Source organism: Carassius gibelio, chromosome A4, assembly GCF_023724105.1.
Source record: "Carassius gibelio isolate Cgi1373 ecotype wild population from Czech Republic chromosome A4, carGib1.2-hapl.c, whole genome shotgun sequence".
Classification (NCBI taxonomy): Eukaryota; Metazoa; Chordata; class Actinopteri; order Cypriniformes; family Cyprinidae; genus Carassius; species Carassius gibelio.
This window is the reverse complement of record NC_068374.1, coordinates 5,465,128-5,609,306: the sequence shown is the minus strand read 5'-3', so window position 1 is coordinate 5,609,306 and position 144,179 is coordinate 5,465,128. Positions and strand designations below refer to the sequence as shown.

General features: G+C 38.1%; 2 protein-coding genes across 2 annotated transcripts; both read right to left on the bottom strand.

The window, feature by feature from the left end:
* Window positions 1-27,317: 27,317 nt before the first annotated feature.
* Window positions 27,318-32,315, bottom strand: LOC127968229 (uncharacterized). The gene has a single exon (XM_052569280.1). It carries the CDS (start codon window positions 32,068-32,070, stop codon window positions 31,207-31,209), a length of 864 nt encoding a protein of 287 aa, XP_052425240.1. The 5' UTR covers window positions 32,071-32,315; the 3' UTR covers window positions 27,318-31,206.
* A 17,107-nt stretch (window positions 32,316-49,422) lies between these two features.
* LOC127967527 (NLR family CARD domain-containing protein 3-like) lies at window positions 49,423-141,247 on the bottom strand. Its single transcript, XM_052568325.1, has 5 exons — window positions 139,470-141,247; window positions 119,786-119,959; window positions 118,406-118,579; window positions 50,118-50,164; window positions 49,423-49,991 (listed from the first exon to the last, which is right to left on the bottom strand). The coding sequence occupies exons 1-5, from the start codon at window positions 141,236-141,238 to the stop codon at window positions 49,423-49,425; spliced, it is 2,733 nt and encodes a 910-aa protein (XP_052424285.1). The 5' UTR covers window positions 141,239-141,247.
* Between the last annotated feature and the right edge of the window lie 2,932 nt (window positions 141,248-144,179).

Genomic DNA, 144,179 nt, shown 5'->3' with positions numbered 1-144,179 from the left:
GAATTATATACATAACAAAAAAGTGTGAAACAACTGAAAATATGTCATATTGTAGGTTCTTCAAAGTAGCCACCTTTTGCTTTGATTACTGCTTTGCACACTCTTGGCGTTCTCTTGATGAGCTTCAAGAGGTAGTCACCTGAAATGGTTTTCACTTCACATTTGTGCCCTGTCAGGTTTAATAAGTGTGATTTCTTGCCTTATAAATGGGGTTGGGATGATCAGTTGTGTTGTGGGAATAAGAAAAAGTGACGAATAGGATGTCTGCTGGCAGAGGGTGTCACATAGAGATAACGGCACAAATTGTGTTTTGCAGACGTTTTATGCGTTTACTACAGAACCGGAAATAGTTTTGTTGGGTGACGCGTCTAGAAGCGCGAGCTGATTCGAGTCTCGCAGAGGGAGCGGTGGATGGGCTGGGCTGGGCTGGACTGGACGAGAGATGGCAGAAGGAAGTGACGGTTCAGGGAGTGACGGTTCAGGGAGTGAGTCAGGAGAGATGGATGTAGGTGGCGGGAGTTATGGAAATTGGAATACAGGTAGGACAAATAAGCGTAAAAAGAGCGTAAAATCAGATGGGGGTGATAGTGACGGGAGAGGAAATGTAACAGAAAGGAAGAGAGAGGATTTCAACATAATAATAAAACTTGCGCAAGAGGGGGCTTCATTTGGTGACTGGAATCCAATACAGCTAACTAAATCCATAAGTAAAGATATTGGGGAGGTAAGGAGTGCTAAAATATTGCGAGATGGATCATTATTAATTATATGTAAGGATGGAGAACAACAAGGAAAAGCAATGAAAATTAACAAAATAAATGGCAAGAAAGTGCATTGTTCACTGACTAATGACAGAAAATGGGTCAGAGGAGTAATCACAGGGATTCTGGTAAATGTAACAGCAGAGGATATTAAAGGAAATGTAACAAATGCAAAAGTGAGTGAAGCCAGACGTCTTAAAACAAACAGAAATGGGATTAGAAGTGATAGTCTTTCTGTACTAGTCACATTTGAAAAAGATTCTTATTGGATATATGTGTTATGAAGTGAGGCCCTATGTTCCCCCACCTCTTAGATGTTTTAAATGTCAGAGGTTTGGACATGTAGCTTCCGTGTGCAAGGGAAAGCAAACATGTGGTAGATGTGGTGGAAACCACGAGTATGGCAAATGTGCAGAGGGAACGAAGTTAAAGTGCTGTAATTGTGGAGGAGAACATAGCGCAGCTTACTGTGGTTGCGAGGTTCGTAAAAAAGTGGAAGAGGTGCAGAGAATCAAGACTACTCAGGGAATAAGCTACGCAGAGGCAGTGAGGAAGGTTTCAGGAGACACGCAGGTGATAAGGCAAAGTGACACTAGAAATCAAGACGTAGTAAAATGTGGAGGATGTAATAGGTTGAAGGAGGAAACTCTGATTGTGAACAAGAATGATTTTGTATTCTTTATGGCAGATGTAGTCAACTGTTCAGCACAGACAAAAAGCCGGAATGAGAGGATAAAGATTATTGTCAAATCAGCTGAGAAGTACCTTGATGTGAGAGGGCTGCTCTGGGAAACAGTTAAAGACATTCTTAATGAAGATAATCAGCCATCTCAGACATGTGTTGGATCTTCTTAATGGTGTTAATTCTACTTCAGTGGAATGCAAGAAGCTTAATTTCAAATGGTCTAGAGTTTAAAAAGTATATTGATAAGTTGGAAGAGAAACCTGATGTTATTTGTATACAGGAGACATGGTTAAAATCAAAGTTGGATTTTAGTATAAAGGGATATAATGCTGTTAGGAGAGATAAGATAATCTGGTAGAGGGGGAGGTGTGGTGACATTCATACAAAATGGAATGAGTTATAAGGTAATACGTATAAGCACAGAACATGAATCAATTACAGTTAAGGTATGGACTAATAGAGGTAATATTGACATAACTAATTATTATAATCCGTGTGGGGAAATAAGTCTAGAATCACTAGAGGAGGTTGTAGGGGTATTAGATGATAATGTGATATTGTGTGGGGATTTCAATTAACATAGTTCACTTTGGGGCAGCAGTAAGACAGATTTAAATGGTTTAGTGGTTGAGGAATTTATAGATAATCACTGTTTGGTATGTATTAATAATGGGGAAGGAACACGATATAATAGTATGCAAAACACAGAGGCAGCACTTGATTTAACACTGGTGTCTAGTGAAATAGCAGGTTTAAGCACATGGAATGTGATCAAATATACTACAATAGGAAGTGATCATTATCCTGTGGTAACGAAAATTGGCATGGAAGGTTATTATGAAAAGGGAAAGAAAATTCCTAGATGGAAATTGGGAGATGCTAACTGGGAAGTTTTCCAAAAGATTAGTGCTAGTAGATTTCGTAAACTTGAGGAGGAAAATCAGACAGATGTAAATATAATTAATAGTAAAATAGTTAAGGAGATTATTCAGTCTGCTGAGGAAACTATTCCTAAGAGTAATGGAACTAAACGGACTAAGAGTGTACCCTGGTGGAATGATAACTGTAGTAAAGCCATAAAGGCCAGGAATAAAGCATTTAGAGAGCTCAAGAAACTTCATTCTCAGGATGCATTGATCCAGTATAAAAGGGCCCAGGCATTAGTGAGGAGGACAATAAGAATACAAAAAAGAACCTTTTGGAGGAAATACTGTAACACTATTGGAAGGGAAGTACAGCTGTCTGATGTGTGGGGCATGATTAAAAGAATGGGGGGGATTAGAAGAAATTATGAAATACCAGTGTTGGTTACTGGTAACAAATTGGCGGTCAATAATTTAGAAAAGGCAGAACTTCTTGCACAAACATTTGAAAGGGTTCATAGTTCATGTAATCTCACAGATGAGGCTAGGCAGTGTAGAGAAAGAATCATAATGGAGAATCCCAATATAACAGAGAAAAGGGAGATGACAGGAGAGTCGTTGGATCTACCGTTTAATATGTTTGAATTAAGAAGAGCAATTATGGGTGCTCGTCAGACCACTCCAGGGAAAGATGGTGTATGCTATGGAATGCTGGGACACATGCCAGATAGTGCACTGGACAAGGTGTTGGGTTTGTTTAATAAAGTTTGGGATATTGGCCAACTTCCGTTAGATTGGAAACAAGCAATAATAGTGCCTATTATAAAACCTGGAAAAGATCAGTCAGACCCTTCTAGTTATAGACCTATTGCATTAACGTCACACTTATGCAAAATTATGGAAAGAATGGTCACAGATCGTTTAACGTATTATTTAGAGAGTAAAGCTCTTCTGTATCCATATCAGAGTGGGTTTCGTAGGGGTCGGAATACAATGGACTCAGTATTGTGCTTAGAATCAGACATCAGGAAAGCACAGACTAACAAAGAAATATTGATAGCTGTGTTCTTTGATGTTGAAAAAGCATATGACATGCTCTGGAAGGAAGGATTACTTATTAAGTTGAAGTCACTGGGTATTGGAGGTAGAACATATAATTGGGTTATGAACTTTTTGTTTGACAGGGAAATTCAAGTAAGAGTTGGCTCAGAATATTCCAGTGTATATAAGGTGGAGAATGGCACTCCGCAAGGTAGTGTGTGCAGCCCACTGCTATTTAACATAATGATAAACGACATCTTCTCTCAGCTTGAACAAAGCGTAGGGAAATCCTTGTACGCAGATGATGGGGCTCTGTGGGTAAGAGGCCGTAATGTTTTGCACGTCAGTAAGAAAATGCAAGCTGCAATAGTTGATGTGGGAAAATGGGCAAATAAATGGGGATTCAAATTGTCTGTAGAAAAAACAAAGGTGATTTGCTTCTCAAGGAGGCATAAAGTCACGCCGATTTCCATGAAGTTGTATGAACAACCACTTGAGCTAGTTAAGACAGTCAGATTTCTTGGGGTTTGGTTTGATGAGAAGCTCACATGGAAAACTCACTTAGACAAAGTCAAGAACAAATGTAAAAAGGTCATAAATATACTTCGCTGTCTGTCAGGACAAGAGTGGGGAGCAAGTAGAAGAGCCCTACAGAATATATACTGGGCATTAATGAGGTCGGTTTTTGACTATGGCTGTATAGCGTACATGTCAGCAGCAGAATCAAATCTTAAGAAATTGGATGTAATACAAGCTCAGGCTTTGAGAATTTGTAGTGGATCTTTTAAAACTTCTCCTGTATCAGCAATGCAGGTTGAAATGGGAGAAATGCCATTAGGAATCAGGCGAGTAAAATTAATGATGGCATATTGGGTTAGTTTCCAAGGGGCAGTGTGAGTCGCATCCTGCCAAGAGTCTTTTAATAGATTGCTGGGAACACAATAAGACAAATTTCATGAGTTTTGGGTGGATTGGTGATGCAAAGGCAGAAGTCATAGGATTAAGACAATTAGATTACAGCTCTACAGTGATGCAGTCTTCAATTCCTCCCTGGTTATTCCCAACACCATATGTAGACCTAGACATACAGCAGGAATTGAAGGAAATGTCAAAGAAACTTCCTGAAAGCAGAATAGTACAGAATTATTTTGATTTGCATTTTGCAGATTCCATGTTTATATTCACAGATGGTTCCAAAGATCCTGATACAGGGCGTGCAGGTGTAGCAGTTTACATCCCAGCAAGTGAGTCATATATTAAGAAAAGAATATCGGATAATGTGTCAGTATATACCACAGAATTGATTGCAATATTATTGGCCCTGCAGTGGATAGAAGAGAGGGAAACAAATAACACTGTTATTGCATCTGATAGTTTGTCTGCACTTATGAGTATTAAATCTGGAAAAACATTATTTAGATCCAATATCATCAATGATATATTCATTATGTTATACAGGATGAAGCTAAAGGGGCTATCCACATGCTTTCTTTGGGTTCCTGCTCATGTCGGCGTGGAGGGGAATGAGCAGGTGGATATGCTGGCCAAAGGATCACTCAAAACTAAACACGTAGACTTAGAAACCCCATTAAATAAAGAAGAAGCTAAGTCAATTATCAGGAAGTATGCACAGTCCGTTTGGCAAGGGTATTGGGATAACAGTGAATCTGGAAGGCATTTATATAATGTACAGAGACAGGTTGGTGCTGGGAGGATGGTGGGCTGGAAACGGAGGGAAGAAAGTTTAATAACTCGTCTGAGAATAGGTCATACAGGTCTAAACCTTTCATTGTATAAAATAGGTAAGCACCCAACTGGGAAATGTACTTATTGTAATCAACCAGAAACAGTGGAACATGTTCTTCTTCAGTGTAGGAAATATAATATTAATAGGGAGCACCTCTTTCAGTCACTACGGAAGGCAAAACATCATGACGTCTCATTGTCCGGTCTCTTGGGGAAAACAGCAGGTCAGATATATTGTTATATAATTAGGTTTCTTAAAGAAACTGAATTAATTAAAAGAATCTGAGTCTAATAAGTATTATTATTTAAATATTTATTTTATTTATTTATTATAATTTTTTTTATTATTATTATTATTTTTTTATTTATTTATTTATTTATTTATTTTCCTGCTTAATCTCTCGTTCCACACTCCAGTCCAGTTAGTGGCGGTAATGCACCGTTAAATGGTTTGCCAACCGCCATTAAACACCAGAAGAAGAAGTTGTGTTGTGGCAGATGTCCTGTTGATGAATATAAGCAACGGCGAGCTGAGGCTAGAAAGGTTATAAAGTGTGTGACGAGAGAGAGTTGGCAGAAGTTCTGTGGCACTCTTGGTTCTGAGACTACTGTTAAACAGATTTGGAATAGGATTCATCGTATGGCGGGAATTAATAGAGGTTTTTCTATTCCTGTTTTGGTAGAAGGGTGTAGAGAAGTGGTTAGTAACAAGGATAAGGCGGATCTGTTGGTTAGGAGTTTCCAGCGAGTGCACAGTGATCATAATGTTGGTAGTGATGGTTTGATTAGGAGGGAGCTAATGCTTAAGCAGGAAGGGTATAATCTTAACAAAAATAATGACAATAGTGATGTAATTTGTTCTTTTTTTTTTACATGTAGGGCAATAAGATGAGGGAGGCACACTACTCCTGGGAGAGATGAATTGGGATATGAGATCTTTCAGCATATGGATGACTTTGCATTGGAGGAGGTATTGGCATTGATTTAATACTGTGTGGGAGGAAGGATCAATTCCAGCTGAATGGAAACATGCAGTGATTTTAAAACCCAGTAAGGAAGCTGAAAGCCCTGGATCATATAGATCAATTGCCCTTACAGCTGTTATCTGTAAGATTATGGAAAGGATGGTTACTGATCAGTTGGTATATAGATTAGAAAAGGTTTTTTCTCTACATATCTGAATGGCTTCAGACTTGGTCGTGGTACTATGGATTCAATTTTAGTGTTTGATATCAAGAAAGCCCTTGTAAATAAAGAGGTGGTGGTAAGTTTTTTTTTTTTAATTTTTTTTTTTTTTTTTTTTTTTTTATATACATCGAGAAGCAGGGGAAGTTCCGCTGAGTCTGCGACGTGCAAAATTGGCATTAAATTTAGTTTAGTTTTTTGGTCTGATGAGTCCAAATTTGAGATCTTTGGTTCCAACCAACGTGTCTTTGTGCGACACAGAAAAGGTGAACGGACGGACTCTACATGCCTGGTTCCCGCCGTGAAGCATGGAGGAGGTGTGGGGGTGCTTTGGTGTTGACACTGTTGGGGATTTATTCAAAATTGAAGGCATACTGAACCAGCATGGCTACCACAGCATCTTGCAGCAGCATGCTACTCCATCCGGTTTGCGTTTAGTTGGACCATTTATTTTTCAACAGGACAATGACCCCAAAGGGCTATTTGACCAAGAAGGAGAGTGATGGGATGCTGCGCCAGATGTCCTGGCTTCCACAGTCACCGGACCTGAACCCAATCGAGATGGTTTAGGGGTGAGCTGGACCGCAGACAGAAGGCAAAAGGGTCAACAAGTGCTAAGCATCTTTCGGGGAACTCCTTCAAGACTGTTGGAAGACCACTTCAGGTGACTACCTCTTGAAGCTCATCAAGAGAATGACAAGAGTGTGCAAAGCAGTAATCAAAGCTAAAGGTGGCTACTTTGAAGAACCTAGAATATGACATATTTTCAGTTGTTTCACACTTTTATGTATATAATTCCATATGTGTTAATTCATAGTTTTGATGCCTTCAGTGTGAATCTACTATTTTCATAGTCATGAAAATAAAGAAAACTCTTTGAATGAGATGCTGTGTCCAAACTTTTGGTCTGTACAATGTGTGTGTGTATCTACACTAGACCTTCTTGTACATGTTGTTCATTCTGTCCTTCCATGAACATCTGTCCATCTCTATGCCATGGGAATTGTCTATGAACAATCATCATGAACTTAAAAATAAAAGAGAGCAAAGGACTGGTATCTGTCCCGTGTTTTAATCAGACACGCCATCAAGTTTCTACCTCTGAACTTTGGATGTATTAATATATACACACTAGTCCCTTTAAGACTTGCACTCTATTCATTTACTGCTTGTTTTATTATAGCATGTTTTGTATTCTATTGGTATTTATATTTATCATACAATTAACAGCAGAAAGACCTCTAACCTTAGCTTCCTCAATTCTTTTTCTATTCTATCAGTTTTTTTATTTATTGTATTATGCCGCATTTCCACCGCAGGAACTTTACCCAGGAACTAGGGACTCTGGCCTGGTACTTGGTGTGTTTCCACCGCAGGAACAGGGAACTAAAAGTTCCGGGTAAAAAAATGCCCCTCAGAAAGTCCCTGCTGGCGAGGTGGTACTTTTTCAAAGTTCCGGAACTTTCAGGGGCAGGACTTTGGTGCTAAACATCCTGATTGGTTGAGTTCACGCAGCATTGGTTGAGTTTAACCACCATTTATTCGGATCAACATTTTCAAAATTTACTGTTAATGTGTCATGAAATGTAATTTTAAAAGTATTTCAGGTGAGAATGTAGTTGTTTAAAACTCAAATCTGTGGTTTATTTATAAAGACAGCACCTATTTAAAAATGTGTTTCACCGATCTCAGAGACGGTCAGCTCCACGCGATCAGCGGGAGCTCAGTGATCATCTATCCGCCGAGAGCAGCCTCTCCTGGGATAGACCTTCTGATATGTGCCGCTGGCTCTGATGTGTCTTTAGTGGTTAAACATAAAATATAATTCAGCTGCGGGGTAAATCTAACAGGTTTTCTTTGGTCTGTATTCAGTTTATCTATATGTTAAAATGAAAATAAAAAAGGCAAGTCTATATAATATTTCGTTTCATTGTAATGGCTGTATATATACACATATCCCTGAACTAAGTACATTTCTGCAACTGTTCTTATGTTTAAATGAAAACGAAAGGAGGCAGTGGTATTTTATATCCTATTTCGTTTTATTGTTAATATACAGAGAGGAAAATTGCAGTAGCCATGGTCAGCTGACTGAAGTTGTAAAGTACGCTGCTGTTTGCAGAATTACCGGATTTGCGTCGTCGTGGACATCACACTCCCGAGTCGAATGTGCAAAGTCTGAACTACCGAGGAAGCACGTCCAAAATCAGCATACTTTGTATTGAGAAACGCGCGCAGACCTACGTCTCCAGTCTATTTGCCTAATCTTCCCGGTACTTTACACCGCGGTGGAAACGCAGAAAGCAACAGGTCTGGGGGGGGAAATGTTCCGGGTAATTTCGATGGAAACGCGGCATATAACCCTCATCAGAGAGATCATAGAGTACTGCACATTCAGGTACAGACAATATTAATCGTTCTAATCTCTCCGCCATTTTTGTTCTACTCTTTTCCGAAGCTTTCCGAAGCTTTTCAGCGGTGTAGTACAACGTCCACTGGGGGAGTATTGCGTATTACGGAGCTGATTTCAACTGCCAGTGTGAAGGCGGCGTTATACTCGCGCACGGCTCCACACCGCAGGTCTCCACGAGCGCATCTGGCAATATGGATGAGACTTGACCTGCCTGACACCGCTTAAAAAAAAAATTTGGCTCCACTTTAAAAACAAATCAGTCTAACTGTTTTGCCAATTTCACTTGGATGAAATTAATCATTCAGCACATTTTCCAATTGTTCTTAAAATCCCAAATACTTAAAAATGAATTAATCAGCCTATGTAACCTATGTAATACTTTAATAATTGACTAAAGTAATACGGTTCTTTATTTATACAAAATAAACAAATCTTTCAAGTAAAATTCAATAATTAATTAATTCTGTAAAAGTAATTATAATATTCCCTGCTAAAAAACAATACAACCCCTCCCAAAACACAATATAAATTTTCATGGATTTAAGGGTTATAATGGGAATTATTTTATGCTTTAATGTAAACTATAATGGGGTCTACTGGTATATGATGGATTCTATTGGTGGGATGAAACCTTTCAGATGGGAAACAATAGAACAACAGTAATTCCTATGGAAATAATGCCCAAAACACACTACAAAAAATTCTTTTGTAACGGTTTTAATGGAAATCATGCACATTTCTGTGATGGTTTCTATAGATTTTTTTTTTTTCAGCAGGGTAACGATACTCATACTGTGGTGCACAATATTGACAATATTAAGCTGAAGCTTGATATTGCAAAATTAAATTTGCAAATCAAATCGCAGTTGAAATATCTGTGAAAGAAATCGCAATTAGATATTTTCCCCAAATCCCACAGCCCTAATATTGAGTACTGAAGATGTCACTACGCTATGCTTGTCGTAATTTTTGTATTTGATGTGATAATGAACACAGCACATCTGAGATTTAATAAATAACAATATATAAAAATAATAAATTATCTTTTATTACTATTTTTCCACACTGAGCCTGGGATTGATTGTATTTTCAGGACCTTAATAGCAAGTGTAACACTTAGCCCATAATAATGTAAGGTCCTGATCACTAAGCACTTTTGAGTCAATAATAGTAAGAAATATAACTTACTACACAATCTGAAATTAATGTTTATTTAGAAAACATTAACACAACTGAGAATTAATCATTATCTTTGGACAAATCAATGTTTTAAAAGGGTTATGACATGATAAATAAAATTTGCCTTTATCAGTATGACAATTTGTGTGACATCACAAGAGTGTGGATCGAGACATTTGCAAAACTCTGGAAGGCGCATAAGTCTGAAATAGCGAGATTAAGTTCTTTAGTGCAGAGCCAGTAGTTGTCTTGTATACAAGTGTCTTGATTTTGATGCGAGCGGCTATCGGCAGCCAGTGCAAACTGATGAAGAGAGGTGTGACATGCGCTCTCTTCAGCTCATTGAAGACTACTTTTGCCGCAGCATCCTGGATCAGTTGCAGAGTCTCAATAGTACATGCCGGAAGGCCTGCTAAGAGAGCAATACAATAGTCCAGTCTGGAGAAAACAAGAGCTGTGTGAGGAAGGGTCTAATCTTCCAAATCTGCAGGACCGAGCCATTGTAGTAATATGATCTGTGAAGCTTAGCTGATCATCAGTCACAACTCTAAGGTTCCTGGCTGTCCTAGAAGGAGTAATGGTGGACGATCCTAGCTGTATGGAGAAGTTGTATTGAAGTGCTGGGTTGGCAAAGACCACAACTCATTCTGTCTTCACAAGGTTGAGTTTAACCCTCTGGAGTCGATTAACGCTTGTACGTATATCTTTTGCATACGCCCACACAACTGAAGACAACTCAGCGAGTTGTTCTTCAAGTTTTTTTATTTTACTGATTGCTTCGCAATGAGAGGAATAAGACATAATTCACCCCAAAAAGATGTGATGGATTTGAGGATTTGAGATTTCCTCAGAAAAAAAGAATGAAGCACTTTATTCAGCAGAGATCATAAACATGAGTAAGTCGCTTTTTATGTATTTATATACTTGTACTAGTTTTCACATAACGTGTAAAACATTTTATTAGTTAGACTTTTTCCAAACTTTAAATCCTGACTAAATGTATAATCAAGTGAAACATTATGAAATTTCAATAACAATATACAATACAGTCCGCCCCTGTTTGTAATTCATCCTATTACTACCTATAATGATAAATGAAAATGGCGAATTAATTGAACAATTGTGCCAACACACACACACACACACATATTAACTGACTCATCACGGGGAGCTTTGGTGGATTCCTGCTTGTCCCATATTATGATCACGCGCTTTAATTTAGCGCACGAGCAGATAGGTTTCTTCGATTAGAAGCGTTCAGCTTTTCCGCCATGTAAACATTCATAATTTTAAAGGTAATTTGAAAGGTTAATTTAAGTTCATTTAAATCACAGACGTAGTGCAGCTCAGAAGATCCTCCTTTTTTTCTTTCTGCTGAAGCCTGATTTGTTCACGTTTGTGTAGCTGCACAGACCAATGGCGCTTCAGTCCGCCAAAAGGGGCGGGGCCTACCACTATATAAGTCACCGGTAGCGCCGTTCATCAGATCATAGAGGGTTTTCACGGCGCGTCATCAGACCGGAAGTCGGCCATGTTGGAGGCACTCCGCATCACAACAAAGCACTGAAGTATATCCCGAACGTCGTCAAGGAAAATGGTTAATTATTGCCGTGTTTCAGGTTGTACTAATTAAGACAGCTCGAGAATAATAGTGTGTTTTTTTTGGGGTGTCAGATTGTACATGTGCATTTATATGATAGAATAAAATACTATGAAACTAACTCAGATAGTGTACAGTGTAGATAGCAAACTGGGAGTCTTTGAAATAAAAAAAAAAAAAAACATGATTGAGAGTCACTTGGCTACACCTTGAGTATCGCAATGATATCATACAGTTAAGTATAGGTTGATTAAAGACGTTATTGCATTACTTACTTTGGCCTTTACAATACAACGGTCGTTGATAACTTGGTACTGCGTCTCCCTCACCCATCCACACACCATCTGGTTATAAGCCTCCAAACCCTTGTAGGATTTAAGGTCTTCCGCTGTGTATGGGCTCGGCGAGAAAACCAGGTAGTTGACTTTATCGGGATATGCAAGGAAGAATCACCGGGTCGTCACGGATCCAAGAAGAGGGAGCTAACTAGCAGGGATCTGCACCGCCAATAAATCGCAATTTCTCGAAATATCGCGCCTTTTCTTGTGGTCCAAGTCCTTCCCTACATGCCTTTGCATCTTGGGCACGTTTTGTTGAACTTTTTGGTTGTTTAGACATGGCTACATTCACTTAAAGTATCCAAAGCGCACTATACTCCGTTGTACTCCGTTCAGTTTTTTACACCGAGTACCTCCACAATGGCCGTGCATCCGGGTTACCGCCCAGAACGTGACGTCGGTGAAAACCCTCTATTGACTGACGCGACGAGCATCGATTCATGCAGCTTGTAGTCAAGGGGCAAGGAACTCGACCGGAAGTTGAAGTCGGGTGGGGGCTGCCATCTTTTAGCAGAACTTCACTTGCGTTAGCATTCCCATTGACTCCCATTCATTTTGGCGTCACTTTGACAGCGAATAACTTTACATCTGAGGCGTTTAAAGACTCTGTTTGTCCATTATTTATTTCTAAAGATACACGACAATGTATAAAGGGCTCCATTACCTTCTATGTTACATTATGGCCCCGTATAAACAGTTTTTGTAAAAAATAGGCTAACGATTGCGTCATAACCACTCGGCTCTCTGTCGCATTACCGTACAGACAGGTGGAGAAGCTCGAAGGCAATTAACTTAATATGGCGTACTGGCGTTACATTTTAAAATACTATACAAAATAATTAATCAGAATACTTACTCCTGCTCACTCACGACAAAAAACTCCCCGCTCAAGCTCGCCGTCTCTGCAAGATTAACGATGGCAGTTTGCACGCACAGCTACTAGCAGATTTACATCTGTCAGACAGGTTGCTGACATCGTCAAGCTTCGTTTGAGTCTGCGCGTCAGAAACGGAAGTGCTAAAAAACGCTAAAACTGGGCTTCATTTGTCTCAATTGAGTTCCAATGGGGTCGCTGTGTCCATTTCTTTTACTGTCTATGCTTGTAGTGTGTCAGGAGACATAACTCTCGTTCTCTTATCTAACCGAAGCATTCACTTTCTAGCGTTCACTCTCGTTATGTACAGGAACAATCACACCGCACTGGCGCAGCATTGTGACGTCACATCACCAAACCAAAATAAAAGTCTTGCTTGATGCAGAATATAATTCTTATATTAGAATATCAATAGAATTGAGGCAAAGGATGGACTGAATTAATTAAATTGCAGAGCGATCAAAAGCCCAAAGCTATTAGTACAGCTGAGCTTTATATCTAGTCTTGTATCTAAATTTAAGCAGCTGTGAAGTGCTTTCAATATTCATCTTATTAAATCTGCTTTTCTTCTGAATATATATATATATATATATATATGATTGATTTCATTAAAGATCCATGACTAAAAGATTACATTAACTGTCTGAATGGAAATCTTTAATTAAAAGGGTTTAAATAATTTCTCCTAAATGTTAATAAAATGTTATTCACCCAGGATTATCTTTATTAAAATCAGTATATAATCTGTTTTCTAAATACTATTATAATATAAACAAGTCTCCTATGAAGCTCTCTTTATAGGATTATAGAAATATATGAACAAACACAATTGTCCTGCCTTTATCAGATACACACTGAACAAATCTGTCCTTAATAAAGATTGGACAGGCTTTGATTTTACTGATTTCAGTGATAATGTTCTTTTATATGAGCAGTGTTTTATAATACAGTTTTCACAGCATGAAGGAAAAATATATATGCAGCAAAACTATGTCAACATCTTCAGTTGTTGCTCCTCGTCTTCACTTAATTAAGATAATCAACACTAGGGTATAAATACAGCTGACTTACCTGTCTCCATTGATGGTTTATCATTGTCCCCCCTCCACCCCATCTCCTCCACTAAAGGTGGGCGTACACAGTGCGATTTTTGCTGATGTACAAGTTCGCATGCGATTTTTTTAAATCGTGTGGAAATCGCGTATTATCGTATGGTCGCGGCTCGTATCATTTGCGATGAATTATGAGCCAAGCAGAGTGGCTTACGAGCACTTCCCGACCTCTCGATCATTTTTAAACATGTCTAAAAAGTTTGTGAGCTATCGGTTTGAATTCGTGACATGTGTGCGGTTGAATGAGCCGATTTGTTGATTTATCTGAAGTTGACCAATCACGAACTAGGAAAACCACAGAAGAAGAAAGACGAAGACGGCAGCGCCACAGCGAATGTGGATTATTGACCAGGAGGATAAACTCGCTGAAGTCTGACAGGAACAGCGAGCGCTGTATGATGTTTCTAGCAACGTGTTCCAATGCCTTTTTAGTTCTCTCTCTCTCTCACACACGCATGTGTAGGTTTACAGGGACTCTCCATAAACGTAACGGTATTCTATACTGTATATCCCCATACACTACCTCTATCCATCACGGAAAATGCATGTTTAAAATGTCTATTAAACACCGTATAGTAATTTTTAAAGCCATTTGGTTTACGAGGGCACAGGAATTGTCCTCACAAACCATGTTTACATTGTAATACCTATTTCAGATATTTATAAACCATATACAAGAACACACACACACACACCCAGGGTGACCAAACGTCCCAGTTTCCTATTGCTGAAAAATAATCTGTACGTGTAGGAAACAGTCACGGCTCGTATCAATATTTTATATGCAGTTATGTGAGAGGGAGAGCAGTTATATTAGGCGCGTTCGACTTGAAGTAGTGCTGTACAGAATGATCACCTGTATGACATCAAAGTACCACGAGAGCGATTCAAATGCATTGGGTATGTGTGCTCTCTTATCGCTCTCGCGGTAATGTCATACAGTATCCTTCTGTGCGTGCGCGGTGCTTCAAGTCGAACGCGTCTATGAACTTCGTGCGATTGCTTCTGGAATTCGCAGGTTGTAAAATCATGTCGTATATCATCTCGTCCGTACCATTTTCAGATAAACTCACTCGTGCCGTGTGTGTGGACATACGATCTTCCGACCATCCGAATTGGCACCGTGTACGCCCGCCTTTAGAGGACAGTTTACACTTTTATATACGGGGGTATTCTAGGTTTGGGCCATTCCTGAGCTCGGAGCCCTTCCTCGGACAGCACGCCACATATGCCAAATACACATTATAATTACTTCAGCTAATTATATATAAGTGTGAACTCATGAATTAAGAGTGAACAGTTCAGTTAATTATAACAAGATGCCAGTTTATGTTTATTAGGAACTCCAGAACTACAGCCATCAGAATTAAAAACGGGATGTTGTTCTATTAGTGTTATGATTTTAGTGAAGTGGTGCTTGCAGTGGCAAAACTCAGCACTGTAGCCCCCCATGATGTCTGTGTGATGTTGTGGAGACATCACTAAGCACTTTTATATTCGAGTCGTTACACCTTGGGTGTGCATTATTTTTCTAATAATTTAAAGGTCCCATAACATGAAAATTTCACTTTATGATGTTTTTTAACATTAATATTAGTTCCCCTAGCCTGTCTATGATCCCCCAGTGGCTAGAAATTGTGATAGGTGTAAACCAAGCCCTGGGTGTCCTGCTTTTAGAGAGAGCTCAGATGGCCGATCTGGAATCTTCCTCTTATGATGACACAAGGGGAAAGGTTACCTCCTCTTTTCTCTGCTTTGCCCGCCCAAACATTTACATTTAATTCAGTCACAATGTCAGCACAGGCGTTACAAACAGACTTTTATTATATGGATTCGACAGCACCGGCACAAACAGTGAGTAACAATGTTCATTAATGCCTGATCTGTGATCAGTGATTTCTGATGTGTAGCTAATTATTAAATTTCACACAGACTTTCTTTCTTAATCTTTTAATACTGTTTATGTGTCAGTGAATCAAGACACTGACTAAACGATCAACTTCACGTTGTTTCTCTTAGTAGCATGAAACAAATATGTTATTTAAATTTTGATTTAATTACAGAGAGTGATCAAAGAAGCTCCCTTTATATTGATCGGAGCTGTCAATCACACATCAAGAGTTTATCTGCACACTTGTCCAAACTGCCGTTATAATGAATGACGCTGTTATGATGCACATCGAAGCTCTTACTGTATTAATGTCGATATAGTGTTTGCTGTTAGTTGTGGTGAAAGCATTTTGTGAGAGAAAACGTGTTGCAATGACGAGATCACTGCATTCACGCGGTTAACCGACTCTTGTCTACTCAATGCTCATCACTGCAACCTTTCATGTGATGGGAAGAGATCTAAAAAATAATGCAATAATCAACACTTCCACGATTCCTTAATCTCAACAGCTGTAATAGTAATAAAACGTAGTAAAAGTATTTGAAAAGGGTTACAGATGTATTGCACATTTCGAATGCAAAGATGTCAGCCAATCACAACAGAGCATTCAAGCCAGAGGATATAAAAATGCCTTAAAAAAATGCTTATAAAAAAGGAACTGAAACTCCATCGGTGACAGAATGGAGAAAAAAACCTTGGGAGAAACCAGGCTCAGTTGGGGGGTCAGTTCTCCTCTGACCAGACGAAACCAGTAGTTCAATTCCAGGCTGCAGCAAAGTCAGATTGTGCAGAAGAATCATCTGTTTCCTGTGGTCTTGTCCTGGTGCTCCTCTGAGACAAGGTCTTTACAGGGGATCTGTATCTGGGGCTCTAGTTGTCCTGGTCTCCGCTGTCTTTCAGGGCAGTAGAGGTCCTTTCTAGGTGCTGATCCACCATCTGGTCTGGATACGTACTGGATCAGGGTGACTGCAGTGACCCTCTGATCTGGACACAGACTGGATCTCGTGGCCACAGTGACCTCGGAACAAGAGAGAAACAGACAAATATTAGCATAGATGCCATTCTTCTAATAATGTAGCAAGTACATCGGGTGTTATGGGAAGTGTTCCTGGTTCCGGTTTACCTAATTAATGCAGCCTAAAAATCCTTTAACAGATTTGGATGTTAAAAGCATATTAGTATGTTATGTGTATGCCAGGTTAAAGAGATGGGTCTTTAATCTAGATTTAGGCGCCAAATAGGAAAAGGATCTGCCACCCGCAGTTGATTTTGATATTCTAGGTATTATTTGTGACTACAGGAATCAGATTTTTTCTGTCGCTTGTGTGGTTTTTCTGGAGTTTGTGGTGTTTGTGTAATTGGACATCAATGGGATTTGAAGGGGATGGCATGAAAACCATAGTTGGGACAAAGCTTAAAAGATATTTTAATATAGTATTGGAAGAGTATAGAGATGATTTTCAGCTTGCTCAAGCTTTCAATTAATTCTTTGTAAGATTTGATACTCATGATTTTGAAAATATTTTCTGTGAGCAAAAACATAAATTAAGTGGTAACAGACTTATCCCGTTTGAAGAACAGGATGTTATTAACTCGTTTAAACATCTAAAAGCTAGGAAGAGCTCAGGCCCTGATAATATTGAAGGTCAGTTGCTTATTTCTTGTGCAGAGCAATTGGGATCTATTTTTTATTATATTTTTCAACTGTCCCTTACTCAACAGAAGGTCTACAGCTCTCAATTTTTTTCCGAAAAATGTTAACAAATGTACCCATGTTAATCCTTGTTTATTCCAGTTGTGTCTTGTCTGTCTGGGTGCAGTAGTGATGCATCGTTTTTGAACGAATAATTCATTTTGAATGAATCTTTAATGTGACTCGGGAAGAACAAGGGGGATGATTCGTTCAGTCGCGCTCGCACAATATTCTATAGGTTCTGCTCTGCTAGTGTAATTCACCTGTGTCAGTCAATGCAGTCTGAGCCGGAAAGAGAATTGATTAGTTCATCGTTCGGGTCTATCGGGGGGCCAGGGTTTCATAATTTATTGAAGCTTCCCCAGGCTAATACATTGATTAGCGGACCCCCACCTGCTGCTGTTAGCGTTCCATTGACTCCCATTCATTTTGATGTCACTTTGATAGCAAATAACTTTACATCTGAGGCGTTTAAAGACTCCATTTGTCCATTCATTATTTCTAAAGAAACACGAAAATGTATAAAAGGCCCCATTACCTTGTATCTTATGTTATGGCCCCGTAGAAGCAGTTTTTGTAAAAGTAGGTTAATGATTGCGTCATAACCTGCGACTTTCTGTCGCACAGTAGAGAAATTACCGTATGGACAGGAGGAGAAGCTCGCAGGCAATCTTTCACTGTCTATGAGGCTACCGGGGGGACATGGAGGTATAAAGTCAATGGAGAAGCCCATAGAGAGTCCATAAAAGACATGGGACAAAATTGTTCAACAAGGTTTTGAGGAATTGCAAATAATTCGGTATGTGGGCAGTATGAAGTATTCACTACATATGAAGTAACATTGTACCATGAACTTTAAATAATTATTTACTTCATTAAATAATGAAGTATGGGTAACGGGCAATCTATATTAATGGGGGATGAGGAAATTATCATGAAATTATACATGCAATGGAATAAAAAAAAAACTAATCTCAATGTAAATCATGGTTAAAGTTATTCCTTTATTTATTTACAGATATAGGATACGCTTGAAGATGAATGTGATCCCTTTCATCCTGGTCCTATACTACATAGATCCTGACCTATCCTACATAACCTAATGTGAAACAAAGAAAAACATTTCAAGTGTTTTTGACTATGATTTATTAGCCCAAACTACATGATTTAACACCTAGCTCATAATTCTTTATACACTGGAATTAGGGCTGTCACGATATTAGATTTTTCATATCACGGTTATTGTGGCCATAAGAATTCACGATGTCAATATATCGTGATATCTATAGAAACCTTGGGGTGGGGAAGATATCAGTCAAATTATTTTTTACTTTGTTTATTGAGTTTTTCTTTTTCACCCAACGAGCATAATATTGATACTGATAAACGCAGGGCACAAGACTCTGGCTTTCTCCGTCTTCTTTGAAACTCTTATGAAATAACAAGAGAGAAAATACTGTCAAGTTCAACAGTATGATGAATAAATATTAATGGTAACACTTTACAATAAGATGCCATTTGTTAACATTAATGTATTAACGAACATGAATGAACAATGAACAATACATTTATTACACAATTTATTAATCTTTGTTAATGTTAATAAAAATCAAGTTATTCAATGTTCATGTTCATAGTACATTAATGTTTACAAACACAACTTGTGATTTTAACAATGCATTAGTAAATGCTGAAATTAACATGAACTAAGATTAATAAATGCTGTGGAAATAATATTGTTCATTATTATTTGTTATTTATATATGTTAACTAATGTAATTAACTAATGTTAACTAATGAACCTTACCGAATAATGACCACAGATGAGGCATTAATTGCATGGCACTGTGACCAACTTAACATTTTACAGAGTTTAAAGTAGCAATGTGTTTTAATCGTGTAACTGTTCATAGATTTGAACAAAGAAAGAAATTAAGTGTTACTACGCACAGGCCGTATTGATTGCAAATACAAAAATAAGACGAGTAAAGAAAACGCGGTACTTATTAAAATAATCACCCTTTACTTAAGTATTTGAACACAGAAAACCGCTGTTAATAGGTTATATAATATTTCCCAGTCTATGACTAGTAAAATAATAACAACTTACTCTGATGAACACAGCTCTCCTCAGAGTAGCTGAGTGCTGCATCTTCTTCTCGTGTGACAGCTGTCAGAGTTAAGGCACGATACTGCCACCTGGGCACTCAACCAGGTACTGTTACCAAGTATTTACATGTGGTGTCATCATAAGAGAACTGTTCATTTTAAATATTGCGGTTATCACTAATGCGGTGTATGTCCTCATACACTAAATTAACAAGATATAGATAATTGTTTATTTGAATATCACGGTTATTGTCAATACCGGTATATCACGACAGCCCTAATTGGATTATTATATGGTTAAATGTTTTACGTGAAAATATGAAATCATGTAGTTCATTGAGCAATTTTAAGAGACTATATAAAATGAATATTGAATGGATACGAAAATGACTCGAGGGGATATAGTATATTGTATACTTACAGTCAGAGGTGTAGTGGTAAAAAAAGAGGTGGGTAAACTATAAATTCTGGGTGACCACATCGTGGTCACGGTAAGGTGGGCCGCTGCCTACCGGTGTATGTGTATCCTGATGACATCACTATTGGCTATCATTTGATATTACTACCAAGGGTATCACTGGTTATTCCCTCATAAAGGTCACACAATCACTATTAAATTCATACATTAATCTAAGTTCTTGTTAAAGAGACTCAAGAAGGAATAATAAGGTTGAAATCTATAAAGTTTACTAAATGACAAAACAGAGAGAACAATTTTTTTTTTAAAGAGGAATAGAGAGGGAGGCTTATATCCAGGGGTTCCAATGCAATGCACTTGTATGCAATGATTAGGGATTTGGGATTATTTTCATAGTCGATTAATCTGTTGAATATTATCTCAATTAATCGGTTAGTTGTTTGGTCTATAATATGTAATATGTTTCCCCAAAAGCCAAGGAATGGTCCTTAAATGTCTCATTTTGTCCACAATTCAAAGATATTCAGTTGACTGTCACAGAGAGGAGAAGACACTAGAACATATTCACATTTAACAAGCTGGAATCAAATTTTTTTTTTTTTTACTTTTGTCTTTCATATATTTTATCAATGACACAGACTGCAATGACACATACAGCTTCATTGCAGAAGGACATCCTTTTGGTCACGTGGTTCACATGAGATGAGTAACAGCTTTACAAACTAATGATATAGCACTGATGTCATAGCTGATGCGAATCAATAATAGGAGAGAAATCGCTAGCTCTGTCAGCTGTTTTAGCTCTTCAGATCGCATAAATCAGTGTAAAATGAATAGAAATGTTATTCTGTATGACGAAATATTTTACAAACATGACATAAAATTATTATCTCTTCAAATGTGCGTACCATTGGACTATAGCCCTGGCGGATCGTGGATATTGTATGTATACGAACACAAATAAACCGGAGATGAGATGAATGGCTGCTGTATGAGTGATGATTTCTATTCAAAATAAGCGTTATTATTAATATTATTATTATTAATTGCCGGATATCCATATTTGAATCTTGATGCAGTCTGTTGCATGTTGTTCATTTTGAACGAATCTTTAATATGACTCAGGACTACCGAGTTGTCTCAGGGAGTGATTCGTTCATTTTGTGTTGACTGCACATGCGGATTACACAACATATGGGTTCTGAATCGACAGGTGAGGTCCGAGTCTTTTATTCTTCCTGTCAGTCCCATAGAGACGGGAAGAGAAAAGATTAGTTCATTTTGCTGAACGAGACTCAAAGATCCGAGTCAGTAAAATGATCCGAACTTCCCACTTCTACTGGCAACACCGCAAGCAATTGGTCAACACTGACTAGTTGCAGCGCAATATGAAAGACTTCATCTTTAACATCAAACAACCTATGAAACTAATAATGAACGATATGAAACTAAAACGACATAAGCTTAATTTAAAATGTCATAGGAACTGTAGGCTATTTAGAGGTGGATAAACTCAATTTAGAGGTGGATAAACTCAATTTAGAGGTGGATAAACTCAATTTAGAGGTGGATAAACTCAATTTAGAGGTGGATAAACTCAATTTAGAGGTGGATAAACGCACTTTGGAGGTGAGTAAATGCTATTTCCGAATTTTGGGAGGTGCGTAAACGGCGCAAAAAATTCTGAAAAAAATTCAGATTTCCATGGCAAAATCTCAAAAGAAACCAGTGGGGAATTACTTAAGCCGAGTTCAGACTGCACGATTTTAGCCCAGTTTTGGGCTCGCTGACAGGTTTTGAGAAATCGCCGATGAATGCCCGAAATCACAGGCAAATCTGTGCTCGTTCACACGAGTGACAATCACGCAGTGTGAATGAGCAAAGACGCGATCTGAGAGAATCGTCCAAATATCTGGACCTGTCGGCGATTCAAAATCATGCTATCTGAAAAGTATTCTGACTGAAAACTACATTGGCGATGACAGACGGCCAATGAGAGAGCAAGATACAGATCAGAGGGAGTTCGGGAGGAGTTATAGACCACAGTATCAGCAAGCATGGCTTCATTTCAGAAAAAGGCTTACTTCTCTGTCTATTTGGACCCATGAAATGGAAGATAAATTAGTATAAATTTAGCAGGAGCCCCCGTGTCTGTTTGAAGTTTCATCTGAGCTATCACAGTCTCATGTGAAAACTCCCGTCTTGCACGTGTGATATCGTGTTGTTTCCTTGTCACATCTCGTGGGTGTTTGATTGTGAAACATAGTTTGCGTGCCAGACAGAGTTGTCGGCAATTCTTCCTATTGTTAAATCATGCAGTGTGAAACCTGTCGCCGATCCATCGAGCAGTGTGAACATAGCAGTGACTGAATGCTGGCCATGTTAGTCATGCAGTGTGAAAAGAACAGTGACCTGACTACTTTGAAAATCATGCAGTCTGAACTCGGCTTTAGCAGATTTAGCAAGTTTCATGGGTCAAAAAAGGGAAAAAATGTGTGCACAGTTTGTGAGACTAGGACAAATGTTAAGTTGTTATAGTTTTATTATTATTTTAACATAGTGCCATGAGTATGAATAATGGCACAATAACATATTTTCTTCAGACTATCTACATATTGCATTATAATTTCTAGCAGGACTAATTGTTTTACATTCAGTAGTACAGTGTCTTAAAGGATGTGCTCTCTGTTTGCTTAAAGGTATACTTAACCCCAAAATAAAAGCTGTCACCACTTACTCTCCTTCATGTCTTTCCAAAACCATGAGACATTGGTTAATCTTAAAGTGACACAACTAAAGATATAGATGTTAGAGGAAGGATATGAATGGTAAAGAAGACAACTACTGTGGAAACACACAATTATGTTTTTATTGTTACTGACACACGGTTTAGAACAAACTAAAAACTAACAAACAAAAGAAAAGCTTCAAGCAGAGAAATCATCAAATGTTAAACAGTGAAAAAACCCCACAAACTAAACAGACAGAGTTGTAAACAGATAACTATTTACATTTTACTGCTTTACTGAATGAACCTTTAAAAACACGGCGGTTTATGTGTTTTAAAATTAGCCTCATGGGCAGCTGGAGATCAGGTCATCCTCATTGAGTAGATGCTCTCAGGGATTGCATACACCAGGGAGTCACTTGTGAGGAAGATAACTTCCACTTCAGTTTCTTGGACCTGCCCCATAGCAATCTGTAAGTTTTACAAATAAATAAATAAAATAAAATGAGTGCTGGAAGTTTCCAGTGTTAAACTGCATCCCAATTCAATTGCTTTTACTATATCCAAAAAATATGTACACTTAAGAGTACATACTTTAGAGTGTGTCGTAAAAGAGCTGCCAAAGTTTGAGACCTACTACATTGTCGTAATTGCACCTATTAGTTATGCGCACCCTGTTATCATTTAAAGTGTGTAATGCAGATTAGAGTCAATGTATTGATAAATTAGGTAGATTTTGTTTAAAGCATACTTATGAATAAGCCATGAGTCATCTAGAGTCTCTAACCTGCATTACGTACTTTAAACTGCCCAGTCAATCATCTCATCACAGTCAATATCCTCCACATTAAATGTTAGTGTTAGAGTGTGCTATATCTGGACTTCAAATTTTGTCTTGGAACGATTATCTCGGTACTTTTGGAAAACTTATATCAACATACTACAGTTTGGGAAACGAATCATAATTTTGAATACTATTTCATGATTCAGTTTGATTATCATGTCAAGTCAATGATTCGATTCAGTTCGATATAATAATGCATCATGATTATATCAAATTTAATTTGTGCATTTTTATTAAATTATACATGCAGGCTACTTTTTAACATAATTACGTCAATTAATTCATTATTGTCAAGTATCAAACAAAGTAAATATAGCTTGATCAATTTATTGTTTATAACTGGCTTTTCTTCATGGGATTAGTGTTTTATGGACATAGTAGATGGATTAGTTGTGCATTATGTACCTTCACAGAGGTGTATGTGGAAGACTGAACTTTTCCCGGCCGTCGTTGAGGATGCAGGGACGAAGATGGGTGATGACCACATCCTCTCCTTCACACAGGTCCCGCAGTACCTCTTCCCTCCACAACGACAACTCAAAAACCTTTTCACCACACTTCAGGTGAAGATCCAGGACGGGAACGTGGGTGTGTCATCCTCACCCCACGCAGCTAGAAGATTAAAATTCAACTGAGTGTAGCATTTCACAATCCTGTTCCTGGAATGTTTATTTTATTAAATTCACCCAATTTAGGTTAATTAATCTTCGATTAGGGAACACATTTGTTATTAACTTATTGCTTATTAGCATGTATATTACTAATATATTGGCTGTTTATTGGTTCTTACAAAGATAGATAGAAAGAAAAAATGTGTTGTTAATCATGCAGTGCTACTCCACATTTATTTAAAATTATTCTAAATTCTAAAACTTTATACATGGTGTTGGTGAAGATTTTCTGATTTAGCTCCTGCATCATTAACTTTACTATGTTAAATGGAAAATATGTGTCTTTATATTATTTAGTTTTTCAGAATTACTTTAGCACTTATTTTCTGAACCTTATTTTCAAAACTTCAATTCAATTGAAAGTTTATTTGTAGTGCTTTTTATGATACAAATCATTTTTATTTCTGATTCCTTTGTTTTTCTTAAGTTTTTTATGTTTGATTTCTTAAAGTCAGTTCACTCTCTATGCTAGGTAACTTGGAGCTGGAAAAGGATGATAGAGAGGTAATACTGTTAAACTGGTAAGTTACTTAAGGTAAAATTCTTAAAATAATGAATTAAACACTACAAAAATGTTTAGATCAAAAGAAAACAGATACATAACAGAGCAAATTGCATCCCGTGTCTCGTTTCCCATTTCCGCGGTCGTTTCGGTTTTCGATTTCGCTAAGCTACAATGTAAAACTCAGCGTTTAGCATCTACGTCACGGCTCTCAGCCCGCCCTCTGTTCGTTGATTGGCCCGGCTGTTTCCAGACAGGTGGCAAACAGAAAGCTCTGAAGCTGTATCAGACTGAGTACAGAAGCGAAATATAATTGAGCGGAAGTAGGAAGTCTGACGTAGTCAGGCTAGGCTGAGGTAGCCCCCCCTTGAAAATACGTTGCTCTCTTCACCTGTCATGCTGGGTGAAGGTGGACACAGGGCCTCTTTTGCAGCGTTCTGTGCCTCTTCGGTGATGTCCTGTGCCACGGTCTTGAATTTCATTGTTCCAGGACCAACAAACAAATACATCTGCCCATATGTGTTGGACAGGGTGTAATTTTGTAATATGTAACTCATCCCATTCTCAAATTCGGGGGTGAGACTATCATTTTTATTTAAGTAGACACTTTTCCCATCAGTCAGGGCAGAAACCATCTCTGTTTTAACCTTATCTACCTCTATTTTTTTCCCCTTTTGTACATTAGGTCAGTGCGCGGCGGTTAAAACGGGTGTCCCCGCACTTGCACATTAAAAATGCTGGTTGAGAAGTTGAAGCTGCCATTCTGTGGAAAAGAAAACACAGAAAAAGGTACTTGTGAAAACTAAATAAATATAAATATATAAATGAAAACTGATTTTTTTTTATGTTTTGAAAGAATCTCTTCTGCTCATCAAGGCTGAATTTTTAATTTTTTTGTCAAAAATACAGAAAAAAAATAGATATTATGAAATAATATTAAAGTTTTAAGTAATGGTTTTCTGTTTCAATATACTGTACTTTAAATTTTTTGGAACCTGTGATACTTTTTTGAGGATTCTTAGATTACAGTTAAAAGTAAACAATTTCAAAAAAGTGGTAAAAGAAATTCACTAACCCTAAATTTTTGAAAGGTAGTGTATATTGTTTCAAAAGATTTTGAATGGTAGTGTAAATTGCCTTTTTATAAATTGTAATAATATTTCAAAATATTTATTTTTTAAATGTCCTTTTTTATTTCATATTTTAAAGAATTTATTTTCATGTACTGTATTTTTCGGACTATAAGTCACACTTTAGTATAAGTCACATCAGTCCAAAAATACGTCATGACGAGAAAAAAAAAATATAAGTTGCATTTATTTAGAACCAAGAACCAAGAGAAAACATTACTGTCTACAGGATGCTCTCGTGGCTGGAGACGGTAATGTTTTCTCTTGGTTCATTTCTCTCGGTTCATGTCAAATTAATTTTGATAAATAAGTCGCACCTGACTATAAGTCGCAGGACCAGCCAAACTATGAAAAAAAGTGTTACTTATAGTCCGGAAAATATGGTAATTTATTTATTTACTGAAGATCATCAACAATATTTCTTGTGCAGTGAAGATTTACAAATACTTTGTTACATTACTTCAGTAGAAATTTGGGGTATTTATACTTTACTTGAGTAAATATTTTTCAGCCGACTTTTTACTTCTACTCCTTACATTTTCACGCAAGTATCTGTACTTTCTACTCCTTACATTTTAAAAATAGCTTCATTACTGCTATTTCATTTCGGCTTGTTTTCATTCCGGCTTGTCGTTATTAAAAAAAATAAAATAAAAAATAATAATAATTATCCAGATAAATCGTGCCATCCGGATGCAGTGAATTTGATTGTGGTTCGATGAGAAGTATATATCATTCCGACACCCTATTGGTTTGTACGCGATCCATCGCACCTGCACAGGACACAGATCACATCACACTCCAGCAAGGACATTTTTGGGTTCGTTTTTCAAAAAATATATTTCTTAAAAGTAGGGTTGGGTATGGAACCGGTATCCGATCGCCTCAGAGTCAGTCCCCTTAAATTTAATATGAAACCTGCGTCAGACCGGTCTCCTCCCATCTTTCAGCGCGCTCTTCAATCCGCAGACCGTGAGTGGAGCAGCGCATGCTCACTTAAACAAACAGAGGACACAAGGTGTGTGTTTATCGATAGATTGTTAGAATATCCGTATCTGTGCAGTTCTTTGTCATAAATACAGTTTACAAGAGGTCACGAGGGACGGAGCAGTTGGTTTCTCATCTACTGTAAAGTTTTCGATTGTCACACCACAGGTGTTTCCTTCAGCGACAATCTAGCCCTTAACACATATGAATGAACACATACTTTAATTACACTTATTTAAATATACTTAATTTAATCATACGTACTTTATACATACACTACTGTGCAAAAGTCTTAGGCACGTTAGTATTTTCACTTAAAAGAATGGTTTTCGGGCAAGTTATTTATACAGTAGGAGGACAAGTTAGATGGGCTTGGTGCCACGGCATGAACTGAATTCAGTCGTGTGTTAAAATAATTTCCTTAACTACCGCCAGGTAGCGCAAAGGGACAAATTTTGAACTGACTGTAATAATAAAATGACGGTTTGTTAACTAAGATGAAAGGACAAGTAAAACATCAATAGCATTATATTATAACATTTTAACAATCAATCAATCAATCAATCACCTTTATTTATATAGTGCTTTAAACAAAATACATTGCGCCAAAGCACTGAACAACATTCATTTGGAAAACAGTGTCTCAATAATGCAAAATGATAGTTAAAGGCAGTTCATCATTGAATTCATTGATGTCATCTCTGTTCAGTTGAAATAGTGTCTGTTTTAATTTGCAATCAAGTCAACGATATCGCTGTAGATGAAGTGACCCCAACTAAGCAAGCCAGAGGCGACAGCGGCAAGGAACCGAAACTCCATCGGTGACAGAATGGAGAAAAAAAACCTTGGGAGAAACCAGGCTCAGTTGGGGGGCCAGTTCTCCTCTGACCAGACGAAACCAGTAGTTCAATTCCAGGCTGCAGCAAAGTCAGATTGTGCAGAAGAATCATCTGTTTCCTGTGGTCTTGTCCTGGTGCTCCTCTGAGACAAGGTCTTTACAGGGGATCTGTATCTGGGGCTCTAGTTGTCCTGGTCTCCGCTGTCTTTCAGGGCAGTAGAGGTCCTTTCTAGGTGCTGATCCACCATCTGGTCTGGATACGTACTGGATCCGGGTGACTGCAGTGACCCTCTGATCTGGACACAGACTGGATCTGGTGGCCACGGTGACCTCGGAACAAGAGAGAAACAGACAAATATTAGCGTAGATGCCATTCTTCTAATGATGTAGAAAGTACGGTGTTATGTGAAGTGTTCCGGTTCCAGTTTACCTAATTAATGCAGCCTAAAAATCCTTTAACGGATTTGGATATTAAAAGCATATTAGTATGTTATGTGTATGCCAGGTTAAAGAGATGGGTCTTTAATCTAGATTTAAACTGCAAGAGTGTGTCTGCCTCCCGAACAATGTTAGGTAGGTTATTCCAGAGTTTAGGCGCCAAATAGGAAAAGGATCTGCCGCCCGCAGTTGATTTTGATATTCTAGGTATTATCAAATTGCCTGAGTTTTGAGAACGTAGCGGACGTAGAGGAGTATAATGTAAAAGGAGCTCATTCAAATACTGAGGTGCTAAACCATTCAGGGCTTTATAAGTAATAAGCAATATTTTAAAATCTATACGATGTTTGATAGGGAGCCAGTGCAGTGTGGACAGGACCGGGCTAATATGGTCATACTTCCTGGTTCTAGTAAGAACTCTTGCTGCTGCATTTTGGACTAGCTGTAGTTTGTTTACCAAGCGTGCAGAACAACCACCCAATAAAGCATTACAGTAGTCTAACCTTGAAGTCATAAATGCATGGATTAACATTTCTGCATTTGACATTGAGAGCATAGGCCGTAATTTAGATATATTTTTGAGATGGAAAAATGCAGTTTTACAAATGCTAGAAACGTGGCTTTCTAAGGAAAGATTGCGATCAAGTAGCACACCTAGGTTCCTAACTGATGACGAAGAATTGACAGAGCAACCATCAAGTCTTAGACAGTGTTCTAGGTTATTACAAGTAGAGTTTTTAGGCCCTATGATTAACACCTCTGTTTTTTCTGAATTTAGCAGTAAGAAATTACTCGTCATCCAATTTTTTATATCGACTATGCATTCCATTAGTTTTTCAAATTGGTGTGTTTCACCGGGCTGCGAGGAAATATAGAGCTGCGTATCATCAGCATAACAGTGAAAGCTAACACCATGTTTCCTGATGATATCTCCCAAGGGTAACATATAAAGCGTGAAGAGTAGCGGCCCTAGAACTGAGCCTTGAGGTACTCCATACTGCACTTGTGATCGATATGATACATCTTCATTCACTGCTACGAACTGATGGCGGTCATATAAGTACGATTTAAACCATGCTAATGCACTTCCACTGATGCCAACAAAGTGTTCAAGTCTATGCAAAAGAATGCTGTGGTCAATTGTGTCAAACGCAGCACTAAGATCCAATAAAACTAATAGAGAGATACACCCACGATCAGATGATAAGAGCAGATCATTTGTAACTCTAAGGAGAGCAGTTTCAGTACTATGATACGGTCTAAATCCTGACTGGAAATCCTCACATATACCATTTTTCTCTAAGAAGGAATATAATTGTGAGGATACCACCTTTTCTAGTATCTTGGACAGAAAAGGGAGATTCGAGATTGGTCTATAATTAACTAGTTCTCTGGGGTCAAGTTGTGGCTTTTTTATGAGAGGCTTAATAACAGCCAGTTTGAAGGTTTTGGGGACATGTCCTAATAACAATGAGGAATTAATAATAGTCAGAAGAGGACCTATGACTTCTGGAAGCACCTCTTTTAAGAGCTTAGATGGTATAGGGTCTAACATACATGTTGTAAGTTTAGATGATTTAACAAGTTTATACAATTCTTCCTCTCCTATAGTAGAGAATGAGTGGAACTGTTCCTCAGGGGGTCTATAGTGCACTGTCTGATGCGAAACTGTAGCTGACGGCTGAATGGTTGCAATTTTATCTCTAATAGTATCGATTTTAGAAGTAAAGTAGTTCATAAAGTCATTACTGCTGTGGTGTTGGGAAATGTCAACACTTGTTGAGGCTTTATTTTTCGTTAATTTAGCCACTGTATTGAATAAATACCTGGGGTTATGTTTGTTTTCTTCTAAAAGAGAAGAAAAGTAATCAGATCTAGCAGTTTTTAATGCTTTTCGGTAGGATATGCTACTTTCCCGCCAAGCAATACGAAATACCTCTAGTTTTGTTTTCCTCCAGCTGCGCTCCATTTTTCGGGCTGCTCTCTTTAGGGTGCGAGTATGCTCATTATACCATGGTGTCAAACTGTTTTCCTTAACCTTTCTTAAGCGTAAAGGAGCAACTGTATTTAAAGTGCTAGAAAAGAGAGAGTCCATAGTTTCTGTTACATCATCAAGTTGTTCTGAGGTTTTGGATATGCTAAGGAATTCGGATACATCAGGAAGATAACTTAAAAAGCTGTCTTTTGTGGTAGAAGTGATGGTTCTTCGATACTTGTAACAAGAAGTAGAATTTACAATTTTGGCTATATGAAGTTTACACAGAACTAAATAATGATCTGAGATATCATCACTTGGCTGAATAATTTCAACACTATCAACATCAATTCCATGTGACAGTATTAAATCTAGAGTATGATTTCGACAATGAGTAGGTCCTGAAACGTGTTGTCTAACACCAATAGAGTTCAGAATGTCTATAAATGCTGATCCCAATACATCTTTTTCATTATCGACATGGATATTAAAATCACCAACTATTAAGACTTTATCTGCAGCCAGAACTAACTCGGATGTAAAATCACCAAACTCTTTAATAAAGTCTGTATGGTGCCCTGGTGGCCTGTATACAGTAGCCAGTACAAACATAACAGGGGATTTATCATTAACATTGGTTTCTCTGGATAATGTTATATGAAGCACCATTACTTCAAACGAGTTATACTTGAAGCCTGCCCTCTGAGAAATCCTGAAAACGTTATTATAAATTGAAGCAACACCTCCCCCTTTGCCTTTTAGACGCGGCTCGTGTTTATAACAATAATCTTGGGGGGTGGACTCATTTAAAATAATGTAATCATCAGGTTTTAGCCAGGTTTCTGTCAAGCAGAGCACATCTATATTATGATCAGTTATCATATTATTTACAAAAAGTGTTTTCGTAGAAATGGATCTGATATTCAATAAGCCAATCTTTATCATTTGTTTATCCATATTGCATTTGTTTTTTATTTGTTGAACCTCAATTAAATTGTTAACCTTAACTTGGTTTGGACGTTTTTTGTATTTTCTAGTTCGGGGAACAGACACAGTCTCTATAGTGTGATATCTAGGTGAAAGAGTCTCTATGTGCTGAGAATTAACTGACCTCTGTGACGGGAGGCAGCTAGCAGACGGTCGGTTTAGCCAGTCTGTCTGCTTCCTGACCTGGGCCCCAGTTAGTCAAGTATAAACACTAAGACTATTTGCCATATTTCTAGACAGAAGAGTGGCGCCACCCCAGGAGGGATGAAGACCATCTCTTTTAAACAGGTCAGGTCTGCCCCAAAAGCTCGTCCAATTGTCTATATAACCTATGTTATTCTGTGGGCACCACTTAGACATCCAGCCATTGAGTGATGACAATCTGCTATGCATCTCGTCACCACAGTAAGCAGGGAGGGGACCAGAGCATATTACAGTGTCTGACATCGTGCTTGCAAGTTCACACACCTCTTTAAAGTTATTTTTAGTGATCTCCGACTGGCGAAGTCGAACATCATTAGCGCCGGCATGAATAACAATCTTACTGTATTTACGTTTAGCATTAGCCAGCACTTTTAAATTTGCCAAGATGTCAGGCGCTCTGGCTCCCGGTAAACATTTGACTATGGTGGCTGGTGTCTCTATTTTCACGTTCCGTACAATAGAATCGCCAATAACTAGAGCACTTTCATCAGGTTTCTCAGTGGGTGCATCACTGAGTGGGGAGAACCTGTTTAATGTTTTGATCGGAACAGAAGAGCGGTGTTTTGACCCACGACTACGCTGCCTCACCGTCACCCAGTTGCCCTGCTGCAGGGGCTCTGCTGGAACCGGACAATGTACAGGAGTCCCTGAGCTAGACGCATCCAAAGCCGTATCTAGAGCCCTAACATTCTTACTGTCCTCAATTAAAGTTTGGATGCGTGTCTCTAATTCTGAAATCTTCTCTGTCAGCCTAACTGTTTCCCTGCATTTATCACATGTGAATCCCTCATCAGCGACAGAGATAGATAAACTGTACATGTGGCAAGAGGTGCAAATAACAATTGTAGGAGAAGCCATTACTCACCGTGCTTGATGAAATATTCTTACTGCGGTTGTTTGATGAACTTGTGGAAAACAGGTCAAGAAAATATGATCTTCATCCCGTGGTAACTAGGATTTACACAAGCTCCAGTCTGGATCCAAAACCCCTGAGAAGAGATGATGCTGACCCTCAGAGGACCCCAGATGATGCTAACCCTCTCCTCAGACTCGATGCATCTGCGTCCGAAAGCTTTATCACACAATGACTTTACAGCAGAAAGTAGCCTAACAAAAAGGAATGGCCACAGACTTCAAATATCCTGTGAAAACGGTTCACTGAAAAAAGCCTTGCTGATTTGGGTTTAACATCCCTAAAAACCATTATAAAATTTAAACTAAGAGTTAATTTAAAAAAGTGGGATAGTCTTAGGCTACAGTAAAAATGTAAAAGAAAGACCTTTAAACCAAAGTCTTACTGCATGCTATTATCATTAAACAGTCATTACTAGGTGTATACATATATATATAAACAAACAAACCAGAATAAAAATATAAAATGTTCTAATCCGTGTGTGTATTCTTATACATATATATATATATATATATATATATATATATATATATATATAGGGACACACACGCACGGATTAAAAAAATATATATTTTCATTCTGGTTTGCCCCTAGCAAAAATAAATAAATAAAATCCTTCAAGTTCCATATGAGGAACGAAATGAGAACGGTTCAGCATTAAGACCGCACTAACAGCAATAATTCTTATTAACTGCTATTGTTCTTGATTTTTCAAATTGTCTCTAATTATGCCTTAACTGTGTGAGCAAAAATTGAGTATAGTATATTTCAGCTGTTTTATGCGCTGGTGCCTCATGCGCACATATTCATTGTAAACAGCGCAGTTCAGCATGAGCAGCGGTCTACTGTGGCATATTTTTGCTCTTTATAATATTTTTTCGTCGATACTGAAACACATGTGAACCACAAAGCCTATAATACCTAATAAATAATAATTTAGCTGCAAATACGCAACATCACGAATATGGAAACATTTGGATGTGTCCAGAATGAGAGAGTTAAACCCAACAGGTAAGCTAAGTGGATATACTGTATATCAATTTATTTCATTTACTTATTTCGTGTTTATCCCATTTTTTTCATTGCATATGGAAATTTAAGAATAAAAAAATCCTCATACCCCCTAAAAATTCTCTTCACATTCACTTGTGCGCTCTTGAGCAATATACCTTCCTCTCGCGTTGCTCAGTTGTGGACGAAGTGTTTGATATAAAGGTTGCTGTCCCATTTTGTACATGAATTGTTCATTTAAAAAAAATCGAATTATTCTGTTAGTTTCATGGTAACATGCAATCAAGGTCTTCTGTTATTTAGGCCATATTTAATATTCACTGTGGCATTTTCACCCGTTTAAACTTAAAATTCCATGAGATTTGAAATTCAGTTTAATAGTATTAAAAATTTAAACCAGTATAAAAACGCATTAAATTGCTTAAATTATTTCTATTAGTTAAAGTAGCCAACCTTAAAAATGTGTTGTCATTATTTTTTATTACTTTTTTATTACTTTACAGTCTGATAACGAGCTTGAGGGAAATATAGGTTTTATTATTTTTATAAATCGCAGATCTCACAGACGAACGTCTTAATATGATTGCACATTAGAAAATGTTTGGTGGGATAAAATGTGCACGATAACATTAAGCAAATCTCTTTGCCATCGTCACTCTTTATTATTAAGCAAGAGTTAATGTACAGTTAATGCATGTGCATGCGCAGACTGACAGACAGCCTCCGCGGCGCGCATTAGAGATCTCGCACATCTCACAGACAAACGTCTTAATATAATCGCACATTAGAATTGTTTGGTGAGATAAGATGTGCACGATAACATTATTAAGCAAAAATACATAGTAAATGTAATTTTTTTCCCTTGTTCCAGTACCGAAAGCAGAACCGATAGCGTCAGATCTTACTGATACAGTCTTTCATAATTTAGCCCCGGGGCCAGTTTAATACCGGTTTCGGTACACATCCCTACTTATACCTGACTTATATTTTTTATAAAATCTAATTATATTGTTAGTTCTAATTATATTGTTAACACAAGTTCATTTGTAACTTTTTTTTTACTTATCACATTTACACCCTGCATTTCTCGAATGCTACCAGTAATTCATCTTTAATAATTGCATTTGCTTTTGTCTCTTTTTAACGGCTTTCCCAAAATTCGGCTCGTAAAGCCATCTACTACCATCAATAGATATTTATTACCATCTTTACACCTCGGGATCAAAGGTCCAGCGATGTCCAAAGATCATTCCTGGTTAACTCTGTCTGGTATAATAGCTCCAGAATCACTTCGTATTGTTTTATTATAGCCTTTACGCATGCACGGTTCACAATTTAACTTTATGTTTCTATATTTCTATCTCCAGTTAGAAACATGTATTTTATTATGTGTCAAAACTTTGCCAACTAAATTTACAATTGGGTTCATAATTTGGTTATGTATTGTCCGTATTATGTTTCCTTCTGTTTCTTTAATCACTACTATTTGTCTCATGCACGCTAATTTATCAACTTCATTATTTCCTGCCTAGGAATATCCTGGCTGATGTATCACTGTAGCGTCAAAATCACTTATTATTTTTTGTATCTCTTGCTATAATGTTGCGTGTTCAATTTGCTTACCTTTTGACTTGGTGTAACAGTTCTCATTCCAGATTTGCAAATTGTCATTAATTCCTGTTGCAACTGCAATCCGTCACTATTATGGCCTGTAAATATCCAAGTTTTTCAGTGTTTTCAAAGCCTGGAACACTGCCATGAGCTCTGCGTACTGTCCTGTGCCTTGCGCTACTCCCTCTTTTGAAGCTATGACCTTGTTGCTCTGTTTCAGAATGAAAGCCCAGTGAGCTTCCTTATCTGCGGCTGTTTTTGAGCCATCTGTGAAAACAACTGTATTTTTATAAAGCTCTAATTTCTTTTTCTGTCATTTTTTAAGTTCTTTTTGTCTGATTTTCATATCTGGATCTAGAAGCATACTTTCCCATCTCTGCCATCGACTATTAAGCGCACGTGCATCCTTTACATTGTTTTTGGAGAGATGAGCTAATACTGCTGTTTTCGTGTTAATAAATATTTTCTGGCCCCTTGCCAGGCCTTTCAGCTCGGAATATCGTTTGCTAAGTGCTGCCAGCTGCTTCTTCACACCAGTAAATTTAAGTTCTTGGATCTCCCAGCTTCCAGTCATAATTCTAACAGGTATGTTACTTTTCTTATTTCTTACTATTAATTGGTAACCTGTTTCGTCTGTTTCCAAGTCAGCTTCTAAATTTTTCTCATAATTTCTTCCTTCCAGCTGTCCTGAGTTTAACATAGCTGTTTTAATTTCTATCAACGCTTCTTTAGCTTTTTCGGTCCATTTCAAGTGTCCACCTTTGATAGTCTCATAAATAAGTTTAGACATCTGGCTAAAGCGAGGGATTAAGTCTCTAACATAACCCAGTAACCCCATTGTTTGCTGGCTCTGTCTAACTGTTTTTGGGGTCTCAAGTTGATTTACTCTGATTTTCATGGACTAAGTTACCCCTCTGTTACCTGCTGAAATCCAAACTCCCCAAAATTCGACTATATCAGTCATTAATTGTCTCTTTTTCATATTTATTTTCAAACCTGCCTCCGCAAGTCGTTTCAACAATTCTGTTACAAGGTATCCATTTGACAAGATTAATATGTTGTCTGTATAAAGTTCAACGTCTAAATCTTTCAACATTTCACACCTTACCAATTGAAAAGTTATAGGCGAGTTTTAATAACCCAACAACAAACGTCGGTAAAACAATTTTCAAATAAAACCGTCCATCTCGTATTTTGTTCAACTGTATCTTACGCGTTAATTACATAACGTTTATCCGGTAGGCCTATTGTATATCTATATGTCCCGTCCGGTTTCACAACTAACTAGATTGGCGAGTTAGTAATAGCTCCTTTAACTTGTTTTATAACTCCCTGTTCTTCGAGCTCTTTTATGGTAAAAGTTAGTTCTGCCATTCCGTTTTTATTAATTGGGTACGCCTATTGCCTTTGTGGTTTATGAATTCCACCCTCGATAACGTGTGGAAACCTATCATCTACTTTGCCGCAGTCATTTTTGCTCCGTCCATATGAAGTTTTACGTAGCTCTGACATTAACTGGTCCTTAGCCCATTGTGAACCTTTAATTTCATTTCCGATTCTTCTTAATTCTTGCTCATAATTAACCGGCTTTAATCTTAAAACCTTTTTCAGATCTTTTGCTGCTAATAAATTTTTTTAGTAATTCTATATCGTTCGCCTGTTTTTTTCCATTTTAACTTGTCCGTCATTTGTTTGTACCTGTATCGTACTATTTATCTCTAAAGACTCAGTTGAGACAGACATTCATGCATGTGTCAATCAAATACTCTGTTCCATGAATATTAATATATACATTTTCATTTTCTTCTTTAACTTTTGGGTCACACAGTCTCTGTTTCAACTGGCCAGCTAACCTTCATTCTGTATCAGAGTTGACTCGCTCCTTCTTCTTAGTTTTACATGTTTCCTCGTCGTTCAATTTAGAGCGTTTTTCCATATTTTCATTTACCTTAGTCCTCCTAATCTTTTTTTCCATTTTGATTTTTGTTCTTAAGGTCTTCAATTATTTTAGGTCATTCTGCGGGGGTCATATTTTCCCATTTTTTCACTTTTGTGGAAGTTTTCTCCCTCCCTGTGCATACAGGTTTCCTTTTTTTTTTTTTTCTGTCTGAGACGTCTGTCTATTTCCAGTGAACTGGTTAACCTTCCTTGTTTCACCGTAATATCCTGATTCATATTTATTTATGTATTTTATTTTTCTTTTTTAAAAATCTTTCTGGTCTTTGGAATTTATTGGTATTAAAATTATTTTTAAACTGTAGCCCTTGAGCTTGTTTATTTTGCGGTGTAAATTTCCTCATGGTTTTAACATGTTTTGTATCAAGATCATACTCAACTAGTTTTTCTTCTGTTTTTCTCTAGTCGCATTATTCATCAGGGTAGCTAAATTACGCCTACATGCCTCAGCAACGGAACTTTTTCAGCATTAGGGATCTCTGGTTCTACAGAAAGCCAAATTCCTTAATAAAGTTATCTGCTCTTTTCTGGGCATTAATGAGGGTTTTTGTCCATTCTTTAATTTTATTGTCTATACCTGTCAAATTCCTCATCTTATCCAAACCCTCCGAGGATATGGGTTGACCTGTACAGGTCTGCACTAACCTCGTAGCGGCATCTCGGCTCAGCTGCACATTCTCAGCCGCTTTCATTAGGCTATATCTGTTCTGAATATTCACTCTGGTCTTCGTGCGACTTCTTATTTCCTACCTGTTTTCTAACTGCTTCTGTTAATTGTAATTACAGGAATTTCGCATGTACACTATTCTGGTTTTCTTCAGTTTCTTGTGGAGTTACAACTTCAATTGTCTGTAAGAAGTTGTAAATCCAGGAGTTGCTGGCTGATCCTGGCTGTTTGTCTTTGCTTTGCAACCTGACCATCACAACCCTACTTAATTCTGTCCTTCAGTCCAATTACTTCCGTACATTTTAATATTTCTATTTCTTTTTCCAGAGTTTTAATTTCTGATTTTAGTGAATGAACTAGGCTTTTTCCAGTTCTTTAACTATTTTTCTATTATTTGGTTTGTCACTCTTTGTTATTCCATCTGACCTCTTCTTTTAATCCACAGTCTAGATTCTTTGTAAATATTTTCTGTTTCACTGCTTTCACTATCTCCAAAATATAGTGAAGAATCTGACCTGTCTGAGTCATATACAACTCCGACACCTCGGATTCATCTTCAGACTCTGCCTGACGCTGTTGTTGTTGTTTTTTTTCTGTCCCCTGCAGGAACATTCCCGACGGCTGAGAGGATCCTGGCTGGTTGTTGTCCTCCCTTTTCTCAAGAAATTTTTCCAGTTCATCCTGTTTTATGTTAGTCATTAATAAATTTATGGTCAATTGACCTTCCTGTGACATATCTGTAATTCCCAATAGTATGCCTTCTAATACCGAATTAACTGGGTGTTTAAATGGTCCTGTTCCCATTAAAGTCATATGTATTTAATTTTCTTGTCTGTGTAGTGTTTCTTTTACTGTATGCGCTACATAATTCCGCTACGGACGGCCAGAGGTTATTCTCACTGTCACTGCGCGGTGTGGTCCGAGCTGGGCTCTCATAATTTCAATCTCCTGTAATGCCTGTTTACCAAATTTATTGAAAATTGACCCAGCTATTCCAGAGCCAGTTATTATTTATTTCCATTTAGTATTACAACGCCTCCTTCAATTATTTCGATTAAACTGTCTCTAATAAGCAGTCTTATTCTGCCTATTTGTAGCTAGTATTATTCTGGTATAAGGGTGTTTTCGAAAAGCAATGGTAATAACACTATCTCGTTCCTCATCTTCAATTATTGCTATCGTCAATCGGATTTCTTCCACTTGTTCGAAATCGTTAATACCAATTTGGTATCTTTTAACTCTTTACATGTCTGGCAAGTGTCCTTTTTCTCTTTTTAACGCTTTACCGCACATGTAATAAATCTCTATTTTGCCTTCCATCTTTTTTGTTAATAGTTTTGATTATATTTTTTTGCCTCTGGAGTTTTGCACTGCAAATGTATTGTACAGCTTTAATTTTTTTGCTAGTTCTTTCATCCATTGCAATACTGCTAGCCCCACTTCACTTTCCGTGAAGTTTCCTAACTGCAGCCCCTCCTTGGTGGGAAGCCAAAGTAGTAATTCTCCTGGGTCCGTCACCTGGACGGATATCTCTGCCTGTAAGGCTAGTTTCTGCCATCCTAATACATGAGAATCGCCTCATGTATATGCTTGAATAAAAATATTGCTGGATTTTTCTTTAGCTTTTGCTGCCATAGCTTAGCCTCTTTAATATAGTGGTTTCTTTCACCTTGTTATAGGCCCGTTACCGTTATCTTCACTCTTTATTTCTTATGTGCACATTTAACCATTTCTGGACTGCCCTTTCTGGGCTATTTAACAGTAAGCTTCTACCCTTTCTGGGCTGTATTCATAACAGTAAGCTTGTACCCTTTCTGTGCTGTATTCATAACATTAAGCTTCTACCCTTTCTGGGCTGTATTCATAACATTAAGCTTCTACCCTTTCTGGGCTGTATTCATAACATTAAGCTTCTACCCTTTCTGGGCTGTATTCATAACAGTAAGCTTCTACCCTTTCTGGCCTGTATTCGCAAATACTGGTCCACCCTTTCTGGGTGTTTCGTCTATTTCCACCCTTTCTGGGCTTTCTCACCGCTTAGTCATCTTTTATGTAGTAATTCATATAGTATCTCAGCTATTTAACCGTAAGCCTAACGACACTTACTCTATTAGGCAAGCGCTCAATTGTCTAATTCTGGCCAGTAATTAGACAATTAAAGCACGTTGGGCGCCATGTTTTATGGTGTCTCCTTTATCTATACACCTTTTACCTATTTCTCTATTATTCTCAGGTAGGTAAGGAAAGTCAACCCTGGACAAAACTATAAGCATTTCAAAAATACTTACAACTTGCTCAGTAGACTTCCCTGTGGTCAGTTCTTGCTTACGGCTCTTAAATTATTACTCTTGCAGACCATAACTTGTCAATAATAAATTACAAGTTTTATTAAAATTAACAAAAGTTATATCAAAGTACAATAGTAAAGTTACAAAATCAAGGTATAATCAGCTGGTATCAGGTGTCGAGGGATACTGTGCTTGTTCAGTATCCGTCGGTCGAGTCTCTCTCTCAGTCTTTTATACCCAGACGTCGAACGCTGGTTCTTCTGATGTCATCACCTGGAGTGCTGCCAACTCCTCTGCCGAGGCTTTTAGTTGTTTACGTCGCATTGCTTTTAGGCCTTTTCTTCTTCTTTTTCCTCTTAACGGTCTGTGAAATACACCTTAACTACTATATTGTCCATTTATCATGAAAACTATTTCTAATCGTGTAAATGAACAAAGGTTTTCTTCCGAAGCTTGAACATTGAACCATTTACTCCTTCACATCTACTCCTCCGTCCACTCCTCTACATGACCCTAAAACAAGAGAAATGAAATGTAAGAAAGAAAGAAAAGGTAAGTGTTTAACCATTTTAACATTAAAATTATATTTTTTTTGTAAAAATTGCTCACTTTTGAACACCATCAGAAAAGTTAATTTGTTGCAAGGAATAAAGGAAACTTTTTGTGTGTGTTTGTCTCAATGTAACCATTTAATCAGTTCTTTATTATTATTATTATTATTATTGTAAATATGCATTCAAATGGCAAACATAGAATTGCAAAAGTAGACTTATGCCAGTATAGCAAAATATATATAATATAATATAATATATAATTGGCTGAAAGACCTTAGCAACATTGAAATTAATCGCTGATTGGTTGGCGCAGGAGATCAGAGATCTGATGATTAACCTAGCTGTTGAACGTTTGATTTCAAATTGTCTGTAAATGTGACAATTATATTTTTATCATCTACACTCACAATCAGCTGTAAATTTATAATCTACTTTATCTATATAGATAAATACATTTCTATAATGTTCTTAACCGTTATCAATTGCCAAAGTGCATACGTTTGGTAAAAACTGCATGGTTTTGTTGTGTATAGATGATATGTAAATTCTAATTGTTACAGTGGTGAGATGTGTTTTTAAAAAGTGCATGCCAAATTCATGTGTATTTTTTCACAGGTTTAATGAATAATTTCTTTAATGTACTGATGACAGATTTTCACGTGTTCGTGCACATGTTATATGTAATCGTCAGTGGGGTTTTTTTTCCTTTCTTTTTTTTTCTGTTTAGCTTTTAATTACAGAACAGTGTCTGATTTTTATACCTCAACACTTATTTATGTGCGCTGGCGCATGTTTGAGTCTCTGCAATTAATCCCTCTATCTCCTTCTCCCCAAGACCAGCTTTCCATTTCATGACGGCATCTGGAATTAAACAGAAGTCACAGCGGTTACAGTATGTAAGTGCCAGAACTTTGTTAATTTTATCAGTGTGTTTATTCATATGTTCAGATAGACATGTCAAGTGTATAATTTAAATACAATTTAAACACTTATTTCATTAATCATACTACTTTGTCATACTATAAAAATCATACTAATTAAAGTATCTTTACAAAAATTATTCCAATGTCAAAATGTACATTTTTTATTTCAGTAAAAGTAAAGTAAAAAAAAAAGAAAATTTATGAAAAATGTAGAAAGGACTTGTAGAAAGTCTAGATAATCTTTATAGCTTTATTATTTCATTTTCAAATTTGAAGCACATTTGTATCTGTTCATAAACTAATCATTTTGACTCACGTGTGATAACTTTGCGTATTGTTAATTTAATTAGAGCCAGCTTCTTTCGCTTCCCATGCAGGGTGTAGTGGCTCCTTACATTGTTGGTGGCTACTGCCCACATTACCCTCCTTACACACTCTCCTGGATTGGCCCCACCAATAAGGCTGAGGTTATGTCTCTGGAAGAAAACCACATTTGTTAGTATGCAGGTAACCAAAATAAATAGTATATTCATTATGCTGTAAAATGTTATACCAGTTTAATTACAGGAAAAATATTTTGCCATTTGTAAAATTATGGAAAAGGGATACCAAACATTTGTCCTATTATTTACTCACCCTCAAGTTGTTGTAATCTAGTTAGTTAGTGAGTTAGCGATGACATAATTTTCATTTTGTAGTGAACTAACACTTTAAGAGGTAGATGTACAATTTATCTCATAATAGTTTACCTAATCCTAAAAAATGATACTAGTATTGATATAAAATCTGCAAAGAGAAAGTTGGATACTTTTAATTTTTATTCTCTGATTTAAATTGGCACCAACCACTTTCTTTGCTTTACTTTTCATATGCAGACAAGTTTTTTTTTTCTTTCTAAATTCAGGGTCCATAAGGTGTTTCTCAAGGTCCTCCAATTCCTCCTTGCACTGAGCTGTCTTAAGGTCCAAAATATCATCCTCCCTTTGACGACCCTGGTTCCTCCGCAGCAGAAGTAAAATTTCCCTCTGGGAGGCTGCCAGGCTGTCTACTTTCTGCAGCAGCACCTGCAGTGTTTCTGCAATAAAGGGTTTTCTTTAAATAATTGAAAGATTGAAAAGAGGTAACTCATTTTAAATATGAACAGAATAATTTACCAACAACAAAAAAAATAAAATTAACCGAAAGATTAGAGGTAGAGGTCCCGGTAACCATGGGACCTGACAAAATTTATTGCGATGCAGGATTAAATTCCCAAATAAAACACGGCAACAGTCGGTAACTTTGGTGTAATTTGAATGGGAATGGTTGGTCTAACAATATCCTTTTCCCAACGTCCTTTCAGAACAGCATACCTGCGCTTTATTGTCGACCGCAGGAACAGCCTTCACTCAGGACTGTTATGCATGTGCTGCACAGTGCTTTCTGTGTCACACATTTTACATGCGGAGTCAGCATATTATTGAGCGGAATAAGGATGGAGCAAAGTGTGGAAGCGCTGTCCTTGAAGGACGTTCAACATGTTTTATATACATACATAGCCTATAATAATTGACAGATGTTGTATTTATTTATTTACTTTCTGTGACACTTTTCTTACCAATTTAGTATTTTGACAAGATGAATAAAAATAGCTAATAGTGTATTTGTACAACCATTATATATATTGTGGCGGCCTTGTCCATGATTGTCTCTCTGCTGAAAAGGTAACATCACAATTCTGTGTAATGCAGTGTTATGCAGACAAGTTTTTTTTTTCTTAAGTTTTTCTCTTATAGTATTGAAAGTTCTTGAGTTAATTTAATTTAGTTGAAAACATCAAGTTCTTTTGCAAGTTTGAACCCTTTCCAATAGTGACTATATAATGAGATCCATCCTTTCACAGTGATTGACTCATACACAATCTTTGCCAATGAGTGAAAACATTGTTGAGCAAGAAGGCAAAATGAACATTAATCTTGTTTTCTGGAAAGCCTGCATTTTTTGTGGCTTAAGAAGAACATAACTTATTGAATAAATGCGATTTAAAGGGATAGTTCACCAAAAATGAAAATGAACCCATGATTTACTCTTCAGTGTAGACTACAGGAGCACTGAGCAGCATAGAGCGCCCTCTCACGGCTGGATGGTAATGGATGGTAATGTTTTCTCTCTTGGTTCATTTCTCTTGGTTCATGTCAAATTAATTTTGATAAATAAGTCGCACCTGACTATAAGTCGCAGGACCAGCCAAACTATGAAAAAAAGTGTGACTTATAGTCCGGAAAATATGCTACTGCTTTGCACACTCTTGGCATTCTCTTGATGAGCTTCAAGAGGTAGTCACCTGAAATGGTCTTCCAACAGTCTTGAAGGAGTTCCCCGAGAGATTTTTAGCACTTGTTTGCCCTTTTGCCTTCTGTCTGCGGTCCAGCTCACCCCTAAACCATCTTGATTGGGTTCAGGTCCGGTGACTGTGGAGGACAGGTCATCTGGTGCAGCACCCCATCACTCTCCTTCTTGGTACGAGCTACCACACCCTTGGCAGTATAAAACCATCTTGTTCCGTCAAAATCACTGTCGTGAGTCAGGAGTTGGAATTGAAAGTATTGAAAATGACCAGGATAGACTATTATAGCATCTATTTATCATATCAATTATATAGTTATTTAGATCTTCAACTTAGCGTAGATTTATCTGTATTTAGTAGAGTGGTCAGGATGGTACGGAGGTGTGTTGCTGATTGTGACAGCACTGCTGGACTGCATAGTTTTCCAGCAGACTTTAAAATTAGGCGCCAGTGGTTGCCTGCATTTGTCCTGGAAGATCGCGAGTTCCCACCTAGAGCTGGAGTGTGCAAACTGCATTTTGCACAGGATTGCTTCTCCAACGCAGTGGAGGTGGAAATGGGCTTCTCCACACAGCTCGCGCTGAAAAGTGACGCGATGCGGGAGTAAAGACCGCAGTTTGAGCCAGTTGCTCGAATTGATATGAACTGACACCTCGACATCCTCCACTTCAGGTGAAGGTAGGTGAGAAAAGTCCTCTACTTCAAATGATCGCTCTGTTGCAAAGCTACTTGCGTCACTACACTCACTCTCCATTTTAGCGTCTCTGACAGCAGCTGTCAATCAATCCATCACTGCGGGTCTCAGGTTCACGCCCCACGCACTCAGCCCCGCCCTTGGTTCGTCCCCTCTATCTCCGCTGTGATCTGCCCACTTTTCAGCATTTTTCAAATATTGTCAGTGGGTGAAGTCAGGCTCTGACCAGGGGTTTAGTTACCCTTTAAGTTGGAGGCCACACATACTTCAGTCACATCAATTTAAATTCTACCTTCAGGTAAATCTTGTGATGAGGCAACTGAATGGTGACAGGTGGGATGGTGGAAGGATTCTGTGAAGGCTTTAGATATTTTAGTTTACAGTAAATTGCTAGTATTTGCATACAGTTAGGGGTGTGTGATTGTGTTGTCTATGACAATTTCATAATTGTTGGCTCGTTACATGTGAAACACAGAGAGAGTAAAAAAAAGCAGATGTGGCCATTAATATTGCAATTTAAATATGAGAGTCTCAATACTTGTAAAAAGATTGGGAAAATAGTTGCAAATAGACTTTGCTTTTCTTATTTGAAATTTGGCAGTCACTGTGCAATGGTATTGCTTGAAATGCAGTTGTGTTTGGATTGTCATAATTTACATAATAAATATGCAGAGTGAGGGGTCATGAAGAACATTATTAAGAACCGCTTTTTTTTGGATGTATTCCATTTAAGTTTTTTGCATATTTAGGCACTTTTAAATAAGACACAATTAATTTGATGCCATAGTTTTTACTCTGCACAGAATATGAAGAATATCAAAAGTGTACTCGCACAAAACAAACTCTAAATACTGTCTTATCAACAAAATCCCATGGAATTAGAATTGTATATCACACACCCCTAAAAGTGTATGTCTTTTTCATATGATGCTTTATGTGCTGTGGTATTTTTGAAAAGGGAGTATGCAAACGTTGTAGTAATTTAGGAAAATGTATAATTTTTTTTTAGGGCTGCACGATATATTGAATGCGATTATCATGCGCATCTCATCAGTAAAGCCGGTTCTGTGATAAGTAGTAAATCTCCATCACATGCTTTCAGATGGAGCTGCATTTAATACACAGAGGCGATGATCACTGACAGGCTATGCAATATCACATACAAAATCGAATGCAATTCATCTGGGATTATTAACGCGATATTGCATAGCTTGTCAGACATTGTCAGTTTCTGTTTACAATGCATTAAATGGTGCACTGTGATTGGTTGTGCAGATGTATCACATTCTGGAAAAATATTATACCTTTGTTTGGCCTTTTTTTTTTTTTTACAGCTGTTGCCTTGAGGCGAGGAAAGGGTTCATCTGAATGGTAAACACAACATGAATTACTTTAATGCTGGAGCTGAATTACCTAATTTGAAATTTGCAGATGTAACTTGATGCTTTCTCTTTAAGTTAGGCATCCAGGTGTCTCTTCCAAACTCATCTAAAAAAATAAATTAATTAATAAGGAATATTTTATTCACTAATAACGAAAGGTGTAGTTCTCACAAAAACATTCTGTCATAGTTTTCTCACCTTCAAGTTGAACAAACCAGTGTTTCTTTGTTCTGCTGAATGCAAAAGATGATATTTTGAAAAATGTTGGCAACAGTTTATGATCCCCACTGACTCCCACAGTATGTTTTTTTTTTTCATACTTTGAAAGTCAATGAAGTCCAAGAAATGTTTAATTACCAACATTCTCTAAAATATAATATTCTGTGTTCACCAGAACAAAGTAACTCATACAGGTTTAGAACAACTTTTAAGGTAAATGATGACAGACTTTTCATTTTTGGGTGAATTGTCCCTTTCATGTGACATGGTTTTTAATTTTTAGCCATTTTTCTGAGCTTATAATGTTCTCATACCATCGCTGCTGTCTTTGAATCTGGTTGGTTTTCTGGTTGGCCTTTTGATGTTATTGCCAGTGTCGCTTTCTACAGATGAATTAAGTTCAGCATTTTTACTCCACCTTAATGCCCTCTCGAAATCATCTAGGGATGAAATGTTGATGGAATTAGGAGATGTCATCGCAATTTATTTCAGTAATAATCCAAAAATATTCTGCCATATATTGAACTTTACCAGTTTGGGCAAAGATACAGATTTTTCGTCTGCTCCAGGTCTCTTCATCAGGGACGACTTCTTTTTTTGCCCTTTTTGCCTGATTGTTTGTGGGCCAGTAACTATATTGTTGCTGAAATTCGTAAATAAATCAAAAGTTAGTTGTTACCTAATTGGGATAATTTAAACTTTCAAGATAATAATTATGTGGGTTGGACTTGTGGAAGGTTGTACCTCATTAACTTCGAATGTCTAGCATTCTGCTACAATTCCAACCAATGTTTCTTCTAAAAATCCTACAATATAGTACATGCTAAGAAAAGAAAAGTTAATTTAGTGAAAATGTCACCTATCCCACATTTCTTCTATAACATATGTGATCTTGCAGCACAAAACAAGTCTTAAGTAGCATGGGTATATTTGTAGCAAGACAAAAATACATTGAATCATTAGGATATTAAGTAAAGAGCATGTTCCATTAAGACATTTTGTAAATTTCCTACCGTAAATGTTAAAACTTAAAGGGTTAGTTCGCTCAATTTGCAAATTTATGTAATTAATAACTCACCCTCATGTTGTTTCAAACCCGTAAAACCCCGATTTATCTTTGGAACACAGTTTAAGATATTTTAGATTTAGTCCGAGAGCTCTCAGTCCCTCCATTGAAGCTGTGTGTACGGTCTACTGTCCATGTCCAGAAAGATAAGAAAAACATCATCAAAGTAGTCCATGTGACATCAGAGGGTCCGTTGGAATTTTTTGAAGCATCGAAAATACATTTTGGTCCAAAAATAGCAAAAACAACCACTTTATTCAGCATTGTCTTCTCTTCCGTGTCTGTTGTGAGAGAGAGTTCAAAACAAAGCAGTTTGTGATATCCGGTTCACAAAGAATCACTCGATGTAACCGGATCTTCTTGAACCAGTTCACCAAATCAACTTCCTCTGAGTTCAAACAAACCAATATCCCGGAGTAATTCATGTACACAAACGGTACACTGACTGAACAGCTGTGAAGAGAGAACTGAAGATGAACACAGAGCCGAGCCAGATAACAAACAATAGACTGACTCGTTCACGAGTGAAGAACTGTTTCTGTCAGACGCGTCCGATTCGTGAACCGAGGAGCTGATGATACTGCGCATGTGTGATTCAGCGGGAAGCAGACCGACACACAGAGCGTCTGAACTGAACTGATTCTTTTGGTGATTGATTCTGAACTGATTCTGTTCTAATGTTATGAGCGCGGGTAAACCGAAGGCTTGCAGTCATCGCCAATGACGCCATTATGTCGAGCGCAAAAGAAACGGTGAACCGTTTTCTTCAACTGGTTTATTGAATCGAACTATCAGAAAGAACTACTGGTGATCCGAAAACCGATGCAACCGGTTCTTCACTCGTGAACGAGTCAGTCTATTGTTTGTTATCTGGCTCAGCTCGTTTTCATCTTCAGTTCTCTCTTCACAGCAGTTCAGTCAGTGTACTGTTTGAGTAAATGACTTACTTCGGGATATTGGTTTGTTTGAACTCAGAGGGAGTGTCAGCCACATTAAAAAAGTTAACAGCTTAAGTCATTTGTGGATTTATGCGTATTGGAGAAGTGAACCGTTTAAAACAATTCAGTTTGATTTGGTGAACTGGTTCAAAAAGATCCAGTTACATCGAATGATTGGTTCACGAACCGGATATGACAAATTCTAAAATATCTTAAACTGTGTCCGGCAGATAAATGGAGGTCCTACTGGTTTGGAACGACATGAGGGTAAGTTATTAATGACATGATTTTTATTTTTGGGTGAACTATCCCTTTAAGTTCCGATTAATATAATGCATTGCTACTTCATTTGGATAGGGCCTTATGAAATCTGTTTTATTTTTTTCCCAAATTCCATTTTAATTTTTCTTTCCCTCTTTTTAATGATTAAATGAAATTTTATTAATCAAAATGCATGTCTAATTAATTTAAAATCATGAAACATAAATTTTCACATCAATTTATTAAAAGTTTAACAAATATTACATGTGTAGGGCCCTAAAAAATGTTGTATTTTTCATCACCATGTTTTTTTTGTTACCTAATCTGTATTGTAGCATGTCCAATTATTTAAATGCATATGAACAACTTAATTTATTAAATTTTATATTAAAATAGCCTCATGAATTTATATATTTTTTTTCCCCTTAGAAATTCTGTTGTGTATTTACATTTTTCTGGTTATCAAATGGAGGCTTAAAACATTGATTTAATTTATCTTTTAATTATTAATAATTAAGCAATTCCATCTGCATTTTCAATCAACTTTAAAGATGATTTTCCCAATATTTTTTTTTTCACCCTCAGTTGTAATTATTGTATCTCGGACACTCAATGGAAAGCTTATTTATTCAGGTTTCAAATAATGTATAAATCTCAATTTCGAAAATTTTACCCTTATGACTAGTTTTGTGGTTCAGGGTCACATATGTATGTTCATGTGCATTTGTGTATATTCAGTTCATTTGCAAAAATTGATGACTCCATTTATATATATACAGTACAGACCAAAAGTTTGGAAACATTACTATTTTTAATGTTTTTTAATTAAGTTTATTCTGCTCATTTATTTGATCAAAAATACAGAAAAAAATGTAATATTGTGATATATTATTACAATTTAAAATAATTGTCAGGGGGAAATCATTCCAATAGGAGACGGGGATGAAGTTCACCGTTTTTTCTAGTCCATATACATTCAGAAGCGAGGGAAACACTCAAGTCCAATTATAGCATCACTCATCTCCTTAAGTTAGTGTGACAGTCGGGCAAAAATGCCAAACAATCCCGCGAAGTAATGGTGACTCTAATAGTTAACCCCTCCCTCCTTACTCAACTCAACTCAACTCAACTCAACTCAACTCACTCACACACACACACACACACACACACACACACACACACACACTTCCTTTCTCTCTGTCTCTGTCTCACACACACACAAACTAACTTACTGTCTATATGATGATTTCTGACACACATATATTCTGATTGTTATTTCAGAGACAGAAGTTCAGCTGCAGTATTAATTTCATTAAGACTTTTTAACACCTCACTGTCACTGATTCATCATGCAGCTCAAATAATTATGGGTAGAATCCCTCGTCAGTCTCTTCTGATTCATCAACACAGTTTCACTGATGATCCAGGATAATGAACATAAAACCCAGGATAGAGTGGCTGAGTGAATGTGGTGTGGACTGTGTGGATGAGGCTCATTGTGTTTCTAGAGATGCTGTAGAAGGACAGAGTTCCTGCTCTGTGATCCACATACACTCCTGTTGTCCTGACATCATTATCATCATCATCATACACTCCTGTTCTTCTGCTGATGGCCTTTACAGGGAGATCAGTCTCTATGTTATTGTGTCTAAATGAGTAACTGTCAGGAGAGCAGAACAAACTCCAGGACTGGTCATTATATCCAAACACACACTCATAACCTGCTCCCTTCCTGCTGATGCTATTATATGAGACTGATATATACACACCATTATATCCACTCCACTCAATTTCCCAGTAACAGCGTTCAAACACACTCTCTCTACACAAAACGTGAGGATAATTATCAAATCTGTCTGGATGATCAGGATACGGCTGATCCTCAAACACACGTGTCACCTTTCTGTTCCCCTCAGACAGAACCAGTTTAGTGTTTGCTGTATTTGGATCCAGTGTGAGAAAACAGGAATCTGAACACAAGAACAGAGACATTAATAACAATAACTACAGCTGTGTGTGTGTGTGTGTGTGTGTGTGAGAGAGAGAGAGAGAGAGAGAGAGAGAGAGAGAGAGTGAGTGTGTGTGTGTAGACGTACATTTTTTTAGTCCTGCTGTAATCCTGTATTCTCCTCCATGATCCACACTAGAAAAACACACATTCAGTCACATTCAGTCAGGAAACACAAGTTTTAGTTTAGTCATTTAAAATAATTTTTGATAGATTTAAAAAATATTGGGCTACAAATGCTATGCAGTTGCTAAGGTACTTGGGGTGGTTGCTAGACTGTTGATAGGCAGTTGCTAGGGCACACCGGGTGGTTGCTAGGGTCTCACTATGCAATTGGTATTATTATCAAAGTACTTATACTGACAAGAAGTGAAAGCCAACAGAAAGTTTCATCACAACAGCAGCGCTTCTCTTCTCTTCTACACGCTTCTGTCATTCGCTCCACTTACTTCACAACGGCAAATATCAGTTGTTTTTTAAAAAAAAACAAAAAAAACCTTAACACTGAAATACAGCCTGAAGCGAGTTGAGGCTTGGACCCAGAAACAGAGCTTCTTACGTCTAACAACCGAATTATCATCACAATGCTAGCATGTTTTGGAATGATTTAGCATGTTCTAGGCTTGATTGAGTCTCAAGGGATTCTGGGAGTTTAGATTTGATTTTTGTCAGTGTAGGGGGTAAAGATTTACAAAGTAAGGGATTACAGTAACTATATAACTTTTTTGGGTAACGAAATAAAGTGACAGATTACACTAATAATATTGGTATCTACACTACTTTACTAGACTATAGGAACGCGCTTTCCTGCGTTACACATGCTGTGTTTGCCTGTGTGTAAAGTTCTGGGACGGGTTTCCCAATAGCGATTGATCCTAGTGTCGTGAGTCTGAATCCGGTGTTCCTCCTTCTCATCACCAGAGGGCGCCACTTCCCCATCTCCCGGACTCATTCACCTTAACACTACACTGTTGAAGACGGTGAGCGTGCAGGCGGGGCTCTCTATCTCTCTCGCGCTCTCTCGCTCGCACTCTCTCTCTCGCTGACCTGTCAAAACTTTTTTGAGCTGTGCAATTAATCCGCGATTTACATTTGTCAAGGGCCGGGGAGCAGCAACAAAATTTTTTTTTTTTTAAATCAGCAAAACATTGGTCACGTATGGGGGAGAAAAAAAGGAGAGCCCTTTATTTCTCTAACAACCCTGCATTTTTGCCCCATCTCTTCGCCCCAAAGACTGAAAAGACATGAAACCTCGGCATTGCTCCACTGTGTGTATCCTTCGTCCTCCATCACACCTATAATAAGTCATTTGATCTCAGTTGGCGGTGTCCACCTGAGTTGACGTCACTTTTTTAATGACGTACGGCTCGCATTTACTGGGGAATATCCGATTTGTCTGCTTACATGGCACACGCAAATGCACGTATCCGATTCATATCCAATTTATTACCACATCTGAGAACATCGGAATCCATGCGTTTTTTTCCTGCTTACACGTACACCGGTCATATCCGATCTGTGCCACATGAGAGCAAAAAATCGGATTTGGGTCACTTGAACCATGCAGTGTAAATGGGGCCTTAGAGCAGTGGTTCCCAAAGTAGGGGTCGCGACCCCACGGTGGGTCGCGGGACCCCGGCGCAGGGGTCGCGAGATGATTTCGATATAGGCTTTATATATTTTTGTTTCGATTAATTTAACTCTTTCGCATCGCACGTACGATCACACCGGTGTGATCAGTCTAGGCTAGTCCCTGGAGTGTAACTGTTACGACCACACCGGTCAGTGCATGACGTGAAATTCAAATGTGCTCTCGCGAGTTGGCTGGCGCTGAGCCAGAGACAAGTGCGCTCAGAGCTGTCATCACAACTTTTCAGTGTTTTCAACCACATAATGTTTATTTTAGGTTTCAGACATATAAGTACTAGAAAAAACAATACATTTAGAGTTTGTAAAATACACACTGATGTCAAAGGAAGAGGCAATAATAATCTTTTTCATTATAATTAGACACATTTTATTCATATCAGATACACATTGTGTAAGTAACTTTAAAGTTTACTCCATTATTCTCCCAGTTCACCAGCCACTTACTTTTATGTATTTCGGGAGAAGTGGATGAATTCACGTGTTGTAAATCCAACAGATCTGATTCTCTGAACTGCGTCTGCGGCACAAACTAAGATGGCGGCGCCCATCGCGCATACAGTTCAACTAACGCGATCGTTATAAAGGTGTTTAAACAACAAAACACTTCCACTTGCATATATTTGACAATCGGAATATCAGCTATTTCATTCAAAATTTCATTTTATTCATTTTGAATAAAAAAGGAAAAATGACAAAAGCAGGTCATTCATTCAGCTCTGTTGTTGCTGCGGTATGTCACGTGACAAGCAAAGACGCGTCACCATGGAAAGCATAAAGTGACACATCTAGCGGATTAGCATGAGTGTGTGTGTGTGTGTGTGTGTGTGTGTGCGCGCGCACAATTATTCATGGGATGAATCAGAAATGAATCAGAAATGATCATGACTATAACATGAACTCACAATTAAATGTAACATAAAACAAATGATTACTTTTCATTAAAATCTTTATTAATGCCCAAAATGCTTACATTTATGTGTCTATTTGTTCTCAGTAGCAGCCATGTTGCCAAGATAATTCCCCTCCAACCAAAAGAGAATCGAGACACCCCTACCCCTTCACATGAATGCGCAAAAAAGAGGGGTAGGGGAAAGGGGAAGGGCTAAGGGATAGAATTGGGATTGGGCCTTAATGCGTTGTCTTTCCTTCTGGATCATCAATGAATAATGTTTTTACCTTTTATAATAGTTGTGTATGAGGCATTCATTTTTCCTCAGAGTGAAAAAGGGATCTCAAAATCACGTCTGTTGGACAGGGGCAGAATATCCTAAAGTTGCTGGAAAACCAAAGAATTTGTGAGACATGGAGGATTTTTCTGAAGAACAGTAGACCAGCTGTGTTTCCCAAAACACTGTAAGCATAAGAAGATTGTAGAACCTGCAGCCCAGGACAAACAAGGGACTCGTGAAAAACTATCACAACACATAAAAACAGCTGTGAGTCATCCAGTGTATGTAAACTTTTAATTTTTTTTATAAATTAGTAATTTTCATTTATAAATTCAAGTTTCATTTTTATTAATTCATTATATGTAAATATATGTTATGTAAAATTGCTAATTGCATGATATTTTTATTTAGTGTTGTCCTGAATGTTTATGATTCCTCTTATTTTGATAAAATTATCACTAGGGCAGAGATGGGCGAACTCGGTCTTGGAGAGCCACTCTCCTGCAGTTTCACTCCAACCCTAATTAAACATACCTGAACTAGCTAATCAAGAGCAGTGATCAGGGCTTGACATCAACTTTTTTGCTCACTAGCCAGAGTGGCTAGTGGTTTTCCAAAGTTAGTAGCCACACAACATTTTTACTAGCCACATTTTTGTAATTGTGAAATGACCAGATAAAAGTTGACTATGGTGTGCTAATATTTACTTGAACTAGATTTACAACCCTTTTAAACGTAAAACCACTGTACACACCCAAATCAAGACTACATAAATGTAAACAATACAGGTCATCATCATTAGCTCTGATAAGGTTGTGTGTAAAGCTCCTTTTTTAAGCTCATTTTTTAAATAAAACCATGCATTAAGATAATGACATAAAGTAGCTTCTTATTGCATAATAAAAGTGGTGCATGGATATAGAAGATTAGTAAAAAAAGATAAAAAACTAAACTGAAAAAAAAAAAAACTTTAGCATTAGAAACACTGTCTGTTTAAATATTAGTTCAATCAGGACCACTTCCGTCAAGTATATTTATGACAATTATAATTGCATACAGTTAGTGTTGGCGGTATGGTTGTGTTCTGGGCAACACTCCACACGCCTGTCCATGCAGCCATGCTTGGACAGAGTGGGGAGAGCAGCAAGACAAACCCCCCTGGGGTACAGAACAGAACCATTAGAAGTATATATATAATTACAATTCACACCTAAGTTGTAAACAAAATGTGAGAGACTGCTTCCAATGAAGAGACTGTAAAGAAAAAAACAAAGTTAGATCTGATTACTGGTTCAGTTGGTGGAGCTGGGGTTGGAGGAGGGATTTAATTGCATGCCATGGTACGGACAAAGTTGCTTTTATCTTCATCAAAATTTGAGGGGAACATTCCTCTCATCATAAAGAACACATTTCAGTATGTGTCATTTTTGTGCTCATGCCCTAATAATGAATACTGATTAGGCTAGGGTTGCCACCCGTCCCTTAAAATACGGAATCGTCCTGTATTTGAGAATAAAATAGCGCATCCCGTTTTGAATCAGTACTGGACTGGGTTTGTCCTGTATTCTCAGAGTTGTCTTCAATGCAACATCTCATGCAGATTATCCCACCGGCATTCTGTGAAGACTCATCCTGTTCTTCCCCTGATTGGGTAATACTCGCTGCCATCGTTGGATTGATTGGTTTGTTTCAGGTTCACGGCCAGAGTCAGAAGAGGGCAGGTCTCTTGGCAGAGAGTCGATTTGAAAGAAAGGCGGAGGCTGCTACCCCCCCACCCCCACCCCCCGGCGTCAGGCGCTGAAACTAGAGCGGATGCAAAAGTACTGACGATAGTGGGAGGAATCAAATGCTTGGCTGAAAAGTGTCAGCGGAAATGAGTATCAAGCACAATTTGTCGGTGAGTGTTTTCTGCTGCCCACGGTGGCTTGTCAGATGTGCGACAGCATGCTACGGGAGAACAACATTCATACACTTACAATAAGGTTTATTTATTAAACATTAGTGTGTTAACTAAAATGAACTAAGTAATACATTTGTTACAGTATTTATTAATCTTTGTTAATGTTAGTTAATAGAAATGTGACCCGTCACGGAAACCAGTGACACAAGTCGGCAGCACAACTTTCAAGCAAAATGAGAAAGAAGCATTTTTTTTCAAAATTGGTGATTTTCGTTTTTTTGCAGAATCTGTTAGTTGAGATCACGAAAAAGCCTCTCCGTGTTTGAGATAGCAGTATTGGTATATTTAAAGTGTACATTTTGAGGTTGAAATCAGGTTGTTTGTCGGAGATTCTAGCACGCAGTAGGGGGGTTTCATTGTCTGTCTGTATTTCCATACTGGATAAGCTGGCTTTTGTTTCTTTTGTTATTGCCCCCGGGGAAACGTGGCTACTTAGTATGCAGCGCTCTGGCCGGCTGTAGCTGATATAAAAATTCAATGAAGATGTACGCCGCAAAGATGAATGCAGACGAGCTGAACCGTGGCCATTAATTTTTTCGATGCATCGATTAATCTAACGATTATTTTTCCCAGACCGATTCGATTTCGATTATCTCCCCAATAATTGACTACTAACAATTTATACATGTTGATTTTAAATAAAAGACTGACTAAGAATGCATTACTTTGCACTTGTATAGAGATAGCATTCAATAAAACCTTGAAGCCTTGAAAACACATAGTTTACTGAAACAAGCTTACTGAACACATAGGGCCTAGTTTACTGAAAAAAAGTTCTTCTTTCAGATGAAAATAACAACAACTTGATGTCTAGCATTCAATAAAAAAGGTCACCCAAAATACTTGTTTAGAGCAATTGAAAGAATACAGTAACCAATGTAAACTTGAGGGCTTTAAGCTAATACAGAGAGTTCTTTTCCAAAAAAATAAATAAATAAAAATTAACAGTGGGAGCCAGCAGCCTGTCATGGAGAAAAAAAATCTCCGAATGCTCCACGTGAAACTTTGGCGTTCCGCCCTTTTTCTATCGTGTCTAATGATTTTGGTTAATATGCACGAGGGAGAGAGAGAGAGAGAGCGAGAGAGAGAGCAAGACAGCGCTTGTGTAGTTTGAAGACTGTGAGTGCGCGTGAAACTTTGGTGTTTCACCCTTTTTCTATCGTGTTTAATGATTTTGATTAATATGCACAAGGGAGAGAGAGAGCAAGAAGCGCTTGTGTTGTTTGAAGACTGAGTGCGCGAGCGCGTGTGAAACTTTGGTGTGTCGCCCTTTTTATATCGTGTTTAATGATTTTGATTAATATGCACAAGGGAGAGAGAGAGCAAGAAGCGCTCGTGTTGTTTGAAGACTGTGAGTGTGCACGCGCAGCCGGGGCTCTCTCTCTTACGCTCTCTGACGCAGCAGTCACCAATCAAATAAGGCTTTGACAGCCGCCAAAAAAAAAATCAATGCAGAAAAACCCCTGGATTGGTTATATAACGTTGGACAGAATGTTGATCCGGCCATTGCGTATATTCAGCGCACATAAGGAAAATGTTTTGCAAACGTATTTTAGAGAAATAAAAACAGGTTGACGAATCGATGCGCATATTTTGCATCGACGTATTTTTTGCGTCGACGTCATCGATGACCCCGACGTGTTGTCCCAGCCCTACATTGGAGGCATCGAGATATGCGAAAATACTTTTGCTTCTTATGGGGTGAGTTTCCATAAACATCAAAGTTTGTCGTTTTGTGTTCATTCTAAGAACACGTACACGTTATCTCATGTTTAGTCCATGTTTATACCTTCCCATATCTACCTATTGATTAGCTAGCTCATCGGTTATCACAGAATCCTGTTAAAAAAGTCCTAATGCTACACAATGAAATCAATTCATCAAGTTTTATGTAGGAAACCAGCAAATAACAAATAAAATTTGCATCAATATGTACTTTTTGTTTACATAAACATTAAAATAATAACATAAAAAATTATGGCCACATTTTAAAGATTAAATATTTTTTATAAAAAGATAAAACTCACATATTTCAGCCTCTAAATCATTTTTATAAAAGTCAAAAAAGATAAATTACTGACATTTACAATGCACATTCTCCTTTATTATTAATAGTATGTGGTCTGATTTTTCCCGTTGTGTCTGTCGTTGCTATGCAGGGGGTATGGCTTATCTAAATGAGATGTAAATGAGCCCCATTGTCACTCGCAGCAGTGAGAACTGCACAATCTTTAAAGGCTATGTTCTGCTTTTTGAGCTGTTTAAGTGCCTACCTTCAAATGGCCACAACTTCTCCAAATATTATCAAATTTCCATTTGTTACACATCGTTGGAAAGCTTGAAGACTACACTTTCAGAATCTGTGAATAACTCAAAATGCCCCAGAACCGACTTGTGTCCCTACTTTCCGTGATTGGTCACAAATGTTCTCATTTTAGTATTCCCTTCCACTAGATGGCAGACATGTAGTACTTTCGATTCTAGACCAACATTACATCATGTTTCTGTTCAAAATGCGCGCTTCTCGCGGTACATCTTTGCAGCGCATTGGTGCCACCGTGCAAGGCGAGAGTGTTCACGAAGCACAAACAAGTGATCATTTCGACACTTTGCTCAATGGGAATGCGTGTGGCAGAGGTGAACGTGATCATAGTGTCCATAGGAGAGCTGTTGCTGATCGCGCACGCTGTAATGCGCGGCCAGCAGACAGTACTGGTGCAGTACTGTATCACATAGATACCTGATTGGGCAGATAGTTGGTCAACTGATTAAAAAAATAGGCACATGTAATTTACTATGGCACAGTAATATAGTAATAATGTACTACTTTTCCCGTCTTTTTTTTTCCTGATCATTTGGAATGAGAATAAAAAGACCAAAAAAACAACAAGAACAATCAAATATAAAAAAAAAAAAACTTGCAAATAAGTTCAAACATCCATTCAATATCTATTATTTCCTCATTATTACTGATGAACTGATCAAAAAGTAGGCTACTGTTCACATGTGTTTTACTACTATATAGTGTAGTAATATAGTAATAATTTAGTACTTCCTCCTGTTGTATTGTTGGCTTCCTCTTTTCTGATAATTTGGAATGAGAATAAAAAAGACACACACATACAAAAACATGCAAATATGTTCAAACATCAATTCAATATCTAATATTTCCTGAATATTATGAAATTCGAGATGGCCGCCCCTGCTGACGTCATAATATGCAAATAAGATGAGTATATTTACACCCCACACAAACTTTCGATCATGCCAAACATTTTTCTAATTGACAGTAGATCTCTATCTTTAAGCCCTTTTAATCCACAAGCTTTTGAAATCTTGATGTCAAAATACAAAACATTTTCCCAAAAACCCTGCCGCCTTAAGAGTTAACTAATTTAAATGATTGCATTATTCAATAGGCTACTATAGAATTAACAATAGACTATATAAAATAGATTAATTTACCAATAATCTGTAAAATCTGTTTTCACGCCACCTTATACAATTACTAAAGATCATTAGCAATTAATATTATTATGAAAACATGTTTTACCACCACTGGCACGTCATCGGACCTGTGGTCATTGTTGCCCCGAGGGGTGCTGTGGTCACCCCCCCAAAGGCGTCCCTTATTTTTCGTATTGAAGGTGGCAACCCTAGAAGGTGCTTAATTGTTTATATCATGATATTTTGGTGTATTAAACAGCAAAAAAAAAAAAAAAACTTTATATCCTAACCTGTAAAAGGTGATAATGGCATGTAATGTGCTGCACTTTCCTCAGATGCGGACAAGACACAGATCTCATTCGTCCGCCAAAAAACTTTTAACTAAAAACGTTAACTCCATTTGAGGTTGTTTTTCATATAGCCTGATGTTAATTACAAGTGTCTGATACAACACCAACACTGATGATGCAGTGTTGTTTTATTATTGATTTGTTACCCCTTTTCTTTCTTTTCCCCACTGTATTTTAGTAGAGTGTGCCATGAAACTGTTTTAGTTGTCAACACCCATCAGACATCATATTGTTTGAATTTTGTGGCTTAATCTCAACAAACTACAAAAAATAACTCTTAAATAATACTCGCGAGTCAGCTTTATACACACAAGCTTTGGATGTGACTGTGAGGACACATAATACAGCCTTTGGAGCATGTGAGTACCAAATGGCTTAAAATTCTTAAAAAGGTGTGCAAATTATTATACATTTTTGTGACAATGCAACAATGACCTGATTAGACAAATGACAGTTCTGTCAGCTGTCCTTAAAATGCGAGTGAGCAGGTCACTGATGTGCTGATGAGAAGCGGGCTCTGAGAGAGTTATGTTGAATAAATGCTGAAATTTCCCTAATTCTAAACTTGAAATCTGCGAGATTTATTAAAACCATGCGACACGTAGCCCCCCTCAGAAAAATTTTTAGGCCTGGAAATTGTAAAATCGTATGGCATTTCCATGTTATTCATGACCTCACAGACCCTTTTAAAGCAACTGATGCACGCTCTTAATCACTTAAACTGGTCCACCAATGTGGTTGCGCGAGTGCTCCACTACCTCTCCCTTCTGTAATCGCGTGCCGGATCCGTTGCCTCGCTTTGTTCCGGGACCTCGCAATGTACAAATTGCCTATAACCAATATGACGAGTCCTATCTAAATAACCTGCTCAGCAAGTTTGAAACCCGCATAAGACAATGTCCATATGAAAGAGCAAGAGATTCACACCTTTATCTCGACCCCCACAAGCCATACATAACTACTTCTAAAAACCCAACCCCCTCCAGCTGAACTGAACTCGGACTGTTTTTTTGGCTTAGAGGATTGGTGTGTTGTCATGTTACTGGGTAGAACATGTCTGCACTCAGCAGCCCTACTCTTTGTATTCATTATTTTCTTGCAGTCCATATTATAATTTTAATTAATGATTATTTTATGAAAATCATTGTTATTGTTATTCGTTATCGTCGATGTTTGCGGAAGGCTTTAAAACCAAGCAGAATCCTCTGCAGCTGCTCCCACCTCACAGCGGACAGGACTCCACTAACAGACCCAACATTTAGCAAGGCAGGAAAACATTCAGTCTGCCTGAAGGAAGACATATTTCATTGTAAGTTAATGCTGTTAAATACAGTTAGAGAGAGAGAGAAACCTAGTCTAGGACTATTCTTAAATGTGGAGCTCATAGGGTTGCCACCCGTCCCTTAAAATACGGAATCGTCCCATGTTTGAGAATAAAATAGCGCATCCCATTTGTCCCTTATTCTCGGAGTTGCACATGATTGGGTAATACTCGCTGCCATTGTTGGATTGATGTGACAGATCTGACTCTGATTTCCCGTGAACCTGAAACAAACCAATCAATCCAACAATGGCAGCGAGTATTACCCAATCAGGTGCAACTCCGAGAATACACAGAAGCACAGAAGGCCACCACATCCGTGCGGTCGAGATAGAAGCCCACCAAGGCGGCGCAGAAGACCACCACATCCGTGCGGTGCAAACAGAAGCCCACCAGGGCGGCACAGAAGGCCACCACATCCGTGCGGTCGAGACAGAATCCAAATGGGCGGTCTAGAAGACCACCATAGTGGGATCGATGACACAGGAGAGCCATTCTGGTTAGGCAAGCTGAAACAGAGAACATAAGTTAAGGGTGGCCTCCGTGGCCACGGCAGGATCAGTCGAGCGCTCAGAGAGTTTGGCTGAGATGTGACGAGGCTCTGGTAGTTCCGCAGAGATGTGGAGAGACTCTGGTAATTCCGTGGTGTTTAGACTGGATTCGGGAAGATCATTGGTGACTTGACTCTGCTCATGAAGATCATTGGTGACTTGACTCTGCTCGTGAAGATCATTGGTGACCTGACTCTGCTCGTGAAGATCAATGGTGACTTGCCTTTGCCCATGAAGATAGTCTGTGACTTGACTTTGCCCATGAAGATCACCGGTGACTTGACCTGACTCTGGAGTGTCAACGGTGGCTTGGCCTGACTCTGGAGTGTCAACGGTGGCTTGACCTGACTCTGGAGGGTCAACGGTGACTTGACATGACTCTGGAGGGTCAACGGTGACTTGACCTGACTCTGGAGGGTCAACGGGAACCTGACTCGACTCTGGAGGGTCAACGGGAACCTGACTCGACTCTGGAGGGTCAACGGGAACCTGACATGACTCTGAAGGGTCAACGGGAACCTGACATGACTCTGGAGGGTCAACGGGAACCTGACTCGACTCTGGAGGGTCAACGGGATCCTGACTCGACTCGAGGGTCAACGGGAACCTGATTCGACTCTGGAGGGTTAACTGTGGCTGTCATCTTGGGCAGTGGCGCTGGGCCAGTGGCCATCTTGGGCAGTGGCGCTGGGCTGACGGCCATCTTGGACAGTGGTGCTGGGCTGGCGGCCATCTTGCCCCTCGGGGCCACGATGACCACAGGTCCGATGACGTGCCAGTGGTGGTAAATCACAAATTAAAACATGTTTTCATAAAAATATTAATTGCTTATGAACTTTAGCAATTGTATAAGGTGGTGTGAACACAGATTTCGAATAAAATATTTGTCATTGTTTGCAGACAGTAACAACATCTTTCAAATCGACTCTCTGCCAAGAGACCCACCCTCCTCTGACTCTGATTTCCCGTGAACCTGAAACAAACCAATCAATCCAACAATGGCAGCGAGTATTACCCAATCAGGTGCAACTCCGAGAATGCACAGAAGGCCACCACATCCGTGCGGTCGAGATAGAAGCCCACCAAGGCGGCGCAGAAGACCACCACATCCGTGCGGTCCAAACAGAAGCCCACCAGGGCGGCACAGAAGGCCACCACATCCGTGCGGTCGAGACAGAATCCAAATGGGCGGTCTAGAAGACCACCATAGTGGGATCGATGACACAGGAGAGCCATTCTGGTTAGGCAAGCTGAAACAGAGAACATAAGTTAAGGGTGGCCTCCGTGGCCACGACAGGATCAGTCGAGCGCTCAGAGAGTTTGGCTGAGATGTGGCTTCTGTCTCAACCGCACAGAGGTGGTGGTCTTCTGCGCCACACTGGTGGGCTTCTGTCTCGACCACGTGGCTCCAATTCCACCTGGCTCCTCTCTGGATTCCTGACCTGTCGGTTCGGCCCTGGGCCACGAAACGTTATGTCCTTTCCTGGATTTGTGTTTTGTTGTCGTTTTGTTTTTTTGCTCTTCTTCTCTCTGTTTCCCTCTATGGACCTGGCCCTCGATTTTACCTGGCTCTCCATCCCTCCCCCTGGTCCTCCGCTGCTCCACCTCCCTCTTGGACTCTGTGTTCCTTGGTCTCTTCTTGTGTTCGGGTGGAGCATCTGGTAGCTGCTCCGTGGAGGAGGGGGTAATGTCACACTGTCTGGTCTCTGTTTCCCTGAGTCTCCACTAGTGGTCTCACTTCCCCATAGGCACCTCATCGTAGGCACTACAATTCCCACAAAGCCTTGTCCTTTCATCACAGTGATTGCAATCCTGTTAATTGCACAGTTTGTCTTCATGGAGTCCTTTCATTCAGTCACCCTGTTTCCTCGCCTTCCGAGTTTTCTTTTCCCTTTCCTGTTCCTTCTCTGTTTGTTTATTTTTGGATGGATTTATGGTTTTGACCCCTGCTTGCTGGATGTTGATTTGGATTACCCATTAAAACCCACACTGCAATTGGATATCTCATCTTCAGTGTTTCCCTGGGTCTCCGGTCGTGACAACATGTTAAATAGCCTAAATGAACTTGTGTTAACAATAAAATTAGAACTAACAATATAATTCAATTTTACTTTTTAAATGAACAATTCCTGTATAAAATGGGGGCAGCAACCTTTATATCAAACATTTTTAAATCATCCACAGCTGAGCAACGCGAGAGACCAATCTGCTCCACAGCGTGTGAACTGAATGTGATGCACATTTCAGATGCAATGAAAAAAAAACCCCGGATAGCCTAGATCAGGCTCAGACTGTATATAATAATTATAATTACTGTTAACCCAAAGTACCAAATTTGAACCGATTAATCGCCTATTTTCATTAAATGCATGTTTTTTTAGACACCGTAAAAAATAAATTACATTTGTGAAATGAAAAAATATATAAGTCATATATAAATTGAGTATTAACGGATTAATCACTTAATTTCGTTTGCTGCAGTTTTTTTTTAATTATTATTTAAACACGCCAAAAAATAAATTAAGTTTGTGAGAGGAAAAAAAATATATAAGTCATGTATAGGTTGCATTTTATTACATTTAGAAATAATAACGGCTGGCGTAATAATCCCATAGACTAATGTACAGGATATTATTCGTTCCCTTCACTTGACAACAAATACTTTAAATTTAACAAATTTATCAGAACAAAACAAGAATTAAAAATATATAATTCTAATTGATAAATATAATTACAGTATATAATAATATTGTCAGGATATACTCAGGAGACAGATATGTTTCTTTATTGATATGTTCAAGTGCTCAGTGAACGCTTCGTCTTCAAGTGCGGGCAGTATGGTAAACACATTGGACAGGATAATAAACAGGTAAGCTTGCTTGATTCAGGAGTGTCAAAACCACAGTCCCAGATCGCTCACTTATATTCTCTTCCTTCTCAGATGCCGAAGACAGTAACAGCTCGGGATAATCACACGAGACTACAACAACCATCGAATCACAGGTAGCTGTGATCCGAGGTCCTGGGCAGCAGAACAAGGACACAGGTTAGTGTAACACAAAGGTAAGTACACGTTACGTCTGGATAGCAGGAACTCAGGAGGCAAGTGCGAGGAGACTGTTCCTGTTGGAGGCTTGACAGAGAACTGAGGTTCTGGTGAGTGTTTTTATAGTGCCTTTGATAGGATCCTTGATACGGGGCAGGTGTGACTGGTTATTACTCAGGGGACTGTGAGTGTTGATGATTGGTTGAGACCAGGCTTGCCAGATCCCTGACAAATATAGGCTTTAATAATAATAATAATAATAATAATAATAATAATAATTTAAAGTTAAAGGGCTAGTTCACCCAGATAGCAAATTTATGTTATTAATAACGTACCATCATGTTGTTTTAAACCTGTAAAACCTCTGTTTATTTTTGGAACACAGTTTAAGATATTTTAGATTTAGTCCGAGAGCTCTCAATCCCTCCATTAAAGCAGTGTGTACGGTATACTGTTATGTTACAATGTTATATCAAAATGTTATTGTTGTTTTACTTCCTTCTTTTATCTCATTTTACAATTACATTCATTTCGCAATCCGTCCCTTTGCGCCACCTGGCGGTAGTTTCGCGAATGATTTTAACACGCGACTGAATTACAGTTACCACCGCGGCACTGCCCTGGCAGTATGCGCGGCGGTAAGCGACAGAAAGGCTGGCCACGTACTGTACCTAGTCATAATGTGGGAGTAAACAAAAGAACATCTGACAGCTTAAGTGTGTATACGGTCGAGTTGTATGCAACATACATTACTAGCATTAGAATGGACTGAACAATCCGGATGGGACAACATTCTAATATGTAGTGATTCTGTTTCTGCCCTCATGAGAATAAAGTCTGGTGTGACTAGCAACCATCAGGAACTACTTTATGAGATTTTATTTACAAACTCAAGAATAAAAAGGCATGGGAAAAACATTACATATTTATGGGTACCAGCACATGTGGGCATACAGGGAAACGAGAGAGTAGACAGACTGGCAAAGAGGCAACAAAAAAAAGAAAATATTGATGTCAAAATTAAATTATCAAAATCAGAAGGGAAGAGTTTAGTGTGAAAAAAGATAATGGAAAAATGGCAGCAGCAGTGGGATAATGAAATTAAAGGGAGACATCTGTACATGATACAAAATATGATAGGTATGGAAAGTAAGAAAGGGGTGAATAGGAAGGAACAAGTCATAATAAACAGACTGAAGATTGGACATTGCAAGTTAAACAAAACTCTTCATATTATAGGAAAAAACCCAACAGGATTATGTGATGAATGTCAGGAGGACACAATTATTCACATCTTTATATCATATAAGAAATATATACTATAAAGGCAAGAGTTCAAGAATCAGCTACGGGAAATAGGTATATTAGAATATAGTGTTAAAAATATACTAACAAATGGAAATAATGACCAAGGACGGAGATATTTGTTTAATTTTATAAGGAGAACTGGACTGGAAAGAAGAGTTTAAATAAAAAATTGAGTAAGCTAGAGTGAGACAACAGATGGCAGTAATGCAACACTATGGATGCCAACTGCCGTAAAAATCCAATGAAGAAGACTCGTCAATGTTTCAAATTTACGATCTACTTCAACTTTGGACTTTCTTCTAAATTGCTCCCTACTCTACTCTGGATTACTGCTGTGGATCATCTTGGACTTTAACCTTTTAACATCCTAAACATCTACAATACTGTGATGAACCCAGGACATTTGTGGTTATTCAGAATTTTAAGGTTGAATAGACATTAAAAGGTTATGCCTCTAGATATGGACCGACTTATTACACAATAACGTTATATGGTTTAGACATGTATGGTATTTGATGTTGTAGTTGTGTCCTCTTTAAAGAAATATATTATGCTATTCAACGGTGATTGATCCCCCTTCATTTTCTTTATGTGACAATTTTTGTTGACTGTTACAAGCTTGTAATGTGTAACTTTATGCATTCTAAATGAAATAGATGTACATGTAACAGAGAAATAGTAAGCGTCCGATTTGTAGACAGGTCAGAAAATGCTCTAAAACTACAATCTCGATTTAAATACTCTTGACTTTTATTTGATTCTCGATTTTCCAGTGAACACTCGCCGCTTGTTTGACTAAAATCTGAGAATAGTCTTCATCTAAAAATAAACCATAAAAAAAAGAATAGTCAGCTAGTGGGGCAGGGAATCAAATCGACATTCAAACTTTTACAATAGTTTAGAAGAGAGTATTTCCGCTATCTCAGCTATTTGTTATACTGATAAATATTTCTGTTGTGAAAACATATTTCCACTGTATAAACGAATATGCCTATAACCTTTTCAAAGGGGCGTGTATTATAATGTTATGGTTTTTAATTATGATCGCATTACAACAAGTCAACATTGCCCCTCTACCAAATCTGTTAAAGTGGACGAAACAGAATAAATTATGATTATAATTATGACCTATGGCAAGTACATGCAGTCATAGGCTTTAATGTTGAGTTGGCTTTTTGAAAGAAATGAGTACAACAAATAATATGCAAACATCAACATCAGCTGACCCTCTGGTGTCACATGAACTACTTTGATGATGTTTTTCTTACCTTTCTGGACATGGACAGTAGACCGTACACACAGCTTCAATGGAGGGACTGAGAGCTCTCGGACTAAATCTAAAATATCTTAAACTGTGTTCCAAAGATAAACGGAGGTCTTACGGGTTAGGAACAACATGAGGGTGAGTTATTAAATTAAAATTAAATTAAATGTATGCATTTAGCAGATGCTTTTATCCAACTTGACTTGCAGTGCAATCAGGCATTCAATTTTTACCTATCTTGTGTTCCCGGGGAATCGAACCCCAAAGTGGGCAAATTTAGTCCCAAAGAGTATTGAAACAGTACACTTACAAGTACTGCTAGAACACTGATATATGTATACTTGCTACATAAAGTATACTTAAAAATGTTCTTGATCTTTAGGTAAATATACTTGGTAATATAAACTTTCATAAGGGATCCTTACAGGAGACAAACTGTTCAGCAATCTTTTTTCTGTTTACACTGTCCAGCTTGTCTTTATGTACATTGCACACAGCAACACTGTTGAGGTGGTTTTGGGTCATGGTGCTGCGAAGCAGAAGTATTCAGCTAATCATCAAACAATGCTCAAAATATAAAAATCAATTGCAATGGTGATAAACCCATAAATACACTTAACAGAAGCTTAACAATGGCAATTTGTCTCCCCTCCTCATCAATTCCCTGCCTTCTTCATCACAGGTATGTTATACATGGCATGCCACATAATGTTACATAATCGAATTTAGCTGCTGAACAATATTCCAATAATAACAATTAGCATTGGACAAAAAAAAGCGAAATATAATACCGAAAACACTTGACATGTCAACAAAACAAGAACAGAACATCTTCCCAAACACAAATCAAGCTATTAAATTAAAATTAAATTAAATGTATGCATTTAGCAGATGCTTTTATCCAACGTGACTTGTGTCAACTATCTTGTGTTCCCGGGGAATCGAACCCCAACCTTGATAGTGCAGTGCTCTACGAATTGAGCTACAGGAACACTAATACATTTTATAAATAACATAATTATGATTTTTCGATGAACTAACCCTTTTAAATGTTTATTTTATACATAGTGTTATATATAATTATCTTCTTTCAAAGAATAGTGTGTTTTATAAGATCAAGAACCTTAAATGTTGAATATATGTTTAAATGTATGATTTTGCTTCAGTAACATGTTACTATGATGTCAAATATATTTTATTATTTAAAACAGAGATAAGCCTCTCTATAATACGAAATGTTTATGTACGTGTGTGCTTGTTCATAATGACTTACAAGGACACAAATTTGTATAATGACATGGCTATTACACTGATATAATAACGTAAATTTGTTCAATGTTTATGCTTAGTTAAAAACTATTAAACTGTTTTATAAGTTCAGTTAACTTAATAAATAAATGTTGGAAATGATTTGCACAAGTAACATGCTGTCATATTCTTTAAAATGGGGATAAGTCTCTTTTAGCCTATAATGTTTACGTGTGTCTGTACTAGTTTATATGATTTATCAGTGCAACATTTTGTATAATGACACACAAGTTTATCACTGATATAACAAAGGTAAATGTAGTTCATGAAATTTCCTAATTCAAATTACTTAACAATATTTTATTAAAAATTTTATATACAGAATTTGTGTGATGGATAGGTGTGCAGTTTGTATAGTAAAATAATCATTATGTCTATGTAATGTCATAATGGAATGTAGTAATACTCCAAATGTTTGTCACCATGCGTATCTAAATTAGAAATTATAAAGCATGATGATTCTGAAAATTAGAAAGTTTACTGTGATGAGTAGCTTTAGGGGATGGTAGTATATAAAATTCCGTAATATAATAAATAAAAATATAAATATAATGTAGAAACTGCTTTGCAACAATTTCAATTGAATTGAATTATGTTAGTGAAAAGCCTCCATAAAACATTTGACATGTGGGGGGATAACCCTTAACATTTGGCCTGTTAATATATATATATACCTGAATTCTGATTTACCACACCTGGCACTCCCAATCAAGACAGCACCATAAATATCAGACACTCTCACTCAGCCACCGTCCGGTCTCGTCTCTACTGGCATACTCTAATGCTTGCGACTTCTCCTGACCCATATCTATTTCTGTTTACTCAGAACCGCTTGACCTTCATCTTCCTCGAGGAATCCACCATTGGCAAACCATCCATTGTGTGCACTGGACTCATATCCGTGATCGACTACCATTCATCTCACCTTCACTCTACTTTAAACATCACTTCAATAAACTTGTCATCTGTATTATATATATATAATTAATTTTTTTTCATACTGGTAAAATGTACAATGTTTTTATATTTTTGGTGATGACAAAAACTAGCATAAATGTTTTGATTGGTTTTATATCATGTGAGATCACATAATTTGATTTATTTATTTTAACTTAAATTAAGCAAATAAGACTCAGGGGGAACAATTGAATGCACATGCGTACATGAATGATACAGGGAGGATAAGAGCGGGAGGAAAGAGCTTTTCCGACTTAAACATTTCATTTGTGATGCTTGCACAAGGAAGACATTCTCCTGGAAAATGTAAGGTTAATTTATTTATTATCACTAATTTATTAAATCATGTTACCTATTTTATTTAAATTATTTTATACATTAGATTATAAATGTGAGAACACACATACTGCAATCTGATATAACTATTTATTAATTATTGACCTTAAAACCAATTTCTTTCTCACATCTCCCATGTGAGAGAAAAAGCAAAAACCGCTGCCTTGGAATGCAACCGGACACTGGATGGGGAAAGCCCCCGGATGTTGGAACAGACCATTCAAATCTACAAAAACATTCCTCAGAAGGTCATTTGTCTTCTGTCACCGCTCAGAAACCCCCCTGAGCTCAAAGATCGACATCAGAATTTAGCATATGCTGGTTTTCACATCTGAATAGGTCAACAGGGTCAACACAACGTGGGTGGTCGCCATTTGGGTGGCCTTCGTCGGGGTCACAAAGGTCTAACTCTTCAATCTTTTTGACACAAGGTGCATCATATTAACTACTAATACCAACAGATAAAAAATCAGTAAGTGACTGAAATCTTATAATTGGCCATGTTTGAACCTTCCAACCGTACAATAATCCAAACACAAACCTCAAAAATGGGTCACTGAGCCATTCAAGTCCTCTGACCTGAATCCTATAGAAAATGATTGGAGTGAACTGAAGAGAAGCACCAACATGGAGCTGGGAATCTAAAGTGTCTTGGAGTGATTCTGGAGGAAGGAATGGTATCTGATCTCTTGTCTGGTGTTCTCTAACCTCATCAGACATTATAGGAGAACATTTTGACCTGTTAAACTGGGAAATAAAGGTTTTAAAAAGTATTGAATAAAAGGGTGCCGTTAATTGTGGCCAATGAGTATGTGAGAAAAACATATTTCATAATGAAACCCCCCCCCCCCCCCCCCCCATTTAAAATTCTAATTGTCTAATGAAAGGATACATTTTTGTGAATGTTTTAAATAAAATATCAAAAGGATTAACAATGCAGATTAATTTTCACAGCCTTCTTTGATCATTTTTACCAAGGGTGTCAACATTTTTGGACATGACTATACATTTATATACTAGAGTGGGCAAATTTAGTCCCAAAGAGTATTGAAACAGTACACTTACAAATATACTACTAGAACACTGATATATGTATACTTGCTACATAAAGTATACTTAAAAATGTACTTGATCTTTACGTAAATATACTTGGTAAAATAAACTTTCATAAGGGATCCTTACAGGAGACAAACTGTTCAGCAATCTTTTTTCTGTTTACACTGTCCAGCTTGTCTTTATGTACATTGCACACAGCAACACTGTTGAGGTGGTTTTGGGTCATGGTGCTGCGAAGCAGAAGTATTCAGCTAATCATCAAACAATGCTCAAAATATAAAAATCAATTGCAATGGTGATAAACCCATAAATACACTTAACAGAAGCTTAACAATGGCAATTTGTCTCCCCTCCTCATCAATTCCCTGCCGCCTTCATCACAGGTATGTTATACATGGCATGCCACATAATGTTACATAATCGAATTTAGCTGCTGAACAATATTCCAATAATAACAATTAGCATTGGACAAAAAAAAAGCGAAATATAATACCGAAAACACTTGACATGTCAACAAAACAAGAACAGAACATCTTCCCAAACACAAATCAAGCTTATTTAAAAATCTCGAAAGCATAAACACTAGTACCTGGAAAAGGGAGATACCATAATAACCATATACAGTAGGTTGACAAGCTAAATGGCCTTTACTGCCGCGCATACCACCGAATTCAGTTAACTCGCATTAACTGAATTCAGTTGCGTGTTAAAATAATTTGCTAAACTACTGCCAGGTGGCGCAAAGGGATGAATTTTGAACTGACTGTAATAATAAAATGACGGTTTGTAAACTAAGATGAAAGGACACGTAAAACATCAATAGCATTATATTATAACATTTTAACATCCTTAAAAACCATTATAAATTTTAAAGTAAGAGTTAATTTAAAAAAGTGGGATAGTCTTAGGCTACAGTAAAAATGTAAAAGATTTACATATATATAAACACAAACCAGAATAAAAATATTAAATGTTCTAATCCGTGTGTGGGTTCCTATATATGAACACACACACACACGGATAAACATATATATATATATATATATATATATATATATATATTTTCATTCTGGTTTGCTCTTAGCAAAAGTAAATAAATAAAATCCTTCAAGTTCCATATGAGGAACGAAATGAAAACGGTCCAGCGTTAAGACCGCACTAACAGCAATAATTCTTATTAACTGCTATTGTTCTTGGTTTTTCAATCTGTCTCCAATTATGCCTTAACTGTGTAAACAAAAATTGAGTATGGTATATTTCAGCTGTTTTATGCGCTGGTGCCTCACGCGCACATATTCATTGTAAACAGCGCAGTTCAGCATGAGCAGCAGTCTACTGTGGCATATTTTTGCTCTTTATAATATTTTTCCGTCGATACTGAAACGCACGTGAACCACAAAGCCTATTTTACCTAATAAATAATAGTTTAGCTGCAAATATGCAACACCACGAATATGGAATTTATTTTATTTACATATTTATTTCGTGTTTATCCCATTTTTTTCATTGCATATGAAAATTTAAGAATAAAAAAATCCTCCTACCCCCTAAAAATTCTCTTCACATTCACTTGTGCGCTCTTGCGCAATACCTTCCTTTCACATTGCTCAATTGTGGATGAAGTAAAAGTGTTTGATATAAAGGTTGCTGTCCCATTTTGTACATGAATTGTTAATTTAAAAAAAATGGAATTATTTTGTTAGTTTCATGGTAACATGCAATCAAGGTCTTCTGTTATATAGGCTATATTTAATATTCACTGTGGCATTTTCACCCGTTTAAACTTAAAATTCCATGAGATTTTAAATTCAGTTTAATAGTTTTCAAAATTCAGATTTAAACTAGTATAAAAACGCATTAAATTGCTTCAAGTATTACTATAAGTTAAAGTAGCCAACCTTAAAATGTCTGATAACGAGCTGTATTCGTTTTCCTTTTTTTATTATTATTTTTGTTTTAGTTTATTGAAAATAAATTGGCTAAAATAGAAGCAGACATATTTAAATTAAAACAACCACAAAAACATGACTAGTCTTGAGGGAAATATATGTTTTATTATTTTTATAAATCGCAGATCTCACAGACGAACGTCTTAATATGATCGCACATTAGAAATGTTTGGTGAGATAAAATGTGCACGATAACATTAAGCAAATCTCTTCGCCATCATCACTCTTTATTATTAAGCAGGAGTTTACGTTAATGCGTGTGCCGCGCTCGTTGTGGTGTGTGTGTGTGTGTGTGTGTGTGTGTTACTGACAGACAGCCTCTGCGGCGCGCATGAGAGATCTCGCAGATCTCACAGACAAACGTCTTAATATAATAGCATTATATAATTTTATTGTATATAATATAATGTTTTATAAACTCCTTGAGAATTAAAAGTTAGTATAATAGTATTTAAATTAAAGTTTAAAAATAGGTTTTAACCACTAAATACCAACAACCATACTGCATGTGAATAAATGCATACTTTTCATAACATTTCATTATTCATAAAATGCATAACATTTCTGGTTTTTGGATTTGTACTTCAATATAATGAGCTAAGTTTAATAGCCCTAGACTGGCTCTCTCTCTCTCTCTTTAACAGCAGCATTAGCTCAATGAAATACGTCTTCCTTCCGTTAGAATGAATGTTTTCCTGCCTTGCTAAATGTTGGGCTCATGATCAATAAGTTCGCCTCAATCTAATTCAGTAAAGTCAAACAGCAGACAGTGAAGCCTCGGAGACCCGTGCGCTGTGAGGCGGGAACAGAGGATTCCGCTTGGTCTTAAAGCCTTCCCCAAACATCCATGATCACAAATAACAATGATTTTCATGAAATAATTATTAATTAATTGATGATTTGTTATTATCATTAGGGTCTTGTGAAAATATATATATATACGGATAAAAAAGCTAAATGTTTCAATTTCATTTTCATTTCGGTTCATTCTTGGTTTTAAAAAAATCTTCAGGTTCCATATGCAGAGCGAAATGGGAACGGTCCAGCATTTAGCAAAAATTATGTTGGCTTGGCAACAAGCCAACATACTGTTATGCTATTTAAACTTCTTATTATGTTGGCTTGGCAACAAAAAAAATGTCAAACGATACTCTTCCTATGGCTTTAAAGCCACAAGCCCCAAACTCTGCAGACACCTGCGGAATAGAGCGGTACTGGTTGCTCTATCTTTTCAGAGTGATCAGACTTAAAGTTTTTTTTTTATTAATTTTTAAATGTAAAAATACATTACCCATAGACTTACATTGTATGAGAAAAATTGCGCCCCTACAGTTGCAATGAGATTTAGGGGAGGAGTCGGGTTTCCTTTCACTTTTAAACCGGTTAAAAATACCAAGTAAATAATACAATTTCCTTCAAACTGACAAGCTAAACCAACATATCTGATTATTACAGGGGTCAGGGCTCATTAATTGATTTCTGGGCAGAGAGCAGTCAGAAAGACGAGAGAAGAATCGCTGCTGCTCAGCTCAGGCTGTCTCCACGGAGCTCACAACGAGCAAATTCATTCTTATTTAAGACCTTTTAAAACGGCGATTTCATGCAATCCACACGTTAGAACACACCAAGAGCTAAATTCAGATGTTTCTGAACTGTTTAAAGTAATAACATGATATATTCGCGGCAGCCAAATGTCCGCGAGCTCTCGATGCATTTCTCTGAACACTTCAAGTCCACATGACAGCCGCGTTTCGGGGCGAGATCGGACAAATAAATAGGCTACACATTTCATTCACACTGACAAGCTAAACCAACATATGTTATTATTACCGGGTCAAATCTCATTTATAAATTATGTCTCTGGCAAAAGAACAGAGAGAAAAACGAGAGAAATGAGCGCTTCATCAGCATTTTTTAAGAGCTTCCAAAAATAATATCACAGCGAATTGCACTAATCCCACCCATTAGAACACAACAAGAGCAGAATTCAGGTGTTTTTGAGCTGTTTATGTGTGCAAAATGAAATATAATTTGACAGCGTGATACAGCTTATGAATTCTGGAAGGAAAAAAAGTCACAACAGCCTTTTAACTCTGGAGTCGATTAACGCATATAGCGTTTTGAGTCATTTTCTCCTGATAACCCCGAAATTTACTTAAATTACACTTTCAGTTTTAATCGTACAGATAAGAGCAATACATCAATCGAATCTGTAAAGGGTCTACTTTTTTTTGGATACAAACATAATAACAACAAAACTTTGTGCACTTATAAAATAAAGATAACAAACAAGGTGTGCTGTCTGCAGCCTTGGTCTGTGCTGATCTTCATTTACAAACACGTCATTAAAATGAACTGTAACTCCATGAATACTCAACGAAGAGACATGAGAGATATATCTATAGAAAGCTTGACATGTCTACTTTTAAACCAAACAAGTGCTGCCGATCAAATATTCTGTGATAAAGTAATCCATATCAAAACAACGCGATGTCCCTTTTTCACGTCTAATGTGTATGGAAGGCCAAGAGGGTCAAATACACGTGAATTTTAACGTGTCTCTGTAAAGGGTCTACTTTTTTTGGATACAAACATAATAACAACAAAACTTTGGGCACTTATAAAATAAAGATAACAAACAAGGTGTGCTGTCTGCAGCCTTGGTCTGCACTGATCTTCATTTACAAACACATCATTAAAATGAACTGTAACTCCATGAATACTCAACAAGAAAAATGAGAGATATATCTATAGAAAGCTTGACATGTCTACTTTTAAACCAAACAAGTGCTGCCGAACAAATATTCTGTGATAAAGTAATCCATATCAAAACAACGCAATGTCCCTTTTTCACGTCTAATGTGTATGGAAGGCCAAGAGGGTCAAATACACGTGAATTTTAACGTGTCTCTGTAAAGGGTCTACTTTTTTTGGATACAAACATAATAACAACAAAATTTGGGCACTTATAAAATAAAGATAACAAACAAGGTGTGCTGTCTGCAGCCTTGGTCTGCGCTGATCTTCATTTACAAACACGTCATTAAAATGAACTGTAACTCCATGAATACTCAACGAAGAAAAATGAGAGATATATCTATAGAAAGCTTGACATGTCTACTTTTAAACTAAACAAGTGCTCCCGAACAAATATTCTGTGATAAAGTAATCCATATCAAAACAACGCGATGTCCTTTTTTCCCGTCTCCCTTCATTATATCTAATGTGTATGGAAGGCCAAGAGGGTCAAATACACGTGAATTTTAACGCGTCAACAACACGTTAAATACGTGTATTTCATGCGTAGACAACACGTATTTAATATTATTTATTTATCGGCGCTGCACAACATGGTAAAGTCATTTATATATTTTTTAAGAGCTTCTTAAAATACTATATTACTGCGATGTCATATCCAATATTATTTAATGTGTTAAATACGTGTTGTTTACACGTGAAAAATCAGCGGGTATTTAATGTGTATTTCACATGTTAAATACACGTGAAGTACACCTTAAAAATCAGTTTGAAGAGGTCAATGTCATTGGCTGCTGAGGACTTGGTTCAAAACACTTTTGTGAGCTTAGAGGGGTGTACCATTCATAGACCGGCAACCACCATTTAACATGCTATAGATCAGCTTATTCAGCCTTATTATTTAGTCTTTTTTCTTTTCTGTTTTGTATAGCCTATAGAAATAATATATTTAAGTTTCAGTTTTATGAAATATTTATTTTATAATAAATATTAATTAAAATTTTGTGGTGATAGTATAAAGTTTATAAAAGTTACAGTATTTTGTAATGAAACAGGACTTTTTGTTTAGCTCTTGACTCGCCAAAGTATACTATATATAGTGTCCCTTCTTTAATTTTTCAGTAATGTGTGATAACTTAAAATATGTTGTCAGTACTATTAAAATAAGATTAAATTGAATGGTATTTAGGAGATTATGGTTTTTGCATGACTTATTTCGCATTCAGCTAGACAACCCTGTCGTAGCTGTTATCATAGCCCAGGCTTTTTATTAAAAAAGAAAACAGCAAGGGACCATGGAAAAAGACTGTTGCAGGTGTATTTTTTATGGTATTATTATTTTTTATTTTTTGCAGCGGGGCAACTCAAGAATGTTGGGCACACAAGTACAGTGGCTCTTTTGCCCCATGGCCAAGATGGCCAAGCCAACATCAAAGTTAGTTCACTAACTTTTAATTCTAGTTAGTATTAACTCTGTTATTATTCTTGATTTTTCAAACTACCAGCATTTTTGAATTATGCCTTATGTGTGACCAAAATTGTTTCAGCTGTTTGATCGCTGGTGCCTTGGGCACATATTCACTGGAAACAGCAGTGGTTCACCAGACATTCGGCGTGAGCACTTTCACATATTGTTAATCATCAATACTGAAACGCACACAGCCTATTTACCTCATGAATAATAGTTAAGCTTCAAATGGGCAACATCACAAATATGGAAACATTTAATTTCTCCCGATTGAGAAAGCCCAAGCTTAGTACCTTATGCTTAGCTTTAAATTATTATTATTATTATTATTATTTATTACTAAGCCTATATTATTATATACTGCAATTATATTTATCCACTAGAATTATATATTTTTAATTATTGTTTTGTTCTGATAAATTTGTTAAATTTAAAGGATTAGTTGTAAAATATTTTCTAATAGCCTATTTATTTCCTCTCACAAACTCAGATTTATTTTTTAGCGTGTTTAAAAAAAAAAACATGCAGCAAAGGAAAATAGGTGATTGATCAGTTAAAATGAAACCTATACATGACTCATATTTTTTTTTTCCTCTGACAAACTCAGCTCAGCTGTGGACGATTTAAAAATGTTTGATATAAAGCAGTGGTTCTCAACCCGCGGCCCGTCACGAATTCTAATACGGCCTGCACCACATGCTGAAAAAAAAAAAAAAAAACTTGATCAGTTTGTAAAATTTTATTGGTTACATCAATTTAAAAAAAATATGCTACTTATGAAATATAAGCTATATCCTAATGTTTTTATGTGATTTTTTTCTTCTTCATATATTATTTTCAGACATGAGCACTGGCATAAACATTTAACGAACACATACAAGCACGCACTTTGGTAGAATTCAATTCAAATAGTCACTTTCTACATGAACTAGTTCAAAGTTCAATTCACAAATTTTAAAATGAACTAGTTCATAGTTCTTTTTTTCCATATGTTTTTTTCCATATAGAATCACAGAAAGCAATTATTTTACCAGTTTTAACAATGAAGCTATGCGTCAGATTTCATCTTCATATCCAATTTTGAATCCTTATCCAACCAGGGTTTACATTAGCATTGAGGGGACAGCACTTCCCCCTTGTTGCTTAAATGCTTTGTCTCCTATTCTCACTGACCTTGTCATAAACATCATAAAATTCTTTTAAATGATCATACGCCTTCTTGCTACCTGCTGCTGTCGCCTCGATGCCTTTTTTATTTTTTTTGATGACGCGTCATGCATGTGGCGGACGGTGGTGCGACACTGGTGGCTGGTGTTGCCAGATTGGGTGTTTTCCGCTACATATTAAAACCCGTTTACGGTGTGTTTTAGCCGTTTTTTGGCCTGGAAGGCTCTATAGAAATCTGCCACCCTATTGAACGAAGTTAACCTGAGAGAGCGTGCCGTTCACTGACACCAGAATGAACGAGTTGACAGTAACGTTCATCAGGCATTAATACAGCACGTTAAGTTCACGTTCGTCCAAAATATGAACGAGTTCATGAACTATCCTTCAATGAATGCGTTCAGCACAACACTGCTTACAGTGCTACATTATCAGCATGTTATCTGATTTTGAAATCTTAAAGAAGTTAATCGATCTGTTTAGATAAAATAACTGACAAAGATGTTATTTTCATCACAAACAAAATTTTCACAGCAGAAAGCAGCAATTAAAGATGTAGCTAATGCTTACAATGTTATTAGTTTGGCATGTGATATAGGGAAAAAGTTTACACATAGCTTAAGCCACTTTGAAACTCTCCTGTTATTTTTTATAATTATTATTATTATTTTATATGCTTTGTTATGAACATAACATTTCAAACATACTGAAATACTTTATTCACTGGGTGAAGGCGGAGCGTGTTTCTGGTATCAGTTCGCGCGGAGGGGAAGTTGTTGCTTCTCACAGACTCTGCTGCGAGTGAGAGAGATGTTTAACCTGACGAAACGAACATCCGCCAAAAATCAACCTGCAGCAATGCTCCTTCATCGACTCGCCAAGCTTTACTTTTGTAGGTCACATGGCAGTAAATAATTCGATAATATGACCATGCAGTCAATACAGATATTTAATAAAAACGTTAAAACAAGCAGGGCTGTAAAAAAACAAAAAAAACAATAAAAAACGCATGCCAGGTCTACACCGGTCTGGAGTGGAACGATCGAACAAATTAAAACAGAACACAGTGATGGATACACTGGACACGATCCCCATCAGTGAACTGATGCTCGTTCTGTTTATGATGAAATGTTCTGACACTGCGTTCAGATGATTTGACACTATAGTGTGATGTCATCAAGTTTAGACACACTTTTCGCTGTGGGACACAGATGACAACTCTGGCGTCCGGTGTAGACACAGACAGTGACTGCTCTATTTACAAATAAGTTCTATAAGAAAAAAAAAAATCTAAACCAGCGGCATAACGAGATGGAAATATAAACTAGAAAAAATATTAACAGGTTCTCCATCCATGACACTGACTCACTGCTGAGCTGCCAGTTTTAATCTGAACAGCTCTTAAAACTGAGTGAATGGTTAAATGCATGATGGGCTAGTATTAAATTAATCATCTTGTTGCAGTTATAAATTTGACTGCTAAATGAATGATAAAGAACTATATTAAAACTTGTTTTGTAAAATTTCTTCGTCAATTGAATATTGATTTAAAAATCGGTTTAAATCATATATTTCTTTTTTCTAAAAAAATAAAATAAAAAAAAATAATTTGTTTTAGGCAAATTAGGCCTAAATAATGGGAACGAAATTATACACTGCTTCACATTTAAACCTGCAACAATTTCTTAATCAGTTTACAGACAAATGTCTTTTTCCCAATAGGTTATTTCAAAATAAAGGCAGGTAACGAATAACAAAAATGCATGTTGTTTTATTAAAGGAAAAAATATATTTATATATAAAATATAAATTAAAATATAGGCATAATATATTAAAATATTGACATTTTGCATATTAATCCATGTAGCCTACCCCCCTAAAATAGGCGACCACTTTTAATGCTCGGATGCAAAGTAAACCACAATTTATTTTGAATAATATAACGCATAATTAATATAATATAAATAATGCTGCCACATTTTAAATGTGTCCAATCTAAAATATGGTTTAATACCATGTAGCTTAGAAAATATAAGCACAGATTCTTTCTCTTTCTCGTTCTAAGAAATGCATATAACTTCATAAATACCAAACTTTCTTCTGTGAGTATTAAATATTAAATATATTAAATATTTAAACTATAGTGTTTTTCTTTCATTTTCCGTGACTGAAGCAGTCAAATGTAACACATCAGCGAGGCAAAACTGACGTCTATTTGCGAAAATGTGCTTTGATGCGCTTGTTTGATAACTTGTGGTTAAAGCGCCACTCAGCGGTCAAAGGCTGCAAATGCACTTTACACCACCGCCGCAGCGGGAACAGAGGACTCCACTTGGTCTTAAAGCCTCCCGCAAACATCCACGATCACAAATAACAATGATTTTCGTAAAATAATTATTAATTATTAATTGATGATTTGTTATCATTATGGTATTGTGAAAATAATAATATGGGCTGCGAGAAAATTATGAAGTGCAGTGCAGGCATGTTTCAGTCCAGTAACACACCGTTCCTCAGAGCCAAAATACAGACCAAACTCTGTTCAGCTGGAGGGGGTTGGGTTTTTGGGGTTAGCAATGTGTGGCTTGTGGTGAATGTGTGTGAATTAACATTTTTTGCACAAATACTTGCATATGAATATTAATCCACATTTTGCATTACAACAAAAAATATTTTTTCCATGCAATTTTCCAAAATGAAACCAAACAAGATTTGTAATGAAGATAAAATGAATATGAATAAAAGCTGCACATCTACCATCACACGTGCAGTGCAAATCTTGCACATATTTTACACATCTGCATTTAAATACAGCTGCATTTTTTAAATTAAATAATATGAAAGTAAGTAGGGCTGGGTGATAAATCGATTTTATCAATTAACTCGAATTTGTAATTTACATCGGTTTGTTTGAATGAAAATCGGTTTTCTTTTTAACATCCACCGACGCACCACTCAGTTCTCCCGTAGTTCAGAGTGGCTCAACCCTCCCCCGCGAGTCTGACAGAGACACACTGCCAATGAGATTCATGCCAACAGAGCCCATAATATAACTGCATATTCAGCAAGAATCCATGTTAAACATATTTAGCTATGGCTTGATCAGGTTATAATGACTGCAATGGTGGAGCGGGATGTTACAGGCTATATGAGTTTGTCTGTTTCTTTTACTGATTATTTTTGGGTTAAAGCATGATTTAAACAGATAAAGCACATTCACACGCAATGGCTTTAGCAATAATGCATTGTGATGTTACCGTGCTAGTACATTAGGCCTATCAGTAGGCTATTTGATTTTGAAATCTTGAAGAAAATCATCGATCTGTTTAGATAAAATAACTGACAAAAATGTACTGTTATTTTCCTCACAAACAAAATTTGCACAGCTGATGGTCTAGTATTAACAAAAAATAAATAATAATAAAAAAATAATATATAATAAAAAAAAAAAAAATCAAATAAAGGTCTTTCCAGCATTAAGGTAATAACATCACAGTTTTTTTTATCATCTTGTCTCAGTTATAAGTTTATTACTATATTAAAATTTGTTTTGAAAAATTTCTTTGTCATTTGAATATTGATTTTAAAATCGATTAAAATCATAAATCAGATTTTTTTGAGGCCATATGCTTTCGCCCAGCACTAAAAGCAAGTAAAGAAGGCTCCCTTTAAAATCACTTTTGTTGTCAGTTAATGAAGCTCTTTTTTACATTTTGTGTATTTTTTTGATTATAAAGAGAGAACTTGAGTTTAATTGTGAGGACGTAGAAGAGTTTCAAAGATTTAATTGTGCAGGTTTAATTTATTCGTTTCTTATTTTAGGCTAATTAGACATAAATAATGGGAACGAAATTATACAGTGCTTCATGTTTAAACATGCAACAATTTCTTAATCAGTTTACAGTCAAATGTTTTTTCCCCAATAAGTTAAAGGACAGGTAACGAATAACAAAAATGCATGTTGTTTTATTCAAGGAAAACATATATTTATATTGAAAATATAAACGCATAATATAGTATAGTATAAATAATACTGCACACATTTTAAATGCGTCAAATCTAAAATATGGTTTAATACCATGTAGATTAGAGAAAATATAATCACAGGTTCAGGCACAGGCTTGACATTTATCCTGCTTCAATTCGTTCTAAGAAATGCACATAACTTCATAAGTACCAAACTTCGTCTGTGGATATTAAATATATTAAATATTTTAACTGCAGTGTTTTTCTTTAAATTTCCCTAACTGAAGCCATCAAATTTAACACATCAGCAAGTCAAAACCGATGTCTATTAGCGAAAATGTGCTTTGATGCGCTTGTTTGATAACTTGTGGTTAAAGCGCCACTCAGCGGTCAAAGGCTGCAAATGCACTTTTTAAAAAGGGCCTTTTGAATGTCTACTTAGTGTAAATAAACCATAAGTTCCCGCCTCCTCAGCACGAGCTAAATATAAAGTGCTATATATCATCAGCTTTCACACTCAATGCCAGTGTCATCTTTGAGAGGGAGGGGGAGAGGAGGCAGCCACGGGGAGCACAGACACAGAGCAGCCAGAGAAATGGAGGAGTGACTGTAGTAAGGCGTTTGTAAAAAACTGCAGGAAAACTGCAGAAAAAGTGCAGATGTTAAAGCCTCTCACTGGGAAAAGTGTGGGTGTTAAGACACCCCTGGTTGATGCCTTGCTGTGTTTGTGGCTTTGTATACAGTTTCTAAAAATGCATATGATGCATTGTTGTGTAGACGGCCCATAGCATTTAAAATATACAAAGTGTATGGTCATTTATAGACATTTACTGAGACATGAGTGGCTGCTTGTACCCTGGATTTTGCGGATGATCCCTTCTCGTGCACAGGACGATATTCTGATTTAGCGGTGAGTGAGTAGAAATTCCATCCATGTTTAGGAGTTTATTGTGTTAATGAGTGGACTGGAAAGCTTCTGTGTGCAAAAGAGCCAATTTCTGTCCATGTGAGGAAACCAGAAACGGCAGGGCATATACATGGAAACTGCCGGAAAGGTGCACAGAAATGAACAGTCCGGAAACAAACCTTTTCATGTAGTGCAAGAAAATCTGTTACTCCATATCTAAACCAGATGAGATTGGCGTGGAATAACGAAAGATAGAAGAAGCCATTAAAATCAGATAATTTAAGATTATTTAGTTATAATAGAACCCATTATATTAGGATTTTTACTACATTAGATGTGGCACAGCACAATTAACAAATCACAGACAGTAAACTGATGTCCCATTCTATAGCCCTATTCGGACGGGACTAGTTTCTAAACTACGTTTGAGTTTCGATTCTTACCACCTGACGTCTGCGATTTTCATGTACCTATTTGGACGGGACTAACATCTCCGTGTTTATTACAGAGGTGGGAGGGTCTGATTTGTGCATCTGGGCGTCACAGAGATCACGCGCTCTGTATGCGTGCATTGCATTCATTCAGAATGATTGCCATTAGTATTATTACACAATAAATACTAAATGGCTAGTATAGCAAAACCATGTTAATGTGTGGTTCCTTTAGTTTAACTTGTTTTACTTTTTTTGTGTGTGTGTAGTAGTCTAAACCTACCGTATGTTTAATTTTCATAAAGGTACATATGAAGAGTTTGGTTGCAAAATGCGATAAACGCAATTTTTTGACATTTGGATTTTATTATTGCAAATCACTGTTCAGATGTACCTTAATCTATGTGTGAATTGCTGCAATTAATAAGATTTTAAAATGTACATTTTAAGCCTACTACAAAATGTATTTTTTCACAAAATGCGATATCCGCCAGCCCGGTTTCTTTACAAAGTGCGATATAACGGTTTGGCTATAGAACGTTCAGGACGTGAACATGACATTTCCGAGCTCAGGATGTCACGCGAGGAGAGAGTCACCAAAGTGCTCCGAGTTTGCTCAGTGATTTAACGATAATATCAAAACAAAAAAAAATAATTTTTTAAAAGAGGATTCAATAGGCTAACTAAAAAAACGTTTACCATTTTATTGTTTATACTGTAGGCAAGCTGTCAGTCACGTAGGCTGCGTCACTGATCAACAGCTGTCTGTCAGTCAGAGAATCAAAGCTTCAGAGTCAAGTTAACTTTATGGATTTCGATGACGGATTGGAGCCGGTCATTCCAGCTGCTGTTGGGAGAAAGAGGAAGGCATTTATAGAAAATCATCATTTTTTCACAACAACCAATAAACTCTATAAGATACAATTATTATTATTATTATTACAGTGAAATAATTAATTAAATATGATGGGCCGAGGCGAGCTTGTGTCGCGGACTCGGTGCAACAGAAACAAGAACTGTGACACCGTGGCTCTGCCCGCTCTGATCATACAGGTTTGGTTTTCAGCAGCGGTGTGGAAGGAGCCTTCACTCTTTCTGTAACAAGCTACAAGTCGTTTATCTAACTAACTTAATCTTACTTATCTACTTAACAGTCCGAAGCTGTTTAAGGATGGATACATAGCATTTTGCAAAAAAAAAAAAAAAGTTATGTTGTGTATGTTCTGGCCAAAACTAACTCAGAATCTTATTATTATTAATCAATCTTTGTATATACTAAGATATACTACTGTTTTTTTAACCAATTTAAAATGTTTGACAATGTTAAGATAAATACGTTGCATTTTGGCATGGTTTTTGACTTATTTATGAACTATTTATGGACATAAAATTAAATATAGCTGCAAGCAGCAATGGCGGGCTCAAGCCACCAATGCCATCGCCACCCCGGTGGCATCAGGTAAACTGTGCCCAGCAGGCACATGCATTCACAATATCCCACTGGCAGTGAGGTTTTAAAGGATACGCCAGTTAAAGGGTTAATCCGAATCATCTAGACTTTAAAAATCACATTCACAGAACAATAATATATATATATATATATATATATATATATATATATATATATATATAACTTGAGTAACACTTTACAATAAGATTTCATTTATAAACATTATGTAAACATGAACAATATTTATATAGCATTCATTCATGTCAGTTAATATTCCAAACTTAAACATTAAAACATTGTTTTATTGTGATTTTTTTCCAATAATATTTTACCAATTCCAAACCATATCAATCTTAATAACTACCATTATTTATTATTTAATCATTTATGAGTGCTATACAATAGTCCAGGAAAGCTGGAAGAGAAAAACTCCTTATATTCATGTGTGCAGAATTATTAGGCATGTTTTATTTTACAGATGAAATGCGCTAAAAAAAGAGTTTTAACTCACACTGTAAAGTCGAAAATTATGAAATACCCATGAGAAATATCAAACACAAATGCAATACAGAAATAGATAAGTTAAGACTTGACCATTGTACAAAAATGCTGACTGGGTCATGAGGTCAGAAAAGAAGAAGAAAAAAAACAGGTCAAGAAGAACTGACAAAAAGAATTGCAAAATAATTAGGAATTAATGTGAAGATTAATTTTTAGTCAATTCTGCAAGACAGACTTTCAGGAAAGGAGGTGGAATAAAAATGAGCTCCTAAATCTTAATCCCGGATTCTGGAAGATATATTCCTCAAACCATCGAACAAGAGGAGGTGGTGCTGGTCCTTCACGAGTCACTCTAATCTGTTCATAAAGCCTATATATAAAGTCTTTATATATAGTATTTCACAATACTTCATGGTATTCTAATTAAATAATTTTTTGGAATCTTAGATCTCTCAGAACCTGACACATTGTAATTCTGAGACTCCAGGAAAGTAGCAGTTCTGTAAAATGTTGGCGCTGGAGACTAAATGCTCCCTGATAGTTTCACACCTAATTCATTTAACACACACACACACACACACACACATTACCCACAGTGACAGAGGGACAGAGTGACATCAGATGCATGATAGTTTTTTAATTTTCTATCATCCATATAGTGTTGTATAGTCATGAAACTATGCATATTTCCTCAGAATGACTTGTCTTCTATGTGTAAATTTTTTTTGAAGTGTTTAGAAGCTGCACTTAAAAAAAAATAACAGACATTTACTGGTTACTCTTTTACTGTTATTTCAAAAAATCACCACGACAAAACCATTCAAGCTATCCAAAATTCATTCACACCTGTTCTGTAAGATAAATTCTTTAAACAGTGGTAAAAGAGGATGTGGTGCTGATCCTTCAAGAGTCACTCAAAACGTATCTGTCCATAAAGCCTATAAAGAATTATTCTTAATATACAGTTCACAATACTTCAGCTTATTATTCTAATTAAGTGAGGGTCATTTTATCAGTAAAATACATAAAATACATATTATTTTTCTTTGAAAGATTCCTATAAATGATTTAAATCATACTCGTTTCTACAATAATTATTTAAAAGTGATCCTATAGCTCCATCTGGTGGCCATTATTGGTACTAATAATTGCAAGCTTGATTTATAAGTTATGATAGTTCTAATTTTATGCTGGCTCTTGAAAATGATAAAGCTATGAAACTTACTGTGCTTCCTTCAAATCATGACTTCTACGTATATAAAAAATTATGAATAGTTGGAATGAAAATTTTTAAAGATATAATAAAATAACTACTGTATTTTTTATGTTACTTCAATAAATCGCTATGGCCACACCATTTAAGGTATCCTAAACCCATTCAAAATTGAACATCTTCAGTATATTGGCTTCATGTTAAAAAAGTTTTGTGTCAACTACTTGTGTCTTCATTTATGAATTCATTTACAGGCTGATTTTATCATAAATCCACAATAAAATTTCTGAGTTCTGTATCAGTTGGTTTTGTTGTTTGTTCATTTTTATTTTTTTATTTTTCATAGGAAGATAACTGACCCTTTACTCTCCTTTTTAATAAATGAGCTATTTATAGCTGTATTTATAAACTGCTTAGTACTGACTATTAATATTGGGACAAGGCTTTATGAAGCATGAACTGACTATTTACTAATGAGTGCAGTTATTATAAAGTGTTATCAATGCATTTGCTAATGTTAACAAATTAGACATTATTTTACAGTGTTATCAAATCCCTTAAATGATTTGTAAGTGTTTTGTAATGATTTTATTGACCTACAAGCATTTGTGAAAGTTCTGCTTGCATTACAGCTTAGTCTTGATCTGTGAGCTGAATAGATTTACTGTTACATCCATGAGATTATGTAAATTCAAATAAATATCATGTCACAGGATGTCAGAGGTCAGTATCAAATTAGTTTGAAATTATTATTTGCAGCACAAATAAGGTTTTTTATGATTTTTAAAAATCCCTAAAACTGTCAGAAAAGGATAAGGCCTAAGATTTCTATTTGAGTGGCTAAATTTGTTTGTTTTTATAACTATAATGCATAATCTATGAAACTATACAAAATGTATAAAAAATTACAAGTTATTCTTTTCCAATGTTTTTTATTTATTTAATTTGATTTTTTTGTTTTTTTTTGGATTTACATTTTAAAAAATTAGCCTACGGCAATCATTCTAAACAGCTTGAATAAAACCTGTCAATATTTATTATAGACCACTATAACTGTGTATAATCTAACAAACAAGTTTATTATGAAAATAAAAGCGTGTACACCAGATAAATTGGACGATAAAGAAATTGCTAACAATAGTATAATAGAACATGTTTTAGGTTTTTAGGCGTTTAGATGCAGAAATGGACAAATCAAATGTAAAATAAAATGTAATTAATTTAATTAAATATAGATTAAGTCTTGTTAGAGCAAAATAATAAATAAATACGTTCACACATTAAAAAAGCAGCCAAGATGAATGAGTTTAATTTTTTATATAGATTAAAATTGAAGACAGAAGCAGCTGGTATATGCGGTCACTTAATATTAAAATCCAGTAGATCCACTTCAGATTTATTTCTCAACAGTTTATGTTCACGTGGCTGTTTTCCTTTATATTAGCCAAGCTATTATGTATTTTGAAATAATCTTGTCCGTGATGTGTTCGTTCTTACGACGAAAGGCAGAATCCTGCAGCTCGAGAGATATGTTATTCTGCCAGTCGCGCTTTCAAATAGTCTTGCACACTTAAACGGGTAAAACACCTGCATTTAGCTCGTGTTGTGTTATAATGGATGTATTTTGTGCATTTATGGCAATAATTTATTTTAAAAAGCTCTTAAACAAGAATAAATTCGTTTGTTTTGAACTTGTGACACTGTGCGCGCTGATCGGTGGCAGTGATTTCAGATAGGCAGCCGCGAAGATTTCATTTTCGAAGATTTCATTTTCACACAGTTCAAAAACATCTTAATTTAGCTCTTGGTGTGCTCTAATTGGTGAATTGTGTGATATCACTGCAATACTTTATTTTTAATAGCTATAAAACAAGAATAAACTCGTTTTTTCTGAGCTCATCATTTCACACGCTGGTGCTCAGAGCGGTGATTCATCTCTCGTGTTTCTCACATATCACTGACCACACATCAATTATTAATGAGCCCTGACCTGATAATAATCATATATGTTGGTTTAGCTTGTCAGTGTGAATTAAATCCAAGTATTTATTTGTATTTTAACCGATTTAAAAGTGAAACCAAAAGACAGTCTCCTCCCTTTTTTAGTCCGGTAACTGCACCTGTAGGGGCGCTATTTCTCTCAGACAATGGAAGTCTAAGCACACACACTCAAACAGAGGGACAGAGTGAGAGGAGATGTCTGACAGTTTTTTAATTTTCTGTTATCCATACAGTGTTGTAAAGTCATGAAATTATGCATATTTACTCAGAATAACTTTTTTTTCTGTATGAAAAAAGGTTTTGTAGTGTTTGGAATTTAAAAATGCAGGAAAATTAATAATTCCATCTTTACTGTCATTTAAAAAATTCACCACGACAAAACCATCCAAGCTATCCAAAACCCATTCACAATTTAAGTTCCTCAATGTTTTTTCAACATGTAGACAAAGTTTGGTGTGTATAGTGTTACTCTCCTCTGAGCAGCATGCATTAATTCACAGCTAAATGTAAAAAAAATCCAAAGTTGTCCGTCTTGATAAGAACAATTTTTGTACTGAGTTTGGTGTCTGTAGCTAAAACTAACCCCCTCACTTTTGACAAAAGGTGGCGCTATAGAGTGCCTCTTCCACGCCCTCTTATGAACTTTTGCCAGTGTCTAGCTGTCACTAATACTGATATGTGTTCTGAGTTTGATGAAATTCTAAGCATGTTATATGCCTCAAAATCACCTGAGAAGTATTCCAGTTTGACATGTTGCCACGGCAACAATATTTTTAGATATCAATATCCCCCCAGCAGATTTATATCAGCTGTGTTTTAACATTATTCTGATGAAGTTTGAAGCAAATCGAGTAAAAATAAGATGCTGAATTCAAAGCATTTTGAAAATGACACACTTCCTGCTGCCAGTTGGTGGCGCTATAACTTTGACTCCTAATAGTCACATATATGCGATCGACATCATAAAATGAATAATCTGATGAAGTTTGATTAAAATTAGGAAATGTATGTGGATGGTATTAGACACTTCCTGTTTCTCAATTCTCGCCATAAATTCAACGCCACGCTACGAGCAAACCGTTCGAGATATCAAAAATCCCCTTGCAATTTTTCATCCCCAATGTCTTGAGATCACGTTGACCGAGTTTGGTGGCAATCGAGTAAAAAACCTATGACAAGTATATCAAATTCCAGAGCATGCGCTTTTTACATAACTCTAAATAGCTGACTTCCTGTTGGGCGGAGCCTATGACATGCAATACGCAAGTTGTTCGGCACAATGAGATCTATATGTGTACTGAGTTTCATATTAAGACGTGCAAGTATGTGTGAGCTATACATCAACATTTATGACTGTGTTCCAGGGGGCGCCGTAGAGCCCCTGTGCCACGCCCGGGTCCCAACCTCTGCAGGCTCCTAAAGGCCACAGATTCCAAAGTGTGTGCAAATTTTCAAGAGTTTTTGAGTATGTTAAGGACTCCAAAAGCCCCACAACTTTGACAACAAATATGAATAATAAACCCTAAATAGCCAACTTCCTGTTGGGTGGAGCCTATGATATGCAATACGAAAGTTCTATGAGTTCTATATGTGTACCGAGTTTCGTGTGTCTACGTACAAGTATGTATGATATATGGCCCTCCATATTCCAGGGGGCGCTGTAGAGCCCCTGTGCCACGCCCGTGTATCAGTCTCTGCCCGGCCCTAATGGCCGCAGGTTCCAATGTGTGTGCCAATTTTCAAGACTTTTTAAGCATGTTAAGGGCCCCAAAAGCCCCCGTAACGTTAGAAAAAAAATAAAATAATAATAATAATAAATATAGCTGCAAGCAGCGATGTCGGGCTCAAGCCATCAGTGCAACGCCACCCCGGTGGCATCGGGAAAACTGTGCCCAGCGGGCATAAGAATTTACAGTAACCCTCTGACAATCAAGTTCAGTTCAGTTCAGTTCAGTTTTATTGTCATATGCATATTCGTACAGAGTACCACAGCAATGAAATACAATGTGCCTCAGCACTCTCTCAGCACCAGTCAATAATAAGATAGAATAGAATAAAATAAAATAAAAATAAAATAAAAAAAACATACGCTCAAACCTCAGCCCTCCTTCCTCTTACACTATCGTTCAGTAGCCTTACGGCCTGTGGATAAAAACTGTCCCTAAAACGTGACGTACGTGTTGGGATGCTTTGCCAACGTCTCCCTGATGGGAGTTGGGAGAAGAGGCTATGTGCCGGATGACTAACATCCTGTATAATTCTCAGTGCCTTCCCAGTGCTGCGTTTCCAATAAATATCCTGTAGTGATTCCAGTGGAACCCCAATAATTTTTAATGCGGTTTTAACCACCTTCGTCAGAAGATTCAATTCACTTGAAGTAGCCCTTCCAAACCACACTGTAATATTACCTGTCAGTATATTCTCAATTGTACAACGGTAAAATTTCTTTAAAATATTTTGAGACATACCATATTTCTTAAGACACCTCAAGAAGTAAAGTCTCTGGTGTGCCTTCTTAATGGCACAGGTGATGTGAAAAGACCATGAAAGGGAGTCTGAAATATGAATGCCTAAAAACTTAAAAGTATTAACAATTTCAACTGCAGAGTTATTGATGTAGACAGGTGTATGTGTGGGTTTATTTCTTCTAAAATCTATGATGACCTCCTTAGTTTTCCCCACATTCAGGGACAAATTATTTCTTCGGCACCACTTGATCAAATTACTTACCTCATCCCTATAGGCAGTTTCATTATTGTTGTCAATAAGTCCTACCACTGTAGTATCGTCTGCAAATTTCACAATACTATTTGTGGGATATTTTGCAATACAGTCGTAAGTATACAGACTATATAATAAAGGACTAAGACAGCAACCTTGAGGTGCTCCAGTATTTAACACTATTGGGGCTGAGTAAGTAGTGCCTACTCTAACTGTCTGAGAACGGCCTGTTAGAAAGTCCTGTATCCACCTGCAGATGGAAGTACCGAGGCCCAGGTCTAACAGCTTAGATATTAAAATGGAAGGTCTGATGGTATTGAAGGCACTGCTATAATCAACAAACAGCATCCTGACATACGTATCCCTACCCTCTAGATGTTGAAGTGCAGAATGTAAAACCAATGATACAGCATCGTCCACAGCTCTATTTGATCTATATGCAAATTGTAATGGATCCGTGAAGACAGGAATGCAGTTGTTAATATATGATTTCACAAGCAGTTCAAAGCACTTCATTATCACAGAAGTCAAGGCTACAGGTCTAAAATCATTCATACAGGTGGCAGTTGTTTTCTTAGGCACAGGAATTATTATTGATTTTTTAAAACAATTCGGAACCATACAAGAAGAGAGTGACATGTTAAAAATATCAGTAAAAACAGATGCAAGTTGACTACAACATGTCCTTAAGACACGCGGAGCAATGCCATCAGGCCCAGCAGCCTTCCCAATTTTCACAGCTTTAAAAACTTTATAAGTATCGGCAACTGAGACCTGATATGCTTGACTGCCAAGGGTAACCCCATCGGGAGATGATATGTCTGTGTGTGTGTTCCCATATGAAGGTACTTTAACATGCACATCCCCAGTTGGAGATGTTCCCCGCGTCAGTGCCTCAGCAGCACAATCAAAACGAGCATAAAAGTTTTAAGGGATGCGGCAGTTAAAGTGTTAATCCGACCAATCTAGACTTTGAAATCACATACACAGAACAATATATATATATATATATATAACTTTAGTAACACTTTATTTTTATATTTATAAAAAATGTATAAGGTGTGCATTGTAGCTGACACCTATATGAACACATTACAATTGTTTTATGACTGCAAGTCTTTCTTCTCAAATGCTATTGAGCTTCAATTTTGTTGTAATAAATATGAAACATTCAAATTAATTGTGCATTATAGCTGTCACCTAGATGAAAAATTACAGTTGTTTTTATGACTGTAAGTCATTCTCTTCAAATGCTACTGACGTTAGCAAAGTGTATAACAATATCACATGTAACTTTAGAGACCGGCCCTAAATTTGAGACTCTCGAATGTCCAATGTCAAGACAACTTTATGCCTGTTTTTTTTTTTCTTTAGTTTTCTTTTCTCTGTGCCGGATTGCTGATGTCCTATACCCAGGCATAGATGTCCATCCATCAATTACGAACATTCAGCCGCAAACATGAGGTGTGAGCGGTCGCGAGCACAGATGGGAGAATGGCGCATATTTTTTTTTTTTTTTTTAGCAACTGGGATGGTGCCCCCTCTGGGTGTTGGTGCCCTACGAAGACTGCATACTCTGCATATAGGGAGCAGCAGTACTATCTGGAAGATATATTCCTCAAACCATCGTACAAGAGAAGGTGATGCTAGTCCTTCATGAATCGCTCAAAACCTATTCAAGTGTACAGTTTCCTTTTATTGCATCTTGAAATAAATATTTCTGAATTCTGAATCAAACTGGGTTGTGTTTATTCATTTATTTTATAAGACAACTGAGACTTTAATCTATTTTGTAATATATGTGCTTTTAAACCAAGAACAATTTATTTATAGATGTATTACTGCTTAATAATGACTATTATTAAGGGAAAAGGCTTTATAATCATGAAATATTTACTAATGTTTAGCTAGTGAGTGCAGTTATTATAAAGTGTTACCAATGCATTTACTAATGTTAACAAATTAGACATTATTTTACAGTGTTACCAAATCCTTAAATAAATTATTAGTGTTTTGTAATGATTTTAATGACCTATAAGCATTTGTGAAATAGTTTTGCTTGCATTGCAGCTTTATCTGTCAGTTGAAGAGTTTTACTGTTACATCCATGAGATTAATAAATGTCATGTCACGTCACAGGTTGTCATAGGTCAGTATCAAATGAGTTACAATAATATTTCATTTCTAAACATTATGTTAACATGAACAATATTTATATAGCATTCATTCATGTCAGTTAATATTCCAAACTTAAACATTAAAACATTGTTTTATTGTGATTTTTTTTCCAAGCACATTTTACCAATTCCAAACCATATCAATCTTAATAACTACCATTATTTTTTATTTAATCATTTATGAGTGCTATACAATAGTCCAGGAAAGCTGGAAGAGAAAAACTCCTTATATTCATGTGTGCAGAATTATTGGGCATGTTTTCTTTTACAGATGAAATGCGCTAAAAAAAGAGTTTTAACTCAAACTGTAAAGCCCATGAGAAATATCAAACACAAATGTAATACAGAAATGGATAAGTTAAGACTTGGCCATTGTACAAAAAATGCTGACTGGGTCATGAGGTCAGAAAAGAAGAAGAAAAAAACAGGTCAAGAAGAACTGACAAAAAGAATTGCAAAATAATTAGGAATTAATGTGAAGATTAATTTTTAGTCAATTCTGCAAGACAGACTTTCAGGAAAGGAGGTGGAATAAAAATGAACTCCTAAATCTTAATCCCGGATTCTGGAAGACACATTCCTCAAACCATTGGACAAGAGGAGGTGGTGCTGGTCCTTCACGAGTCACTCTAATCTGTTCATAAAGCCTATATATAAAGTCTTAATATATAGTATTTCACAATACTTCATGGTATTCTAATCAAATAATTTTTTTGAATCTTAGATCTCTCAGAACCTGACACAGAGTAATTCTGGAGACTCGAGGAAAGTGGCAGTTCTATAAAATGTTGGCACTGGAGACTAAATGCTCCCTGATAGTTTCACACCTAATTCACTTAACACCCACACACATACACACACACACACACACACACACACATTACCCACAGTGACAGAGGGACAGAGTGACATCAGATGTATGATAGTTTTTTAATTTTCTATCATCCATATAGTGTTGTATAGTCATGAAACTATGCATATTTCCTCAGAATGACTTGTCTTCTATGTGTACATTTTTTTGAAGTGTTTAGAAGCTGCACTTTAAAAAAATAAAAGACATTTACTATGGTTCAAGATTTCTGAAGGTGTTCCAGGGGGCGCTGTAGAGTCCCTGTGCCACGCCCGGGTCCCAGCCTCTGCGGCGTCCTGATGGCCGCAGATTCCAATGTGTGTGCCAATTTTCAAGAGTTTTTGAGCATGTTAAGGCCCCTAAAAACCCCCGGAAAGTTAAATAAAAAATAAAAAAAATAATAAGAATAATCCTTAGAAGAACAATAGGGCTCTTCGCCCCTTCGGGCTTGAGCCCTAATAATAAAAAATAATCCTAAGGAAAACAATAGGGCTCTCGCCCTCCAGGCTTGAGCCCTAAATATAGCTGCAAGCAGCAATGGCGGGCTCAAGCCACCAATGCCATCGCCACCCCGGTGGCATCAGGTAAACTGTGCCCAGCAGGCACATGCATTCACAATATCCCTCTGGCAGTGAAGTTTTAAAGGTTACGGCAGTTAAAGGGTTAATCCGAATCATCTAGACATTAAAATCACATTTACATATATATACATAAGTTATATATATATATATATATATATATATATATATATATATATATATATATATATATATATATATATATATAAATATAACTTTAGTAACACTTTACAATAAGATTTCATTTATAAACATTATGTTAACATGAACAATATTTATATAGCATTCATTCATGTCAGTTAATATTCTGCAAGACAGACTTTTCAGGAAAGGAGGGGGAATAAAAATGAGCTCCTAAATCTTAATCCCGGATTCTGGAAGATATATTCCTCAAACCATCGGACAAGAGGAGGTGGTACTGGTCCTTCATGAGTCACTCTAATCTGTTCATAAAGCCTATATATATAAAGTCTTAATATATAGTATTTCACAATACTTTATGGTATTCTAATTAAAAAAAATTTGGAATCTTAGATCTCTCAGAACCTGACAAATTGTAATTTTGAGACTCCAGGAAAGTGGCAGTTCTGTAAAATGTTGGCGCTGGAGACTAATTACTCCCTGATAGTTTCACAACTAATTCACTTACACACACACACACACACACACACATTACCCACAGTGACAGAGGGACAGAGTGACATCAGATGTATGATAGTTTTTAAATTTTCTATCACCAATATAGTGTTGTATAGTCATGAAACTATGCATATTTCCTCAGAATGACTTGTCTTCTATGTGTAATTTTTTTTTGAAGTGTTTAGAAGCTGCACTTTAAAAAAATAAAAAATAAAATTTACTGGTTCCTTTTTTACTGTTATTTCAAAAAATCACCACGACAAAACCTTTCAAGCTATTCAAAATTCATCCGCACCTGTACTGTAAGATACATTCTTTAAACAGTGGTAAAAGAGGATGTGGTGCTGATCCTTCAAGAGTCACTCAAAACGTATCTGTCCATAAAGCCTATAAAGAATTATTCTTAATATACGGTTCACAATACTTCAGCTTGTTATTCTAATTGTCATTTTATCAGTAAAATACATACAATTCATATTATTTTTCTTTGAAAGATTTCTATAAATGATTTAAATCATACTTGTTGCTACAATAATTATTTAAAAATAATCCTATAGCTCCATCTGGTGGCCATTATTGGTACTAAGAATTGCAAGCTTGATTTATATGTTATGATAGTTTTAATTTTATGCTGGCTCTTGAAAATGATAAAACTATGAAACTTACTGTGCTTCCTTCAAATTATGACTTCTACGTATATAAAAAATTATGAAGAGTTGAAATTAAAAATGTTAAAGATATAGTAAAATAACTATTGTATTTTTTTATGTTACTTTAATGAATCGCTATGGCCACACCATTTAAGGTATCCTAAACCCATTCGAAATTGAACATCTTCAGTATATTGGCTTCATGTTATAAAAGTTTGGTGTGAACTACTTGTGTCTTCTTGGAGGAGAATGAATTCATTTACAGGCAGAGTTTATCATAAATCCACAGTAACATTTCTGAGTTCTGTATCAGTATGTGTTGTTGTTTGTTTATCTTTATTTTTTTATTTTTCATAGGAAGATAACTGACCCTTTACTCTCCTTTTTAATAAATGTGCTTATAAACCAAGAACAAGCTATTTATAGCTGTATTTATAAACTGCTTACTACTGACTATTAATATTGGGACAAGGCTTTATGAAACATGAACTGACTATTTACTAATGAGTGCAGTTATTATAAAGTGTTATCAATGCATTTGCTAATGTTAACAAATTAGACATTATTTTACAGTGTTATCAAATCCCTTAAATGATTTGTAAGTGTTTTGTAATGATTTTATTGACCTACAAGCATTTGTGAAAGTTCTGCTTGCATTACATCTTAGTCTTGATCTGTGGACTGAACAAATATATCATGTCCCAGGATGTCAGAGGTCAGTATCAAATTAATTTGAAATTATTATTTGCAGCACAAATAAGTTTTTTTTTAGGATTTTTAAAAATCCCTAAAACTGTCAGAAAAGGATAAGGCCTAAGATTTCTATGTGAGTGGCTAAATTTATTTGTTTTTATAACTATAATGCATAAACTATGAAATTATACAAAATGTATAAAAAAGTACAACAGTTATTCTTTTCCAATGTTTTTTATTTATTAAAAAAAATTTTTTTGGATTTACATTTTAAAAAATTAGCCTACGGCAATCATTCTAAACAGCTTGATTAAAACCTGTCAATATTTATTATTGAACACTGTAACTGTGTATAATCTAAAAAACAAGTTTATTATGAAAATAAAAGTGTGTACACCAGATAAATTGGACGATAAAGAAATTGCTAACAATAATATAATAGAGCATGTTTTAGGTTTTTAAGCGTTTAGATGCAGAAATGGACAAATCAAATGTAAAATAAAATGTAATTGATTTAATTAAATATAGATTAAGTTTTGTTAGAGCAAAATAATAAATAAATACACACATTAAAAAAGCAGCCAAGATGAATGAGTTTAATTTTTTATATAGATTAAAATTGAAGACAGAAGCAGCTGGTATATGCGGTCACTTAATATTAAAATCCAGTAGATCCACTTCAGATTTATTTCTCAACAGTTTATGTTCACGAGGCTGTTTTCGTTTATATTAGCCAAGCTATTATGTATTTTGAAATAATCTTGTCCGTGATGTGTTCGTTCTTATGACGAAAGGCAGAATCCTGCAGCTCGAGAGATGTTATTCTGCCAGTCGCGCTTTCAAATAGTCTTGCGCACTTAAACGGGTCACAAACACCTGTATTTAGCTCGTGTTGTGTTATAATGGGTGTATTGTGTGCATTTATGGCAATCATTTATTTTAAAAAGCTCTTAAACAAGAATAAATTCGTTTGTTTTGAACTTGTGACACTGTGCGCGCTGATCGGAGGCAGTGATTTCAGATAGGCAGCCGCAAATATTTCATTTTCACACAAACAGTTCAAAAACATCTTAATTTAGCTCTTGGTGTGTTCTAATTGGTGTATTGTGTGATATCGCTGCAATACTTTATTTTTAATAGCTATAAAACAAGAATAAACTCGTTTTTTTCTGAGCTCATCATTCCACACGCTGGTGCTCAGAGCGGTGATTCATCTCTCGTGTTTCTCACTTATCATTGACCACACATCAATTATTAATGAGCCCTGACCTGATAATAATCATATATGTTGGTTTAGCTTGTCAGTGTGAATTAAATCCAAGTATTTATTTGTATTTTAACCGATTTAAAAGTGAAACCAAAAGACAGTCTCCTCCCTTTTTTAGTCCGGTAACTGCACCTGTAGGGGCGCTATTTCTCTCAGACAATGGAAGTCTAAGCACACACACTCAAACAGAGGGACAGAGTGAGAGGAGATGTCTGACAGTTTTTTAATTTTCTGTTATCCATACAGTGTTGTAAAGTCATGAAACTATGGATATTTCCTCAGAATGACTTTTTTTTCTGTATGAAAAAAGGTTTTTGAAGTGTTTGGAATTTAAAAATGCAGGAAAATTTATAATTCCATTTTTACTGTCATTTAAAAAAATCACCACGACAAAACCATCCAAGCTATCCAAAACCCATTCACAATTTAAGTTCCTCAATGTTTTTTCAACATGTAGACCAAGTTTGGTGTGTATAGTGTTACTCTCCTCTGAGCAGTATGCATTAATTCACAGCTAAATGTAAAAAACAATCCACATTCAAATCAAAATAGCCGACTTCCTGTTGGTCGTAGCTGATGACTGTGAATTAGAAAGTTGTCCGTCTTGATAAGAACAATTTTTGTACTGAGTTTGGTGTCTGTAGCTAAAACTAACCCCCCCACTTTTGACAAAAGGTGGCGCTATAGAGTGCCTCTTCCACGCCCTCTTATGAACTTTTGCCAGTGTCTAGCTGTCACTAATACTGATATGTGTTCTGAGTTTGATGAAATTCTAAGCATATTATATGCCTCAAAATCACCTGAGAAGTATTCCAGTTTGACATGTTGCCACGGCAACAATATTTTTAGATATCCAATTTCCCCCAGCAGATTCATATCGGCTGTGTTTTAACATTATTCTGATGAAGTTTGAAGCAAATCGAGTAAAAATAAGATGCTGAATTCAAAGCATTTTGAAAATGACACACTTCCTGCTGCCAGTTGGTGGCGCTATAACTTTGACTCCTAATAGTCACATATATGTGATCGACATCATACAATTAATAATCTGATGAAGTTTGATTGAAATCAGGAAATGTATGTGGATGGTATTAGACACTTCTTGTTTATCAATTCTCGCCATAATTTCAACGCCTCGCCACGAGCAAACCGTTCGAGATATCAAAAATCCCCTGGCAATTTTTCATCCTCAATGTCTTGAGATCACGTTGACCGAGTTTGGTGGTAATCGAGTAAAAAACCTATGACAAGTATATCAAATTCCAGAGAATGCGCTTTTTACATAACTCTAAATAGCTGACTTCCTGTTGGGCGGAGCCCAATGACATGCAATAGAAAATTGTTCGGCCCAATGAGATCTATATGTGTACTAAGTTTCATATGAATATGTGCAAGTATGTGTGAGCTATACATCAACATTTCTGACTGTGTTCCAGGGGGCGCCATAGAGCCCCTGTGCCACACCCGGGTCCCAGCCTCTGCAGGCTCCTAAAGGCCACAGATTCCAAAGTGTGTGCAAATTTTCAAGAGTTTTTGAGTATGTTAGGGACCCCAAAAGCCCCCACAACTTTGACGAAAAATATGAATAATAAACCCTAAATAGCCAAATTCCTGTTGGGCGGAGCCTATGACATGCAGTACGAAAGTTGTTTGGTTTAATGAGATCTACATGTGTACCGAGTTTCATGTGTCTACGTGCAAGTATGTATGATATATGGCCCTCAGTATTCCAGGGGGCGCTGTAGAGCCCCTGTGCCACGCCCGTGTATCAGTCTCTGCCCAACCCTAATGGCCGCAGGTTCTAATCTGTGTGCCAATTTTCAAGAGTTTTCGAAAATGTTAAGGACCCCCAAAATAATAATAATTATAAAAAATTAAAGCTGCAAGCAGCGATGATCGGGCCCTCGCACCCGGGCTCACCGCCAGCAAGCGGCTTTAGTAAAAAAAGCGAACGGCGAGAAATATGCATTTAAAGTCGTAAATATAAGTGGAATATGTCAAAGTTATTTATATGTGCCAATCTTCTTTTTGCCAGCAGGTGGCGCTATCATTATAATGGAATATTTTCCTTCAGATGTGTTCAGGCCAAGACTCTTATTAAAACATTTGAAGTTTGGGGAAGATTGAATATTTTATGCCTGAGTTACAACAACTTCTCTTCCTATGGCGAGACATCAATTTTGTCATGGCGCCATGGACACGACCTTTAACAAAAACTCAAGATAGACTGACCACGAAAAAGACATTAATGTCAAAAAATTTCTAGGAGTAGTTTGTCGCAGTGTAAAATATGACACTTCCTGTTGCCAATAGGGGGCACTATATATCTTTGTTGTTCTGTCCTTTCATCTGCTCACTGCATTTGTTAACTGTGTCTTACAAGTGGTTTTTAAAAGTAAAAATTACTTCAATTTCAGTCTCTTTCAATATAAGTGTTTATATAAATGTTAATTAAAGCTTAGTTAAAATATTTTAATACATTATTAATAATATTTTTTTTATTACATTTTTATTTTTAAATTAGTTTATGTACTGTGAAAAAACATAAATAATAATATTTTTAATGATAGGAATAACTAACATAAAAAAGATTAATAAATTATCTGAAAAATAGATTGTTCATTGTTAGTTCATGTTAGTTAATACATTAACTAATGTAAACCAAAGAGAGCTTATTCGCACTTTTCATGATCTATAACCATTTTTAAAAATACTTTTATTGATCTATAAACATTTCTGAAATTATTATATAAAACTATATTACCAGTAAAATTCATTAGCTTTTTAAAACACATATTGTTTTACTTTGAAAGATTTTTATAAATGATTTAAATGCTTTATAGACGTTTCTAAAACAATTATTTAAAAGTAATCCTGTAGCTCCATCTGGTGGTGGCCATGATAGGTATTACACACTGCACGTTTGGTGTTGCTATCTGAACCAGTCCGAATGAAGCGTTCCTAAATAGAGCAGGAGAACAGGACAGACTGTGCATATGCCTATGCAAGGCCAGGTTCACAAGCTCTATCTGTAATGCATATTTTTTTTCAGAGCCCATGTTAATGGATCAGAGCATTCACACTGCACATGGTAAAAGATGTGAACAGAAAAGGTTAGAAGTAGAAAGGTGTGAAAAGAATGAATATCTAGCGCATGAGCATAGAGAGAGTTGTGAGTGCACAGGACACAGTTTGAGCAGAGGAAACGAGTTTTAATTGCGCGCACGCTCTCCGAGCAAAAGCAGCATGTATCAGAGGACGCGTTTTTTGTCAAAGTAAAGGAAATGTGCATGCAAGCGGAGAGATTCATGCTCGCACATTATTTGTTTTTGCGTAACATGCTCTCGCTACTGCATCTGCACCACATACACATACTGTATACGCTCTGCAAACAGTGAACCTGTATAATCTATAACAAATCTATTTCAACACCTGAAGCATCGCTACAATGAGCTCAATGACCAATGCATGACAAGAAGACATGCTTAAAAATTCAGCACTCCTGAATATGAGTATTTCACTTCCAGCCATCGAGGACAATTATATATATCATTCATAAATCATGAAATACCAGATCTATAGTATTTATTAAGATTGATGTGATTTGAAATTGGTAAAATGTACTTGGAAAAAAATGTCATCATAATATCAACGTGCCTTATTATTATGTACTTTGTGAAAAAGCATTTTTAACAATTTTATTGATCTATAAGCATTTGTAAAATATGTTTGCCTGCATTACAGCTTAGTCTTTATCTGTGAGCTGAACTGTTTTACTGTTAAATCAGCAAGATTGTGTAAATTTAGGTCATGTCATGTCATGTCACAGAATGGCTGTCATAGGTCAGTATCAAATAAGTTTACAATTATTATCAGAATAAAAAAATATATACAAGTCATCGTGTATGTATTTTTAAAATCTTTTTTTATTTTGCAATTTACATAATTCTTAACCTAATTATATAAAATCATTTTGTCTGAGCCCTACAAATTGTACTATGTTTTTTCGTCCCTAAAAATGATAGAAAATGATAGAGAGATTTCTTAAGCTGTAATGATGAAAAAAATCAACAACACACAATTACAGTTTTTTTTTCTGGTGATTAAAGAGATGTTAACTCTCTCTCTCTCTCTCTCTCTCTCTCTCTCCCTATCTCTCTCTCTCTCTGTCAGGCAGGTTCCTCAAGCACCCCACCCCCCCTCCCTTCCCTCACACAGAGAGAATGCCAGAGAGTGAGATCAGATGTCTGACAGTTTTATAATTTTATTTTAATCTTACAGTGTTGTAAAGTCGTGAAACTATGCATATTTCCTCAGAATCGCATGTTCTCTAAATGAAAAATGGTTTTGAAATGTTTGGAAGCTGCAATTTAAAAATACCAGACAATTAATGTTTCCCTTTTTACTGTTATTTCAAAAAATCACCACGGCAAAACCGTTCAAGCTATCCAAAATCCATTCGCAATTTAAGTTCCTCAATGTTTTTTCAACATGTAGACAAAGTTTGGTGTGTATAGTGCACTTCCCCTGTGAGGAGTATGCATTAATTCACAGCCGAATTTGCCAAAAATACATATTCAAATCAAAATAGCTGACTTCCTGTTGGTCGTAGCTTATGACTGTGAATTAGAAAATTGTCCGTCTTGATAAGAACAATTTATGTACCAAGTTTGGTGTCTGTAGCTAAAACTAACCCCCCCACTTTTGACAAAAGGTGGCGCTATAGAGTGCCTCCATCACGTCCTTTAAAAGGTTATGCCATTGTCTAGATATCATTAATACTGATATGAGTTCTGAGTTTAATGTAAATCTGAGCTTGTTGTCTGCCTCAAAATCACCATTACAGAATATTCAAGTTTGACACGTTGCCATGGCAACACTATATTAGATATCAGTATACCCACAACAGATTTACATCAGCTGTATTTTGTCATTATTCTGATGAAGTTTGAAGCAAATCGAGTAAAAATAAGACGCTGAATTAAAAGAATTTTGAAAATGACACACTTCCTGCTGCCAGTTGGTGGCGCTGTAACTTTGACACCTTATAGTTACATATATGCGAGTAACATATTACAATGAACAAACCGATGAAGTTTGATGAAACTCAGGAAATGTATGCGGATGTTATTAGGCACTTCCTGTTTCAAATTTTGTGCCCTAATTTCAACGCCTCACCACGGGCAAACCATTCGAGATATCAAAAATCCCCTCGCAATTTTTCATCCTCAATGTCTTGAGATCATGTTCACCAAGTTTTGTGGCGAACGGGTGGAAAACCTCAGAGGAGTATTTCAAATTCCAGAGCATGCTTTTTTTAAACAGCCCTGAATAGCTGACTTCCTGTTGGGCGGAGCCTATGACATAGAGCGTGAAAGTTGTTCAGCTCAATGAGATCTATAAGTGTACTGAGTTTCATATAAATACATGCAAGTATGTGTGAGCTATGGTTCAGGATTTTCTGACGGTGTTCCAGGGGGCGCTGTAGAGCTCCTATGCCACGCCCGGGTTCCAGTCTCTGCGGCGACCTGATGGCCGCAGGTTCCAATGTGTATGCCAATTTTCAAGAGTTTTTGAGTATGTTAAGGCCCCCAAAAACCCCCGGACGGTTAAAAAAAAAAAAAAAAAAAAAGAAATATAGCTGCAAGCAGCGATGGCGGGCTCAAGCCACCAATGCCATCGCCACCCCGGTGGCATCAGGTAAACTGTGCCCAGCGGGCACATGCATTCACAATATCCCTCTGGCGGTGAGGTTTTAAAGGATATTGCAGTTAAAGAGTTAATCCGAATCATCTAGACTTTAAAATGACATTCACAGAACAATATATATATATATATATATATATATATATATATTTATTTAGTAACACTTTACAATAAGATTTCATTTATAAACATTATGTTAACGCGAACAAGATTTATATAGCATTCATTCATGTCAGTTAATATTCCAAACTTAAACATTAAAACATTGTTTTATTGTGATTTTTTTCCAAGCACATTTTACCAATTCCAAACCATATCAATCTTAATAACTACCATTATTTTTTATTTAATCATTTATGAGTGCCATACAATAGTCCAGGAAAGCTGGAAGAGAAAAACTCCTTATATTCATGTGTGCAGAATTATTAGGCATGTTTTCTTTTACAGATGAAATGCGCTAAAAAAGAGTTTTAACTCAAACTGTTTTAACTCAAAGTCGAAAATTATGAAATATCCATGAGAAATATCAAACACAAATGCAATACAGAAATGGATAAGTTAAGACTTGACCATTGTACAAAAATGCTGACTGGGTCATGAGGTCAGAAAAGAAGAAGAAAAAAAAAACAGGTCAAGAAGAACTGACAAAAATAATTGCAAAATAATTAGGAATTAATGTGAAGATTAATTTTTAGTCAATTCTGCAAGACAGACTTTCAGGAAAGGAGGTGGAATAAAAATGAGCTCCTAAATCTTAATCCCGGATTCAGGAAAATATATTCCTCAAACCATCGGACAAGAGGAGGTGGTGCTGGTCCTTCACGAGTCACTCTAATCTGTTCATAAAGCCTACATATAAAGTCTTAATATATAGTATTTCACAATACTTCATGGTATTCTAATTAAATCATTTTTTGGAATCTTAGATCTCTCAGAACCTGACACATTGTAATTCTGAGACTCCAGAAAAAAGGCAGTTCTGTAAAATGTTGGCGCTGGAGACTAAATGCTCTCTGATAGTTTCACACCTAATTCACTTAACACACACACACACACACACACACATTACCCACATGACAAAATGACATCAGATGTATGATAGTTTTTTAATTTTCTATCATCCATATAGTGTTGTATAGTCATGAAACTATGCATATTTCCTCAGAATGACTTGTCTTCTATGTGTACATTTTTTTTTAAGTGTTTAGAAGCTGCACTTAAAAAAAATAAAAGACATTTACTGGTTACTTTTTTACTGTTATTTCAAAAAATCACCACGACAAAACCATTCAAGCTATTCAAAATTCATCCGCAGTGAAGTTTGATTAAAATCAAGAAATGTATGTGGATGGTATTAGACACTCCCTGTTTCTCATTTCTCACCATAATTTCAATGCCTCGCCACGAGCAAACCGTTCGAGATATCAAAAATCCCTTGGCAAATTTTCATCCCCAATGTCTTGAGATCATGTTGACCGAGTTTGGTGACAATCATGTAAAAAACCTATGACAAGTATATCAAATTCCAGAGCATGCGCTTTTTACATAACTCTAAATAGCTGACTTCCTGTTAGGCGGAGCCTATGACATGCAATACGCAAGTTGTTCGGCACAATGAGATCTATATGTGTACTGAGTTTCATATGAATATGTGCAAGTATGTGTGAGCTATACATCAACATTTATGACTGTGTTCCAGGGGTTCCAATCTGTGTGCCAATTTTCAAGAGTTTTCGAGCATGTTAAGGACCCCAAAAGCCCCCGTAACGTTAGAAAAAAAATAAATAAATAATAATAATAATAAAAAATAATCCTAAGGAAAACAATAGGGCTCTCGCCCTCCAGGCTTGAGCCCTAATAATAATAACAACAAATAATCCTAAGGAAAACAATAGGGCTCTTGTCCTCCAGGCTTGAGCCCTAATAAATAATAATAATAATAATAATAACAACAAATAATCCTAAGGAAAACAATAGGGCTCTTGTCCTCCAGGCTTGAGCCCTAATAAATAATAATAATAATAATAATAATAATAACAAATAATCCTAAGGAAAACAATAGGGCTCTCGCCCTCCAGGCTTGAGCCCTAATAATCCTTAGGGGAACAATAGGGCCCTGCGCCCATTGGCTCGGGCCCTAATAATAATAATAACAAATAATCCTAAGGAAAACAATAGGGCTCTCGCCCTCCAGGCTTGAGCCCTAATAATAAGAAGAATCCTTAGGGGAACAATAGGGCCCTGCGCCCATTGGCTCGGGCCCTAATAATCCTTAGAAGAACAATAGGGCTCTTCGCCCCTTCGGGCTTGAGCCCTAAAAATAATAAGAATAATAAGAATAATCCTTAGGGGAACAATAGGGCTCTTCGCCCCTTCGGGCTTTAGCCCTAATAATAATAATAATAATCCTAAGGAAAACAATAGGGCTCTTCGCCCCTTCGGGCTTGAGCCCTAATAAGAATAATCCTTAGGGGAACAATAGGGCCCTGCGCCCATTGGCTCGGGCCCTAATAATAATAACAAATAATCTTAAGGAAAACAATAGGGCTCTCGCCCTCCAGGCTTGAGCCCTAATAATAATAATAATAACAAATAATCCTAAGGAAAACAATAGGGCTCAAGCCCTAAATATATACTGGATTTGAAGAATATTGTGTCCCTGGCCTTCACTGAGCTCATGTAACAGTTTAATGTACAAAAAATTGTGAATGAACTTGACTGTTGATGTCTTAAATAATAATGTCAAATAACCAACATTTCTCAAAATGGATATATATCTCATTTTGCAACGAAACTCTTCATATGTAATTAAAACATGTAACTGAGTGCATAAATGAACATGAGTAATCTTACCTGATGCTGATATTACAATAGCCGGTATTAACAGTGTACGTGATCTTGCTCTTGATTTTTTTATTTTTAGTAAGCAAATATATCAAACATGCGCGCAGTAAGAGCATCTATTGTAATTCACGTTGGCCAAAACACACAAGGAAACGCGTTGTGAAATAAAATATCACAGGCAATCACAGACAATCTGTCACGACCGGTGATACAAGGATACACGGTGAGAGATCCAATTGCAATTAAGTCTTTATTTAAGGGATAATCCAGAGAGAATAAACAGTCCAAGCAGGGGCCGATACCAGAAAAAACCAAACCAAACATAAACAAACAAGGACGCAGGGCAAGAGCACGACAAGATGACGGACATGAATTAACAAGGACTCCGTGACACATACTAAGACGGACCGGGTTAAATACACAAGGAGAGACAAACACTAATGGGAATTAGACCGAGTGTAATGATTAGTTACTAGTGACAGCTGGGTGCAAATTAAGCAGAGGACGTGAGGAATGATTAATAAAGTGACAGACACCGTGGGGAAGGGGGACATCCAGTGGATTCCCAGGGAATACAACCCAGACACTGTGACAATACCCCCCCTCGACAGAGCGGCTCCCAGACGCTCCACGACAAGACATAAAACAGAGACCAAGAGGGAGGCGGATAGGTGGAGGCTCAGGGGGAGGGACGGAGGGCCAGAAAAAAACATGGGAAACAGACACCAGAAGTGTAAACACAAAACAGGGAGACCAGGAGGGAGGTGGACCGGAGGAGGATCAGGGGGAGGGACGGAGGGCCAGGCTAACAGAGGGGAACCGACAGGAAACACAACAGAAAATGAAAAACACAAAACATAAGTCCATGAAGGACATCACGTGGCACCCACCAGGGCGGAGCAGAAGACCACCACAACTGTGTGGTTGGGATGGATGCCCCCCAGGGCAGAACAGACGACCACCACCTCCTTGTGGTCGAGGCCAGAGTCCCCCAGGGCGGAGCAGAAGACCACCACAACCGTGTGGTCGGACCAACGGGAGGACGAAACTGGTAATCCCATGGTGTTTATACTGGATTCCAGAAGATCGATGCTGACTTGACACTGCTCATGACGATTATTTGTGACTTGCATTTGTACATGAAGATCATTGGTGACTTGTATTTGCTCATGAAGATCAGTGGTCACTTGCCTTTGTTCATGAAGATCACCAGTGACTTTACTGGGTCCTTGAAGATCACCAGTGACTCGACTCGGTCCTTGAAGATCACCAGTGACTCGACTCGGTCCTTGAAGATCACCAGTGACTCGACTCGGTCCTTGAAGATCACCAGTGACTCGATTCGGTCCTTGAAGATCACCAGTGACTCGACTCGGTCCTTGAAGATCACCAGTGACTTGACTCGGTCCTTGAAGATCACCAGTGACTAGCCTTGTTTCTGGAAAGTCCATGGTACCTAGCCCTGGCTCTGGAAGGTCAGCGGTGACTAGCCCTGACTCTGGAAGGTCAGCGGTGACTAGCCCTGACTCTGGAAGGTCAGCGGTGACTAGCCCTGACTCTGGAAGGTCAGCGGTGACTAGCCCTGACTCTGAAGGGTCCACGAACACATGACTCAACTCTGGAGAGTTAACTGGGACCTGACTCGACTCTGGGGGTCAACAGGAACCTGACTCGACTCTGGAGAGTTCACTGGAACCTGACTCGACTCTGGAGAGTTCACTGGAACCTGATTCGACTCTGGAGGGTCAGCTGTGACTATCATCCTGTGCAGCGGCGCTGGGCAAGCAGCCATCTTGGGCCATGACTCTGGACAGGCGGCCATCTTGTGCTGTGGTGCTGGACCGGTGGCCAATTTGGGCATTGGCGCTGGGTTAGCAGCCATCTTGTGCTGTGGCGCTGGGTTGACAGCCATCTTGTGCTGTGGCGCTGGACTGGCAGCCATTTTGGGCCATGACTCTGGACGGGCGGCCATCTTGGACCGTGGCTCTGGACCAGTGGCCATCTTGGGCATTGGCGCTGGGTTAGCGGCCATCTTGTGTTGTGGTACTGGGCTGGCGGCCATCTTGGGTTGTGGCGCTGGACCGGTGGCCATTTTGGGCAGTGGTGCTGGAGCGGCGGCCATCCTGGGCTGTGGCTCTGAGCTGGCGTACATCTTGTCTCATGACGCTGGGCTGGCGGCCATCTTATGCCACGGGGCTGGGCTGGTAGCCATCCTGGGTAGTGGTGCTGGGCTGACGACCATCCCGCTGGAAGAGACAGGAGTGGCTGGGGCATCCCACAGAAGCCGATGCTGCAAGTAGCACACAAAATCCCAGAACTCGAACACGTCTAAATGAGCCATTTCCTTTTGAGGAACCGGGTCATCCAGCCCGCTGTTAAAGTAATCCTTTAGGGCCGCGTCATTATATCCCATGGCCTCAGCCAAGGACCAGAACACCTGTGCCATGGCACCCACCTCATTGCCCTCTTGGTGGAGAGCGGTCAGCTTCAAATACTTAGCTCTCCGCTCCACCATCCTGGCTGGGGAACGGGAAACATCAAACGACATACCGCTGGATCTTGTTGTGACGGAGTCCTTCTCTCACGACCGGTGATACAAGGATACACAGTGAGAGATCCAATTGCAGTTACGTTTTTATTTAAGGGGTAATCCAGAGAGAATAAACAGTCCAAGCAGGGGTCGATACCAACAAAACCAAACCAAACATAAACATAAACATAAACATAAACAAGGACACAGGGCAAGATGACGGACATGAATTTACAAGGACTCCGTGACACATACTAAGACAGACCGGGCTAAATACACAAGGAGAGACAAACGCTAATGGGAATTAGACCGAGTGTAATGATTAGTAACTATTGTCAGCTGGGTGCAAATTAAGCAGAGGACGTGAGGAATTATTAATAAAGTGACAGACACCGTGGGGAAGGAGGACACCTAGTGGATTCCCAGGGAATACAACCCAGACACTGTGACACATTCGCATTCGTACGGGATTAGTTTTCTCAGAGGATCACTGAGTTTGCTCAAAAACAGTAGGTAATTTGCTCTGGAATTATCACAAAGGTTGTGTGAGAAAAACACAGACGTTGCAGATTAAGACGGGATTAAAATCATATATAAAAGTATATGTAGTACATATTTCTCTAATGACCCCCTGTAAAATTAGTCCCGTCTGAATAGGGCTTTTCTCTGACAAACTGCAAGTGCCTGTATTCCTTCTGACATGGAAGAGAAAATGTTTGCTCTGTAAAAAACTGTAGACACAGTGTTACTGTCATGATCATTAGATGGGGTGCCCAAGAGATTCAGTAGAGGACACTCCACTCAGGACCATTCCACCGATCAACCACCAGATGTCACTTGGACACTAGCACCTCTCATACTGTTGCACCACACCCGAACTACATTCCCAATGAGTCACTGCATCACAATCACCTTGCCACACCTGCACCTCATCATCAGCCAATTTCCTTGCCACACCTGCACCTCATTTACACACACATAAAAGCAGCACAATCACTCTCTTTGAAGTCTTGTTTAGCCTGACATTTCCGAGCGTTTTTCCTAGTGTTTGTTCTCCCTGTGTATGTTCTTGGATTGTTTAAACTGACTCTGATTCTCTGCTGCCTGCCCTGATCTCTGCTCGTTACCGTTTATGATTCTGGATATCCCTAACATACCTGATGCAGTTCCTGATTTCTGCCTGTATGACCATTATCTTAATAAAGTTTCTGCACATGGATCCGAATGCCTCTGACACCCTGTTACAGAAGACTTCACCATACCAGGATCCAGCAGCCCGGTATCCCCTCGTCACTGAGGTATCGGTCCGGTTTCAATGTCAGCCTATCACCAATCTAGCCTAACCACAGGTCCAGTCGACCAGCTGTTAAATTTAAGGCAAGGAGATCGATCTATTGAGGACTATGTTCAACAGTTCTGTGAGTTGGTATATCAAGTTCCTCTAGACGATGAAGTCTTGTTTAAGGATTTATTCCGTTTTGGACTCAATGACCCAGTAAAATCATGGTTACCTAGAGGGGAGTCTAATGGCAGCTTAAGGGACATAATGGACTTAAAGCTCTTGTTATGTGGTTCTCCTTTCGCTGTGGGAGAGGCAGAGGACTTTAACTCTTTCCCCGCCAAACACGGAATTTTCCGTTTTTTATGAAAAAACGCATCCCCGCCAAACACGGAATTTTCTGGGTATCCGTGTTTTAGGTGGAATATGGTAAGGAAGACTCTTGCGCATGGTCTGAATGGGTACGTAACTTTTTGATCAAAGAAACCGACTGCGATCGTATCTAACATGAATGGAGTATGTTAGCGAGAATGTAGGTCAAAATATCTGACGGACAAATGAAGAGGTATACGGCTGATCAAGTACTGGAGGTGTTGATGGACTCAGAGTCCGATCGCTCCTTATTTGATCATTCTGAATCTGATCAGGACGAAGTAGTCAGTGAGACAGATGCACATGTCGTCACAGAAAGTTCTAGTCACGGACGAGCAGCAGATCGTTTGTTCACCCGTCGATCTTGACAAAGACATAGTTCACCTGTGTGTCGAAGAGTGGACAGTGACAGTTCCGACAGTGATACTTCCGACAGTGAGTGGACACATTCAAGGCCAAGATCTTAGTCATCTTTCCCAGGTGGCAGAACGTGTAGAGGTAAGATAAGAAAATATATGAGAAAGTTTTCTATACTTTATGCACAATGTTGGATTATATACACACACACCACACACACATTATAGTGTGTGTGTTTGTGTGTGTGCATGCATTTATGTGGGACTGTGTGCATAAATATGAGCGTGTAATGGCCTATTTTTTTCTCTTTTTGTGCACATTTTCCACACTGTAATATGTATGTACATGTTAAACTCGAAAAATTAGAATATCGTGCAAAAGTGTATTTATTTCAGTAATTCAACTTAAAAGGTGTAACTAACATATTACATTGTCTCATTACATGCAAAGTAAGATATTTCAAGCTTTTATTTGTTATAATGTTTTTGATTATGGCTTACAGTTTATGTAAACTCCAAATTCTAAATTAGAATATAGTAAAAAGGTTTTCATAAACCGTAAGCCATAATCAAAGTTATAACAAATAAAGACTTGAAATATCTCACTTTGTGTGTGCATTTTTTCATATGTGTATGTATTTGTCTTTTTATTGAAAGTAATTCCAATTATTCATATAATTATTTACAGGTAGAACACAGCGAGGCAGAGGCCGGATGCGTCAAGTACATTGACATAGTGCTGCTGGTGATCAAACAAGGGCCGGTGTGAACCATCCAGCTGAAGATACTGAACCTGATGATTCTAAGTGGCATGAAATTAACTGGCAGCCAGTTAAAAAAAAAACATTCCCTTCACTGAGAATCCTGGGCCTATTGGTGATGCTGCTGCTCTAGAGTCAGAACAATCTGTAGACTTTGCAGAGTTGTTCATTTCTGATGTACTGATTCAGAACATTGTTGATCAGACCAACCTGTATGCAGATCAGTGTATTCAGGCTATGGATGACACTTCAAAACATGCTAGATGTCATGCATGGAAGCATGTCACAGTTTCAGAGATGAAAACATTCATGGGCCTCCTTTTTCTCACTGGTATCATTCATAAGCCTGAACTTGAAATGTACTGGTGTACAGATGACATGTTAGCTACCCCCTACTTCAACAAGGTCATGCCTCGCAACAGGTTTGAAATCATATGGAGATTTCTACACTTCAGTGATAATACAACAAGTCCAGACAATTGTACTGACAGGCTGTACAAAATCCGCCCTGTCTTGGATCACCTTGTGTCCAAATTCCGCAAAATGTATCAGCCCAAGTCAAACATTTGCATTGATGAGGGGATGTTTCTGTGGCGTGGGCAACTAGCTTTCAGGGTGTACAATCCCCAGAAACCCATCAAATATGGAGTAAAATCCTACATCTTGTGCGATTCTGATACAGGCTACTGTTTTAACATGTGGGGAAAACGCTACCCTGGGAGACACGGTTGTCTCTCTCCTTGATCGCCTAGCAGGTCATGGCTACAGATTGTTTATGGACAACCTATACAACTCTGTACAACTGTGTGAGCGTCTACTTGATGTGAAAACCCATGTATGTGAAAACCCATGTATGTGGTACAATTAGAAAAAACAGAGGTGAACCGCCGGTCATTCGAGATGTCAGAAATGCTGACCTTAGGATTGGGGAAACAATCATGCGTCACAACGAAAATGTGATGGTCTTGGCATGGAGAGACAAACAAACAGTGAAAATGGTTACAACATTCCATCAGAACAACATGGAACGTGTTGAGGTATGGCAGAGAGGCCACCAAGAAAAAGTTGCAAAGCAAAAACCAGCATGCATTGTGGAATACAATCATGAAATAAATTGTGTTGACAAACTAGACCAAGACATTGTGTACTACCCATTTATCAGGAAGTCACACAAGTGGACAAAGAAATTTGTCATGTACCTGTTTCAGATCAGTTTGTTTAACGCTTTTGTCATTTACAAAGCGAAAAACCCACACTCTACAAACCCACTTCTCTCATTCATCCAGAGTGTTATAAAATCATGGACCAGCCAAGAGTATGCTAGTGGTGGGGAGAAAAGTGCTACTGAAAACACTCCAAGAGCACCATACAACACTGACCCAAAAAACAGGCTGAATGTCAGTTTTGCTGTTCATGAACTTGTTCCTATCCTGCCCACTCCCAAAAAGCAAACCCCAACCAGAGGATGCAGAGTTTGTGTATGTAAGGGGTTGCGGAAGGAGACCTCGTTCTACTGCAAAAGTTGTGGCGTCCCCTTACATCCTGGGAAATTTTACTCTGTGTACCACTCAAAAGCAAATTACAGTGCCTAAATTTAATATATTTTAGATTTATGTTTAATTGTAATATATTTTGGAAGGTTTTATATATGATGAAAACGACATCTGAATGTATTCTGCTTAAAAATGCACTTGTTTCATAAAAATGGCTTTTTCTCAGCTTTTTGTCCAGAATGTTGTGTTTTTGACAAAACCTATCTATGTTCAGGTGGCAATAAAAAAAAAAAATGAAGATAAAATAAAAGATTTTTTGTTTAAAAGCAGAGGCTCAGATCTTTATTTTGATATGTAACATGTTCATATATTCAAAGAAGAAAATATTCTGTGGGCCATTAAAGTTTACCGAAACCCTGGCGGTGGCTGGCAACTAGTTAAAGCCCCAAAATCACTGCACAAGATGGCCGCCAGCCCAGCACCGCTGCACAATATGGCTGCCAGCCCAGCGCCACTGCACAAGATGGCCGCAAGCCCAGCGCCGCTGCACAAAATGGCAGCCTCAGTTGAATTTCCAGAGTCAAGTCAGGTCCCCGTCGACTTTCCAGAGTCAGGTCAAGGCACCATTAACACCCATGAGTCAAGTAAAACCACAGTTAAACTTCATGAGCAAAGTCAAGTCACAGTCAATCTTCAGGAACCAAGCCAAGTCACAGTCGATTTTCAGGAACCAAGTCAAGTCACAGTCGATCTTCAGGAACCAAGTCAAGTCACAGTCGATCCTCATGAGCACAGTTAAGTCACAGTTGATCTTCATGAACCCAGTCAAATCACCACGGATCTACCAGAGCCTCGTCACGTCTCAGCCGAACTCTCAGAGCCTCGTCACGTCTCAGCCGAAATTCCAGTGCTATGTCAGATCTCAGCCGAACTTCCAGAGCTCTTGTCCTATCCTGTCACGGTCATGGAGGCCGTCTATGAGCTCTCATTCTTTCCGGTCATGGCTACGGAGGCCACCCACCAACTCTCTGTCTGTCCTGTCGCAGCCACGGAGGTTCTACATCAACTCACCGCCTGCCCTGTCACGACCACGGAGGCCAGCTAACATCTTATCACGGCCAGGGAGGCCGCTATTAACCTGTTTATGTTCTCTGTTTCAGCCCCACCTGACCAGACTTGCTCTCCTGTGCCATCGACTCCACTGTGGTGGTCCTTTTTGTCACAAACATTAGATGGAGTGCCCATGAGCTTCAGTAGAGGGCACTCCACTCACAATACTCAATGAAGAGACATGAGAGCTATCTATAGAAAACCTGACATGTCCACTTCTAAACCAAACAAGTGCTGCCAAAAACAGATATTCTGTGATAAAGTAATCCATATGAAAACTACGGGATGTCCTTTTTTCACATCTCCCTTCATTATATCTAATGTGACCATGTCCCAGTGCTGAACGCTCTATTCAGATTCTAATGTTTCACTGAAGCGTGCGGCTTGAATACGCCAACATAACACAACACAGCAAGACAGTTCTTCAAGTTTTTTTATTTTTTTTATTTTACTGTTTGCTTCGCGATGAGATGAATAAGACATAATTCACCCCAAAAAGATGTGATGTGGTTGAGGATTTGAGATTTGGAAAAAAGAATGAAGCAATACACCTGTCATCTTGGCTAGTGTCTACGGTCCTGGGATGACTGCTCATTCTTATCCAAATTATTCACGTCACTACCAAACATTGATAATGATTATATAATTATAGGCAGGGATTTTAATCTGGTTTAAGATCCCACACTAGACAGATTGTCAAATAGGCCGCACTCTTCAAGCAAATCAGCCAAAACTCTACATGACTTTGCCAAACGACTGGGCCTCTCCGACCCATGGAGGCACATTTCTCCCACGACCAAGACATTCTCTTTCTTTTCTCATGTACACCACACTTACATGCGCATAGATTTCTTCCTTCTAGATGATAGACTGCTCTACGTGATTAAAGCCAGGGACTGCCACTGTATTGCAATATTGGACCACACCCCCAACTTCACTTGACTTACACTTACGTGCCCACCTCAGCCCATTCAGGCAGTGGAGGTTTAACTCTTCTTTATTATCGGAAGATCCCTACAAGCAATTTATACACTCCCAGATTACTCTTTTTTGGAACTGAATGACTTAACAGACACAAACAGAGGTGTACTCTAGGAGGCTTCAAAGACCTATATTCGAGGACAGCTTATCTCATTTGTGTCTAATTCAAAATGAGTTGAATCGTCACAAAGTTTAGACCTGTTACAGAAAAGTAAGAGCATCGATGACAAATATGCAGTTAACCCAGACCCTATCCTTTACAGAGAGCATTTTAGACTCCAAACAGACTTCGATCTCCTATCTAATAACAAAACCAGGCTCTGTTTGCTCAAATTCACTGTAGAATATTATACAACTTTTTCCACTCTTCTCGCACCAGTCCTAAAAGATATGTAAAATGAGGCTTTTCATCAGCGTCGCCTTCCGGATACCCTATCTAAAGCCACCATCTCGCTAATTCCTAAGAAAGGGAAAGACCCCCTGCTCTGTGGCAATTACAGGACAATGTCACTCCTCAAAGTAGACCTCAAAATTCTCATAAAGGTTCTTGCACTCCGTATTCAACGATTAATGCCCTCCACTATTTCACTAGATTAGACAGGATTTGTGCTGGGCCGGCAATCTTTTCATAACACTAGACGACTACTAAACATCATTCGCTCAAATACTGATATCCCGGAAATCCAAAAAGGCATTCGGCAGGGTCGAGTGGGGATACCTGTACGAGGCAATTGATAGGTTCGGTCTAGGTGATAATTTTATTCTATGGGTTAGATTATTATATTAATCCCCGACGGCATCGGTTTCAAACTACTGGCATGTTATCATCTCCTTTCTCACTTTGGAGAGGCACCAGACAGGGTTGTCCCCTGCCTCCACTCCTAGTCACCATAGCAATAGAACCTTTAGGCATTTGGCTCTGTGCGGAAGAAGGCTTCAAGGGCATCACGCTATTTGGCGTAACCCATAAAGTTTCATTATACGCAGATGACCTGCTCCTGTATATCTCTAACCCTGTCTCCTCACTCCCTGTCATTTTGAATGTTTTTTATTGGTTCGGTACGTACTCCGGGTACAAGCTCAACTACCAGAAAAGTGAGCTCTTGGCAATGAACTCTTTGGCTAAGCAGCTCCCACGCTCGTTATCAGGATTTAAATGGAGTAACAATGGATTTAGCTACTTGGGGGTCCATATTTCAACAGCCGTATCGGACTTATTTCGCAATAATATCTTACCTCTGGTCGCAAAAACTGCAAGTGATTTTGAACGATGGGCGGCCCTACCACTCTCTCTCATAGGTCGGGCAAATTTGATTAAGATGGTTATCCTCCCCAAATTCCTTTATCTGTTCCAGCACATCCCTATACTAATTTCCAAATCTTTTTACGACAAGCTGGATGCAATGATATCTAAATTTCTGTGGGGCGGCAAACCCGCCAGGATCCGCAAAGCAATCCTGCAGTCCTCTAAGTCTGAGGGGAGCCTGGCACTTTACACATTTTAGACGATATTATTGGGCAGTTAACATACAAAAACTTTTATATTGGATGAGTGAGGATTGCCTCACCTCCTGCCTGGGTACATTTGGAGCGATCAAGCGCATGCCTGGCATTGTGGTTGATCCTATGCTCCCAACTCCCTTTGCCTTTAGGACTTGTAGGCCCATGCCTGATTGTATCACTCTAGCTTCAGGTCTGGAGTCAAATTAGGAAGTGCTTAGGTTTACATGGTCCCTCTATCTTGACACCACTGCTCCTAAATCATGTCTTTACCCCCTCAAGGTCAGATTTAGCATTCAGGGCCTGGCATAGTAATGGTATTATTTGTGTTAAGGACCTATACAAGGATGGTATATTTGCATCCTTCACAGAGCTCTCTTCTCTTCACAATTTGCCAAATTCACACCTCTTCCGCTTTTTTCAGATTAGAGATTTTGTTGAGAAAACATTTCCCCACTTCCCAAATCGGCCCCAAAACCCTGACTTACTCCCTCTTGTCGACAGACCCCAATCGTAGAAAATGCATTTCTGTGTTGTACGAGTCATTAGGATCAACCTCTGCACACCCTGATACCGCGTGGGAGGGTGACTTGAGCATGGCTATTATGGATGAACAGTGGGGCCATGCTAAGGCTATGGTTCACTCATCTTTTATATACACCCATCATTGTCTAATCCAGTGTAAGATCCTTCATAGAACTCACTAAACAAATGCAAAATTGTCTAATATATACCCTAATGTCAGTGATGTCTGTAACAGGTGTAACCAGTCCCCTGCCAATCATACGCATATGTTCTGGTCTTGCCCTAAACTGACAAATTTTTGGATTAACATTTTTGACACCCTGAGTGGAGCTTACGAACACACTATCTCACCCAACCCTTTATCAGCCATTTTTGGCATCTCCCCAGACACTGACCTCCTTGTTGCGTTGTAAAGGACGAGGACGTCAGGGTGCTGGCTAAGAGGTTAAAGGACCTAAAAACTCTGCATGTTATAACCTAGAACTTGATGGCTGCTCTGTCAATTCTTCGTCATCAGTAAGGAACCTAGGTGTGCTATTTGATAGGAATCTTTCCTTAGAAAGCCACATTTCTTGCATTTGTAAAACCGCATTTTTCCATCTGAAAAATATATCTAAATTATGGCCCATGCTCTCAATGCCAAATGCAGAAATGTTAATCCATGCGTTTATGACCTCAAGGTTAGATTATTGTAATGCTTTATTGGGTGGTTGTTCTGCACGCTTAATAAACAAATTCCAGTTAGTCCAAAATGCAGCAGGTAGAGTTCTTACTAGAAGTATGACCATATTAGCCCGTCAACTGTGTCAACTGTACACTGACTCCCAATCAAACACTGTATAAATGTTAAAATCTTGCTTATTACTTATAAAGCCCTGAATAATTCAGCACCTCAGTATTTGAACGAGCTCTTGTTACATTATAATCCTTCACGTCCGCTGCATTCTCAAAATTCAACTGCATTAATTAGGTAAACCAGAACCGAGAACACTTCCCAAAAATACCCAATGTACTTGCTACATCATTAGAAGAATGGCATCTACATTAATATTAGTCTGTTTCTCTTTTATTCCAAGGTCACCGTAGCCACAAGATCCAGTCTGTATCCAAGTCAGAGGGTCACTGCAGTCACCCAGATCCAGTATGTATCCAGTATGTATGGATCAACACCTAGAAAGAACCTCTAAAGCCCTGAAGACAGGGGAGACAAGGACAACTAGATGAATCCCAGATACAGATCCCCTGTAAAGATCTTGTCTCAGAAGACCACCAGGACAAGACCACAGGAAACCAATGATTCTTCTGCACAGTCTGGCTTTGCTGCAGCCTGGAATTGAACTGCTGGTTTCATCTGGTCAGAGAACTGGCCCCCCGACTGAGCCTGGTTTTACCCAAGGTTTTTTCTCCATTCTGTCACCGATGGAGTTTTGGTTCCTTGCCGCTGTCGCCTCTGGCTTGCTTAGTTGGGGACACCTTTTTTTACAGTGATACCATTGACTTGATTGCAAATGATTGCACAGATACTATTTAAACTGAACTGAGATGATGGGCCCTATTTTAGTGTTCTAAACGCAAATTGTAAAGCGCATGGCACAGGTGCACTCAGGGCGTGGCCTTTAACTGTCATTTTGCATTATTGACACACTGTTTTCCTAATGTTGTTCAGTTGCATTGACACAATCTTTTTTAAAGCGCTATATAAATAAAGGTGACTTGACCGTTATACTGTAGCTTGACCGTAGCTTAAATTAAGAAAAGCTTAATATATTTACAATATGAAATGAAAAAAAAAAACAAAGTTCTGCTTGACATACTTCAGTTTGTCCAATGGGCAGTTTGGATCCTGAAGTTTTTCAGAAAGCATCTTGACTCCTGAATCTCCTGGGTGATTGTAGCTCAGATCCAGTTCTCTTAGGTGTGAGGCATTTGACCTCAGAGCTGAAGACACATAGCGACATCCTTTCTCTGTCACCATACAGCCAGACAGTCTACAAAAACATGAATAATCCATGTGATAAACAGACATCTCTTTCATGCATTTATACACATTTTAGCCATTAATTATTCCTATACGGTCATGTCTTAAGGTTTACTTAATGATGGTGAGTCGGGCACCTAAACACTAGGGGTGCAAAAGATTGTAAATGATCCCTGATCCGAACGGACCAAGCCCCATAGTTCAGCATGCCTGTGATTCGTTGATTAACTGTTAGGTTTCGCCCTCATAGTAAATGTTTTTATTGCCAGTTCAAGCAATTTTAACTAGCACACTGTGTTATGTTCACTCAGCTACTGCTGCACACAGCTGGAGCACGCACATGCAGAAAAAGACATAATTGAGACACTGTATGAACACCAAATTGACTTCTCGTTTACATACACACAAAGTTATGTTAAAACAATTGTTTTGGAAAGTATTCTAGTAAATGCAGTCAGTTATGTCTTAAAAAAAAGCACCTGAGAAAGAAATCGGATGGGTGTCAGTATTGGGTCCATGCATTTGGTCTTAAAGAGAATACCTGCTTATGTCTGTTAATCAAATAATCCACATTTTTAACAAAGATCAATCTGTAATTAACTTGTTGTGCTGTGAGCATTATTGTGTTATTTTAAACTGAATTATTACATTTCTGCAACTGTATACTTCTGTTACTGACTTTATTAGTGTTGTATTAATTTTGTAATTTGTTTAATTGTTCTTGTTTTATTACTGACTTCTTTACTTCTATACAGCTGCAAAAAAAATTTATTAAGTTTTTAATTATTCTGTTTTTTTTTTTTGCTCATCCAAAAAATTTTTTTATCCATGACTCAAAATCTGCAATGTGATCCAAATTGTGAGGGTTGTGATTCTTTGCACCACTACTTAACACTATAGTTTACAGTAACTTGTTTACAGTATTGTGTGTAACCACAACCGACACTGAAAAGGACACATCCTCACTAATTATTTGGGCAGATTGTTTGATATTTTTCATGCTGCTCTGCTGCACTCCATTACACACATATTGGCTTCGGATAACAAAATACTTACTAGGTCTGTCTCAACTGTCTAACAGTGTTTATCAAGGTCAAAATGGTTAAGACAGCCAATCAAATAAAAGGGCAGATGCTCGATGCATGTTCAACAAAAGCTTTACAATCTGATAAAAACACTTAATATTTTGTTAATTATTTTATGGAAAATCATTTACCTCAGTATCTCCAGCTGACAGTTTGGATTCTTCAATCCATCAGAAAGAAGCTTCACTCCAGAATCCTGCAGGTCATTGTTACTCAGGTCCAGTTCTCTCAGGACAGAGTTTGAGGATTGTAGAGCTGAAGACAAACTTTCACAGGACTGAGCAGTGAGATTACATCCACATAGTCTGTGTAAAGAACAAAACAAACATCAAGATGTGTTTACTTACTGTGTTTATTAATTTGGCAGGGCTCTGACAGTGTGATACAGTTTAGGTAAACTCAATGATCAGTGAATATATCTGATGGTTTTAGCTTTAAGAAATAATGTAAGGCTTTAACACAACATTTAATGGCATTCATTAGATTTTAAATAGGTGTTTTATGAAGAATTGAAATACTGAAACATACGTCACTGCAAGTCAGAGAAGGGAGAGTGGATCCAGTTGCAGAAAGTTTGTATTTAATTTTTTTTGTTCAATATGAAGAACCAAACTAGAAGAACCAAACTAAAAACAGGTAACAAACTAATCAGAAACTATGGAAACAAACAAGAACATACTTAGGAACCAGGGCTGCATTCAGCCCCAACAACATGATGAAAACCATTTTTTAAATTGAAGCGGTGGTGCATTGAACACCCTGTTGTGATGACACAAGCGTTTCAACTATGGCAGCTGAGAAGGCCATTCTTTGTGTTCTTTTTGAAGAGTTTTCTGAGCATGATGAAATTGGTATAAATGCGTGTTTAATACTGCAAAACACTCTAAATGTTACAGTTACTGCTCTTGACTTCCAGAATAACAGAGGACATCCGAATCAAGTGAAGGGGTTTGTGGAAACTGTGGTTTCCTAATTATTGTGATCCAACATTTGCCTAGCATTTCATATTATTTTTATTGTGCGTATTCAGCTCATCATTACTGCTAATCACTGTTGTTGTGCTAATAATGTTATTGTAATATTATATTCCATTATATCAGAGAAGTATAGAGAAGTTTAGAAAGGTGTCACTCTAAAATACAATTGAAAAATATATAAATGTGTAGCATTTTTATGTTACATTAATCAGTGTCTAGCACACTTTCCATTGCGATTACTAAATTATATTTAGACAGACTTAAAAAAGTTCCAGCTCCATACATGTGCTCTTATTATTTCAGTTACTTTGTCTTTAAAGTAAATAATCGTGTGAAAACAATATTCTTGCTCTTGAAATTTATTTAGGTGTTAATTACATTGTGCCAACTGTCTCTTTAATACCGCATGGTTTATAAGCATGTTGCTGGTGATTGGTAAAACCGTAGGAAAACATTGTGCACCGGTTTGAGCTTGAAAGCGCCCCAGGGAAACAAAAGACACAGGCAATAATCAAAGGAATCTAGAAACAAGATAACACATGATGAGAAAAACATCAAAATAAGTCCCGGAACAGAAACAGAGATTCAACCTGACAACACCTGGACAGTTGATGTTTCATGTACCGATAATTTTCCTCAACTGGAGGTTTCAAGTATCAATATATAACCCCTTTTAAACCAACCCATGAATGTGCAATTATAACAGATAACTCAATCCAGCCATACAAATCATCAACAGCAGGTGAGTTCGAAGAACCGAATTAGTAAGATCCTGATAAGCGTGATGATATCATCTTGGATGTGACATTTAATCTTGGATGTAATAAGCAACGTATGAAAAGGACTATAGGCACTGAGTACTGTCAATCATAGCACTCACTGGCCCAGCTAACCAATCACAGCGCACACTGGCCCAGCTTACCAATCACAGCACAAACTGGCCCAGCTATCCAATCACAGCACACACTGGCCCAGCTTACCATTCACAGCACACACTGGCCCAGCTAACCAATCACAGCACACACTGGGCCAGTTAACCAATCACAACACACACTGGGCCAGCTAACCAATCACAGGACTCACAGGGCAAGCTAACCAATCACAGGACTCACAGGGCCAGCTAACCAATCACGGCACACACTGGCCCAGCTAACCAATCACAGTACACACTGGCCAAACTAACCAATCACATATTTCAGAAGAGGGGCCTTCATTTGATACAGGAACTATTCAAGCCATTCACCATTCATGAGCCAATTGGAAAATTTTTGCTTCCATCAAAATAAATTTATTCTGATTGATAAATCTGTACGTAGTTAAGATGAAAAGCAAATAAAGTGATTGGGTTAATGTGCTTTAGTCTATCCAGTGGGATGAGATAATAATAATAATTACTGCTGAAATAACAAATGACAGCTTCCGTCCTGAGCTTCTAGGTGCGCAGAGTAGAGGCAGATGTTAATAATGTTCCTGCTCTGCTGAACACCTTGTGACTATTAACAAGACAAATGCAAAGCAAGACAGGCCTGAGAGTGTGACGGTGGGTGAAAGGACAGTCTGGAAGCAAATGCAAGTTACTGATTTAATGAGAAGATATAACCTGGGTACATAAACAAACAATGACGATGAGACGGCGACACTCCGAGGGGATGGTGAAGAGATGAGAAGACCAGCTGATGGTGGAGGGAAGGTGAGTAATCCGGATGATGACGGCGTGAAGCAGCAGGAGAGGGCGGCACAGGAACTGCGGGGAGTAGAGCCGAAGGTAAGTGTCCATGGCTGAGTGAACGTGCGAAGAATGGATGAGGTTCTAGGGAAACACAGACATCCAAACGCAAACAACACTGAGAGCCAGACGAACAGGGTAACCACATCAAACATTAAACAACGATCTCACAAACACAAGACGTGAGACAAGCCATTATATAGTGGATGAGTAATGAGTGGCAGCTGTTGCTGATACAATTAACGGAGACGCCCACAACTAATCAGTGCAGACATGGAACACACAGAATTCACCACAAAGTGTAAACCGAGATCACGGTTTACCAACCGTGACAGTACCCCCCCCCCCCCTTCTCCTAGAAGGGCCTACCTGCTGATTGTAGTCATCAATAAGGGAGTGATCCAATATGTCCCTAGCAGGTACCCAACTCCTCTCCTCCGAACCGTAACCTTCCTAGTCCACCAGATACTGAAATTCTCGTCCCCTCCGTCTCGAGTCCAGAATACGATTAACCGAATATGTCGGTTCCCCATCTACGAGACGCGGCAGTGGGGGAACCGGAGTAGGTGGATTTATACGTGCATAAAACATGGGTTTAATTCATGAAAGGCGGGGTGTATCCTCTTGTATGCAGGAGGTAGTTTGAGGCGGACTGTCACCGGACTAATGATTTTGGTGATAGTGAACGGGCCGATAAATTTGGGAGCTAATTTAATAGAAACGGATCACAGATGAATGTTACTGGTAGAAAGCCACACTTTTTGACCCACGACGTAGACGGGAGGCTTTGACCGGTGGCGATCGGCCTTGGCCTTAGTGTGCTCCCTCACCCGGAGCAGAGTCTCACGGGCTCTGGTCCAGGTGCAGTGACACCTCTGGACAAACGCTTGAGCAGAGGGAATGCGACTTCAGATTCCAGACTGGGAAACGCTGGTGGCTGGTACCCCACACTACACTGAAACGGAGAGAGGCCCGTAGCTGACATTGTCAATGAATTGTGGGCGTACTCCACCATAGAGAGTTGTTGACTCCAGGAAAAAGGATTCTTGGAGACCAAACATCTCAGCATCCTCTCTAAATCTTGGTTGGCTCGCTCAGATTGTCCGTTGCTTTGGGGATGATAACCCGACGACAAGCCAACTGACGCCCCTAACAATTTGCAAAATTATTTCCAACATTTGGATATAAACTGAGATCCCCTGTCTGAAACCACGTCTACCGGGAGGCCATGAAGCCAAAAGACGTGATCTAAAACAGTAACCGCTGTCTCCTTGGCTGTCGGTAATTTGGGCAAGGGAATGAAATGTGCCGCCTTCGAGAACCGGTCCACTACGGTCAAAACGACCGTCATGCCATTAGAGGGCGGGAGGGCGGTCACAAAATCTAGAGCGATATGGGACCAGGGTCTCGAAGGGACAGACAGCGGTTGAAGAAGGCCATCAGGAGGTCGGTTAGATGACTTACCACTGGCACAAACTGAGCAAGCCAAAACAAAATCACGGACATTGCGAGCCATACGTGGCCACCAGAATCGTTGTATAACCAAACCATTAGTTCTACTTATCCCTGGGTGACAAGCCATGTTAGAACAATGACCCCACTGGACAACTTCGGACCTTAATTCCTCTGCATTATCCCTTCTTGACCTTCGACTCGACCTCCCATACGAGTGCTGAGACCACTAATCTCTCAGGCAAAATACACTCGGGAGTAACGGGACGGGCGGAGGGATCAAAAAGACATGACAAAGAATTGGGTTTGACATTTTTGGAACCCGGGCGGTACGAAAAAAGTGCCCAACGAGCCTGCACGGAATTGAGTCTTTTGGCAGTTCTGATGTATTCTAAATTCTTGTGATCAGTCCAAACAATAAAGGGAACCCATGAACCCTTTAACCAGTGGCGCCACTCCTCCAGTGCTAATTTGACCACCAACAACTCTCTATTGCCAATGTCATAATTACGTTCGGCAGGAGATAATCGATGTGAAAAGAACGCGCAAGGGTGTACCTTATCGTCCGAAGCAGCACGTTGGGACAACACTGCTCATACCCCCACCTCTCTGATGCATCGACCTCCACCACGAACTGCCATGTGGCATCAGGGGCCACAAGGATGGGAGCCGAAATGAAGCGGTTCTTGAGGTTAGTGAACGCAGCCTCAGCTGCATCCGACCAACTGAACGGAGTACTGGGGGAGGTCAAGGCTGTCAGAGGTGAGGCTAGTTGGCTGAAATTACGAATGAAACGACAATAGAAATTGGCGAACCCCAGAAACCGCTTCAGGGAAAAGCATCACCAAGAACGGCATCACCAAGTACTCAAAGTGCCCTCTAGGGGTATTGAAGGCGGTTTTCCATTCATCCCCCTTCCTGATGCGGACCAAATGATAAGCATTACGTAAATCCAATTTTGTGAATATGGATGCTCCCTGCAACCTCTTGAAAGCTGAAGACATGAGTGGTAAAGGATAAGAATTCTTAATAGTGATGTTGTTCAGCTGTCGGTAATCAATGCAAGGTCGCAGAGAACCATCCTTCTTACCCACAAAAAAGAACCCCGCCCCCGCTGGAGAAGAGGAAGGACGGATGAACCCAGAGGCTAAGGAATCAGAAATGTATTTCTCCATGGCCTCCCTCTCAGGAATAGAAAGAGAGTATAACTTGCCCTTAGGCGGAGACTTACCTGACACTAAGTCTATGGCACAGTCGTAGGGACGATGCGGAGGGAGAGAAGCAGCACGGGACTTACTGAACACTTCCTTCAGGTCCAGATACTCAACGGGCACGTTTGGCAAAACCATGGTCCCTTCTGAAAGACAGAAACCGGGGCAACAGGACAAGCAGAAACCAGACAAGACTCATGACATCTTTCACTCCACAATGTGACAGTGTTAGAACCCCATTCCACTCGTGGATTATGTTTGGACAACCAGGGGTGACCTAAAACAATGGGAGCAACAGGGGAGTCCATGAGAAAAAAGGATATGGTTTCTTTATGGTTTCCAGACGTGATGAGAGTGATGGGTTCTGTATGGTGCGTGACGTCAGGCAGTTCCTGGCTGTTGAGTGCACTAACATGGATGGGGAGAGACACAGGAAGGACAGAAATGTTCAAGTGATGTGCCAGTGAAGAATCCATGAAATTACCCTCTGCTCCAGAGTCCAGAAGGGCGTGACACTCGTGATGTTGATTCTTCCACCGCAGTTTTACCGGAAGTAGGGTCAATGATGTAGGTGAGGACTTCTCAGCGGAGATCCCACCCGATAGTAGCCTCAAGTTTACTACCGGGCTGGGTCTTTTAACTGGGCATGAGTTGATGTTATGATTAAAGCCTCCACAGTACAAGCACAGTCCTTGGGACCTCCGCCATTCCCTCTCCATCCGGGACAGCCGAGCTCTACCCACCTGCATGGGCTCGTGATCGTCGACAGAACCGACCGTGTTCTCTCGACTCAGGCGCCCCCTAACAGGAGAGATGTTAGATCTGAAAGGACTGTGTTGGCGGCCCAGACAATTAAACCTGACGTCAACTCGCAACGCCAGTTCAATTAGTCCATTGAGAGTAGGGGGCAGCTCGAGGAGGTAGATCTCCTGCTGAACACGGTCGGTAGCCCATGCAGGAATCTATCCCACTGCGCCGCCCCGTTCCACTGGCACACGGCCGCCACGGTGCGGAACTCGATGGAGTAGTCGTTGACAGAAGAAGATCCTTGCCGGAGTTCCGAGAGGCGATGGGCGGCCTCCCTGCCGGTCGTGGCCCGGTCGAAAACTCTCTTCATCTCTTCTGATAGGTCGTGGAACGAGGCACAACACGGGTGTTGATTTTCCCACATCGCCGTCCCCCATAAGGCAGCCTTGCCAGATAATAGTGTGAGCGTGAACGCTACTTTAGATTCCTCAGTAGCTAAAGTGCAGGGCTGTAGGGCAAAATGCATCGAACACTTGGTAAGAAAGGTTCTACAAAATGCTGGCTCACCCGTATAGTTCTCCGGCCCCGGAAGTCGCGGCTCTGGTCGGAAATGGTCCTGGGGAATCTCCCGGGGGACGGACGGCGCAGACGGTGCGATGGGCGCAGTGGGAGATTTGAGCTGATGGAACCGCTGGGTGGATAGCGCGTCCGGTGTTAGAGATGCTCTCCTGCTGCTGATCCATGCGTTGACCACTGTGATGCATAAAATCCGTGAGGGTGTTGGTGCTCGCTGCTTCCATGGTGGTGAGACCGTTATGTGTCGGTGGGTGAAAGGACAGTCTGGAAGCAAATGTAAGTTACTGATTTAATGAGAAGATATAACGTGGGTACATAAACAAACAAGGGGGGATGGTGAAGAGATGAGAAGACCAGCTGATGGTGGAGGGAAGGTGAGTTATCCAGATGATGACGGTGTGAGGCAGCAGGAGAGGGTGGCACAGGAACTGCATGGAGTAGAGCCAAAGGTAAGTGTCCATGGCTGAGTGAACGTGCGAAGAGTGGATGAGGTTCTAGGGAAACACAGACAGCCAAACGCAAACAACACTGAGAGCCAGACAAACAGGGTATCCACATCAAACATTAAACAACGATCTCACAAACACAAGACGTGAGACAACCATTTTATAGTGGATGAGTAATGAGTGGCAGCTGTTGCTGATACAATTAACGGAGACGCCCACAACTAATCAGTGCAGACGCGGAAAACACAGAATTCACCACAAAGTGTAAACACCCCGAGATCACGGTTTACCAACCGTGACAGAGAGTCCTTGCACAGCATTCAATCTGTCCGGACGCTGCTCACCAGTGTTTCTGGAGGATGTGTCCTCTCCTCTCTGAAGAGGTGTTAAGAAAATAGGATTGCAAGGGCTCTTTCTGTCACTTGTTTCAGAGAATAGATTAAGTAGTGCTCTCTAACACTAGCACTCTATTTTATTTCTATTCTGCCTACTTGTTTGCTTCTATTTATGATATATAAAAAAACTTGAACCTCTAACAGTAACACTATTCTATTCTATCTTCATTATTTGTATTTATTATAAAAAAATAAAAATGCTTCTATTGTGCTCATTTCTAAGTTTCTTTTGATAAAAGCATCTGATAATTGACTAAATATAAATGTACATGTTTTATTCCCTTAGGCTCTAAGAATAATTAGAATTAATTTTTTTGGGAAGTGAGTTCGTTTATTTTTCGGATCGCAAATTGGAAGTTTTGCTCTGTTTGTCCAAGACTGAAGTCTGTTTGGACGATCATGATTCGAAGGGTCGCGGTTTGTGTATGGTGAGTTTTTCTCTCTTCCTCTAACGTTTTGACTGTTTTCATTTGTGGGTGATGAAGGAGTAAAGAAGGGAAACGTAGAAATAATGGAATTCGATTTAACAGCGTTTACTATCATGCCCACGATCGAAGTCTTTAATAAATGTAGAAAAAAGATTTGGTGTTAATTGTGGAATTCTTCAATATTCGGATTGACAGGGAGGCCACTAAACAAGTGCTTAAACAAGATCTTCAGAAGAAATTGACAACTGCAGGTATTTTAGGTATTTTAGCAGGACATCAGTATATCTTCACAATAATGTGTGCGACCACCCGTTTTGTTGAAGCAATTCCATTACGTACATTGAGGGCTAAGGTGGTGGTAAAAGAGCTTCTTAAGTTCTGTACTACGTTTGGATTACCAAGGATTATACAGAGTGATCAGGGCTCGAATTTTACCTCCAAGGTTTTCAGGCAGGCTTTAGGGATTCTGGGTATTGGCCACCAAATGTCTAGTGCCTATCATCCCGAATCCCAGGGGGCCTTGGAAAGGTTTCACCAAACCCTCAAAGCGATGTTGCGACGTTATTGTATCGAGACTGGTAGAGACTGGGCTGAGGGTCTTCCTTATTTGATGTTTGCAACCAGAGAGACTGTACAGGAGTCTCTTGGTTTCAGCCCGGCTGAACTTGTGTTTGGGCACACTATGCGGGGTCTGTTAAAATTACTAAGTGATCAGTTGTTAAGCCAGCCATCTAGACCTGTGCCTGTTGATGAGTATGTTACCTCCATCCGTGAAAAGCTAGGTAAAGCACGAGACCTGGCTAAGTTACATCTGTCTGAAACTCAGTTAAAAATGAAAGAACGGTTTGATGTAAAAAGTGTAAAACGAGACTTTTCACCTGGTGATCAGGTTTTTAGTTTTGCTGCCAATGCCTGGGTCGATTCTACATGCCAAATTTGCTTCTCCGTATTTGATTGAAAGGAGGTTGAATGAGACCAACTATGTTGTTGCTACACCGGACTGAAAGTGCAAGAATCGTTTATGTCATGTGAATCGCCTTAAAGCTTATGTGAGTAGAACATCATCTGATAACAATAGCAAGCAGGTTGATTCTCTCTTAACTTGTGCTGCTGCTACTGTGAGTGTAATAGCTACGACCTCTACGGACGAGGATGAACTGCAAAGCGGAGGCTTTCCTATTTCTCCCATCCGCCTTCAGAATTCTGCTATATTACAAGATCCCTCTTGTTTTCTTTCACATCTGACTGCAGAACAGTCTCATGACTTGTTGGAGTTGTTGAGTACTTTTTCAATCTTGTTTAGTGATGTCCCCGGTAGAACATCTGTCTGTGCTCATGACATTGATGTGGGGAATGCCAAACCAACAAAACAACACCCTTACAGACTAAATCCACGAAAGCGGGAAGTTATAAAGGTAGAAGTTGACTACCTGTTAAAACATGGTATGGCCGTGCCCAGTCAGAGCCCATGGAGCTCTCCCTGTTTGCTGGTACCTAAACCAGATTCAACCTTTCGATTTTGCATGGATTACCGTAAAGTCAATGATAATAATAATAATAATAATAATAATAATAGATTTTATTTATAATGCACTTTTCATTGGGGGAATCTCAAAGTGCTACAATAAAATAACAAGATCAAAACATCACAGATTACTAAAACATGACAGCTCAGCAATTATATGCTTTCCTAAATAAAAAAGTCTTTAGGTTTGCTTTAAAAGTGTCCAGTCTCTGTGTGACTCGCAACTGGACAGGAAGATGGTTCCAAAGCTGTGGGGCTAGAGAGCAAAAAGCTCGACCCCCCCATAGTACAAAGCTTGGTGAAAGGAACTTGAAGGAGCATGCTTCCTGATGATCTGAGGGTACGATTTGAAAGTTGCAAATTGATCAAATCTTTGAGATATGATGGTGCCTGGCCGAAAATACATTTGTGAGTTAACAAAATGATTTTGTATTCAATCCGGGTAGAAACAGGGAGCCAATGGAGTGATTTCAGAATGGGGGTGATATGTTCAAATTTCCTTACTTTCATTAGGATTCTAGCTGCGCTGTTTTGGATGTACTGCAAATTTTGTATGTCCTTAGCAGGAATCCCAACAAAAAGTCCATTACAGTAGTCCAGCCTTGAGGAGATAAAGGCATGGACAAGTTTCTCTGCATCTGGAAGAGTTAACGGGGCGGAGTTTGGAAATTTTTCGTAGCTGATAAAATGAAGTCTTACACAGATGTTTTATGTGGCCGCTGTAGGTCAACTGTGCATCAAGCTGAACCCCCAAATTTGTGACTGAGGAGGAGAGAGTAATAATCTTGCCATCAAAGAGGAACTGAGATATAGGAAAAGAACGAATCTGATGGGGGGTACCAACAAGGAGTCCCTCAGTTTTACTACTATTTAACTGTAAAAAAATTCCATTCATCCATGCCTTTATCTCCTCAAGGCATGCGGTGAGGTGAGAGATGGCTTCTGAGGGGTTAGGGACAGTTTTTGATATAAAGCTGCGTGTCATCAGCATAGCAATGGAAGGACAGCCCAAGTCTGCTGATGACGTGCCCGAGAGGTAACATATAGATGGTTAAAAGGATGGGACCAAGAACTGACCCCTGCGGAACACCACATGTAACGGTGGACAGCCTGGACTTACATCCTCCCAACATAACACATTCAGTTCTGCCAGACAGGTAGGACTGGAACCACTGCAGTGCAGTCCCCGAGAGTCCAACTGTATGATGGAGTCGATCCAGGAGAATAGTATGGTCCACTGTGTCGAAGGCCGCAGACAAATCCAACAGAATAAGCAGTGATGGCGATCCTGCATCAGCTGTCATCAGTAGGTCATTTGTCACCCTGAGCAGTGCTGTTTCCGTGCGGTGGGCTGAGCGAAAGCCTGACTGGAATTCTCGAACAGATTATTACGTCTAAGATGGTTCTGAAGTTGGGAAGCAACTGTTTTTTCCAGGACCTTTGACAGAAAAGTCAGGTTTGAGATAGGTCTGTAGCTTGCAAGCTCCTCTGGGTCTAATGAGGGCTTCTTCAAGACCGGGCAGATAACAGCTGCTTTAAGAGAGGGTGGAACATGACCAGTTTGTAATGAAAGATTAACTAACTTTGTAATGATTGGACTGACAATAGGAAAATATGACTTAAGCAGAACTGTCGGAATAGGGTCCAATGTGCAGGATGTGCTCCTTAGTCACTTCAGTGGAAGAAGGCTTTTGTGGTTCCAAAAAATGGCTAATTGTGGCAAACAACTGCTTAGAATTACCTGTATTTTTATTGATTTGATTTGAATAAAATTGACAACGTGCGTCTTTCAGGGACTTAAAATAGGTCCTTTGATGGTCACGAAATGCAAGCTTATGGACAGTGAGTCCCGATTTCCTGTAATGACGCTCCAAGGCACGGCCTGCCATTTTCATTCTACGTAGTTCTTGTGTATACCAGGGAGAAGAGCATACAAAAGTAACTTCACGTGTCTTAATAGGAGCGTGGAGGTCAAAAACACTGCTCAAAGATGCATTATAGTGGTCCACCAGTTCGTCTACAGTTGAGATGGCTGGACAAGAAATTTGTTTGAGGTCTGCAGTCATAGAGTTTTGGTCAATGTGTTTGTTACAATGATGTAACAAAGCCTGACTCCTTTCCTCTTCCTAGAATTGAAGACCACGTGGATAAAGTTGGTTCAGCTAAATATGTTACTAAGTTGGACTTATTGAAGGGATATTGGCAGGTGCCCCTCACTAAACGAGCCTCTGAGATATCTGCATTTGTAAACCCTGATAGCTTTCTACAATACACCGTTTTAGCCTTTGGGATGAGAAATGCACCTGCTACATTTCAGAGGATGATGCACCAAGTTCTTTCGGGAGTCTCAAATTGTGAAGTGTACCTAGATGACATTGTGATTCATTCAGATGATTGGGTACAACACTTAGAAACTCTCAGAGAAGTTTGTAGTCATTTAAGGACTGCTTCATTGACACTAAATCTGGCAAAGTGTGAATTTGCTAAAGGTACAATTACCTATTTGGGTAAGCAAGTTGGTCAGGGACTTGTAAAACCAATTGATGCTAAAATAGCAGCTATTCTTCAGTTTCCTGTTCCATCTAATAAATGTGAACTAAGACGTTTTCTGGGGATGAGTGGTTACTATCGAGCTTTTTGTTCAAATTTTTCCACCTTGGTCTGTCCACTCACAGATCTCCTCAGTATAAAACGAGAGTTTGTGTGGTCTACCGAATGTCAACTTGCTTTTGAAGCTGCAAAGGATCTCCTTTGTCAGGCTCCTGTTCTCTCTGCACCTGATTTTACAAGGACTTTCAAATTACAGGTGGATGCGAGTGACAATGGTGCTGGAGCTGTATTGTTACATGAGGATCAAGCTTGTGTTGAACATCCTGTCTCCTATTTTTCTAAAAAGTTCATTGGAGCTCAACGGAATTATAGTGTAATTGAAAAAGAGGCCCTTGCACTGTTGTTAGCTCTCAAGTATTTTGATGTGTACCTGGGTAGTAGTATTAGTCCTATTGTGGTATATACTGATCATAATCCCCTGGTGTTCCTCTCTCGTATGTCAGGTGCTAATCAACGGTTGTTACGGTGGTCTCTTACTCTACAAGAGTACAGCTTAGATATTCGTCACAAGAAGGGGGTGGAGAATGTTATGGCAGATGCCCTTTCAAGAAATTAAGAGTGGTACCCGATTAATGTATCCACCATCTGTTCCCCGAACTAGAAAATACTGTCTGTTCCCCGAACTAGAAAATACAAAAAACGTCCAAACCAAGTTAAGATTAACATTTTAATTGAGGTTCAACAAATAAAAAACAAATGCAATATGGATAAACAAATGATAAAGATTGGCTTATTGAATATCAGATCCATTTCTACGAAAACACTTTTTGTAAATTTAGTGTTTTTTATTTTTCTGTTTGACAGAAACTTGGCTAAAACCTGATGATTACATTATTTTAAATGAGTCCACCCCCCAAGATTATTGTTATAAACACGAGCCGCGTCTAAAAGGCAAAGGGGGAGGAGTTGCTTCAATTTATAACAACGTTTTCAGGATTTCTCAGAGGGCAGGCTTCAGGTATAACTCGTTTGAAGTAATGGTGCTTCATATAACATTATCCAGAGAAACCAATGTTAATGATAAATCCCCTGTTATGTTTGTACTGGCTACTGTATACAGGCCACCAGGGCACCATACAGACTTTATTAAAGAGTTTGGTGATTTTACATCCGAGTTAGTTCTGGCTGCAGATAAAGTCTTAATAGTTGGTGATTTTAATATCCATGTCGATAATGAAAAAGATGCATTGGGATCAGCATTTATAGACATTCTGAACTCTATTGGTGTTAGACAACATGTTTCAGGACCTACTCATTGTCGAAATCATACTCTAGATTTAATACTGTCACATGGAATTGATGTTGATAGTGTTGAAATTATTCAGCCAAGTGATGATATCTCAGATCATTATTTAGTTCTGTGTAAACTTCATATAGCCAAAATTGAAAATTCTACTTCTTGTTACAAGTATCGAAGAACCATCACTTCTACCACAAAAGACTGCTTTTTAAGTTATCTTCCTGATGTATCCGAATTCCTTAGCATATCCAAAACCTCAGAACAACTTGATGATGTAACAGAAACTATGGACTCTCTCTTTTCTAGCACTTTAAATACAGTTGCTCCTTTACGCTTAAGGAAGGTTAAGGAAAACAGTTTGACACCATGGTATAATGAGCATACCCACACCCTAAAGAGAGCAGCCCGAAAAATGGAGCGCAGCTGGAGGAAAACAAAACTAGAGGTATTTTGTATTGCTTGGCGGGAAAGTAGCATATCCTATAGAAAAGCATTAAAAACTGCTAGATCTGATTACTTTTCTTCTATTTTAGAAGAAAACAAACATAACCCCAGGTATTTATTCAATACAGTGGCTAAATTAACGAAAAATAAAGCCTCAACAAGTGTTGACATTTCCCAACACCACAACAGTAATGACTTTATGAACTACTTTACTTCTAAAATCGATACTATTAGAGATAAAATTGCAACCATTCAGCCGTCAGCTACCGTATCATATCAGACAGTGCACTATAGACCCCCTGAGGAACAGTTCCACTCATTCTCTACTATAGGAGAGGAAGAATTGTATAAACTTGTTAAATCATCTAAACCAACAACATGTATGTTAGACCCTATACCATCTAAGCTCCTAAAAGAGGTGCTTCCAGAAGTCATAGATCCTCTTCTGACTATTATTAATTCCTCATTGTCATTAGGATATGTCCCCAAAACCTTCAAACTGGCTGTTATTAAGCCTCTCATAAAAAAGCCACAACTTGACCCCAGAGAACTTGTTAATTATAGACCAATCTCGAATCTCCCTTTTCTGTCCAAGATACTAGAAAAGGTGGTATCCTCTCAATTATATTCCTTCTTAGAGAATAATGGTATATGTGAGGATTTCCAGTCAGGATTTAGACTGTATCATAGTACTGAGACTGCTCTCCTTAGAGTTACAAATGATCTGCTCTTATCATCTGATCGTGGGTGTATCTCTCTATTAGTTTTATTGGATCTTAGTGCTGCGTTTGACACAATTGACCACAACATTCTTTTGCATAGACTTGAACACTTTGTTGGCATCAGTGGAAGTGCATTAGCATGGTTTAAATCATACTTATTTGACCGCCATCAGTTCGTAGCAGTGAATGAAGATGTATCATATCGATCACAAGTGCAGTATGGAGTACCTCAAGGCTCAGTACTAGGGCCGCTACTCTTCACGCTTTATATGTTACCCTTGGGAGATATCATCAGGAAACATGGTGTTAGTTTTCACTGTTATGCTGATGATACGCAGCTCTATATTTCCTCGCAGCCTGGTGAAACACACCAATTTGAAAAACTAATGGAATGCATAGTCGATATAAAAAATTGGATGACGAGTAATTTCTTACTGCTAAATTCAGAAAAAACAGAGGTGTTAATCATAGGGCCTAAAAACTCTGCTTATAATAAACTAGAACACTGTCTAAGACTTGATGGTTGCTCTGTCAATTCTTCGTCATCAGTTAGGAACCTAGGTGTGCTACTTGATCGCAATCTTTCCTTAGAAAGCCACGTTTCTAGCATTTGTAAAACTGCATTTTTCCATCTCAAAAATATATCTAAATTACGGCCTATGCTCTCAATGTCAAATGCAGAAATGTTAATCCATGCATTTATGACTTCAAGGTTAGACTATTGTAATACTTTATTGGGTGGTTGTTCTGCACGCTTGGTAAACAAACTACAGTTAGTCCAAAATGCAGCAGCAAGAGTTCTTACTAGAACCAGGAAGTATGACCATATTAGCCCGGTCCTGTCCACACTGCACTGGCTCCCTATCAAACATCGTATAGATTTTAAAATATTGCTTATTACTTATAAAGCCCTGAATGGTTTAGCACCTCAGTATTTGAATGAGCTCCTTTTACATTATACTCCTCTACGTCCGCTACGTTCTCAAAACTCAGGCAATTTGATAATACCTAGAATATCAAAATCAACTGTGGGCGGCAGATCCTTTTCCTATTTGGCGCCTAAACTCTGGAATAACCTACCTAGCATTGTTCGGGAGGCAGACACACTCTTGCAGTTTAAATCTAGATTAAAGACCCATCTCTTTAACCTGGCATACACATAACATACTAATATGCTTTTAATATCCAAATCCGTTAAAGGATTTTTAGGCTGCATTAATTAGGTAAACCGGAACCGGAAACACTTCACATAACACCGTACCTTCTACATCATTAGAAGAATGGCATCTACGCTAATATTTGTCTGTTTCTCTCTTGTTCCGAGGCCACCGTGGCCACGAGATCCAGTCTGTGTCCAGATTAGAGGGTCACTGCAGTCACCCGGATCCAGTACGTATCCAGACCAGATGGTGGATCAGCACCTAGAAAGGACCTCTACTGCCCTGAAAGACAGCGGAGACCAGGACAACTAGAGCCCCAGATACAGATCCCCTGTAAAGACCTTGTCTCAGATGAGCACCAGGACAAGACCACAGGAAACAGATGATTCTTCTGCACAATCTGACTTTGCTGCAGCCTGGAATTGAACTACTGGTTTTCGTCTGGTCAGAGGAGAACTGACCCCCCAACTGAGCCTGGTTTCTCCCAAGGTTTTTTTCTCCATTCTGTCACCGATGGAGTTTCGGTAACTTGCCGCTGTCGCCTCTGGCTTGCTTAGTTGGGGTCACTTCATCTACAGCGATATCATTGACTTGATTGCAAATAAAAACAGACACTATTTCAACTGAACAGAGATGACATAACTGAATTCAATGATGAACTTCCTTTAACTATCATTTTGCATTATTGAGACACTGTTTTCCAAATGAATGTTGTTCAGTGCTTTGACGCAATGTATTTTGTTTAAAGCACTATATAAATAAAGGTGATTGATTGATTGATCTAGGAGATGTTTGGGTTGACGTCTTTATTTTGTTTCTTATTTTTATTTTATTTATTTTTGCATTCTTAGTGGTGGGGGTGTTACGTCCTGTGGACGTATTTGGGGATTGTGCGCTCTTGGGAGAGTGACTTCACCTACTGGGCAAGTTAGGCATTGCATGTTTTCTTCTCTTGCTCTTTCTGTCTCTCTCTCCATTATAGATCGCTAATTGGATTCCAGCCGATGTCCATCATTCATCAGTACTGAGTGAATGCTACAGAGATCCAAGGTGTATAAGATGGCAAAGAAATAATGCTGGAGGACTGACGGCTACGCGCTCACTCTTTGTCCTGATCCAGATTGGTGTTATTTTGTGTATCTCAGTGGGACCAAGTGTGGTCTTTATTACCTCTTAACTTTGTGAATGAACTTGTCAATTACAAACTATGAGAGAGTGTGTGAACGTTATGGTGGGTGTGTTTATGATTCTTTTGTGTTATTTTCTAATTTATGTAAATACCTTTGTTTGTCTTTGTTAGGAAGCGGTAGGGAGAGGGTGCCATTTGTTTTGAATATATAATATTGTTTATGTTTATGGTAGACCGGGAGATAGGTTTCTTTCTTTTTAGTTAAGGTTATTTAGAGTTTATGTGTTTAGCTAAAGGGTTTTTTGTTTATGTTGGCCTGGCCCTCTCCTGAAGATTTGCTTCCTCTTGTTATTAATAAATTAAGTTATTTGCTTAATTTAGTGTCTGTGCTTTTCTGGATCAGGGGATTGATGTGACCGTCAGACTTTTTATTTATTTACATTTTGTTACGACGTCATTTAACCCCTAGACTAACAGTGAGGTTCGTAACACTCCTTTAAAAACACAGAATCAATGGCAAAGATGTCTTTAGATTTACTATTGTTTACGTGTGATATTACTTTTAAAACCGTCCCTTCATCTACATTAGATAATTTAAAAAATGACTCATCACAATTAATGTTATGTACACAAATTGATTTCAGGAACATATCGGCCAGATCCCGCACAGAGTCTAAAAAATAATCATTAAAATGTGTTGCCACCTCTATGTTGTCATTTTGAATAATTCCCTTTATTTTGAGTTGTACATGATCACAATTTATTTTTTCTTTTCCCAGTAATTTATCCATACTTTTCCAGAGAAGTTTACCATGTCCTTTTGGTTCTTTAATCAAATTTAAATAAAAGTTTGCCTGTGCTTTTCTAAGCTTTGTGGTAACTTTGTTCCTTAAACTTTTGTATACATAATGATCAGTGGTCAATTTTGATTTAAGAAAGGTTTTAAGTGCCCGGTCTCTCTGCTTCATTAGCTCCCAAAGAGAGCTACCAAACCATGGCAATTTATTTTTATTAGTTTTATTTCTTTTTAATTCTGTATATTTGGTAATAGTCTCCTGTAAAGTTAGAGTAATATTATTACATGTATACTCACAGCCTTTACTTTCAACTCTAGACTCCCAATCAATTTCATTTACATCATTCATCAGTTTGATTTGATTTCTCTTTGGAATATGAAAAAAATTATTTTATTTATTTGTTGTTTGTCTCTGTACCTAGATTTGTTTATTTTTCTAGCAACTAGAGTAAGGTTATGGTCTGACAATCCTGTTATTAAATTGTATGTTTTGGTAACCCTATCTGGTTAATTTGTAAATATAAGATCAATCAAAGTTTGTTAGTCTAGTTGGCTTGTTTATCATTTGAGTCATTTGTACCGAATTTATAATATCCTTAAGTTTTTTCTTTCGTACTTTATCAAGCCAGTTTATATTCAGATCACCCATTAACAGTTTCTTTTGTTTCGTATTTTTTAAGTATTTCAGCTAGATCAAAATAAAATTAATTTGTCGCATTTGGTGGTCGATATACAGCAAGTAAAATGAATGACATTTGTGCTGAAAGGGTTATAGTAACACCGACACACTCCAAGGTTTGCACTGTAATATATATTTGATGACTATTGATGCTTTCTTTCACATAGATTAAAACTCCGCCTCCTTTCTCCTTCCCTCTGTACCGTCTGTAAACATTATATCCAGGAATTGTAAACACGGATGAAGGAGTCGTGGATGTTAACCAAGTCTCTGTAAGACACAGGTAATCAAGATTTGAGTCTAAAAGTAAATGTTCCAACTGTTCCGTTTTTGAAATCACACTACATATGTTTATATGTCCGCCAAATATTCCTTTCGGTTTTATTTTGGGATTCCATAGTATCGATGCATGATTAACTGTTTGGAAAAGTTTAGCATTTCGTTGTTTGGAGGTGACAATAGTTTGTAGCAAGTTGAAGTCTGCAGTTTTGGACGCACAGCATGTTAAGATGTGACCTTGTAGCATTGAGGTCGCTGGTGTTGCCGTGGTTGTATTTAGCTGCGGTGAATGTTGTAAATCTGTAGGGCCAGGATTTGCATGAACATCCCCGCATAGTAGTAGTAAAATGCAAAGAATCGTCGCATTTCCTCGCTGAACTTTTACGTGACGAGCCACTCTCCATGCGCGTAGCTGACCACGGTGATCATCCTGGTAAACGGCTCGCCCACCGTCCAGCACGTTAGAATAGATTTTATATACTGGCTCCACGAGTCCAGGGGAACAGCGAGCGTCTTTGGCACATTGCCAGGTGAAGTTGAGCGTTCACAAGCAGCTACCCAGCTCCCAAACATTTGCATAGTAGTGAGAGCCATCAGGTACAGCAACACAATTAGCACACTTAAGACCCGGGCATTGATATCTTTTGTCAAAGGCCACACTGTCCCAATTGTTACAGCAATTCCTGTATCAGGCGGCTTCCCAGGGGTTTTTAGGATATATATTATATATATATAATATATATTATTTTTATTATGTATTTATTTATTTCCAAATGTTGTCATGGCTATAGACTTCCTACACTTTCTTACAAGCTTTTTTTCTCATGTATCTTCTTAATAAGATAGTTAACATTTACATTTATGTAAATTTGCTCATTATTCATTTGTAACACAATAAGCAAACGTGAACAGATTAAAGAACATGAATGATGATCTGACTCCAGCTGTGATTAAAGAAACCAAATGGGAAAATTTAGCAAATTCAAATGTCAAAAATTCAAATGTAATGCAGACAATAAAAACATATAAACATCATTAGAAATCTGTTATCTGTCAGTTTTGCCCCCCTCACATTCATTCCTTCATCTTCATCTTCGTCTTCCACACTGAGCTCTTAATCATCAGCTCTCAAACAGAAACGCACACCTCCTCAGCTGCTGTAGTTTGTGTCTCACACACATCTCCTGCTCACTGACAGTAATGTGATTCTCAAGCGATCATGCAAATGTGATCATGTTTTGAAAGTGCAGTGATTGTTTTCAGTGTTACTCACCGAACTGACCTGGATTCTTTAACCACAGGAAACAGATTCTGAAGAACTTCATCTGCTTTATGTTGTGCTCCAATAAACTGTTTCAGATCAAACACATCCATCTTCTGCTCTGATGTCAGCAACACATAAACCAGAGCTGACCACTGTGAAGAGGAGAGTCTGGTTTCTCTTATTTCTCCAGATTTCAGATAATCTTGGATCTCCTGCATCAGTGAATCATCACCCAGTTCATTCAGACAGTGAAACAGATTGATGGATTTCTCTGGAGAGCGATTCTCCGTGATCTTTTGCTTGATGAACCGAATTGTTTTCTCTCTGTTGTAGGAGCAGCTTCCTGTCTGTTTCAGTAGTTTTCGTAAGAGAGTCTGATTGGACTCCACTGAAAGACCCAGAAGAAAACGCAGGAAAAGATCCAGATGTCCATTCTTACTCTTTAAGGCCTTTTTTAAAGCTCTCTGATGCAGCTCAGATAATGAATTATATTTCTTCTGGTTAAAGATCTTAGACAATACACTCTGTTTGGTTTGATCAAACACATTTCTCCTCTTGATTGTAAAGGAGAGGTGCACATATAGAGCTGCTAGATGTTCCTGAAGGCTCAGATGAACAAAGCAGAAGACTTTCCCCTGATACAAGCCCAACTCCTCTCTGAAGATCTGAGTGCACAATCCCGAGTACACTGATGCTTCTCTCACATCAATGCCACACTCTCTCAGGTCTTCATCATAGAAGATCAGGTTTCCTTTCATAAGCTGCTGAAAAGCCAGTTTCCCCAGTTTGAGGATCATGTCTTCATCTGTCAGCTTCTTCTCATAGTCCTTCTGATGTTTGATGCTGGTCTGAAGGATCAGGAAGTGTGTGTACATCTGAGTGAGAGTCTTGGGAATCTCTCCACTCTCTGCTCGACTCATCATCTTCTCCAGAACAGCGGCTGAGATCCAGCAGAAGACAGGGATGTGGCACATGATGTAGAGGCTCCTTGATGACTTCAGGTGTGAGATGATCCTGTTGGCCAGACTCTGATCACTGATTCTCTTCCTGAAGTATTCCTCCTTCTGTGGCTCATTGAAGCCTCGTACCTCTGTCAATCGATGGACACACTGAGAGGGGACGAGATCAACTGCTGCTGGTCTGGAGGTGATCCAGATGAGAGCAGAGGGAAGCAGATTCCCCACAATGAGGTTCATCAGCAGCACGTCCACTGAGGCTGGTTCAGAGATATTACACAGTTTCACTTTGCTCTTAAAGTCCAGAGACAGACGACACTCATCCAGACCATCAAAGATGAACAACACTTTATATTCATCACTGGATATCTCCATTTCTTTAGTTTCAGGGAAAAACACATGAAGAAGATCTGAAAGACTGAGTGTTTTGTCCTTCATCAGGTTGATTTCTCTGAAAGGAAGTGGAAATATGAGCTGGACGTCCTGATTCTCTTTCCCTTCAGCCCAGTCCAGGATGAACTTCTGCACAGAGACTGTTTTTCCAATGCCAGCGACTCCTTTTGTCAGCACAGTTCTGATGGCTTTGTCTTGTCCAGGTAAAGGTGTAAAGATGTCTTTACATTTGATGGCTGTGTCCTCTGCTGCTGATCTCCTGGATTGTGTCTCAATCTGTCTCACCTCGTGTTCATTACTGATCTCTCCACTCTCACTCTCTGTGATGTAGAGCTCTGTGTAGATCTCATTCAGCAGTGTTGGGTTTCTCTGCGTCGCTGTTCCCTCATACAGACATGCAAACTTCTTCAGCAGATTTGATCTAAACATTGAAATAAACATTAATTGCACAAGTTAATAAGCCCAATGTCTCATATACTCTGTATCATATCTTTAAATCATATCTTTTACAGAAATGTTATACCTGAGAGCAGGCCATGTATCTCCACTATTGATTTGTTCTCGACAAACCATAGACGCGTCACTCTTCACAGACACACAGCTGGACTCTGATTCTGATCTCTTCTGATGTACTGAACTATAACGGAGATCAAATTTAATCCTTTAAATTAGGATTTAGTTTGAAAATAATTTAATGTAAAGAGCACTTTGAAATCAGTTCATACATTATTTATACACAAATAGTTAACTGTGTTAAAATATATGATAATGTAAAATGTCATGTTAAAATTATATTTTCTTACAAATGTTATACCTCAGAGCAGGCCGTTTATCTCCACTGTTCAACGTAATTAGTTTATCCATAGATGCGTAACTCTTTACAGACACAGAGCTGGGCTTTGGTTCTGATGTCTTCTGATGAACTAGACTAAAAAGGATTAAATTTACTGTGTTCAAATGGTTGTATGTAAAGAGCACTCAGCAGTAATTTAATGCACTGTTTATACAAAATAGTGAACTGAACTGTGATAATGTATGATAAATCAAAAACATCATGCGATAATCATATTTTCATACAAATGTTATACCTGAGAGCAGGCCGTATATATCCACTTTTCAAGGTAATTAGTTTATCCATAGACGCATTACTCTTTACAGACACACAGCTGGGCTCTGCTTCTGATCCCTTCTGATGAACTAGACTAAAACAGAACAGATTTAACCCTTTATTATGAGAATCATCTTAATATAACAAAATAATCTTCTTAATATACTTCAAAAGGTATTTTTTATGAAAAAGACTTTTGGAGCATTTATGGTCTCATTGTTTCAAATTGATATTAACCCTCCTGTTACTCTCAAATCAGATAACATTTGTTACCCACTGGGTTCATTTTGACCCCAGTAATTTAAACCTCCAGAATATGATTTTTTTTTTTTTTTTTTTTTTTTTACAAAGATTTGTGTCTCAGGCAATTTATGTCTTTGTTGACTACTTAAATAGCCTTTTAAGTTGACATACACCCCCCCCCCCCCCACCCCTTATAAATCCTGAATGCCCATTGCAAGGCTATGGACACATTTACAATTCACCATAAAATCTTACTGATTGACCTAAAATTTGAAAAGTGTATATATATAGATATATTTGGTGTTTTATTTGTTTTATAATATTTCTAAGTATAGATTTTTGTGATCCATAACATTTGAAAAGAAAAAAACTATTTGTTTTATCAAGGATAGTAACACGAGTTATGTTTGGGGTCAATTTGACCCCGGGAAAAACAAACACAATTTCAAACATTTAGAAATATTATATTATATTATACGTATGTAACCATTGTTCCCGGAAGGGAATGAGATGCTGCGTCCGCAACGCTATGGTAACGCCCTTCAGCATGACCAGCTCTGAATAATATGTGAAATCAGTCTCATGAATGGGCGTGACGTCATAGGCGGGTGACGTAGTGACCAGGAAGCTATAAAAGAATGTGAAGTGGAACGAGCGTCAGCTTCTAGGAATGAGGCGAACTCTGGCAGGGATGCCGGAAGTATGGCTTTGAGATGCAGCGTCTAGTTCCCTTCGGAGAACCATGGTTACATACGTAACCTGGGACGTTCCCCTTCAGGAACTCGAGCTGCATCCAAAATGCTATGGGAACGAGAATGCCCACGCCACCAGACTTGCAAGTCCCTGCCCAGTGTGTATACAAGGAGCACAATTAAGGGAAGAGAAAGAAGAGCCGTGAGTGGCTCACAGATCTAAACCATCTCATTAACAGAAAATCTTTGCTTAGATGTAATTTTCAAATGAGAGAGATGGAGAACATAGAGAGCACACAGAGTACAAAGAGAAATGGTTTAGAATGCTTTGGTTTATGCTTTTATAATGTTTGCTCCTCCCCTTTGTTTGGTAAACCATGAGAATTAGGTTTTCCCCTCCCTACGGCACGGGGAATATCAAAGTTCTCGCAAAAATGATGTTTTCCCCTCCCCCATGGCATATGAATCATCAAAGTTCTCATGAGAATTATGTTCCATGTCATGTAAACTACTTCAGATACGATTATGTTAGGTTAGAGCCCTAAAACAGAGGGAAGTTTTTTGAATATAATATTGGATATTTAAAATTATAGTGAACATTATATAATTATAACATGTTATAGTGACCTCAATAAAACAACTAAAACAAATGTGTGTGACATTTCTATATTTCTTATGTTTTATAAAGCTAAAAGAGCCTGGGGTCAAATTGACCCCAAGGAACACCGATGCTACAAAATGTGTACAGGACATTTAAAAAATATCAGCAGGTTAATTTTATGTTTACAGAGTTGTCCCCGTTAAATTAGGAAAATTCATAAAATCTGAAGAAATTTTTTTTTTAATAATGTATTTACAGACGTTAAATGTAGAATGTGGTCAAATTGACCCAAAAGTAAAAGGGGGGGGTGAAATGCTCGTTTTCACTCAATATCCTGTTAATCTTGAGTACCTATAGAGTAGTACTGCATCCTTCATAACTCCAAAAAGTCTTTAGTTTTATTATATTCATAAGAGAAAGATAGTCTGTACCGATTTTTCCCAGAAAAAGAGATAGGGGTAGCTGCAGCCTGGAGCAATGGGCGCGCCGAAAGGCCAAAAGGTTTCTCATTGGTGGAAGGAGTTTTACAATACGATGATATTTTTTCCTTTGCGTTATATCTTGCAGCTTTAGTAATTAGTTTATTGTTGTTGACAGACATATGTACAGTGAGACAAAACGATGACCGCACTGACGGCGAATCCTTCAGAGATTATTGTTTATATCTGCGTCCTTTTTGTACAAGAGAGTACAGAATACATCCTGTAAGTATAATAATTATTACCA

Excerpts from the sequence above, each read along its gene's own strand:
- LOC127967527 (XM_052568325.1), bottom strand. The coding sequence starts at position 141,238 with ATGTTTAGATCAAATCTGCTGAAGAAGTTTGCATGTCTGTATGAGGGA. Across the intron at positions 119,960-139,469 it reads AAAGAATCCAGGTCAGTTCG|ACTATGTGGATGTAATCTCA; the intron begins GTGAGTAACACT and ends TTCTTTACACAG. Across the intron at positions 118,580-119,785 it reads TGTCAGCTGGAGATACTGAG|ACTGTCTGGCTGTATGGTGA; the intron begins GTAAATGATTTT and ends ATGTTTTTGTAG.
- LOC127968229 (XM_052569280.1), bottom strand. The coding sequence starts at position 32,070 with ATGGCTTCTCCTACAATTGTTATTTGCACCTCTTGCCACATGTACAGT.